The 138820-nt window shown below is 41.0% G+C and overlaps 3 protein-coding genes across 7 annotated transcripts; 1 reads left to right on the top strand and 2 right to left on the bottom strand.

The window, feature by feature from the left end:
* Positions 1-25853: 25853 nt before the first annotated feature.
* Positions 25854-31483, bottom strand: TSPAN6 (tetraspanin 6). 3 transcript variants are annotated; one of them, XM_060086767.1, is made up of 8 exons: positions 30933-31483; positions 29998-30039; positions 29522-29596; positions 28578-28676; positions 27927-28061; positions 27528-27611; positions 26716-26821; positions 25854-26078 (listed from the first exon to the last, which is right to left on the bottom strand). In XM_060086767.1, exons 1-7 carry the CDS (start codon positions 31017-31019, stop codon positions 26753-26755), a joined length of 591 nt encoding a protein of 196 aa, XP_059942750.1. In that variant the 5' UTR covers positions 31020-31483; the 3' UTR covers positions 25854-26078; positions 26716-26752. The 3 variants fall into 3 exon arrangements, with proteins under 3 accessions (XP_059942750.1, XP_059942749.1, XP_059942751.1); XM_060086766.1 differs by having other exon boundaries at positions 29851-30039; positions 30933-31338; XM_060086768.1 differs by lacking the exon at positions 29998-30039 and having other exon boundaries at positions 30933-31335.
* A 7900-nt stretch (positions 31484-39383) lies between these two features.
* SRPX2 (sushi repeat containing protein X-linked 2) lies at positions 39384-62046 on the top strand. 3 transcript variants are annotated; one of them, XM_060087523.1, is made up of 11 exons: positions 39384-39744; positions 41579-41661; positions 46014-46094; positions 52359-52550; positions 54671-54847; positions 55125-55251; positions 55411-55532; positions 56621-56800; positions 57684-57817; positions 60284-60405; positions 61516-62046. In XM_060087523.1, exons 2-11 carry the CDS (start codon positions 41580-41582, stop codon positions 61694-61696), a joined length of 1398 nt encoding a protein of 465 aa, XP_059943506.1. In that variant the 5' UTR covers positions 39384-39744; position 41579; the 3' UTR covers positions 61697-62046. The 3 variants fall into 3 exon arrangements, with proteins under 3 accessions (XP_059943506.1, XP_059943505.1, XP_059943507.1); XM_060087522.1 differs by having other exon boundaries at positions 41429-41661; XM_060087524.1 differs by lacking the exon at positions 56621-56800 and having other exon boundaries at positions 41429-41661.
* A 2835-nt stretch (positions 62047-64881) lies between these two features.
* Positions 64882-136041, bottom strand: SYTL4 (synaptotagmin like 4). Its single transcript, XM_060087169.1, has 17 exons — positions 135895-136041; positions 106907-107089; positions 106440-106655; positions 106190-106299; positions 105855-105957; positions 80681-80782; positions 80124-80199; positions 79693-79783; positions 79477-79580; positions 78869-78964; positions 76895-77073; positions 76499-76601; positions 75826-75987; positions 71793-71901; positions 69829-69928; positions 68862-69070; positions 64882-66923 (listed from the first exon to the last, which is right to left on the bottom strand). The coding sequence occupies exons 2-17, from the start codon at positions 107014-107016 to the stop codon at positions 66775-66777; spliced, it is 2019 nt and encodes a 672-aa protein (XP_059943152.1). The 5' UTR covers positions 107017-107089; positions 135895-136041; the 3' UTR covers positions 64882-66774.
* Positions 136042-138820: the final 2779 nt, after the last annotated feature.

Below are 138820 nucleotides of genomic sequence, written 5' to 3'. Positions count from 1 at the left end.
TGCTCAGACTCAGCAAAGGAGAAAGCTAACCTAGCAAAAAGGTCCCAGGCTCTCCTCCTGTGAACAAGAACTCAACTTTGGACAAATTCAATACTTCATAAACTTCAGGTGTGACTTCTCTTTTAGATCAGTGTCTGGTTACATAACTTTCCAAGGCAATAACCTGGAAAATGGGGACTCGTAAATATCATTCACAGAAACGGGCATTATAGGACATTACTGAAGTGAGGAGTCAAACGGGATTTTTTTTTCCTCCAAAACCACAAAAACTAGCAGTATGGCACTTTCTTAAAAGAAGGGTAAGGCCTAGTTTTTGATCACCTGATACTTTGCTTGGGAATAGGAAAAGGGGCAAAGCAGAGAGGAGAAGAAGTGGTTAGAGGGTAATGTTAAATTTGGAGTCCCAGCCAGTTCTAGTTTCAAAATTCTTGTTATACCCATTTGTCACCCCTTCTAGTTTCATTGGAAGGTAGCCCCTTCATTGCTCAACCTCAAAGTTATTGTGTCATGAAAATATCTGTCTGGCACTTTCCATTTTCAAAGAGTAAAATCTTCAAGATGCCTGTGGGCCAGGAGTCATTTTCCCCCACTGAACAGTTGAGGAAGCAAATAGAAGCAGATTTGCCCAAGGCTGAGTTAAGATTAGCCAGTCATTAACTCATAATTAACATACATGCCATACTTAGATTACCAATTTTCACAGGATGAGAGCACAATAAAATATATCTAACAATGCAACATCACTGAAAATATTTTCTTTCTTTATTCATGATTTAGAAAACATCTGATAATTTTGGAATACTTCATTTATCATAATGGGCATTAATTTGTAGTTGAAATAGAAAAATGTAAAAGATAAGAGATTAATTTGAGGTTGTATGACTTTATAATGTTCTCTATAATTTTTAAATAAATTTTTCATTTTTAACATTGGTTTTTAAGATTGACCAATAATTTTAAGTTCCCGTGACACTCAATTTGATGCAGTCTACATTGTACTATATATACTACGCTCTGTAGGGGATACAAATGAAGTAGAAGGCATACTCCTTATTGCCCAAGAAAAATAAGATGCCCAAGTATACAAGCCCATATACAGAAACTTATACACAACTAACTACAGTTGTATATGGCATGCTACATACATGTGTGTGTGTGCGCACACACACACACACATGCAAGAATTATAGAAGTTTTCATATCACATGTGAGGGCTAAAGGTTCCTACTCACATTAATTCAGGAAGCATTTCTTTTTCAAGTGCGATACCTTGACCTCCACATAATCTCACACTGGGAAAATGTGGATCCCCTTAATGAAGCAGACCATGAATTTCAAAAGAAAATACAAGGACATGCTAAAAAAAATTCACATCATCTCACACTTAGGGAAAAAGAAACCAAAACAGCAAACAAACAAACCCAAACACATGAGTCTGTCACTTCATATAGGCCTAGGCCAGGTTGGACAAGAAGAAAGTACGGTATTACTCTCCCATCATAGACTTTTGCCCCTTATTCAAGGCATGCGCAGATAGACTCCTTATATCATGCCTTATACTTCCCTCAGACCAACCCCACTGAAGCTAGAGTTTCCTCTGTTCCTTCCACCACCCTTCCCTAAGGCCAGCCTCTCATCACAAGGAATGATGCCAAAGGAGCTCCGACCTCCCAGGCCAGAGACCTTGCAGTAGTTTGTTTTGTTTTGTTTTGTTTTTCCTCTGATCTTTTTTTTTAACATCTTTATTGGAGTATAATTGCATTACAATGGTGTGTTAGTTTCTGCTTTACAACAAAGTGAATCCATTATACATATACATATGTTCCCATATCTCTTCCCTCTGGCGTCTCCCTCCCTCCCAGTTTTAATGTATCCCTGTGCTCCACTCCAGTCGCTCACCAAATACTTCCAGCTTGTCCTCTTAAACCACCACTCAATTTATGCTCTGGTCCAGGCCACAGGTTATTTCTTTGCACAGCTGTTACAACCTCCTCCCTGCTGAAGTTCCCAGGCTACAGACTGAAACGAGAATAAATGCTTTTACACAAAGTTGATTTTCACTTACAGATTTTATGAATGCCATTTCCTTCCCTGAAAGTCCATAATATGTACTTACTATATTAAAGGTCGGGCCTCACCTGCAATCAAATAGTCCTTCCTCAAACCACCCTTAACCACCATCCCACATCCCTTTTATCTTCCCACTACCCTACCCTCCCCCTTTGCTTATCTCAGGTACATTAGCTTCATGCTCTATTTGTGCAGTCATCCCACCTCCTTTACAGAGTTTTCTCTCACTAATTGGAAGATTAAAAATCCCATTTTTCCTTTTACCTAAACATGAAACCTCAGCCTTCTCTACTTTATTCTATGCCTGTATAAGTTAATATATCACTCAACGCACATACCATTTACATATGAGTTTAACCTGCAAGTTCTTTTCTAAAAAGGGCCCATACTCTCTCCCATTTTGCTCTGTCCAGAACCCAGCACAGTATCAAAAGCATGTAAGTGGTCTTTAATTTTTTAGTTGAAAGCAAGAAATGATAAAGAAGAGAGGGAAGAAGGTAGAAGAAAAAGAGAGCACAGCTATAAGACTCTTCAGAATGTCATTACAAAAACTTGGCCTTGAGTTCTGTTGAAATTTAGGATGAAAGTTCTTATCTTACTTAAATCCATTTTTGTACTTCTTATCTTTTGACACACTCTGTTTCTACAAGTATGAAGAATTCCTCTAATCCCAGAATGATCAGAAGCATCGATGATGGCCCACAGCTCAATTATCTATTTCCTTTATACAAATGCAGGCTTTTTGCATTTTCTTCTCAATTTTCAATGACTCCATGTATAAAAAAGAAAAAAAAGGCAAAAAACACATCTGCTGTAAAATCACAGGAACTATCACATCACCTTTTAGATTCTTTGGGAATCTAAATTCCAATCAAGATGAGTCAGGTGAGGTGAAGTTATCCATTGCTCCCACTCAGCAGAAGGGCACTATGCATTAGTGTGCTCAGTGCCTTCCTGCACACCTAAAATGGCTCTTTGGCAGGACGAGGGGCAAAGGAAATCTATTTTGAGTCTTTATATATAAGGCTCACTGTCTGGCTGAGCCCAAAACTGTCACTTTGGCTCCTAAAGTCTAACGCTGAAAGCTTACTGAGATAAATATGGACCTTCTCATTCAGGCTGTCAGGAAATGCGTGGATCTATTTTATTTATACCCTTAAAAAACGATTTCATTTTGGCTTTCCTTTTTTGAAGAAGTTTCATTCCATGGCTTAATTTTGCTGACAACATGCTGTTTCCTAACAAGAAAGAAAAGTGGTTCCATATTAAAAACCAGGTATGAATGTACACACAAAAATTATTGTCCGTGGCTCATTCAAAAATCCTGCTTCTAAGTCTCCTCTGGTATCTTTAATTAATTTGCCTGAAAGCTACTTACCCAAGTACTGCAATTCAGATCAATAATCAACTCTGGCATTTCTAGCCTAAGGAGTGAATAGTCACTTGAATACTTACTGCTTTGATATTTGGGTCCCATTTGCCTATTTTTTCTTCCATGCACTTATTTGACACTCGAACCTATTGTCCTTGCTGAAGAGGCTCAGAAAGATAGAGGCGCATTGAACCACAGGAAACCAACCAAGCCACAATAAATCCCTCAACCAAACCAAACAAATAAACACCAGTGAGTCCATAGTGCTGAGATGAACTCTAACAGTTATATGAATATATTGTTTATCTTTATCCTTCCCTGCTCGTGCTATCATTTGCCATTCTGAACTTTCCACTGACAGCAGTGTTTCTTCTGGTCTTACAGAGATGTTGGCTACTAAAACACAATTCAAGCTCATACCCATATCAATCATCAGTGAGCCAAGAACAAGACATTTGCCAAAGGTAGGGGATTTAGAGTCCAGGCCCTAGTTATGGTTGAGTTGCTGAAGCAGAGAGTAAAAAGCAGCAGTGTGACTAGCTACAAATAGAACACAGGGACTTGAGCTTGTTTATTTTGCAAAGGGGCCCAAGTGGCATGTTGACCCACAAGTTCACTGTGTCCACTGAAATCCATCCCTTGGGGTAGGGGTTGCCTCTTCACAGCAATGTTGCCCTAGCCCTGTGTATCTGTCTGGTGTACCACCGTGATGTAAATCCCCCATGTTCCCAATAATAGCTTTTGATGTTTTGGTTATACTAAATCATATCCTGTTCAAATCAGAATGGTTTGTGGTTGACCTTTTACATTTTCTGTTCCTCCAGACTACTTCTCTGTGTGAGAGCGTCTTTCTATCACAGCTATGTCAATCTAGGGTAACTGTTACACTAATATGATCAACAAGATAGGAAGAACCCAGCATTTCACTCTGCTAGATACTGTGCCATGGCAGATAGGTTATCCTCTTTCTTGTCTATTCATTCACAATATATTTGGAATGAAAAAAATCCGTGCCCTCTAAACAATTAAGAAAGTATAAGATAGATTTTTTTTTCGGAAGGATTCAGGAGAGCAAGAATTCTCCATATGCTCTCAGAGACCAAGAACTTATCTCTTTCAAAAGCCAACAGTGACGGTTTTCTCAGAATTAACCTACCAATTTTGCTAAGAGATACCACAAAGCCCTGATTTCCAAAAGATGTTTGTCCCTTAAAATCAAGTTCAGCTGCATATAACAGAAAATCTCCAAATGACATAACTGAAACAAGGTAGAAGTAGGTAGTCCTTGTACCATCCTCAGTATATGGTTTCCATCCTCAAGGACAACTCATGATTTGAGCTAACTCCAGTTCTAGTCATCATGTTTACATTCCAGATTGTCATCACAAAGAAGCTGGTCAGGACAAAAAGCCACCCTCTATCTTTTTAGGGAGATTTCAGCTTACATGTTGTCAGCCTGAACTTAGCCACATGGCCAAATGTAGCTTCAAAGGAGACTGGTAATAGTCTTTGTTCTGGGCGCATTATCACACCAAATGAAATCATGATTCTGTTACTGAGAAAGAAGTGAGAAGTCATGCTGGGGGAGGCAGTTGCCAATATTGGCCACACAAAATAATTTGTTACAGGATCTAGAATCCCTATTATTAAAGTCATCCTTTTTGCATTAAGTTGCTGTCTCTCAAAATCTCTGTTAAATGCAAATATTACTTAGAAAGTGGTAAAACATTAACAAATGAAGACCCATTACCATATGATCACAAACAAGTCTATGAGACTTGTTTCTCTGAAGAATGTGGTCATAAGTAAAGGGAACCAAAAATATTAATGGGGAAACAAAAGAACATGTTAAGAAAAAGCATCCACAGGACACTACAGGTCAAAAGGCTGAGGGTAGGGAGAGAGCCAAAACCAGTTTTGCTTACTTCACAATTTTGCTGAGGACTAACCCCACACATCTAAGTTGATACAATGGAACACACTTGCTGTAGCCTGTAGATTATAAACAAAGATAGTATGTCACAAAGCCAATAACTATATTTACCATTATCTCTTGCAAGATTTTTATTTGTTTTTCATTTTTACCAGAAAAAGGGTGGAGGAGACGTACAAGGAGATTTAGAACTGGTTGGAAAGAGGAGAGAAGAAAAATACTTTCAAACCACTATAGCTCTTATTTTGGAATCAAAATAGAGCACTGTTTTGAAGAAAAGCATGGGGATAGGTTTTTCTTTTCAAAACTCCTCATCAGTTTTTGGAGGAAGGACTTTATAAAATGAATATTTTTCATTAAAGAAGTTTTGTTTTGACAGACAAACTGACTAGAGAAAGTTCATCTTCTACATTCTGGGGAATTAAAATGTATCTAGTAGAGCAGAATAAATTTCATGCCACATCATATACAGAGCAGATGTGAGAGTCTAAAGCCAGAAGAAACAAGTTCTATTTTACTGTCACCCAGGGAAATTTCCCTTTGCTTTCAAGTAGCCGATAATCCACACTTATTTTTCTGAATCTTCATTTTTTACCCCATCAATGGATCCCATCCATCATCCCAATGAATATGGATTTGGAGATATAAAAGTCTGTAACCAATTTATAGACCAATCCCAGGAGCATAAGCCTTTATATTCAGAGAAACTACGATGACTATTTAGGCCACCAGAGAAAAAATAAAGAAAAAAATTTATTAGTTTGAAACTTATTCACAGTCTTCAGGCCAATGAACACAAACTGATTCCTTACAGCACATTCATTGTGGGCATTCAAAAAATATTAACCAACATTCCCCAGTGTTTTGACGCACTGTTATGTTTAGCCACCTCAAGAATGAAGCCCACTTCAAGTCTTGAGAGATTTTTTTCACAGAAATTCTACTTGTCTTGATTTTCAGTCCAATTTTTTTCTAAAACTTGTTTTCCTGGTGTCTACATTTTATTAATGAATAAATCCTTCCCTTTGAGTTTATGAGAAGTTGTACAGAAAACAGTGAGAAAGGTTTTCATTTGAGGGTTTTGCTATCATGGCCTCAGATATTTTGACTTTGGGGGATTGGGAGGAGGGGAGGGAAAGCTGATCTGTGTTTTAGCTTTTTCCCAAAGCCCCCAAACCCTTGTCATTACAGTTTCTTTTTAGGTGATAATTAAATGGTCTGTAGGAGCTGAGAAAAAGCACCTTGAACCACAGAAAACTGAAATTTGTCTTTCATCAAGCTTTCAAGTATTTCCCTCCAGGTGTCTAATTCTACATGCCAAAGCATGTTGTTTTCAAAAATAGAAGAATTCAACATCTCATAATTTTTATTACACATTTCTCTACATTTCACACCCTATTCCAAAGTGCTCAATTGGAAGGCATGCTTCTCATGAAAGAAGGGCTCTATTTCATTTTATAGAGTGGCATGTCTAGGAGACCACATTTTTCAGATATAAAACTTTTCATTTTAAAAGTTTCATTCTGTGTCATCTTTGAAAAATGAACAATTGCACCCAGAGGGTCACATTCCTACCCCACACAGAAATGGCCCTTTTCACTTACTATTCAACCCCCAGGAAAAGATTTCCATACTAAAATAGAGAAGAGGCCATCTCAGACTTCTTTTTTATACCAAGCCTAAGATCAATAGACTGACTGTGCTCCCTACTGGTAAAATGGAGAGCTACAGCCAACAGTCAAACTTTTATTTGACAAAAGCCTTATAGAACTAGGAATTAAAAATTTGTTTATCATGCCCAGAAACAGGATATCTTGCCACCTGAGTTCCAAAATTACATAAAAGATTAGCCTGAGAGCAGAAGCAAATGAAGTCAGAGCAGCTCCTGGGTCAAGCTCAATATGAATTCAAATATTACTACCATTTGACATTATTGTCAGTGTTACTAGCTGCTTACTGTGTTCTGACCAAACCATATCTAAATATAGCCTGATCCAGTGGTTCTCAAACTTTAGTCTGCATCAGAAGTTTCTGGGGTACCTGTTTAAAATGTATAGTCTTGGCTCCAAGGACGAGAAATTCTGATTCTGTAGGTTTGGGATGAAGCTCTGGAATCTGCATTTTATCAGTTCTTCCCTCCCTTAGTGATTCTGATGCAAGTGGTTCAAGGAACACATTTTGAATAACATTGGCATATCCCTGATAGTATGAATAATTCCTGGCTTGTATGTCAGCAACACCATCATCAGAACCATGACCTCCCTAGTGGGATTGTAGGAATGCCTCTGGTTTCGTTGCTCCCATACATACCAGCTCTCTGCCTCTACTTGCCTTCCTGGCTCTTCTTAGATGCCTGGGCAAAGGATAGAATGTTATTGTTATAATAACAATAATAGCTAATATTTACTGAGTGTTTTCTATCTGCCCAGTACTAAGTGCTTTTCTTATATTAAGTAATTTAATCCTCACATTGAGCCTGTGTATGAAGTAGGAACTATTATTATTTTTCTTTTACAAATGAAGAAACTGAGACACTGCCCAAGGTCACAGACTCTGTAAGTGACAGAGCCAGGATATGAAGGCAGGCAGTCTGGCTCCAAAGCCCATGCACCAAACCACTATGTTATATTAACTATCTACATTTAAAAGGGAAAGTACTAGCTTTTTTTTTTCTTTGTGATTATATGATTTTTATTTTACTCACTAAGGCACAAAATTACAGAATTATTGTGAGGAGAAAAAAAGATTTAAAGTATAGCCCTTTATCAGAGACTTAATTGATCAAGTCCAATTTCCCTGAAGAGTATGTGATCATAGTAAAACCCACCATAATGCTTGTATAATGCTTCCATATTCCCTGCTAATTCCTTGCCTCACTCAAGAGATTTGAAAACTGAGACATTAAGCAAATTTTCCAAGGTCACCACAGAGTTAATGGTGGTAGCATAGTGAGGGCTGCTCATCTTCCCCTCCACCCCTAATTCCTGCATGCTCCCAACTCAGTTCCTCTACGTACTGGCCTGATTTCGCAGCACAATATCCATAGTCTGGGATGGCCATATATGGAAGATGTAAAAGAATAAGCTATGTATTGACCAAACTTGGCATGGCTTTTGGAAACCATGCTAATGCCCAAAAGACAATAAATGTAATTGAAAACATCAGCCTAGACAAGGGAGATGTTTTCTTTACAGTTGTCATAATAAATCTCTCTGAACTTTACCTGGCATTTAGGTATATCAGGCCCTCCATTGTAGACCTTTGATTTTTCCCCTGTCTTTGTAACCTCACTTTAAACATCACTCTTTCCTTCTCTATACTTTTCTCATACAATACTTTTAAAGCAACCAGGACATAATACATTCTTTTCATATCCTCTACAAAACATTTGTGAGCCCAAAGCATGTGCAATTCTTTCTAGTTGCAGCTGTGGAAGAAAAAGGTCACCAGTAGCTAGCTTAAATGTACACAAGCAGCTATAAGTTCTAGTCAGAGCTTACCAGTGCCTCATAGCAATTTACAAGAGGGAGCTGCGTTTACCATCCTGAGTCATTCTGCCAAATTCCAGGGTGTAGAACTTCAGTTTTTCCAACAATCACAATGCGTTTTCATGATGTAAAGTTATCCAAATCCATGAAACAATGGCAAAAGCAGGTTTTGATTCATGGCTTTATCCCCAGACAGCTTCTGCAAACCACTGGAAACGCCACCTTGGTAATAAGGCATATTCTGTGATGCTCCCACATCTACAACATTTTTTTCCTCTCCTCTTGCTCATCATAACAAAGCTTCAATCCAAAGGACCTTTCAAACCATATGTATGAGGTAAGCAGAGAGTCGGCCTTATACTAAGCTGCTTAATCATATATATAGCATTAAAACCAATTTAAAAATAAATAAGTGAAATAATGAAATGAGGCACGATTTTCTGAACTATTGAATTAGCAAAAATTAGGAATCTCAGTGTTGGCACATATATGTGAAAAAGGCACTTTGATATAGTAGTAGAGACAGTGTAATTAGTGTAGCTATTTTGAGGGCAATTTGGCAATATCAATCAAAATTAGAACTGCACATACTCTTTGACTAGCTATTCCTCAGTTGGGAATTTAACCTAAAGACATATACTCGCAATATATATAAAAGATAATTCAAAAGAGTATTTGTGGCATTGACTGTACTGGGGGGAAAAAGTAAATGGTCCAGTGATAGGGCCTCGTTAAATAAATATGTCTCATCCCTACTCTTGAACAATACAGAAGGTCTGTATGACCTGATATAGAAAAATCAAGAGGCATCATTAAATGGGAAAAAAGTAAGCTGAGGAGAAGCTTGAATAATAAAGTAATAGCTAACCATGTGGGACTTCTAGAATGTCCGAGTGAGGACTTCTAGAATGTCCAATGAGGGTTTCTATAAATCCACTCTAGCATAAAAGCAACAAAAATACTGGCAAAATTATAAAATCAACTTTTTCAGAAATCTGGAAATTACCCAAAGGCCTGAAGCAATCTGAGGGGCATTTAATCAAGAAAAACTGTTTAACCTCTATAAGAACATTTTATGGCATTTTTAACTTGACTTACTCCCATGTCCCTCTTCCCAGTTCCACAGTAGCCTTGAAAAACAGCAAACTCACAAGCATAGTAGCTGTAAAGAAAACAACAACAGCATTACAGCCACCAGAGAGAGAAAACTGGGTTTGATGCTCTTCAGAAGTTCCCATCCCCAGAACACTGTCATTATTTAACCTGTCTCACAGCTCCCTGGAAAGTCCCATTCATAGAGTGTTTCCATTATTTGACCTGACTCAGAGCTTGCTCCACAGGACAAGCCCTATCTTCAGAGCATTTGTTGAATGCAGTCAGCAGCAATTGGTTAATCACAGCTGCCTGAGATAACTATAACAGTTTGGGCAACCAAGAGCCTAGTCAAAAACATAAAAATAAAAATGATCTAGGTAAAGGTCAGTCCTTGACACAAGGGTTTGTAAAAACAAATATTTTTTAATTAAAAAAAAGATCTAGAGAAGGATATGACCAATAGTGGCCTTTAAAGAGCTCTGACATAACCCTGGGTATCTAGAAGTCTGTGTGTATGTGCAGCACAGTGTATATGCCTAGGAAAGGCCTGAGAAGACATCAAACTCCCATCTCTGGTTGACCTTAAGGCTCTATGCAAGCCAGAAGTACAGACTAAGGCAGAGTTGTAAACTGCCTGCCTGAGTGTTGAAGGCATGCCCCTGTCAGTACAGATCCCCACCCCCAAGGAAAAGGATGGAAGAATTATTGATTCAAGACCCTTAAGGAAATATTTGATGAATCATCATGTAATCGCTAAACTGAGTAGAGAATTGCATGGCCACGCACTAGAGGCAATACAATAGAAGTAGTCCAGAAAAGTCACTTTACAAAAGAACAGCAAAAACAAACTGACTAACGAAACAGCGACAAGCAAAAAAATCCTGGGGTGGGAGAGAATGTGATCTAGAGTTGCCAAATTATATTATCTAAAATGTCCAGTTTTTAACAAAAATTATGACTCACAAAGAAACAGGAAAATATGGCCCATATACAGGGGGAAAAAAGCCGTCAATAGAAACTCTCCCTAAGGAATCTCAGACATTGGACTTACTAGACAAAGTCTTCAAATAAGCTGTTATAAATATGTTCAAAGAACTAAGGGAAACCATGTCTAAAGAATTAAAGACAAGTAAGAGAGTGATGCCTCATCAAATATAGAATATCAATGAAAAGAGAGATTTTTTTTAAACCCAAATAGAAATTCTGGAGTTGAAAAGTACAATAACTGAATGAAAAATTCACTAGAAGTGTTCATCAGCAGATTTGAGCTGACAGGAGAAAGAATCAGAGAACACAAGATAGGTCAATTAAGATTATCCAGTCTGAGTAAGAGCAAATAAAAGGAATGAAGAAAAATGAACCGAGCTTCACCGACCTATGAGACACTATCAAGCACACCAACATACACATAATGGGAGTTCCAGGAGAAGAGGGGTCAGAGAAGGAGGTAGAAAGAATATTTAAACAAATAATGGTCACAAACTCCCCAAATTTCATGAAAATCTTTAATCTACACATCCAGTAATCTCAACAAACTCTAAGTAAGATAAACCCAAGAAGATACACACCCAGACACATCATAGTCAAACTGTTGAAAGACAAAGAGAAAGATTTTTGAAAGCAGCAAGAGGGAAGTGACTCATCATGTACAAGGGATCCTCAGTAAGATTAACAATGGACTTCTTATCAGAAACTTATCAGAAGCCAGAATGCAGAGGGATGACATAGCCAAAGAACTGAAAGGAAAATACTGTCAACCATAAACTCTCTATTTGACAAAGCTATTCTTCAAAAATGAAGGAAAAATTAAGACATTTCCAGATGAACAAAAACTGAAAGAATTTTTACCAGCAGACATGACATGCAGTAAATAATAAAGGGAATCCTTCAGTCTGAAATGAAAGGACTAGGCAGTGACTCAAATCCACACAAATAAATAAAGATCACGAAAAAACGTAACTATGTAGGTAAATATAAAAGATAGTATAAATGTACTTTTTGGTAAATTTTGTCCTCTCCTACCCTATTTAAAATACAATTGCATAAAGAAGTAATTATAAAACTGTGTTGGTGGACTAAAAATGTGTAAAGAGGTAATTTCTATGACAATAATAGCTCAAAAGGAATGGAACTATATTGGACAAAGTTCCTGAATACTTTTGAAATTAGGTTAGTATTAATCTAAACTACATAGTTTTAAGATATTAATTGTAATCCTTAGAGCTACCAATAAGAAAATAACTTGAAAGATGTATAGTAAAAGAAACAACAAAGTAATTTAAATGGTACACTAGAAAATATCCTTTTATTACAAAAGAAGGAAGTAACAGAAGAGCAGAGGTACAAAAAGATATGATGTACAGAAAACAAATAGCAAAGTGGCAGAAGTTAGCCCCTCCTTATCAGCAATTAAATTCAACATAAATGAAGTAAACTTTCCAGTTAAAAGACAGAGATTGACAGGATGGATAAAAACAAACATAATTCATCTATATACTGTCTACAAGTATATTTAAAGACCCAAATAGTTTAAATGTAAAAGGATGGAAAAAATATATACAAATAGTAATGCAAAAAGATATGCAAACAGTAAATAAGACTGGAATCACTATATTAATAGCAGACAAAAGAGCTTTTAAGACAAAAATTGTAATTAGACTCAAAGAGAAACATTTTATAATGATAAAAGGGTCTATTCAGCAGGAAGAGATAACATGCACTTAACAAAAGAGCCTCAAAACACATGACACTAAAATTGATATAACTGAAGGGAGAAATAGATAATGCAACAATAATAGTTGGATACTTTAATATCCCACATTTGATAATGGGTAGAAAAACTAGTCAGAAGATAAACAAGGATATAGAAGACATTAACAACACTATCAACCAAATCAGCCTCAGAGAAATCTATAGAACACTGTACTTAACAGCAGTGGAATACATATTTTTTGAAGTGCACATGGAACATTGTTCAGGATAGACTTATGCTAGGCCACAAAACAAGTATTAACAAACTTAAAAAGAGTTAAAACATAAAAAGGCTGTTCTGTGATGAATATGGAGTTAAATTAGAAATCAACAAAAGAAGGAAATTAGGGAAATCAACACTATTTGGTAATTAAACAACACATTTCTAAAAACCTCATGGTTCAAAGAAGAAATTTCAAGGGAACTAGAAAGTACTTTGATCTAAATTAAAATAAAAACATAAGTATCAAAATTTAGGGGATGCAGCTAAAGTAGTGCTTACAGGGAAATTTACACCTTTAAATGCCCATAATTTAAAAAGAAGAAAGATCTCACATCAATAACCTAAACTTTCACCTTAACAAGCTAGAAAATGAAGAGCAAACTAAACCCAAAGCAAGCCAAAGAATGATATAACACTGCAAAGATTAAAATGACTATACTACCCAAAGCAATCTACAGATTCAATGCAATCCTTATCGAATTACCAATGACATTTTTCACAGAATTAGAACAAAAAAATTTACAATTTGTATGGAAACACAAAAGATCCCGAATAGCCAAAGCAACCTTGAGAAAGAAAAATGGAGCTGGAGGCCTCAGGTTCCCTGACTTCAGACTATACTACAAAGCTACAATCATCAAAATGGTATGGTACTGGCACAAAAAGAGACACATAGATCAATGAAACAAGATAGAAAGTCCAGAGATAAACCCATGCACCTATAGTCAACTAATCTATGATAAAGGAGGCAGGAATATACAATGGAGAAAAGACAGCCTGTTCAATAAGTGGTGCTGGGAAAACCGGACAGCTACATGTAAAAGAATGAAATTAGAACACTCCCTAGCACCATACACAAAAGTAAACTCAAAATGGATTAAAGACCTAAATGTAAGGCCAGACACCATCAAACTCTTAGAGGAAAACATAGGCAGAACACTCTCTGACATAAATCACAGCAAGATCTTTTTAGACCCACCTCCTAGAGTAATGAAAATTATAAACAAATTGGACTGAATTAAACTTAAAAGCTTTTGTGCAGCAAAGGAAACCATAAACAAAATGAAAAGACAACCCACAGAATGAGAGAAAATATTTGCCAATGAAGTGACCGACAAGGAATTAATCTCCAAAATATACAAACAACTCATGCAGCTCAATTTTTTAAAAAATCAAAAAATGGGCAGAAGGACTTCCCTGGTGGCACAGTGGTTAAGAATCCTCCTGACAATGCAGGGGACCCGGGCTCGTTTCCGGTCTAGGAAGATCCAACATGCTGCAGAGTAACTAAGCCTGTGTGCCACAACTACTGAGCCTGAGCTCTAGAGCCCACGAGCTACAACTACTGAGCCTGTGTGCCACAACTACTGAAGCCCATGTGCCTACAGCCCATGCTCTGCAAAAAGAGAAGCCACCACAATGAGAAGCCCATGTAACACAAATGAAGAGTAGCTCCTGTTCGACGCAACTAGAGAAAGCCCGCACACAGCAATGAAGACCCAACACAGCCAAAAATAAAGTTAAAATTATTTTAAAATGGGTGGAAGATTGAAATAGACATTTCTCCAAAGAAGACATACAGATAGCCAAAAAGCACATGAAAAGATGTTCAATATCACTAATTATTAGAGAAATGCAAATTGAAACTACAGTGAGTTATCACCTCACACTGGTCAGAATGGCCATCCTCAAAAAGTCTACAAATAAATGCTGGAGACAGTGTGGATCAAAGAGAACCTTCCTACACTGTTGGTGGGAATGTAAATTGGTGCAGCCACTATGCAAAACAATACGGAGGTTCCCCAGAAAATTAAAAATATAGTTACCATATGATCCAGCAATCCCGCTCCTGGGCATATATCTGGAGAAAAACATGCTCCAAAAGGATACATGCACCCCAATGTTCATTGCAGCACTACTCACAATAGCCAGGACATGGAAGCAACCTAAATGTCCATCGACAGAGGAATGGATAAAGAAGATGTGGTACATATATACAGTGAATATTATTTAGCCATAAAAAAGAATGAAATAATGCCATTTGCATCAACATGGATGGACCTAGAGATTGTCATACTGAGTGAAGTAAGTCAGAGAGAGAAAGACAAATATCATATGATATCACTTATATGTGGAATCTAAAATAATGGTACAAATGAACTTATTTACAAAACAGAAATAGAGTTACAGATGTAGAAAACAATCTTATGGTTACCGGGGGGAAAAGTGGGGAGGGATAAATTGGGAGATTGGGACTGACATATGCACGCTACTATACATAAAATAGATAACTAATAAGGACCTACTGTATAGCACAGGGAACTCTACTCATTACTCTGTAATGACCCATATGGGAAAAGAATCTAAAAAAGAGTGGATATATGTATATGTATAACTGATTCACTTTGCTGTACACCTGAAACTAACACAACATTGTAAACAATTATATGGCAATAAAAATGTTTTTTAAAGAAAAAAAGATTAGTGTGGAACTAATTGCCTTAGATAATGGAAAAGCAATAGAGAAATTTAGTAAAACCAAAGTTGGGTTTTTGGAAAGATCAACAAATTAACAAACATTTAGCTAGACTGACCAAGGAAAAAAGAGAGAAGACTCAAATGACTAAAATCAGGAATGAAAGACCACACATATTATCAACTTTAGAGGAAAAAAAGTATGATAAATAAGGGAATACCATAAGCAATTGTATGACATCAAATTAGATAACCTACATGAAATAGACAAATTCCTGGAAAGACACAAACTACCAAAACTGACTTTAAAAGAAATAGAAAATCTAAAGAGATTTATAAAAAGTAGAGTCTGAAGTAGTAATCAATCAACTTTCCACAAAGAAAAACCCAGGTTCAGATGGCTTCACTGGTTAATTCTATCAAACGTTTGAAGAAGAATTAATACCAACCTTTCACAAACTTATAGGAGAAAACACCTAAAAACTAATTCTGAGACGAGTATTACCCAAATCAGACAAAGACTTCATAAGAAAACCACAGACCAATATCCCTTATGAATATAGCACAAAAATTCTCAATGAAATACCAGCAAACTGAATCCAGCAAAATATAGAAAGGTTTATACACCGTGACTAAGTGAGATTTAACCTAGGAATGTAATGTTGGTTCAACACATGAAAATCAATCAATGTAAGATATCACCTCAGTTGAAAAAAAAGACAAAAACCACATGATCATCTGAGTAGATGCAGAAAAGGCATTTGACAGCATACAACACCCTTTCATGATAAAAACATTCAACAAACTAGGAATAGACAGGAATTTTCTTAACCTGATAAAGGGCATTGCATCCTACTTAACTGTAAAAGCCTGAAAGTTCTCCCTAAGATCAGGAAAGAGACAAGAATACCTGTTCTCGTCACTTTTGTTCAACATTGTACTGGATATTCTAGGAAATAAGGCAAGAAAGAAGTACAACTATCTCTATTTGCATATGACATAACCTTGTACATAGAATATCCTAAGGAATACACAAAACAAAGCAGAAGTACAGTAAGGCCACAGAATACAAGATCAGTAAAGAAAATTAACTGCATTTCTGTGCACAGGCAGCAAACAATCCAAAACTCAAATTAAGAATGTAATTTTATTTACAGTAGCATCAAATAAATAAAATGCTTAGAAATAACTTTACCAAACAAAGCACAAGACTTGTATACTAGTAATTACAAAACATTACTGAGGGAAGTTAAAGAAGATTTAAATAAATGAACAGGCATTCCATGTTCTTGAATTGGAAGACTCAATATTGTTAAGACAGTCATTCTCCCCAAATTGATATATATATTCAATATAGTCCCTGACAAAATTACAGCAGAATTTTGCAGAAATTGACAAGGAGAGCTCAAAGTTCATATGGAAATGTAAGGAATCCAGAATATCTAAAATAATCTTGAGAAAAAGAAAAAAGTTGGAGGACCCTCACTTTCCAATTTCAAAAGTTAACATAAAGCTATAGTTATCAAGAAAGATAGTATGGTACTGGCATAAGGATAAACATAATGATCAATGGAATATTATTAAGGGTTCAGAAACAAATCCTAATACTTAAAGTAAACTGACTTTTGACAGAGGTATCAAGGCAATTCACTGGGGGAAAGAATGTTCAACAAATGGTTCTGGGATGACTGGACATGCACATGTAAAAAGATTATCTTAGTGCCTTACCTCAGGCCATACACAAAAATTTACTCTAAACTTGTCAGACTTAAATGTAAGAGCTAAAAACATATGATGGTTTTAGAAGAAAATATAAGAGGATCTATGGGACCTCGGGTTAAGCAAAGATTTCTTAGACATGACACCAAAACTATGGTCCATAAAAGAAAAAAAATATGACAAATTGGACCTCATCAAAATTCAAATATTTTGTACTTCAAAAGACACCATTAAGAAAATGAAAAAGCAAACAAATCTAGGAGAAAGTATTTATGAAACACTTAGCTGATAAAAGACTTGTATCCAGAATACACAAAGAACTCTTACAAGTTAATAAGAAGACAACCCAGTTTTTTAAATGGACAAAAGAAATGAACAGACTTTTCACCAAAGAAGATTTATGAATGGCTAGTAAGCACATGAAAAGATACTTAACATCAACAGTCATTAGGAAAATGCAAATTAAAACCACAGTGAAATGCCATTTTGTGCTCACTAGAATGATTGTAAGACAGACGATACCAAATGTTGGCGAGAATATGAAGAAGTGGGAACCGTTCGTCACTAGATGTTGATGGGAATGTAAAATGGCACAGCCACTTCGGAAACAGTTTGGCAGTTTGTCAAATGTTAGACATAAAACCACCATACAACCCCGCAATTCCACTCCTAGGTATCTATTCAAGAGAAATGGAAACATATGTCCACACAGAGGTTTGTATGGAAATATTTCCTGTAGCATTTTTCATAATAGTCAAAAATTGGAAGCAATCTAAATGTCCACCAACTGGCAAATGGATAGACAAATATGGTATATCCATACAATGGAATACAATTCAGCCATAAAAAGGAATATACTACATCCATGTTAAATCATGGGTGAACCTCAAAAACATTTTGTGAAGTGAAAGAAGTCGGAAACAATAGACCATATATTGTATGATTCTACTTACGTGAAATGCCCAGGAAAGGCAAATCTATGGAGACAAAGTAGATTCACAGTTGCCTAGGGTTAGGGGTGGGAACAGGGATTAACTATAAATGAACATGAAGGATCTCATTGTGGGGATGAAAATGTTCTATGATTGATTAAATCACTGGACACACTTGAAATGGATGCATTTTATGATTCATAAAATATATCTCAATGAAATTTTTAAAAATTGAAACTAACATTTATATAGCGCTTACTATGTACTATACACTGTGTTAAGTGCTTAGCATCTAGCAACTCATTTAATTCTCATAACAGCCCTATGCAGTAAGTAATATTATTTATCCCTCTTTCATAAATTAGGAAACTGAGGCACGAGAGATTAGGTGACTTGCCAAAGAGCACACAGCCAGTAATTAGTAGAGCTGGGGATCCAAACTGTCAGTCTGACTCCACAGTCTGTGGTCTTAACCATGGCTTCCATTTGTGGGAGGGAAAAAAAAAAGAATATACAGATACACTTGTATACGGCAAGCAATATGTGGAAGGAATCACCAGGAAATTTCTTTTTTTTTTTTAACACCTTCATTGGGGTATACTTGCTTTACAATGGTGTGTGAGTTTCTGCTTTATAAAAAAGTGAGTCAGCTATACAAATACATATATCCCCATATCTCCTCCCTCTTGCATCTCCCTCCCAGCCTCCTTTTCCCACCCCTCTAGGTGGTCACAAAGCGTCCAGCTGATCTCCCTGTGCTATGCAGCTGCTTCCCACTACCTATCAATTTTACATTTGGTAGTGTACATAAGTCCATGCCACTCTACCACTTTGTCCCAGCTTACCCTTCCCCCTCCCTGTGTCCTGGAGTCCATTCTCTACATCTGTGTCTTTATTCCTGTCCTGCCCCTAGGTTCTTCATAACCATTTTTTTTCTTAGGTTCCATATATATGTGTTAGCATATGGTATTTGTTTTTGACTTACTTTACTCTTTCTGACTTACTTCACTCTGTATGACTGACTCTAGGTCCATCCACCTCACTACAAATAACTCAATTCTGTTTCTTTTTATGGCAGGGTAATATTCCATTGTATATATGTGCCACACCTTTATCCATTCATCTGTCGATGGACACATGGCTGCTTCCATATCCTGGCTATTGTAAATAGAGCTGCAATGAACATTGTGGTACATGACGCTGTTTGAATTATGGTTTCCTCAGGGTATATGCCCAGTAGTGGGATTGCTGGGTCGTATGGTAGTTCTATTTTTAGTTTTTTAAGGAACCTCCATACTGTTCTCCATAGTGGCTGTGTCAATATACATTCCACCAACAGTGCAAGAGGGTTCCCTTTCCTCCACACTCCAGCATTTATTGTTTGTAGATTTTTTTTTAAAGAAGATGTTTGGGGTAGGAGTTTATTAATTAATTTATTTATTTTTGCTGTGTTGGGTCTTCGTTTCTGTGCGAGGGCTTTCTCTAGCTGTGGCAAGCGGGGGCCACTCTTCATTGCGGTGCACGGGCCTCTCACTGTCACGGCCTCTCTTGTTGCAGAGCACAGGCTCCAGACGCACAGGCTCAGTAGTAGTGGCTCACGGGCCTAGCTGCTCCGTGGCATCTGGGATCCTCCCAGACCAGGGCTCGAACCCGTGTCCCCTGCATTAGCAGGCAGATTCGCAACCACTGCACCACCAGGGAAGCCCTTGTTTGTAGATTTTTGACGATGGTCATTCTGACTGGTAAGAGGTGATACCTCATTGTAGTTTTGATTTGCATTTCTCTAATGATTAGTGATGTTGAGCATTTTTTCATGTGTTTGTTGGCTATCTGTATATCTTCTTTGGAGAAATGTCTATTTAGGTGTCCTGCCCATTTCTGGATTGGGTTGTTTGATTTCTGGATATTGAGCTTCATGACCTGCTTGTGAATTTTGGAGATTAATCCTTTGTCAGTTGCTTCATTTGCAAATATTTTCTCCCATTCTGAGGGTTGTCTTTCCATCTTGTTTATGGTTTCCTTTGCTGTGCAAAAGCTTTTAAGTTTCATTAGGTCCCATTTGTTCACACAGCCAACCCCAGTCCTCTCCCTGGGGTCTGACCTCCAAAGCCCGAGCCTCAGCTCCCAGCCCCCGCCCACCCCAGCAGGTGAGCAGACAAGCCTCCCGGCTTGTGAGTGCTGGTCGGCACCGATCTTCTGTGTGGGAATCTGTCCGCTTTGCCCTCTGCACCCTTATTGCTGCGCTCTCCTCTGCTGCTCCCAAGCTGCCCCTGACCTGCGCCACCCCCATCTCCGCCAGTGAAGGTAGTGCGTGGAAACTGTTCCTCCTTCACAGCTCCCTCCCAGAGGTGCAGGTCCCGTCCCTATTCTTTTGTCTCTGTTTTTTCGTTTTTCTTTTGCCCTACCCAGGAACGTGCGGAGTTTCTTACCTTTTGGGAAGTCTGAGGTCTTCTGCCAGTGTTCAGTGGGTGTTCTGTAGGAGTTGTTCCACATGTAGATGTATTTCTGATGTATCTGTGGGGAGGAAGATGATCTCCACGTTTTACTCCTCCGCCATCTTGAAGGTCCCCTTCCCACAAGGAACTTTTATCAGTAATTCCCACTCTGGGAAGTGGCAATGAGGGTGGGCAGGAAAGGGAAACAAATTTATTACTTTATTACTTTATACCACTTGAACTCTGATTTTTTTATACATTTTATAATTCATGCATTCGTTTGGTAGATACGAAACATCTATTTTTAAATCAAAACATTGGCTATCTTTGATCTGTCAAATTTTTACATTTTTAATTTTCCCTAAACTTTTTGATATTTTCTGAATTCTTCTGGGTATGTCTTCAGGCCTTCAGGCCAAGTCCTCAAATAATTACCATGGCATGCTTTCTGTTAGGTTTCCTTCTGCCAGTGTCAGAGGCCCAGCATGGGCTCAAGGCCAAGAAGGGTCGGGGTGGGGGCTGAGGAAGATGATGAAAGAAGGGCCTGTGTTGCTTGTTCCCCTGCTTGGGTCAGACTGCGATTGGGCTGAATTCAAGGCTGCAGTGAGCTGTGGTGTGCAGCTCTGAACTCCCTAGACGCCCTGGGGTGCACCATGAGGCCTGTCGGTCTTGGAAATTGCTGCTGTCCAGGAGGGGGATAGATTTTCCGCATGCATGTGCGCATGTGCAAACAAACCTATTTGCCAAAAGCAAGGTTCAGATTTCTGCCTGCAGAGTTGAGAGTGAGTCTGCCTCCAGCATGTGTGTGTCTGTGTAGCAGAGGTTTGGGGGAGGGGTTCCATTTAATGTTTAAAGACAGTTGCAAGAGAATATGTTATGAAAGCAGCTGAGTGTTGTGGAGTATCTTTACTAAAGTGGGAAATATTACCTTATGAACTTTAGGAAGCCTCTGACAGTATGAAAAGATGCTTAAAAGGCAATGGGAGGGGTTAATGTTTAGACTGTGATTAACTCTTTGTAGTCATTTCTTTGGTTCAATAACGTTGTGGAGACAGGGAGTAACTACAGATGTATTTGTTTTCAATATGTACTTATTGTATGCTAACACCCTACAAGAGCATGTTGTGAGAAAACAGGATACTCTTTTTCATGAAGTTTTCCTTTTTAAAGATTTCATATTCAGTAAAGACTGATTAAGTGATACTTGGAGGAGAATTGCTTTTTCTTACTCCTGTTCTCTGGCCATGGACCAGCATCACATAATCCCTAGAGCCTTTTTGTTATTAAGGTGCAGCATAATTCAATGAAAGAAGCATGGGCTTCAGAGTCAGATCCTAGATCTGCCACTTACTAGCTGTGTGACCTTGGACAAGCTATTTAACCTAATCTTCAGGTTTTTGGTGGTTTTTCTGAAAAATGGGGATAGCTCTACCTCCCTGCACAGGGTAGTTTATTGAAGCACCTTACAAGGTGTTGGGCAATTAGTAAGTACTCAGTAAACATTAGTTCTCTTACCTTCTGGAGGCTGGGGATGGGGGGAGTAAGAACCTGAGTAGGAAAAATAACTCTTTGGAAAGGGTCTACCTTCTCTTAGATGCCATTTTCCTTCTAAGGAAGGTCAAGACGTGCACTTAGAGTGAAAATCTCTCAAGTCCCTCACCTCTCAAAATCTTAATCTGTACCCCAGGTGTGTTGCCCTGTGTCCATACCTTTCCAACGATGATTCTGAGTATTTGTATTACCTACTTACACAGTGTGTGCACCCATTCATGAATTGATTGTCTATATCCAGGCAAGCACCATGCCAGTTTGATTTGCTTTGAGGATGTTGCTACTGAGATTGTCTTTTCGCAGCAAAGGTGGTGAAAAACTTGTTGGAAGAGAGAAATATTTACAAGTCACTACTTCAGTTTTTTTAAATAAAAACTTTGAGGACGTGGTAATGAGAGCACCACCAGATCAAGTATAACAGTCTTACCCAAAGAACTCATGTTCATCTGATGAATGCATGTAGCAGAGCCAATGATAAACTCTCAGAGCAACTGGCCCATTTTCCTCGATTGCCATAAACTGTGTTATTCCTGGTGAAGGAACCAGTTCAGTCAACATCAAATGTGCCTACTATCCATGCACTACATGTTATAGGAGGGTTTTTTGAATTTTTAAGTGTTCAGAATGCTAAGCTTTGGGGTGTTGGAGGGAGAGGGGGATACAAGCAAGTCACAATTACCAACACACAACTGAAGTGTTATCTACATTCAGTTCCTCCAAGGTCAGCATAACCTAAGAGCAGAAAGCCAAATGCCAGACTTTGTGGGGGGGCAGCCACACTTGAAAAGTAGGAGGAAATTAAAACAGCAAAGTAAACCAGAAACAGCAGTAAAAGGGAAGAAAAGCAGGATATTACAAGGTCAAAACAAAACCCAAGAATCTGCGGTGGCCTTGCATGTAGCAAAGACTTCAAAAAAGAAAAGCATCAAAAAGTGATTTGACGGGGAGGAAGTTAGCAGTGTTTTCCGAGGTTAAGTGGTTTCTGACTGGGCAGGTGGTTTCTATTATATAAACAGTGGCTTATATAGAATGAGATATTTAGGTCAACAACTTATTTCACACAGAACATTAAGAAGCCATTGTAATTAGATTCACTCCCTCATTCATTTCATTAGCATTTGCTGTGCTCTTATAAGTGCCGAAGTCTACTAAGCTCCACAGGGTACGGGTACCTAATAGAAGAGCCATAATTAAATCATAATGGCTTTTCTCTCATGAGGAATCTGGGCAAAGCTTTAGACCCATGGCTTAAAAATGAAAGTCTCATTTCCCTGAAAGTGTTTCAGTTTATGTATTCTTTTCTGATATATTCGCCTTTTGTTTTCCTTTTTGAATTAAAAAAGATTGATTTGCCACATCACAGGCAAGGTGTCAACCTTGAAGGACAGCAAATTTTAAAAATATCAAATCTCAATGTATCTTATGTATGCGTGAGGAATGGTAGTTACAGCTTGTGTTAGATTTTTTTCCTACACATACAAACAAAAGCCATACAGAATAGTCCAAAGGAACCAAAGTTTCCTCAGTTTCACACACACAAAAGTGCATACACTCCTTTGCCTCTCATAATTTAATCAGTTTGGCTGGCTGGCATCACTGTCAAAGTACCAACTTGGATTCTGACAGGAGGTTAAAAACATCATCTCAAAGAATCCTGTGTGAACTCTGAGGAAAAACAGAAATGCCATTTATACCTTGTATTAGGGATTTATTTCCCATAAAAGTTTGATGCCTACAACGTAAATCCAACCCCTCACAGGAATAGGCCAAAGCTGCCAAGCTTTCCACATTTTCAGAAAATACACCCTGTGGAGCTCTGCTTCTCAAAGTGGAGCTCAGAGCCTCCTTGCAGTGGGCAACCTGGTGTCTGGAAGTGAGACAACCCACAGGATAGCTTTGGCACACTGCAAAGGTGGAGGCGGATTTTACAGCCCAGTGTGCACATGCACACCTTAACTAGAAGGGACTTTTGTAATTGGCCATCCAAAATAAACCCACCTTAAAAATAAATACACCAACCCACCTTAAGGGCAAGGCAGTGTGTTTTTTCTCTTCCTACTTTCCATATGTCCTGGGTTTTTTTTCATTTTAATAATGAGGAAAATATTTAACTTTTAAAAAAACTAAAGAAAACTTTAAAAGGTTCTTCTAGGCCACCCTAGTGAAAAATAGCTATTTGAAAATTGCTGATTATCCTTAAAATAAATCTGATTGTCCTTTCTTCTTTAGCTTCACTTATTTCAATAACTCTGATTCACTGCATTTGGAAAGCCACTAGTTTTCAATTGTTTTATCTCTATATCTTATGTCAAAAGTTGCCCATCAGGGTTTCTCTGGTGGCACAGTGGTTAAGAATCCACTTGCCAATGCAGGGGACACGGGTTCGAGCCCTGGTCCGGGAAGATCCCACATGCTGTGGAGCAACTAAGCCCGTGCGCTGCAACTACTGATCCCGTGTGCCTAGAGCCCGTGCTCTGCAAGAGAAGCCACCACAATGAGAAGCCCACGCACCACAATGAAGAGTAGCCCGCGCTCTCTGCAACTAGAGAAAGCCCGCGCACAGCAATGAAGACCCAATGCAGTCAAAAATAAATAAAACATAAAAAGTCACCCATCAAATATTTTAATGGAGAATATTCTTTCTCTGCAGTAATTCCAAGTACTTTAAAACATGTACCCCAAAATTCATTATTAATCTTTTTCAACTAGTAGCTTTTATCCACTTTCCTTATAACTGTGATTGATTCCCCTTTACCATCAAATTCAAGGACTGTGTGGCAATCAATGAGCTAGGTTCTACTAATGGATATATAAAGAAACTCAAAACCAAAGAAAGAATTCCCCCATTCCAACTCCAATTTTAATTATTAATTTCCTTACTAGCCTGAAGGTACAAGTTATACCTCTCCCTATCCAACTTCTTACTATAAACTATACAATAAAAAGAGTCTGATCTCTAGGAGAATGCTAAGCATATGCTATTTCATAGCAAGGAATGCAATCCTTTCACAGGGAATAGTTCATGTAAACAGGGACTTTTTAAAAATGAGAGTCAAGACCTCAGTTTTATATTTCATATCTAAAACTGTACTCCAAGTAGAAATATGGGGCTTAACTTTTTTAGTGGAAAACAACCATCCCAGATTTTCCAAAAGTTAAACACAATGATTTTAGAGGAAAACACTATTTATTGTGTAAAAGATTTATATTTATTAATCAAAGGCACAAAACAAAACTAAGACTATTAAAAGTTAACCTTAATGTTGACAATTCTTATCAACCTGGTAAGGAAATACCAGCTAAAGCTAATGAAGATGAGTTGCTTTAAATTCCTAAGGAGAATACAATAACTCTTGACACCATTAAGTAATAATTAGAACTTTTCAAACAATAGGGGAAATATAAATGTTAGTATAAATACCTAAATTTCGAGGCAAAGAAATGTAAAGTGTTAACTGTGTTGCAACCTGGTGTATCACAGAGGACTGGTAGTGCCTTTTATAGTCTTGGGTGCCTTAGAGGTCAGAGACCGTCGTTACTACCGTTTGGCAACTCTAATGATGGGTGTTATTCAACTATTGGCTGGAATTAAATTATGCAATGTGACTCTCTGCCTATCAGCAGAACAGAGACTAATGAAAATATTTTAACTTCTTGATGCAAATTATACAATCACACCAGATAACCCTGGCTGGGAAAAGGTCCAGTTTGGAGGGATCAATTTTCGATCACACTACATTGACAGCAAACTCACAGTGACTTTCAAAAGCCACACACTGAGAAAAAAAAAAGTCAAGAGGAACACAGTATTGCTTCATTTACAATTTACTAAGCTCTTCCAGTGTTTCAGAGTGACACGGGGATTTCAACTATCTAACATGAATGGGACAAAAGGTGGACTTCAAACATATCAAGCAAATGTCTTGATCGAATCAGACTACTGGTATAGTTTTTCAATCTATCTGTAAGAAATGTCAGTCTTCCATCCAGGCGATCTTGTAATTCACAGGGTTGGGGGTGGGGATGTTAAAATCCTAAAATTAAAGAAAAAAAGTTAATTTACTTATAACCCAAATTTCAATATCTGTATTCCTTTCCACACATTTTAATCCAGTCTGCTAATGAAGACCTTCATGTGTTCCCAGTCAGTGGCTCAATTCAAATGTGAAGGGTGCCCCAGGGATTAATTCAGCCAGCTACAGTTCTCACGTTTTACCATTCAAATACTGAAGTTATTGAAGCACATGTTTCTCCAGAATCTAGTTAAGCTAGATGAGTTTATGGCTCTAGTAACAGTCCACCAGAGGACTGCAATAAATGAGAATTAGGTAAAAGACCAGGGGAAAATGCCGATATTGACCAAGAGCAGAGTGTACTTGCCAGGTCACTATTGGGATTCTTCACTTCTCTACACTAGGTCCAAATCTGTTAGAAAGGGGACCACTTAGGATCTTTAGGCTGACATGTGCAGGTAAACCCAGAGAGGCCCTTCTGTCCTTTTTGGCCATGACTTGTACTGAGAGACAAGTGCCTATGCAGGGTTACACAGTAACAATAAAATTTGAATGCACTGCTGGACATGACCTTCTTGGCAAACTCAGTCCATCCATCACATGTATAGGCTGGAGTAAATACTAACACTGAGAGGACGGAGGATCAAAATGAACATACCTTAAAGTTGGAGAGGAATAGGCCCGTATTATGCTGGTTACACTATCTCATACTGGTTATTTGTTATGGCGCGAGAGAGGCAGTAGGCTAGAAAGATTCCAATCAGCTGGAAACAAAATACAAGCAAAATTAAACACACATACACACAAAGCTCAAAGACCTCAGGATACAGGTATATTCTCCTTTCACTTCTAATTCACTACCAATTTCCTTAAGTTTTTTTCTAGAATAAGCATATAAGTGAAGTCTAACTACTACTGTGATCGGAATTTCACAACCACCACTGACAAAAATCACTCAGGAAAATCTTGAAGTTTGGGGAAACTTTCCTTACTCTTCCTCTCAGTTATCAGAGCAAAAAGGATATGGCTTAGAATATGCATCTCATCAAGTAAAATCTCCATCTATCAAGGCAGAGATTCTCTTGGAGGATTCTAAAACAGTGCTGTGATGATGAAAATATTCTGTAATACCTGTTCTGTCCAACACGGTGGCCACTAGCCACGTAACTTTTGAAAGGTGGCTAGCGGCTATTAGTGCAGATTCAGACAGACTTAGCAGGGCAGGTCTTAGAGAACTCTGTAGTTGTGGGAAAACATAAGATGCAAGACAACCAAAAATTGGAATGAAAAGAGCAAAACTACTACATCTCTACTGTGATGAGCAACTGAGAGTTTTGTGAAAATATGACTTCTCTAAAAATGCCCTTGCTAACCAGCGCCCTGAAGCAAAAACTGAAGCCTTCAAAGTGGAAATCTTGTAGCTTACACTTAACAAGAGTGATGAAACATTTCCTAACTACAAGGACTTACCTGGAAGCAAGCAACTCCAAAAGAAATTCCCGCAACAACTCCCATTTCTGACTCTATAATGGTCATCACCTTTATAAAACAACCCTGATGGAAGAGAAAAAAAAAAAACATTAAGTACAGCTCAAACCATAATAAATACTTTGATCACACATCTCTGCGAAAGATGAGCTACCTTAGCCTTTGATTGTTCTTTTATTAAAATTTATTCTTTCATAACAAATCCTGTCTCCTTTGAGGAACACAGGTTCCACCTTTTGGATTATGCATAAGTGTGAAATCAAGTCACCAATTTTCTGAGCTTCAGTTTCCTCATTTATTCAATGAGAATAACACCTGCTCTGCCCTATTTCAGATTACATGTATTGTGAGTAAAAATTAAATTCTTTTTTTACTCCTTACTTCATTGTTTACTTTATCTGCATCTCTCTGAGGAGAACAACCTTCAAGTTTACAGCAGCTCTTGGGAAATCCTTTTTCTGAGTAATAATTAGCATCCTTCCAATCTCTATAGTCGGTGACACCACAACAACGCAACTGAAAAAAAATCCAACGGAAGCATTTATAGTTCATATTACCACTTTGTAGTCAAACAATTAAACCATCATCTTAGATTATACTTGGTGATCTCTAGCTTAAGACATATTTTAGGGCCTCCCTGGTGGCGCAAGTGGTTAAGAGTCCGCCTGCCGATGCAGGGGATACGGGTTCGTGCCCCGGTCTGGGAGGATCCCATATGCCGCGGAGCGGCTGGGCCCGTGAGCCATGGCCGCTGGGCCTGCGCATCCGGAGCCTGTGCTCCGCAACGGGAGAGGCCACAACAGTGAGAGGCCCACATACCGCAAAAAAAAGAAAAAAAAAAAAAAAGACATATTTTAAAGCAGCTGTTCTCTATTGGCATTATAATTCATGAGATTAGCACTTTGGGACTGGCCTTACTTTCACTGCTACAGTACAAATGGACAACGTCTGGTAGGCAGGGCCCTATCCTCTTCTCTGAGGGAATAAGGAATGTGTTCCCCTCTTGAGAAGCCACCACCTATGACCACTTACCGTATTTTGGATCTTGTCTACTGCATCGCTTCTATAATCTCCCGTAGCGTTATATTGCTTTAAAGCTTTCTCATAATTATTCTTAAAGCTGTTCTTAATCTACAGCAAAGAAACACAAGGCCAGTAAACAAAGATTTTAGAATGTCCTTTTGGTTTCTAGGTCAAATAAGAAATTCCCACATCTGACCAATGGTCCTATCTTTGATAGCAGCAATGTGTATGGTAATTAACTTCTATGGTCCAATCCTGTCTTCTAAGCAATGTAAGTTTAGCTAAGGGGATTCCTAAGCAAAACATTCCAGTAAAAGATGATAACGACTAGACGTTCAAAGTGCTATGGGAACATATATTTATTCAAGTGGCAGCTTCCTTCTGCTGTATCTCCTCCCACCCTCAATCTTTCTTCACTTTCAACTGAGTACACATTTGATGCCTATGGGATTTTTAAGCTACACAATCTCACTCTGGGAGAATGCACTACCACTTTGCACTACCACTCTCATTGATGAGCCTTCAGTACTCATTGAATGACTTCCTAACCCCAGATTTATTAAGGTTTTGATGAGTGGAGAAGGTATCAATTTTGTGTTATCAATTTTGTGCTTTAAATATTTTCCTATCGCTAAAGTTATAAATTGTACTATGTACACTTTAATAGGTACTTATACACAGAAAAATGACTGCAAATACAAATAATTATGGGTACCTTCAATTTTCTTCTGGTGACTATCAGTCTTTACCAAAAAAGTGGGCTAGGTTTTTTTTTTTTTTACCAGAAAGTTATTACTGTCAGCTACAGGTTGAAAAAGTCAGCTTTAAACACAGCTGTAAGTGATTTTTTAAACTAGTGAAAGCTGTCGCTTAACTCTATTACTTAAATTTATCCAGCTTTATCTCTTAGAGGATAAATTTTCACATATTAAGGTTCCCAAACTCAGGCTTACCTCATGTCTGAAAACAAATCCTACGATGGCAGCGACCAGTTCAACCAAAAAAATTAGAGTCAGAAACATTGCATACTGCAGGATAAAAAGAAAGGTCCAAGTCAGTTTATACATCACAGCTGCAAAGGGAGTCAATGTTCAGCACGTTTTTATGGAAAAGGGCAGGGAAAACACAAAGGTGGGAATTGGCAGCTACACTGTTACTTGCTAAGTTTTCATAAGGAAGAGGAAAAATCAAAAAGGGCCATGCCTAGTTCCAAGAAACAAAGCCTACAACATATAAGCCTTTTCAAAAACCAACAACCAATTCTAAGAAAGCAAGGACTCACCAGTTTTAGCATCCATGCAGAAGCTCGGCAGGTAGCAAAACAGCCGAAGGTGCCCAAAAGAATAATGACAGTGCCAGTGCCAATGAGCACGAAGGGGACATTGGTGGCCTTTTCATTTAAAAGGGAAAAATAATTCTCTAGGCTCACCTTGCCCCAAATGCCAACAGCAAGAAGGATAACACCAGTGATCTATGTGGGAAATCAGAGAATTGAGAGTTACACACTGTATACAGCAACATCTTGAAACCACAAACCACTAGGTGTTTAAGAAACAATAGGTGTGAGAATTCATGTAGCAGTCTGTGGCCAAAGAGCTGTGGCTGGGATGTGGTAGACAAGGGGGTGGGGCTGTACACAAGAACAGGCCTTGATAAATCCACACGCTGGATCACTGTGGCCAGGACAAAACCAAGGGGCAGCTAGAGAAGGCACCTTGACAAAATTCTTAAACTTTACCTGTTTTTTTGCCCTAGGGATCAAAACTTAACTGTTTTACACCCGCCTTAGGAAGAAAACCTTTCCGCAGATGGGGGTGGGGGTGGGGGGAGTGTTTCTAAGAGTTCCAGAAACTTTCCCCTTCCCCCCAGTTCAGAGATGAGCACAGGGTACAAAGGGATGGTACACAAAGCAAGCCCAAGGACAGATTGGCGGGAGTGGAGCCATTACCATACTTACCTGCGAAATACTCCCCTCTTATGAAGCAGTGAAAAGAAAAAGACTATTATGCAAGCGAGCCCTCACTGGGGCCGGGAAAGCCTTGCCTCTCCAATGGTCCGGGGACACCCTCTGTTTGCTCTGGGGGGATTCACTCCCTTACTCGCCCCTCGCATCGAATTCCAACGCTAGGCACGTCTGGGTCCCGGCTCAGCCTCTCGGCTGCCGTCGCCCGACACCCCGACCCGCGCGGGCGAGATGCCCGAGCCCGAGCTCGAGCCCCAGCACGTCGTCACCAGCGCCGGGGTCCCAGCAGCGACCGCCGCCCCAGCCCCACCAGCGCCTCCCTCCCCACCTCCGATCCGAGCTCCCTCCTCACGACCCCAGCCCGGGATCCCCTCCCGTCCCCGGGTGTCTCCGTCTCTCACCCAGAAGATGAATGTGTAGATCAAGAGGACGCTCTTGAAACAAGTGATGACCGGTTTGGTCTGCAGCCTCCGAGACGGGGACGCCATGACTAGCCCGAGACCCTGCCCCGCCGCGCCAGGCGATCGGAACAGAGTGAGCGAGGCGCGGAGCCCCCGAGTCTCCCCGGAAAGTGCCGAAAAGTTACGAACGTCTGCGACTGAGAAGAGCCGGAAACACTGTACAGTTTTCTAGAGGGCAAGGTCTGGGAGGCTGTCCGGAAAGTGACGGCAATTTCCGAGCGCCCCCTGCCGAAGGTTGCCGAAAACTCTACACAAAAGGTTCTAGTGTCGGAAATTTCTTAGATCTTCAAAGGGGAGCTTGTTTCATTTTTTCGCTCAAGGAATCTTTCCCGCCCGCCACCCTTCCCCCTGACCTTATAACTCTATCATATTGTTTCTATCACCAGCAGCACCAGCAGCACCAGCAGCGCTTTGAGATTCGGCCTCGCCAGCCCCTGGAGCCCGGAAGGAAAAACAGAAATGGAAAGAGGTTAAAAGTGACCTAATGGGCTCCCCTGGGGCTCCCCTGGTGGCGCAGTGGTTGAGAGTCCGCCTGCCAATGCAGGGGACACGGGTTCGTGTCCCGGTCCAGGAAGATCCCACGTGCCGCGGAGCGGCTGCGCCCGTGAGCCATGGCTGCTGAGCTTGCGCGTCCGGAGCCTGTGCTCCGCAGCGGGAGAGGCCGCAACAGTGAGAGGCCCGCGTACTGAAAAAAAAAAAAAAGAGAAAGAAAGAAAAAAAGTGACCTAAGAATACTTTATGACATAGCAAAATACTCTCAAGATATATATTTCCAAAGAGAAACAAAAGCAGATCGCAGAGCGATACGTCCAGTCACATGTTTTTAGACAAAAACCGAAAGGAAAAGTGCAATTTACCTGAATGGTAGAATTACGCTGATTTGTTTCTCCTGTTTTGTGCCTTTCGATTTTTGAACATTGTTTTATGAGGTGGGGAGGGGGCATAAGAATAATAAGAAATAATCACTTGTACGAATTCCAAACGTAGGGATGAAAGATAATGAATTTTAGAATTTCTCTACAAGAATTTGCCAAGCTCCTTTATCCCTCTCCTCCCTTATCCTCTGAGTAACTTGGGAGTTGAGGAAAAGTGTTTTAAAGTACTTAATCCTGAAATGTAAGTTCAGCTATTAGCTACAAACTTCAAAAAGGGAAGGCACTACAGAGAATACCAGGTAAATGTGACCCCCTTTTAAATGTTAAAACTGAAAGGCACTGTATTATTCCAGCCTTCTGGTTTTTCAGATCAAGAACCAGCTGATCACAAAGAGGCTGAAATCATAGGTCATACAACTAATAGCAAAGCCAAAACTAGAGATAACTGCTTTGCATCATCTCCCCTATTATACAAGCTGTATATGGTATTTGGTGTCTGCTCATCCCCAAGAAATTCTCCCAATTGCTTAGATCTTCCTAGAACTTGAGACCATGTGTTCCTAAGGACTTAAACTGCTTACAGGATGAGAATGAATCACCAGAAAGTTTCCGGTCCCTTATGTCCACAGGCAGCCCAAAGTCAGACTTTGGGATAAAGTGGAATTAAAAAAAAAAAAAAAAGCCCTCTTCACGGTCTCCTAAATACTGGAAACCTCAGGAGAGGGATTTTTTTTTTTTAATCTATTAAGGTCTGGTTTCTCAACTAAAGTATAAGCTCTCTGAGGGAAGAAACTGTGTCGTGTGTGTGTGTGTGTGTGTGTGTGTGTGTGTGTGTGTGTGTTATTTCTAGAGGCGTGGGATTAGAAGACAGTATCAGTTTCCTAACCAACCAATTTACATCATCATTGACACAAGCTTAACATTACAAATGGGCATTTACTGTATTGCTATGACAATAAGTCCTGCATTAGTGAAGAAGAGATGGATACCTAAACTTTTTGCTCAAAACCGTGCTTTAAACATACACCACAGAACCAGAAAACAGGAAAGTTCCATTAACTTGGTCACACAGAGCTTCCCTGTGCTTCAAATATTGACCTAAGACCAGCTCCTATAGCACCATGCCAGATGTCTGAGGTCCAAGAGAGCAACTACTGGAGAATTATTGCACTGCTACACTTTATACTAAAATCTTATCCTAAAATTAGAAAAGCCTAACACATAAATACATGGAGAGAATGGGTAAATGATACATCTATACATCTTGTAAACACTAAGCCAAGGTCATCAGGCATAAGGCAGACATCAACTTTTAAAGTACCACATATGCCATAGCTACAGGAAATGAGGTTGAGGGGGGCTCTAAGTATAATTAAAGCTGTCTCCCTAAACTAGATAGCACTATCTGAGGGGTTCTCATATTAAAACAAAAAAGTATCAGGGAAGTCTTGTTAAATTCTTGTCATCTTAAATGGAAGTTTTATCTGAGGCTTAGGTTTGTACCATGTCCTGAAAGGGATTTTCATTGTGAGCCTGAGAGCAAATAAATACTTCTGTGGCTGAAGAAAAAACAAAATAGTCAAATCAAAAGCCACATCTTATTTCCAAGAATGTGTTGATTTTCCTCCTCTCCCTTCCTCTGTCACTCACAACGCTGCTTTGTTTGAATAGCAGTTGGTGCCAAATTAAACCGAAAGCTGACATGGAATTTAATATTCCTATGGCCACAACACCTTGCACCAGAGCCTCCCACCCTGCTACTCCCCCCCACCCCGCTCTGTTGCCATGCCACCAAACCCAGAAGTTCAGTTTAGTTCAAATTTAGGCCTGGGTCTGGGTCCAAACCCAGACAAAGGGGCGTCTCATCCCATCTAGGCAATTTAACAAGTAATTCTCTAGGTTATAAGATTATTCTTTAAAGTATTAATAATGACTGCAATATTGAACATTGACTATGTACCAACCACCGTTGCTAAGCAATCAACAAGCCTTGCCTCATGCTTACATTACAAAAGACCTTATTGTGAGATGAGGACTACCACTGCCCACATTTTACAGATGAGGAGACAGGTTCAAAGAGGCTAAGTAACTTACCTAGGACTAAGCCCTGGCAACTTCTGTTTCCCTCAGCAGAAATGGGGCCCACTCTGTGATGAGACATGGCTGCCATTGTACATTTAAACACAAACAAGGGCTCTTTGGAGCCCCTGAAGCACAAGAACCTCAATGGTTTCCCCAATTCTGCCTCGTACTTGGGGTTTTTTGTTGAATTTTACTTTTGCCTTCACTCAATAGCCCAATCACCTAGGAGGTAATACTGCGCATCCCAGAGTGGTAGAGAGTTCAATAGTTCTTCTGGTTCAGCCTCTTAATTTCTCCCTCTTTTCTGAGCACAAGAACATGTCTGATGCCGAAAATGTAGGAAAAAAGAAGATACCTTCCTTAAGTATTGTTGCTGCTTATTTTACATTCAATATTTAGTATAGATTTGTGTCCCTTCCCTATTAACTTCTTGTAACTTTCAAGATTAGATTTAAATGTTTCTCTTTGGCATTTAAATGATGCCTCCCCCAGCACATGTATCAACTTATTTCCTACAGCTTTTCCAAAGTGAATTTTCTGTTCCACAATAAACCAGTATGATTATCTTCCCCAATAAATAAGATCGGTTCCCTACTCACTTCCCACTCTCCAAACTCAAAATTCCTGCCCCCCCAACTTAAGGTTCAGCTCAACCCCAACTCAGTGAGAGCGTCCTCCCCGCAACCGCCCACCCCGGCCCACACACATACCTTTTTCTTTAACATCAGTGCTTATACTCTGACTACTCAGGTTAACTCATACCCTTAGTCCATTACTACAGTACCTGCTTTCAGTACCTGCTTTTTCTCTACTTACCTGTCTTACATCCTGTTGTTCAGAAACTACTACGCCCCCTTTTATACTCTCCAGAACCCTAGGACACAATGCTCAGTTGATGAGCTCCTTTGGTGCTCAGCCAACCCTTGTTCAGCTCATTGGTCATAGCTGGTCTCTGAGGCTAACCACTTAGTAGTCACTCACGGTATGATTAAGTTAAATGAAATTAAAAACTAAATGTCTAAGCCATCCCAGTGTCACACTGACATAATCCAGAAAAATTAAGTTGATAATGTCTTGGGACATTACTACTGCTTGTCTTAGGCACCAGTAAAAAGACATTAGGCATTTTGCACAGAATGCATCTTATCTTTTATTCACATAATGATCTTACCATTTTCATTTTCTAATACCTTTTCTAGAATCCCTCCAATTACCTTTGGCTAAGTGCCTATCGTAAAATCTAAAAGCACCTTCTAGGGCTTCCCTGGTGGCGCAGTGGTTGAGAGTCTGCCTGCCGATGCAGGGGACATGGGTTCATGCCCCGGTCCGGGAAGATCCCACATGCCGCGGAGCAGCTGGGCCCATGAGCCATGGTCGCTGAGCCTGCACGTCCGAAGCCTGTGCTCCACCACGGGAGAGGCCACAACAGTGAGAGGCCCGCGTAATGCAAAAAAAAATAATAAATAAAATATAAAATAAATAAAAGCACCCTCTACTTATTTTCTTAAAGTGTCATATTTTATATTACAGCCATCAGATAAACATCATTTAAACACATAATTTAAATATCATCATTTAAACAGATAATTCATAGGTATAGTTTTAAAAATTAGTTTCCTGAATAGAAATATCTTTTTATTCCTCTTGTCTTTTCGGGTTCTCTATGAATCCTTTCTTCCCTTTCCATCCTTGATCTTGCCTCTTTCAAGAAGGCTCATAATATACAGTTTGAGACACAGAGAAATGAGAAATACTCCTAAATGGTATTAAAATTTTCATTTCCATGTCAATTTGTCTTAGTCCACTTTCTAAGAAAATTGTTTCAAGTCTAGGCTTGTTGAGCTTTGCTGAGATCTCAACTAGGCAAGTCGGTTTCCATATCTAATATTTCTTAAAACAATATCTTATTGACTGCTGAGAGGCTTCATATTAAAAGTCTTGAAGTTGAAAATGATACTGAACTTTAAGAACCTTAAAACTTTGTATTTGTATGCATGAATGTTGCCAGTCTTTGTCTTATCTTCCCAACCAAATCATAGGGAAAGGTGTTTTGTTTAACTTTATATCCCCACAGTGTCTAACATAGTGTTACCCACACATAGTAGGTGCTGAAGAAATGTTGGTTTTTTTAAATTGACCCCCCCTGTTTTGAGCAAGGTCTTCATATTACCCATCCCAGTGCTTCATACAAATGCTGCCCCTCTTGTCTCATTTATCCCCTTACTTTGATCTCCCTATGAGTTCCATAATCTCTCCTTCATTTTTTTCTTTAATCTCTCTCTACCACCCCCTCTGCCCTGCTCCTTCCAGCCCTAAGTGGTACATGAGGCTTTATGCAGCATCCTCATCTTAGCACGTGCTGGCCTCTGTGTTTGGTGCTGGGGGAATGAAGAAGACTAAGCCGTGGTCCCACTCACAGGCTAGTAGGGGACAGAGATGAGTCTGAGATGAACAGACTAGGAGAATAGGGGACAGAGATTGTCATATATCAGCAGTGACAATAAGTATGATAAATTCTGTAATTGAGACATGTACAAAGTGATATGATACAAAGGAAGGTGAAGTAAACCAGTTCTGGCTGGGGTGGGCTGAGGGAAGCTTCTCAGCAGCAATGATGGATACGGTCTCAACAGCCCAGGAAAGAAGGGAAAGGGTTACAGGGTAGAGTAAATATATCTGCTCCAAGCTACCACAGTGTGAAAGGAAGAGCAAGAAGTTCAATGTGTCCAGAATGGGGAGTCATGAGGTGAATGTTTAAAACTAGGCTGAGGACATAAGTGAGGTTTGCTTGTGCGGGGTACGGTGTGCCCTGCTAAGAGCTGGGACTATACTCTTTGCCAAGAGGGAGTCCGTGAATGGATTTTTTAGAAAGAAAACAACCCTGGTAGAATTTATTCCTCTGCTCATTCACTAGCTCTCCCTCCTCTCTCTCCATCTCTCTGTCTCTCTTTCTCTCTCTCTCTCTGTGTCACACACACACACACACACACACACACTCATTTAATAGATTCACTACTTCCTAACACATAAGTTTAATGTAAACTCCTATATCTGATTTCAAGGTCCTCACAATCTGGCCCTACTGTATTTATTCAACTTTGTTTCCTACTGCTCCCCTGAACCCATCTCCCCTCTGAGCTAACAATGAGCCCTTGTACATGTCATTTTCCTTGCCTGAGAGCAGACCACAGCCCATGTCTTCCCACAGAGACCTCACAGTGTATTCAATAGCTTTTGGAAATTTATATGGCCTTGTACAATTTTCTAATTGTTTGTGTCCCCCTTCTCTCCCGTAGTAAACATAAACCCTCTGGGAGCTGGAGAGTAAGCTCCGTAAGATCAAGAATCACACAGTTTTTACTCATCACTGTCCTCCAGTTCTTAGCTTATAGTAGATGTCCAATGAAGGTTGGTCCACTAAACACACACAATTGTAGTTAAGAACATTTTTGTTACAGCCACTATAGAGAGCAGTATGGAGGTTCCTTTAAAAACTAAATATAGAACTACCATACGACCCAGCAATCCCACTACTGGGCATATACCCTGAGAAAACCATAATTCAAAAAGAGTCATGAACCAAAATGTGCATTGCAGCTCCATTTACAATAGCCAGGATGTGGAAGCAACCTAAGTATCCATCAACAGATGAATGGATAAAGAAGATGTGGCACATATATACAATGGAGTATTACTCATCCATAAAAAGAAATTAAATTGAGTTATTTGTACTGAGGTGGATGGATCTAGAATCTGTCATACACAGTGAAGTAAGTCAGAAAGAGAAAAATACTATATGCTAACACATATATATGAAATCTAAAAAAAAAATGGCTCTGAAGAACCTAGGGGCAGGACAGGAATAAAGACACAGATGTAGAGAATGGACTTGAGGACACGGGGAAGGGGAAGGGCAAGCTGAGACAAAGTGAGAGTGTGGCATTGACTCTCTATTTTTACATTTGGTATTTTACACTACCAAATGTAAAATAGATAGCTAGTGGGAAGCAGCCACATAGCACAGGGAGGGCAGCTCGGTGATTTGTGACCACCTAGAGGGGTGGGATAGGGAGGGTGGGAGGGAGGGAGATGCAAGGGGGAAGAGATATGGGGACATATGTATATGTATAACTGATTCACTTTGTTGTAAAGCAGAAATTAACACAACAATGTAAAGCAACTATACTCCAATAAAGTTGTTAAAAATAAAAAAGAACATTTTTGTTGAATGTGTGTCTCCTCCAATACATGAGGGCAAGGATTATCTCCATTTTACACACTGATGTCTATCAAGTATTGATACCTCTAATGGTGTGTGGCACATAATAGATGCTCAACAAATATTTGTTTAATTAATTATGGATTAGTATGTCAAGGATTTTGTCCACCATCCTTAACACAGTAGATGTTTGATAAACTTATTAAATGAATGAGGCCAAGACCATGTCTTTGCCTTCTTTATACAATGATCACACTGTTGAACACATGGTAAACACTCATTACTTCATGACTGAGAAGGGGTTACCAGCTTGCTTACACACACAAGGAAGAAATCATTTCTACAGCAGCCAAAAAAATTTCTTCCAGGACAATGCATTTAAAAGGATGGAGGGGCCTCCCTGGTGGCGCAGTGGTTAAGAGTCCGCCTGCCGATGCAGGGGATACGGGTTCGTGCCCCGGTCTGGGAGGATCCCATATGCCGCGGAGTGGCTGGGCCCGTGAGCCATGGCCGCTGGGCCTGCGCATCCGGAGCCTGTGCTCCGCAACGGGAGAGGCCACAACAGTGAGAGGCCCGCATACCACAAAAAGAAAAAAAAAAAAAAAAAAAAAGGATGGAAATTAAACTCTAAGTGGAGGGAAAGTATCAGGAGCTGTTCTGCACTGTGGTAGAACAGTCTCATTATCAGATACTAAAATGAACAAAGCTTGCTTAGTGAAGAGAAACACAGCCCTCCATAAAAGATCACCAGGAAACAGCTTAGCAATAGCTATAACCTTGCCCATGCACAGATAGATCATCTCAATTGGCTTAAACAACCTCCCCCTAAAGCTTCTCTAAGCATCCTTTGTCTCCACTCTTATTACAGGAAATCAGTTTTGATTCTGCAGGCTAGAAGTGCATGGTATTTTTTGTCAGCAACATAATCTTATCAGAAACTGAAGTCCATAGGAGTTAGGTCATCAGAGAGGGTTTCAAAGTGGATCTGACCCTGTACATAGGGATGGCAGGGCAACTTGGGGATGAAGAGTACTAAGGAATTACAGGGGAAATCTGCAGGGAATGTCAAAATCAGCTCCACTCTTCCCCTCTCCTAGGAGTTTGTGGAATTCCTTTTCATTCAATCCTGAGGTCATGCTGAGTCATTTAAAAAAAAAAAAAAAACAGTGTTCTTCAGTGCACCACATCTCTGGAAGCCCTTTAGCCAGCTTGTTAGTCATTACTATACTCACAGGCTTGGGGCCAGCGCCATTCACACTTTCCTCTGCTCTGCAGCAGACGGATTGAGCTCCTCTCATCCTTGAGTTCCTTCTCCCCCACCTCTCTAAAACTCTTTTCTGAGGGAGGAGCAGCTATAGCTTTGGGGATAATATAGCTTTAAGGAAACTTTTGGCAGATGCTGATATCCTAACATCTGGGCAGTGTTAACAGAATCCCGGAGGCCCCGACAGACCAGGAGCCACTCGTTCTAGGAATGTAAAAAAGTCGAAGTTTTTCCGACTGATGAGAGGAGCAGAGAGGAAGGAGAAAGAGAAAGAGAAGGAGAGAGGGAGAACACAAAAAAACCGTACAACAGGTAAGATCTGCTGCTTCATCCGTCCACACCACACTACCCCATTTCACAACCCGGGAGGATAACGAGACCCAGGACTTGGGCAACATGGCTTGGAGGTGGGGTGGGGGGAGGAAGAAGTTCTTTTATGAAACTGGACCACATGCTGCTTTCCATTTGAGCCGTGACCTGGCTGCAGACATATGTTCCCACTACCTTCCCGGCCCACAGCAGAGGGATGGCTGACCCCTGTGATGAGTCAAGTTTTCAGTCTGAGATTGGGGAGAAGGTGGGCAGGGAAGGGGTCACAGATTCAGAGCACTGGGTCTGCAAAGGAAAGCCCCTGCTCCCAAACCAAGGAACTGGATGGAAGCTGCATGTGGGAGAGGGGTCAATGATTAGGGCATCTAGCTGTTCATTTTCCTGAATCTCTCTTTAATCTCCTCTCTCTCAACCTTTCACTCCCTCTTTCTGCTTTTATCTCTTGCCTTCAGCTCTGGCAGATTGTCTTTTCTTGCTAAGCTTCCTTTCCACATCTTTCCACTCTCCTTGCCTCCCCCGCTTGCTCTTACTTCTTCCCATCCTGCTTCCTTGAAACTCTCTAGACAAAATCTGAAGCCAGGGAGTAATGAACTGGAAAGTGGATTTTTGCCATTCTTGGACTTCTCACGCCCCTTAGGGAGGCTGGCCAGAATCTGCCATCTTTTTGTTCCTCCATTTCTGGGGCTGACACCTCCCCCGAGCATGGCATTTCATTGAAAGCCTGTGGGTGCTTGCTGAGAAGTCCAGTGGCCAGTTTATACCAATGGGCAGCAAGTTTTAATACTGTCATTTATGAAGTATTTGCCTACTGGGAACCACACAACTCTCATCCCATTAGAGTGAGGACAGGACGGGTAGTAAGAGGGCAGTGGGAGCTTGCTTACCCTCTCCTCACGTACCTCAGTAGGTTCTTTCCAACCCCACTGACTTCCTGCTGGCTCAGCAGGGTAAAACTAGAAGGTTAGGCTGGACTTGAAAGCTAGAAGCCACTACTAAACCACTAAGCCTCAAAGCCCAAAGCTAAGAACAGAGCCAGGGTATACTCACCACCTGAGAGACTGCAGAAAGGAGACATCCAGTCCTGTTCAAGATGGAGTTGGTAATAATAATATCTAATGTACATGGATTGCTTCCCTATGTGCCAGGCAATAGTCTATTCTATAAAGTAGATAATATTATTATTCCCATTTTATAGATGAGGAAACTGAGGCTCAGAGAAGGTAAGGAATTTGTCCAAAGCCCCATAGCTAATAGGGACAGAATTGGATACACATGCAGATCTGTGTAACTCTAGAGTTCAAGTTCTTAGTCCATATATGCTAACACTTTCCCAGATTTGTGGTTAGGAAGTACTAGTTAAGTGGATGAAACCATCAACTGGTGCCTTTAGATTGCAGGACTCCCTCTTGGTTCTATATGACTTAATGTTGGCCCTTTCCTCGTCTTGGTACCTCACTGTCCCTCTCTGTAACTTGGACCATGGAACATTGGCATCAGATATCACCAGGGTCAAGTGAGAACTGGTTGTTTTATGTCCTCTTCCTCCTGGGAGGAAAGACCAAAATTAACAAACAGAGTGTTGTTATTCTACAGAGTGGAAGATCCTTACAAGGGGGACCATATAACAGGCATTCATTAATTTAAAAATCTCTCTTCTTCCTTGCAGATACTGCATTTCTGCTTTCTCTCACTTTTGGAAGTTCATTGATGGCTGATTTCTGAAAGTCATCCTCCTTTGCCCTGGTGCTTCTGGCCACATACCCCTATTCTTGTCTCCCTAAACGACCCTCCCACTCCCCCTTCTCCCCCTTTCAAGGATGGCCGTTCAACTAACTCGAAGAGGAGCGCTCTCCCTGCTGCTCTTCCTCACTCCAGCAGTGACGCCAACATGGTATGCAGGTAAGCTCTAGGAGCTGTTGCCCATTATTTCCAGGAAGGGCAGAGCTTAGAGCAAGTGTTAGAGAAGGGAAGGGTTAGACCGCAATAGGAGACACTTAAATTAGATACAGAGAAGAACTATCCTCAACAACAAAGATGGTTCAACATTGCAAAAGGCTACCGAGGGAGGTTTTTGAGGCAAACTGATAAGAGATTTTTGAAAACAGGCTGCACCAGCATAAAAATGACGTTGGTCAATATATCCTCGTAGCTTATTTGTACTACACAGGGAATATGGCAAATATTTTATCATAACTATAAATGGAGTATAATCTTTAAAAATTGTGAATCCTATATTGTACACCTGTAATTTATATGATATTATACATCAACTATACTTCATAAATATAATAAATATAAATAAATATTAAAAAATAAGGTTGGTCAACATGGCTTTTGAGGCCACTATCTTACGTGCTTCTCCACTTACTTTCTCTCTCTTTCTCTCCCTCCTCCCAGACCTTGTTTATAGGATGAGATTTTTATAGCCCTTTTCTGCTGAAGATTGTTAGTGACAATTCAGACCACATTCTCTTAAACAGGAATCCCTCAGTTTCTTCTGGCTTGTTTCTTATTTTGGAAGGGATGGGCATTTCTAGATCCCTGAATGTTTCATCCTTTGCCCCTGGGGAGACATAGGGAGCTCAAGAGAACAGACCCAGCAAGGACATGGGAGAGGGGAAGGGGAGGAATGAAGGAAGGATAATGAGGTGCCAGACAGGGGTTTTTGATGGGGCCCAGCTGGCATTCCAAGTGCTAAGAATATTCTGTGGCCTGCAGCGTCTGCCTTCACGGGGGCTGGGGGGAGTAGGGGCAGGAGACAGGCCCAACTAATGGAGTTAGAAAAACATCCAGAGATGAGTAAATAAGAAACTGCTTCCATCACAGCTGCAGTCATTGTAGCTAAAATTTTCCACATGCCCTTAGCTCCTGGTGGAGGCTTCTGGCAGTAGCTCTGTTTGGAACAGCTGCATCAAGCTTTCAACAAATATGCACACTTCTTCCCCTCCTTGGCTTAACCTGGCTCTGTAGGGGGTGAAGCATAAGGGCTGACACTGAGATGAAGAAATTCAAGTCAAGCCCTTGGAAGAGTGCACACTGCTTGGGGTTATAGGAGCCCCAAGTCCCCAGGAGATACCATGTGCAGCCGTCCTCCCCAACCTCCCCCCAGCTTCAGTTCAAGTACATGACACCAAAATCCGGCCAAAGACCATGAGACTATGGAGTGGAGGTTAAATGGCTCAAGCCCCATTTTGAATAACTATAAGAAACCTCATGGCACACAAAGGTCTTGAGTTTTCCCAGGGTGGAAGCCTGAACTGTTGGAGTCTTAAGGACAGTGCAGTTTTTTTAAAGACTTGGATTCATTTGAAACTCTCAAAGGGCTGTTTGCAAAGGTGGCTACTCCCCACTTTTCACAAGAATCACTATGGTCATCACTCCTTCTCAGGACCCCAGGCTGGTGAGGTCTCTGACAGCCCTGCAAACCCACTCATTCTACCTTTCTCTTTTCTTAGGAGGCTACGTGATGAGAGAAATTTGGAAATTTCCCAATAATCCTCCCCTACATCACTAGCTCAGTTGTCGGAGCTTGCTCCATCCCACCTGTTCATCTCTCCATTCAATAGATATTTAATGACCACTCTCTAAGCATTCAGCACTGTTTTGTTCATGACTATAGCTTTGTCCTCCAATGGGAATAGTACAAGGAAAGCAGCCAAGTGTGGATTCCTGGCTAATCAGAAAAAGGATCCAAGAATAATCAGCAGGGGGTGGGAAGCGTTAAGAATATAAATCAAGCCAACAGTGGGTTAAAAGTGCATGTTGGCATATCTGTGCAGTTCAGGAAGTCAGACAGTATTTCTTATCATAATCAAAGCATTAGGGGGGATCTTAAAATTGTCATCAACTATCAGTTACATTTCCAACCACACCTTTGTGAAGGGTAGTGCTTAGAGGGTCTGACTATACTGTGGAAGTTGGAGGAACCCAGTAACAGACCACAGAGTAACCACTGATCAGCATAAAGGAACCAAGGAATGCTGCCCAAATCTCTCCCAACCAGGACTGAAGAGGGACAAGCAGATAGAACAAGGTGGGAAGGGGGGACCCTCTGGTTTCCCATATCTCATCTCAGTATCTTAATATTTGCCAAAAAATACACAAAGACAGGCAAAGAGGGGAAATGGAAAAGCTTAAAGTGGTAAGGTGGCCCCAACTTATTCCTGTCACAAAGCAGACTTGGCACTGGGCCAGCCACCTCTGTACCCTGGTGAAGACTGTAATTATCTGACTGAGTCTTCCCCTCAGCTTTCCCACATCCCCTGAAATTCTGGAATGATGTGAAATGCTTGGTGGCCTTCGATCCCACACACATAGAGTGAAAAAAGGCTGAATTGCGAGAATGATTTTGGATTTTTCTTCCTGTTGGGCGTTGTCCAAAGCTCTCCCCTACCGCCATCTTTAGTGGAGTGTCTGAGTTTGGTCTCGAGGGGATCAAACCACCCTGGGCTGGAATGCCCATTCTGCTCCTTACTAGTTGGGATACCTTGGGCTACTCCCTGAATTCCTCTGAGCCTGTTACCTCAAGTGTATATGAAAGCAATATGGGTGTCTACCTCACTGAGATGTCAGGGTGATCTAATGAGATGACGTATGTAACGCACTGAACCCAGAGTAGGTGTTGAGTGATGTTAGCAGCCGTTGTTATTGTGGTTGTTGTTATCTAGCCACAGGCCTTGGACATCCTTGTCTGCTCTTCTGGTAAACAGAGGCTTGCTCCCTGCTGGGCATTTCTTCACAAGCAAGCTCTGGAACAAGGGTAGGGGGACCAAAGCGTTTAGAGAATCGTGCACATCTGTCCTCCTGTTTACAGGCGCTGTAAGGCTTTGATACTAAACTGAAACAGCTGACAAGAATTCTGTTTCCCACCTCCCTACAAAGAAACTTCCCAGGTGAGGAAAGAGGGAGCAAGGGAGAGGAGGCCTAAGAAGAAATAAAGGAAATCCAGGAGAAGAAGCGAAATGGGAAACCAGGAAAAAATAAAGGGAAGGAGAAAAAATGAACTCTTTCCTCTGGAATGAGGGCAAACCAACAAGGACATGATTTCATAAGGCAAACTTTCAGTTTGATTCATTCCCTTGTTCATCAAGCTGGACTGGTTTCCCAACAAGCCCCCACCCGCAGCCTATGCCTGTGGGGACTGGAAGAGCCTCATCATCTGCGCTCTGCTCCACCCTTTAGTGCAGGGGGCCTTGTGCCTCTGCGCAGAGAGGAGGCAGGCGAGCTTGTGGTCGGAGTGTTGACACAGGCCAAAGGGCTTCAGCACTAAAACCCAGCCCTGTCCTGGAAGCACACCCTCTCCTGGGAATGCAGAATTGTCTTCTGACTCCAGCACGGCTGGCTGCTCTATTTCTGTGTGTGCTTTAGGGCTCTGGAAGGCTAGAAAGAGGGCTTCCGGCAACTTCCCTCCGGAAAGGACTAAGTTGTATTCCAATTAGTTCGTATTCATGACCCATTTCCTGCCGTCTGGTGGAACGCACTGTTTAGTCTCCCGGACAGCCATAGACTGGCCTCCACCAGGGAGTGGCCCACTTAACGGGATGAGGGTGGTTGTGGAATGTTCTCTAGCTCAGCAGCCCCCTACTAAGGCTCCTGATGATTAGAAGAACTAGATATCTCTCCAAAGCAGGACAAACTGCTCAGGAAGTGAAACTCTTCTCATGCCCCCTCACCTTTTGAGCCCTCCCTCTTTGCCTTCGCATGCCAACCCTAGCCCTGGCAACCAGGTGGCAAAAGGCTGGTGCCCTGTGGGCTGGTGGGAGCTTGAGGAATTATTTCCCTCTGAGGATTGTGAGAAGGCCCATCACTAGTGGAAAGACCCTTGCTCAGGCTCTATGTTTTCCTCCTACCTGGGACAACAACTGTCCATCCTCAGAGCTTGGTCATCAGTGTCTCACCAAAACTCATGTGTTACATCAAGGAAATGGGTCATTTCTAGTCCAGATGGGCAGGATTCATGGCTGGTCAAGAATTTTGATTTTTTTCTTTTGAATGGAGGTTTCTAGTGCTACCAGTAAGCCACCCACCTCTCCCCCAACATGAGTTCACCCTCTGTGCACCTGAGGTGTGGACGTTTGCCCACAATAGTTCTGCTGCTTCACAAGGCAGGATTTTCCCCACTAAATAGCCACCTAGCTCCCCACCCATGGAGTGTCATGTCCTCAGAAAGGGACCAAGTTGGAAAGGGGAAAAGGTTGGGAAGGACTTGTGTAAGAAACCAATATGTCATCTTGATATATTCTTCATTCTAGGTTCAGGCTACTACCCAGATGAAAGCTACAATGAAGTATATGCTGAAGAGGTCCCACAGGCCCCTGCCCTAGACTACCGAGGTAATCCTCACTGCTTCTCAGGCTCAGGAAGGGCCTTATCTGGCCTAAGGCCTAGGCCCTGCCTGAAGCATCCTCACCCAGCTTGGCTCATTTGTGCCAAAGCTGCAGCTCAGGGAAGCAGGGGCTGTGGTTTCCAGTCATGAATTTGGTTACTGACTTGCTGTGTGATCTCACCTGTCTAGAATTAAGGTTGCCCATCTATAATTAAGTATTGACTGAGTACCTACTGTATACCTAATCCTATGTAATGAAAGCCTTGGGTGATATAAAATCTAAGGTAGGGTTTTGTCCCCCTCAAGAAGCTTACATTCTGCTCGGAGATATGGGTGAGGGTGCAATAAAATTAGCAGGCAGAGGGCAAGTAAGCGTGAAACTCTGTGCTAGCAGTAAATGCGATAGGAGTTAAGAAAAAGAAGTCAGGGGAGGGGTCATGAAAGATGACATTGAGACTAGGCCTTGAATGATGTGTGGATCTGAGAACTGGAAAGGGGATGGGAAGGCCTTCAGCAAAGCAGATGGCCACAGATATAGAGGTAAGAACTAACGTGTAAGAGGAAGGAGCTAGGAAGAATCCAGCCTGACTAGAGGAGATGGGATGTGGAGGGAGTAGTAGGAGATAAATATGAAGAGTGAGACCAAATTTGGAAAGGCTCCATGATCTAGGGACCCTTCTAAGGAGAGGCAGGAGGACTATCTGTGAAAAATGCTGAATAGCGATTCCTGCATTAGAAAGAAATTTAGACCACGCAATGTCTGATATCCCTTCCACCTCTAAGATTCTTTGTTTCTGTGCTTTGCAAGCCATGCTATTCCCTAACTGTTTGCAAGCCATGCTTTGCAAGCCATGCTGTTTCTGTGCTTTGCAAGCCATGCTGTTCCCTAACTGTTCCCTAACTGCTTTGGCCCATGCTGAACTCTCCATCATCCATTCATCCTTTCATTCATTTATTCAATGACTATTTGTTGAGTACCTACTGTATACCTCTTCTGAATTAAATGTTTATTGTCTGGACCGCTCGTTCAGCATTCATTATATACTGCCTCTTTGGTTTACTTTTTATCACTCTCAACAAAATAGTTACCTATTTAACAGAAGGAGCCACGTATGACACCCCATAGAGCTATGTCAAAAGTAGATGCTCAAGAAATGTTTACTGGCTGGTTGGCATTCTGGGAGCAGAAGCCAGATTGTAGGAGACTGTAAATGGGAGAAGTAGATAGGGAAAAGCAACAGGTGCAGAAGGTACTTTCGGGAGGGAGGGTCCAACAGCCCTATGATTAATATTAATCTGCCTCATTGGTTATTTTTAAATGTGTATAAAGCCATTAAAAAATAAGCCACATGGTGGCCTTTGGCCTTGGGGTCAAGTGTCTCATGGCTATCTCTTGGACTTAGTCTCAGGGCATAAAACTAACTCAGTACGGTTATCTATGTTGAGAGGGGAGGGGTGGCCAGGAAAGTACAATCTGAGGTTCCAGCATTCCTTGTAAAGTCTTGTGACCTCATAATCCACAGCTCTACAACTGTAGTGTTTAAGAGACTTTCTGTAATTTGGGGATGGCATCTCCAGATGGCAGGAGCGTTTTGTTGCTTGAGACGGGATGAGCCGGTGGCTCAAACCCAGACAGTGATTCAGGGAATATCATTCCCATTCCCAGGACTAGATATATTTCACACACACATTTTCATTTGATTCTCAAAACAGTCCTATGAAACTGGTTTATTACCCCCACTTTACAGATCAGGAAACTAAGCTCAGGGAAGTTCAGTTTAGAGAATCATAGAGCTCAGGGGTGGCAGAGCAGGAATTTAAGCCCAGGTCTGTCTGACTTCAAAGCCATGCTTATTCTATCTCTTTCATAAAAAAGGTAACCCATTTTTTTTTTTTGCAAAGAAGGTTTAAAAAAAAAACAAAAACAAGAGTTAACCAGTAAAAAGCAGATCAATATTTTAGAGCAAAGTGTGCATGTACTTTGGTACCATTTTCACTAATCTTGAACTTTCTTTCATTCTCTTAAACTGACTCCTAGCTTGGAGTCAGAAACCGTTCTCTGAGGTACATCCCAATCCTCTGGGCCACCACTTGCTCCCAGATTTCTACAGCTCTGGGCAAGCTGATAACTCTGCCTGAGTTATCTGAAGGTAATCACGAAGAAGGCACTTTCAATCCTGTTGTCAGCACATTGTTTTCTTTATAATCTCTAGAAAGAGATAATGTGGATCGCAGAGGCCACAGGCCTGAATTCAAATCCCAGCTCCTCCACCTTCCAGCAGTTTTGACCCTGGACAAACACGTATTATGTGCCAGTCACTGTGCTATGTATTTTATAAATGTTATTTCGTTTACATTTCATGCTTGCTCTGGAGTGATAGGGGAAGACCTCTAAAACACATTGTTAAGTTTATTTTAAAAAGCATTGGTGGGAACAGTAGACATAATATGCTACTCTATGTGACAAAGTGGAGGGGAAAATAAGATTCGCTGTATATGTGTAAAGAAACTATTAACAGTGTTTCCTGATGGGGGGACTTAGTGGGGGTAAGTGTGGGAGCAGGGGTGGGAGGGAGAATTTTACTGCATAACTTTTTATACTTTTGGGGTTTTGAAACATATGGCTATAGTACCTAATCAAATATGTAAATGTATACTTCAAAACAGCAGCCTAACATGCTGCAATGACAGATATTATAGTTAGAAAAACAATGGCTTTTAGAGCCAGACAAACCTGGGGTTCAAATTCCAGCTCTGTCCGTTACTTGCTGAGGGATCCTGGGCAAGTTACTTCCTCATCTGCAAAATAAGGATAAATACCTACATATTGTACCTTACAGAGCTATTGGGAGAACTATATGAGATGATGGGAAAATGAAAATATAAAGCATGGTGACTAGCACACCGTAGCTACTCCATAGTGACTAACAATTTTCCTACCATGTTCTTAGTTTCAATTTCCCATCAGTACTCTTTTGTTCAGCCAGTTATGAATCTCCATAACTGTACTGTCACCTGTCCCATGTGGATGTATTTCTTCATCTCATCCACATCAATGGCATGAAAGGCATTGTCACATGCCTCACTGACTTCCACATAATGCACCTACCATTTCCCCTGCTCTACTAGACTGGTGACCATACCCAAAAAGGAAACAAGGTCAGTCTTCAATTACTTGTTTTTGGGGTCACTTGGAGATCCCCACTTCTTCTCCTAACTGCTCATAAGCCTATGTTTAAATATTCTAGAACACTTTGCTATCAGTGCTGTCAGTCTCACCAGACTATAGTTCCCAGAGGCTGCCTTCTTCTTCCTTCTGGGGCTCTAATGTACAGCATGGGACTATAGTTAATAATTCTATGTTTCATAGTTGAAATTCACTGAGAGTACATCTTAAGTGTTCTCACTACAAAAAAAATGGTAACTGTGTGAGGTGATAGATGTGTTAATGCACTTGATTGCAGTAATCATTTCACAATGTATACATATATTAAAACATCACATTGCTCACCTTCAATATATACGATTTTATGTGTTGATTATACCTCAACAAATCTGGAAAAAAAGAAAATTGGGATAGTGTTTTTGCTCTTTCCAGCCTTCCAACATGTTCTTTTTTTTTTCTTTTGGTAAACTGCTGTGCCTCATGGTTCAAATCTTTATTTTCTTTTCTTCCAGTTTTATTGAGATATAACTGACATACAGCACTGTGTAAGTTTAAGGTGTACAGCATAATGATTTGACTTATATACATCATGAAATGATTATCACAATAAGTTTAGTGAACATCCATCATCTCATATAGATACAGCATTAAGGAAATAGAAAAAAATATTTTTCCTTGTGATGAGAACTCAGGATTTACTCTCTTAACAACTTTCACATAGAACACACGGCACTGTTCATTGTATTTATCATGTTGTACATTACATCCTTAGCACTTCTTTATCTAACAACCGGAAGTTTGTACCTTTTGACCACCTTCATCCAATTCCCCCTCCCCCAACCCCCTGCCTCTGCTAATCACAAATCTGACATGTTCTCTTTATGCCAGTATTCCTCGAGGCCAGCAAATCTGGACTTACTTACAATAGCTAGACCCTCTATTACTGTCTCAGCATTTATCCTGAGGTATATATTTCCCTTTATTATTGCTTGCTTGTTCTATCCATTCCAATTTTATGTGTATTTTCCTTGACAGAATATGGGTGAAAAATAGGATGAGAGTAATTGTTGAGGTCCCGGCCTCGAATGTAAAGTCTTGATGATGTGTGTTGTGACCATATAATCAACAGCTCTGCAACTGTAGTGCTTAAGAGACTTTCTGTCATTTGGAGATGGTGTCTCCAGATGGCAGCTGTGTGTCACAGCCACAGGCTCAAAGCTAACGCTAGAAGCCACAAGGCTGTTGTGGCTTAAAGGCTACTTTTCTTACTGTCATCTGTCTTCATTCTCCAGCTGCCCTCAAACAGAGGCTCTAGCCTTTCTTTGTTCCTTTAGCTCCTGTTGAGCTTTTTATCAAAGCCCCCCTTTATTTGTCTCTTAGGATTTGGGAACCAAATTAGCTCATATTGGGCTTTAGCCTTCCCAGCCCCAGGCTAAGAAACTTGTGTCAGCCTATGTATGCATCCTTGGGCAGGTGGCCCTCTGCTTGTTTATATGTTCCCCTTTAAAATCTGAACCCAATGAAGAGTCATTTATTTTGTGTAGCAGATGAGGCATCTTTATGATAGCTTTATGATTTAACAGCCCTGTTACCTTTTGTGCTCGGTATTGAACTGGGATTGGACTTTCATTCCTAAGCAGCCTACTTTGACATGGCATTCCCTTCCTCTCTCTAGCTTACATCTTTGTGTTATTTTTAACAGTTATTGTAAATGTACACACTGTAAAAATTCACTCTTTTTGGTGTTTTGACAGTGCAAAGAGTCAGGTCACCAGTACCACAGTACCAAAAATTTGCCCAGGACTGTCCCTTTGAGGTTATCCACCCCTCTACCCTTGATCTCTGGCAATCACTGATCTATCCCAATATTTCTGCCTTATCCAGAATGTCACATACCTGGAATCCTACAGCCTTCAGCCTTTTGCTTCTGGCTTCTTTCATTTCACAAACTGTATTAGAGATTCCTCCAAGTTGTTGCATGTATCAGCACTGCCTTCTTTTGTATGGATAAACCACAGTTAGTTTAAACATTCACCCTCAGAAGGACATTTGAGCTGTTTCCAGTGCTTGACAATTATGAATAGAATACTTTAAACATTTGTGTACAGTATTTTGTATGAACATGGGTTTTTATTTCACTTGGGTAAATACCTAAAGTGGGACTGTGGAGTCACCTGGCAAGTGTACATTTACCTTTCTAAGAAACTACCAAATAATTTCCCAAAGTAGCTGCATCATTTTGTATTTCCCCCAGTGATGTATGAGAGTTCTAGTTTCTCTCCATCTTCACCAACACTTAGAATTGCCTTTTTTTAAAGTTTAGTCATCCCAATGGGTGTACAAGGGTATCTTTTTGTGGTTTTGATTTAGCATTTCTCTAATGACTAATGATGCTGAATATCTTTTCATGTGCTTATTTGCCATCACTATATCCTCTTCAGTGGCATATCTGTTCATATCTAAAGCTCATATTCTAACTGGATTGTTTGCTTTTTTTACTGTTGAGTTTTCCAAGTCCTTTATATAGTCTAGATACTAGTCATTTGTCCAATATATGGTTTGCAAATATTTTCCCCCAGTTTGTGGTTTGTCTTTCATCTATCAACAGTGCTTTCCACAGAACAAAAGTTTTTAACTTTGACAAGGTTCAGTTTCTTGATTTTTTTTCTTCTATGAATTGTGCTTTTGGCATCATGTCTAAGATCTCTTTGCCTAGCCCTAAATCCTAAAGATTTTTCTCCTATTTTTTTTCTAAAAGTTCTATAATTTTACTTTTTTCTCTGAAGTCCATGAGCCATTTTGAGTTAATTTTTGTTTAAAGTATGAGACACTTAGGTCGAGGTTCTTTGCTTTGCTTTTCCTTTTTTTTTTTTTTTTTTTTTTGGCCTATGGAAGTTCAATTGCTCCAGCATCATTTGTTCAAAAGGTTATATTTCCTCTATTAAATTGCTTTTGTACCTTTGTCAAAAATCATTTCAGTATATTTGTGTGAGTCTGTTTCTGGGCTCTCTGTTCTGTTCCATTGATCTATGTGTCTGTCCTTTCACCAATACCACGCTGTCTTGATTACTGTACTTCTAGCTTACTTTTCTTCTATTGCTACAGTCCCCCGATGGTGTTATACATTAAATATCCAGGATGGAGAAGCCACATGCTACTCACCGAGAGGAGGAAATTATCACAGCAGCCTGGGCACTCGCTGTGAGCTCTCCTGTGACCGGGGCTTTCGACTGATTGGAAGGAGGTCGGTGCAATGCCTGCCAAACCGCCGTTGGTCTGGAACTGCCTACTGCAGGCGTAAGTGGTGTCCGTGCATGCATATGTTGACATGAGTGTGTGAGAGAGGCTGGCTGACCAGCCACCCAGGATATATGCCTGGAGGTGTTACTCTGACCTCTGTCAAGTGCAAATTGAGAATCTTCCACAGGCTCCCAACAGGGTCTTTCCCCATCCTAACATTCTAGCTCATTTTCTCTCCCTGTGGTTATTGGTCAAGCAATAGGGGCATTAAGTAGCAACCAGCCCTTCTGGCTCAGGAGGTTGAGGAGTGCATGGAAGGCTTACGCCTGGGGCCTGATGTAGACTTGGGCCTTCCTCTGGAGCTCTGAGCATATGTGGTCTCAGACTCATTCCCACTTGTGGCAAACTGCTGTACTTCCTGACCTAAGGCCTTAGAAGGTCTTGGCAGTGAAACTATAAGACATCCACTAGTCTTCATTTTCTTCTGAAAGTCAAGAAGAATCCCTAAGGCTGGAATGTGGGCATGCTAATACGCACGTTTCACATCATGTCCCCCTTAGCTCCCAAATCCCTACCTCTTATTCAAGCCCTACAGCCTACCTCATTTTGGCAGCTGAGCTTTGTCTGTCCCTATGTCTATCACTGAATGCCATTTGTAGAACACCCATGTGTGCAGGGCCCTGTATTGGTCACTTCAGGAGCCAGTTCCGCAGTTACCAGGCTGCTTATAGACTAGTGGGATGGAAACACAAATGTGTGCACGTGAATGGAGTGTAAGGGGATGCAGAATGCTGAGCATTCAGAGAGAAATGGGGTTGGTCAGAGAAGATGCTGTGGAGGACAGGAGAAGCTTGATAGCCAGAAAGAGGGAAGCTACCACGCCCCTCTAGGTGACCATAATGCATTTGTTTTAGGACTTAGACACCATCATTTCCAAAATGAATTTGAATTGGCCTTACAAATGTCTACAATGAACATAAAACTTAAAATAAGTCTACAAATGAACATAAAACCAGTTTAAAAATGGAGATGTACAGATTTCCAGGTGCCTAGAATGAGTTAATTACTATATTTAAACACTGAATCTGGCTGTGTCCTTCCTCATAAGAGACACAAGGGCAAACACTTTGGATCTATCATTTTCACTGTCATATAATACTAAGAAAACAAATTCAGCTGAAAAGACAAACGTTTTTTTTTGGACCCGATTTCAAGGAGGTCATTTTTGCCTAGGTCTTTATATAAAGGAGACTGGAAAAAATAAAAGGCAATCATCCTCAAGTCTGGTTTGACCAAGAAGCAAAACAAACATAGCGCATAGAATCTTTATTCAAAGCTCCAATAATTGAAGTTAAGGAAGGTTAGAACTTAGACAACCTAAAGGAAGATATGGCTGGCCCACTTCTTTCAGGTATCAGGTATTTCAAACTAGACTTTGGCAAGCACAGGCTCACAATCAATTCATGGAAGCTGTCTCTGCTTCTGGCACACGTGATGTCTAAAGCACATGGACTCATCTTTAAGCAAATGCCACCAAAGCTGGCCCTCCAGGCACTGGCCTGACTTGTATTCTCACTGGCACAGAGGACTAGCCTGCCTGTAAGTGAGCCTCAGCTGAGGAGTGCTTGTGGTAGTACCAACATTATACTCAAAAAAGGAGCCTTAAATTTGTTCAAGGGCGTCTAGCATTTGAGGAACAAGAAAGGAAAACTATCAGCTGCTGAGGCTCTGAATAAGCCCAGAGGTTAATATGCATTTTCTCTTTAGTCAGCACAACAATCCTACTTCATGGTATACACATTTTAGTGACGAAAACACTGAGGCTTGGAGAGATGAGGTAACTTGCTCAGGTCACAGAGCTAGTAAGTGGTGGAGCTGGGATCCAAACTCAGGTGTGTTTCTCAAATCCATGCACTTTGATGAGTAATTTACTTCTTTGAGACCACCACCCCAGCCCCAGCCCCAGCCACCAAGAGCAGTACCATACTTCATAATATCAAAATAAGAAGGCAATTAGGAAAAAGAGGCAATCAGGCACAAAAATGTCAGGGCAGTTTGGTGTAGGGTTTTCTGTATTTTCTGCTGTTTCCAATACGGTTCTCCCTGTGCTAGATGCCCAGGCATCACCTCCACATAACCCCACAGGCCACTGAACTTGCCACTTCATTCTCTCTTAGAGATGAGATGCCACGCATTGCCACTCATCATGAGTGGCACCTACACATGCACAAATGGGGTGCTTCTTGACTCTCGCTGTGACTACAGCTGTTCCAGTGGCTACCACCTAGAAGGTGACCGCAGCCGAATCTGCATGGAAGATGGGCGATGGAGTGGAGGCGAGCCTGTATGTGTAGGTAAATGCTGGTTGCTCCCAGCTGTCCTGCTGCAAAGAGCCAGCCTGGCATTATGTCCACCACAGAAGGCATTCCTGCTCGCTTCAAGGGTGGTACCCTGGGCATGGGCTTAACAAAGTGATCACTTCCCGTGGAGCTGGGCCTCCCCAGTTTTGTTGAGCATCTTGAACTGAGAGTGCATCTTTTACCTACCCAGTGGTGTGGCATTGTTTCTATGGGTTCCCTCCAAGGAAGGCAGGGGACCCACGAGTCAACACTTGATTTCTGACCTTGGCAGACATAGATCCCCCCAAGATCCGTTGTCCCCACTCCCGTGAGAAGATGGCAGAGCCAGAGAAACTGACTGCTCGAGTATACTGGGACCCACCCCTGGTGAAAGATTCGGCTGATGGCACCATCACCAGGTGAGTAATGGATGCCTCCTATGCTTCCCACCAGCTTCTCCCAGGCACTCAGGCTGCCCACACTGAACCGCACAGACTGAGGGTACAGTGATAATATGCCCCAGACCCCAGTTCTAAGAGTCACTTTCCTCAGTGGCTCTCTCACTCTGTCCCATGCAGGGTGACACTTCGGGGCCCTGAGCCTGGCTCTCACTTTCCCGAAGGAGAGCACGTGATTCGTTATACTGCCTATGACCAAGCCTACAACCGGGCCAGCTGCAAGTTCATTGTAAAAGTACAAGGTTAGAAAGAAGTCTTCCATTTCTGCATTGCTTATTATTCCTGCTCTTCCCTTACCCTCCAGATGCCCATCACAACCCTCTCCTCTCTATGCCTGAAACAGACAATGCATATATATTGGGAGATGGGAAAAATAAGTTCACTAAACAGGTCATTCAGGAAACCTGCATGACATGTGCATACACATGTTTCAGAAACTCTGTTTCCCAACAAGACTTTCTCACTCTCCTAAATCTACATAAAATCCACAAAGGTACTCTTATCCATTTCTTTTCTTGGCCTTCAAATTAATGATTAAAGCTAATCAGCCTTCATTCTCCATCTTCCTCCTCTGCTGAAATTGGTGGTGTTGGCTGCCCGATTCTTGCTTTTTGTTTTGTTTTGTTTTCATCATAAAATTAATTCATGCTCACTGTTGAACATATGGGAAATAAAGACATATATAAAGGGAAAAAAACTATTACTCTATCATCCAGAGGCAATTGTTGTTAATCTTTTGGTATTTTCCTTCCAGTCTTTTATTCACACATACTTTAAAAAATATATAATTGAGATCATATTGCATATCCAATCTTATGTCACCCTTTTTTACTTTTCATTATAACACAAGTAATTTTCTCATATTCTTTAAAGTTTCTTCAGAAGTGTTTTAATGACAGTACAGTAATCTGCTTCTAAGAATATATCATACTTTGCTTAACACTTCTCCCACTGATGGATATTTAAGTCTCCTCCAATTTCTTTTTGATATTAAAAGTAATTTGTAAGGTAGTCATCTTTATGTGGGGTGTCCCCAAAGTCTGAAAACAAAAATGGCAATTTCTTCTTACAGATTGATAGTCTTTTGATGACAATATGTATACTCACCTGTGCTTCCACATTTTATGAACACCTTTGTCTACATTTCAGATTTAATTCCGTAAGGAAGGAAAATTCTGGCTGTAGCTCTGGCCATTGGAAACACAGACAAGTCATTCATTCGGATCATTCTGGGTCTGCTGATCTAGGCAACCCAGGATAGGCATCCTCTTAGCCTTTTTTTTTTCTAAAAGAGATAACATAGCCCCTAACTTGAACTCCTCCCTGATAGTGAGACGCTGCCCAACTCTGAAACCACCACAGCATGGCTACCTCACCTGCACCTCAGCAGGGGACAACTATGGTGCCACCTGTGAATACCACTGTGATGGAGGGTATGAGCGCCAAGGGACCCCCTCCCGGGTGTGCCAGTCCAGCCGCCAGTGGTCAGGATCACCACCTATCTGTGCTCGTGAGTGAAACTAGGAAATGGGGAGAGTGGACATATTGATCAGGGCTACTTTGGGGGATCTCCCAATGTCTATCACTCAGGGGCCAAGAGCAATGTGTCTGATGTGGGAATGAGGGATTCTGAGATGTTTCAGGGCCAGTGTTCGCCCTTAGCATACTCCACCTCCAAGAAAAAGGGTTTAAAATCTCCAAGTGTTCTTTCGGGATTTCCCCCAAGGAAAGTAGAGAATGGACTTGAGGACACAGGGAGGGGGAAGGGTAAGCTGGGATGAAGTGAGAGAGTGGCATGGACATATATACACTACCAAACATAAAATAGATAGCTAGTGGGAAGCAGCCCCATAGCACAGGGAGGACAGCTCGGTGCTTTGTGACCACCTAGAGGGGTGGGATAGGGAAGGTGGGAGGGAGGAGATATGGGAACATATGTATATGTATAACTGACTCACTTTGTTATAAAGCAGAAACTAACACACCACTGTAAAGCAATTACACTCCAATAAAGATGTTAAAAAAAAAAAAGAAAGGGAGAAACAACCAAAAAAGGTTAACCCGAGGGCCTCCCTGGTGGTGCAGTGGTTGGGAGTCCGCCTGCCGATGCAGGGGACACGGGTTCGTACCCTGGTCCGGGAAGATCCCACATGCTGCGGAGCGGCTGGGCCCGTGAGCCATGGCCGCTGAGCCTGCGCGTCCGGAGCCTGTGCTCCGCAACGGGAGAGGCCACAACAGTGAGAGGCCCGCGTAACGCAAAAAAAAAAAAAAAAAAAAAAAAAAAAAAAAAAAAAAAGGTTAACCCGAAAGGGTGGAACACCCCAGGATGTTGTTATCCATGCTGGGATGAAGGGGCAGTCCATACTCTGACTGGCCATGTGCTTCTGCCCTAGCTATGAAGATTAATGTCAATGTCAACTCAGCTGCTGGCCTTCTGGATCAGTTCTATGAGAAACGGCGACTCCTCATCATCTCGGCTCCTGATCCCTCCAACCGATATTATAAAATGCAGATCTCTATGCTACAGGTGAGAGCCACTCCTCTAATCAGGGCTTAGCTTCTTTGCATTCCCCCTACCCCACTCCGTTACTCTCCTACCTCTTCTCAAAGACTTGCTCTTTCTGCAGCACAAATGCTACTTCCTCAGACTCTGTGGACCACATTTGGTCAGTTTTACTGTAGAAAAATTTAGCACATTTTAAAAACTGCTGCTTTTACTGAAAAGACAGTGAGGTCACTGCAATGGTGGGTTACAGGAGGCTTGGTGAAGCATGAGAAGGCTGTGTGGCAAAACACTCTGGAGAGACTTGTAAGATGGATGATCAAATGTAAATGTGGGGAATTAATTATGTTTATGTTTTCAAGGAATAATAGCACTAACAGACAGACAGTAAGTGCTATATAAGGACCAGGTATACAAGTATGTGCTTTACACATAGTCACTTAATTCTCACAGCAACCCTTATGAAATAGGTACCATTACTATCCCCATTTTTTAGGTAAGGAAACTGAGGCATAGAGTGGTTAACGATTTGCCCAAAATCACTAGCTAGTAAGTGGCCGAGCCGGGACCGAACCCTGGCAGTCTGATTCCAGGATCTGTGCTCTTAACCATGACTAATAGCAGACGAGAAGGAAGAGTGTTGTGATTTTGCAAAGTAATATGAGGGAATTGCGTGAGGATTTTTAACATTCTACCAGATATCTAGTTAAAGCCACTTGTGGGGGAAGGAGAAGTGGAAAGGACAGAATAGATCTGACCATTGGGACTTGTGAAAGGAATAGACCAAATTCTATCACTATGTTGTACACCTGAAACTTATATACTATTGTAAATCAACTATACCTCAGTAAAAAGGAGAAAAATAATATAATGATAAAAATGAAGAAGAGACTAGGCTCTTGAAGAGAATTCAAGTTATGCTGACAAGGCTTGGAGAACCAGCTCTGATAAGCTGAAAGGGGCTGGATACCCAGGTAAAAGAAGAAGTTATTTAGGGAGTTTCTAAAATTGAATCTCACAAGTTGCCAAGTCAGTATTCAGAGGCCCAGGATGAAAGCAGCTGTATCAAGAGAATGACCCGGGGTATCTAGACCAAAAAGGACCTAGTTCCTCCAGGGATCCCAAAAAGGCAGACAAAGGCAATACCTCAGCTTGAGCAGAAAGCAAGAAGAACAGAAACCAGCCAGGGAGGACTGTGACTTTGAGGGCCAGGTCTAGAGGAGTAGCCCAAAGATTAAACAAGGGGTGGGCACCAGGCAGTGCTCACTGCTGCTTTAAACCTCCCCCCAGGTAACTGGCTAAGAGGCGCCCCTGCTGGATGAGGCAGGACAAAGAGCCGGGGTAGGGTTACAGGGTGTCCTGCCCAGTGCAGAGGAACGCAAGAAAGGGTAATGGAAAGGGCACTGGTGCCATTTTGGAGAAATTCTGGAGACTGAGAGAAGGCCATGGCCATGTAGCTTAGTGGTAAGGAGCACACACTTGGGGAAGGCAGCCTTGGCCCTCATTTTGAATTTTGGCTCAGCATCTTATTGTCATGCAAATGTGGGCAAGTTACTTTCTCCTCTATAGAATAAGAATGATACCACCTACCCTGTTAGGGGTGTTGTGAGGATTAAATTCAATTATTCCCGCGAAGCATTAGGTATGTGTGTTTGATGAACAATAGTCATTGTTATCCTATCACAATAGCTATCCATTAAGAACCTATGTAGCTTCCAGTTATAAAATAAATAAGTCCTGGTGATGTGATGTACAGCACGGTGACTATAGTTATATCGTATGTTTGAAACTTGCTAAGAAAGTAGATCTTAACAGTTCTCATTGCAAGAAAAAAGAACTGGGACTATGTGTGGTGATGAATGTTAGCTGGACTTATTGTGGTGATCATTTTGCAATATAGACAAATATCAAATCATTATGTTGTACACTTGAAACTAATATAATGTTATATGTCAAATAATATCTCGGGCTTCCCTGGTGGCACAGTGGTTGAGAGTCCGCCTGCCGATGCAGGGGACACGGGTTCATGCCCCGGAGCGGCTGGGCCCGTGAGCCATGGCTGCTGAGCCTGAGCGTCCAGAGCCTGTGCTCTGCAACGGGAGAGGCCACAGCAGTGAGAGGCCCGCGTACTGCAAAAAAAAATAATAATAATAATAATAATATCTCAATTTAAAAAAGAACCTATGTATTTAAAAACCTATGCAAAACTAAGCAAGGAGAGATGATGTTCCTGCAATTTATCAATTACATTTCTACCCCACATGGTGTAACCAGTGTCCCACGCTTCATTAGAATAAAGGAAACACTGTTAGGGCAAGTGCTTCAGGAATGACAGAGGGAAGAGGTCGTAGACCCCCTGGTGTGATGGTTGGGGAAGAAGCCCCTCCTTTCCCACACTGCCTCCACGTGGTCCCAGGAGGAATCAGCTAAGTAGCCTTAGGTTTGAGTCTGACAGCCTATTCCAGAAAACCTTCTTCTCTCCCCTCCCAGCAATCCATCTGCGGACTGGACCTGCGGCACGTGACCATCATTGAGCTGGTGGGGCAGCCACCTCAGGAAGTGGGGCGCATCCGGGAGCAACAGCTGTCAGCCAGCATCATCGAGGAGCTCAGGTCCAGGCTGGGAGGCCACAGGGAAGGGCAGGGCAGAAACTCTAGGCAGGACATTGGTCACAGGAGGGTTGTGGGACAATCAGCAGACACTACTCTCTTGGGGAATTCCTTGTGTTTGAGCTCTTTGGATGTATTAGGTAAGGTCAGAGAGTGGCAGGGTGTCAGAATTAAATTGGGGGTTGGGCGGTGCTTAAAATACAGATGACCACCCCAAACCACCTCAGGACTGTGCTTTTAGGAGGCACCTCAGGTGACTCTGAAGCACAGCCAGGGCTGAGACCCAGACCCAGACATGACTCAGATAAGCCTCTGATCCTGTTGCCTTATGGCCTTATCCCTTTGCCCTCAGTCTCCAAAGGAGCAAAACACATTTTAGGCACTGAAATCTGAATCATACCCATCTGCCCCTGGGGGGAGAGAAGACCATAGGCAACAGGTGGTAGAAGTTGACTTTTCTCATTATCTATCTATTATCACCCTTCCAGTGCCTCCACATATACTCAGAGCCAATAAAGCCATCACTGATCTCTGTTCTATAAACAATACCTGCCCCTAGGGCTCAGTCTCAGTAGGGACAGAAAGATTCAGTCCCAGATAGAAGAGAGACTGGGAAACACTCAGAGGAAGCAGACTGCAGACTTGGTGATGTTGCTCAACTTCAAGGTTGACCAGGTGACATTCATCAACCTCAGGGCTGCCATGTTTTGTTGTGCAGGCTGTGCCCAGCCCAACTCTAGGAAACACTAGTTGAAGCATAGTGCATGTGACTGGTGCTCCCTGGAGTTATTCCATGGAGCCCGCATTGCTGTATGTGATAGCCCTGCTTAAGGGGGCCTGTGAGGCAAACACAGCTTAGTAATAACAAAGCTGTTCCATCTGGGGTGAGGAAGGGACAGCCTAAGAGAGCTAGACACGTAGGGGCAGCAAGACTCGGGTCTGGGCAGAGAGAAACAAAGAGACTTGAGACAGGTAGTGGAGGGGATGGGGCGAAGGGATTGGGTGGGGAAAAAATTAGTCCATCAGTGGAACTGTGAAAGGTCAGAGGGTAGTAGAGCCTGGTGGGATGACGTCAAGACAAGGTCTCAGACCTCCCTGGGCTCTTCTCTCTAGGCAATTTCAGCACCTCACTCGCTCCTACTTCAACATGGTGTTGATTGACAAGCAGGGAATTGACCGGGAACGCTACATGGAACCTGTCACTCCCGAGGAAATCTTCACTTTCATTGATGACTATCTACTGAGCAACCAGGAGCTGACCCAGCGCAGGATGCAAAGGGACATATGCGAGTGAACTTGAGCCAGGGTATGGTTGAGGTCAAGGGGAAAGGTCCCGTAGTCAGCTGAAACTGGGGCCTAATAAAAGGAGAAAATGCTTTTCCACAGCTCTAGGGAAAGGACTCTGAGGTGGGCGAGGTTCCCTGATCCTGGGACATTTCCAGGCACCTTTTTAGGGCTGTGGAATAGTTTCCTTAAGCAAGTCTCTGCTTTAGGTAGCACTGGAGGAGCATAAGAAGCTAGGGAGGGACTGAGGACAGGCCGTGGGCAGCAGGTTGTGGACAGAAGGTCTTGCTTTCCTAACCTGGGCTTCTGCCCAGCTCTCCAAAGTCTTCAAGATAAGTAAATTCTAAATTCATTCACTAACCGTCTGTGTTTTAAATGGTTTCTCTACCCTGAAGTGACAGCAGAGGGCAGCACCATCACAACAGACAACCAGGACACGAGCAAGTGTGGCTGATCTTCCTTACAGGTTACCTGTGTGATTGGAGGTGGGGGGAGCACCAAAACGTTCTTGAACTTGTTTGTCCTTTCCCTTTTTAGGGTATTGGGCCACAAATGTTCTGTTAGCCATCGCTTCACCTAAGGGTTAGCAAACTGCTGCAGGGGGAGGGAGCTTGGGAAGAAAACTCAGGCCAGAGCAGAAGGCTTTCTCCTGCCCCTCCAACCAGCTCATGGGCAACAGCCTCTCTCCTTACTGAGCCTCCAGTTCTCACAGCAAAAAGGGAGCCAATGCTGCCCCTTCCTCAGAGAAGCTCCCAGTTCGTGACCTAGGAAACCTCAGAACCACCAACTATAAACTAAATCAGGGAGAAGGAAAAAAGACAGCCTCAGCCTCATGTATTAACTTACTCAGACACCCACTTTGAAGACATGGGCACAGAGCGGGTGAGAGCTACAGCAGCACAAAGGCTAGCCTTAAGGGTCAGGCCTGCAAGGAAATGTGGGCTATTTGAGCTCTTGGGAAGCAGAGCCACACTCAGACACCCTGCTCTGGCTTTGGCCGCACTCAAGCGTGCATCAGTGTGTGAAAGAAAAGCGCTCTTCCCCAGGCTGCTGGGAACCTTCTTTTCTACTCTCTTGGAACCCAGTGTCATGGCTAAGACTCAGCAGCCATTCACCTTCCACTTTCCCCAGGGGTTCACTGGTGGGAAATTAGAGGGGAGGAGGAAGCAGGCTAGGCGGAGAGGCGGTGCTGAAATGCTCGAGCACTCACTATGTGCCAGGTGTCGTTCTAAACACTCTGGATTGACTGAAATCTTCACAAGAACCCGCTAAGGTAGGTCCTGTTATGAGTCCCATTTCACAGACGCAGGGATGGAAGCACAGGGAGGTTAGGCAACTTGCCTAAGATCACACAGCTCAGAAGTGGCAGAGTCGGGATTCAAACCCCAGCAGCCTGGCTCCAGAGTCAGTGTTCCTAAACACGATGTTATACTGCCTCTACTTCCTTTTCTACTTTTCATTTAAAGACAGCTGACAGCTCTAAGTCAGGAGAAAGGTTTTATCTTCTGTAATCCCACTCAGACAGAACACTCAGAGTGTGCCCAGGAGGAAAGAGGGAAAAGAAAAGCTCTCAACCCAAGAAAACACTCTCCCAAGCAGAGTGATGGGACGGAAATCGAGAGCCCAGGACCTATGGGGTAGTAGGGAGTCACAGAGAAGCTGTTATACTGGGTGGTTAGTGGAAATCTCATTTGTAAAATGCAAAATTAAAAGGCAGTTTCTGGGTGGAGTGGGACATGGAGGAAATGATCAAACTTGGAGCACAAAGGTCCCTTCTCCCCCTTCCCTCCAGAGAAAGACAGGAGCTCTGAAAGGCAGGAAGCAAGTTATGGGCAGAAGGCAAAACACAATGAGTTAAAGTGGGAAATCTCCCATCAGACAGGGTCTGTGGTTCCAGAGGCAAAGACTGCACATCAGGCAAAACGAATGCCCTTCCTCGTCTTTATCACTAACACTTTATGTGGCAAGCCAGGGCACGCCAGAGGGTCAAAGGCCCAAGTGATAACACGAGGAGGCCCAGTGCCTCTCAAGCAGAGTTCCCACCTGGGCCTGACTCTTGCATATAAATGCTCCTCTAGCTTAAAAACATTGAGAAGCTTTTGTTTTGTTTCATTTGATTGAGTAGTCAAGACAAATCAATCTTGCTTTCTTTCGGTCAAGTTTTACGGCTATGAGTAAAGTCAGGATTATGAGTCAGGAAATCCCAACTCCTAAAATAGGGGAAGGAGACAGCAATGGGGTCAGTCTGACAGCCAGACCCAAAGGGGCTAGCCCGACCCGACCCTGTTCTACCTGTTTCTGTGTTTCTCTCTCTGCCTCTGCCTGCCCCGAACGCTCCTCCTTTCCCCGCTCCTTCCCTTCCCCCGCCCCCTCCCCCCCATACAAGCTATTCCGTCAGTCAGCTGACTAGGTAACATCCAAAGCATTCTGATTGTCCTACCCCGTAAACGAAACTTATTTCTTTGAGATATTTTAGAAGAGAGGAGTCACCCCTTTCTTTGAATCTTGGCCCATGCCTCACAGGAGGCAGCATGGTCCTGTAGAGTTAGACCTTGATTCACTTCCCAACTTTATGCATGACAGTGGGCTTGACTTTCCTCACCTGTAAAAAGGGAAGGTTTCCTACTTCATAAGGTGCTTGGAGAAATGAAGGAAATAATATATGCCTAGCAGAAAGCTTTCTACACAAAAGGCATTCAATATATTTTAATACCCTTTTATACAAGAGGTCAAAAATCACTTGGGCTCTACCTAGAAACCCAGAGTCTTATTTCTGAGATGGGTTACTTGGTATCTGGGTTACTTATCTCTCAAAACTAAATAGTGGTAGTAGAAGTGAAGGAAAAGGCCCTACCTCCTAGAGAAGGTGAAGGATCCAGAAAGAAACAGCAGGGGATGTCTTCCCTTCCCTGTGCACTTTTCTCTCCTTCCTGCAGCTGCAGACGTGGGATGGGGGTGGCTACAAAGGTAAAGAAGGAGTTTCCCTTGGTACTTTAGAGGGAGAAAGAAAAGTGTTAGCACTTTTAAGATGGGTTCTCATTCTCTCCCTCAATACCAAACACAGAGGTCAATGGATCAGAGCTCGGCAGAAGTATCAGGCACCAATGTGGGGACAGGGAAATTTTCTTCAAGTGAGCACAGTATGGTTAGGGAAGGGCATTTGTCACTTTGGTTCTTATCCTTCAAGCCACATGAAAAGCAACAACAGTAAGTCAGGACATCAGAGACGAAAGCATCTATAAGACTAACAAATGCAAACGCTTGACAAGGAAGAAAGCTTTATTGAAGCACACACACATTTCAGGGGGTGGAGAACAAAGGAGCAAGTGACAGTCCAGGATCCCAAGTTATGCCTTCCATTAAAATATCAATCCACACCGAATAAACCTTTTTTTTTTTTTTTTTGCGGTATGCGGGCCTCTCACTGTTGTGGCCTCCCCCGTTGCGGAGCACAGGCTCCGGACGCGCAGGCTCCGGACGCGCAGGCTCCGGACGCGCAGGCTCCGGACGCGCAGGCTCCGGACGCGCAGGCTCAGCGGCCATGGCTCACGGGCCCAGCCGCTCCGCGGCATATGGGATCCTCCCAGACCGGGGCACGAACCCGCATCCCCTGCATCGGCAGGCGGACTCTCAACCACTTGCGCCACCAGGGAGGCCCCCGAATAAACCTTTTTAAAACACTCTTCCGTTCACTTCACACATACAACAGAAACTGCAGTGGCCACCTTCAATCCAGTAGCCTTATAGGACAGTCTGCTAGCAGCCAACTCTACTGAAAGGGATTTCTTCTCCGGTACAGACTCCTTTTACAAATGACTTTGTGAAGATAAAACTGTGAGAATAAGAAGGTCAGTTTGGGAGAGTGAGTTTCAGAAAATGAACCTTAGATCACTAGACCCTTCTTAGAAAGGTCTCAACCCACCATACCCAGGTTACATCTAGGTCAACTTTAGGAAACAAGAGAAAAAATAGGAACTGAAACCACTTCAAGAAGGAAGTCAGAAAAGGAGATTCTCTGAACACACTCTCTTGGACACTAACAGTGCCCAGCCTGGAGAAACACTGGACTGGTTTAGACCATACGTCGCCATTCTGGCTGACTTAACAGTAAGTAGAAACTATTCTGGGTGGTAACATATGGTGAACACAAATGCTAAGAAAAGTGTGGTACTTGAGAGTGAAGATGTCTTGTCTTTCATTAGAGAAATTAGGAGCTCTTTAAGAACCGCTGTATCAGTTTAAAATGCAAAGAATTCAGCATGGGCTGGGAGACACTCAGTCACTGGTCCTCAGGAACCACTGAGAAGCCCTTACTGGGCATGCCCATGACCCAGTCCAAAGGCCATTATCTAATTAAAGTGCTCTTCTAAAGCAGCTCTGTTATAAGGGCTCCCCAAAGGTCTAGGGAAGGTGTTCAGAACTGGAAGCAACTTAGACATTTTCTTAGCATTTCCAAGAAAACCACTCGACCCAAGCAAGGTGGAAACTGCTACAAACAAGAAGAGTTAAAAGCCAAGTTCCAGAAATGTGTCAAGGTAGAAATGGAGTTAAAAGCATAAATTGGAGAAGAAAGGATGGACCTACTCACCTCTCTCCCATTTTCTGTCTTCCACCCCATCTTCTGTAACCCACCCCTGCTTCCCGGAGCCTTGGCCTCAGACCAGGCACACCTTGAAACACAGACCAGTATGAGTGCCAAAGGCAGCCGGGGCTTCCTGGGGAAGGAGGGACCAGGATAGCAAGACAGGTGATAGAAAATTGTTTTAAAAGATAAGTTAATTAAATCTCATAAAGATATAAGAAACATGGACTCTGAAAATATATAGCAGTTTATGCACAAATAAAAACATTTTGAAGACACGCTTATTTTCGAGCCTGCTTTAAAAAGGGATAGAAGTCTATATCACTCTAGCATAATGAGATTTGTAGAAATACATTTACACACACACATATATCACTCACACACACACACACATACACACACACACACACATACACACACACTAAATTATAAATCTTCACCCTTGGTTTCTTCGCTTCCTCTGACTTGCCCTAGACAGGGTTGGACCTGAAGAGAAGGATAGGGGCTCACAAGCCCAGCTTCTGCTTGGCCATCGAGGAACGGAGATGCAGAGTCCCTTCTGCCCAAGACCCTGGGTACTGTCGCATCTTCTGCCATAGGCTTACTTCTTCCCCAGTCGAGTCCATCCAGTCCACCACTTCCCCATTACTGATCCCTAAGGAGAAACACCAGAGGAGGCTGAACAGGGACCCCATTCCTCAGCCTACTGAGAAATATGGGTTATGCATTAAGGATAGCACCCCATAAAAGACAGTGCACTATGAAGATGGGCTGATGGGGACAGCGGTCTGAGAATGGCTCCCTGTTGATTTTGCACAGCTATCTCTGTGCTCTTGAGACTCCGTCAAGAGACTTAAAGTTGATGAAATGAGACTCTAAACAGCACACACGGTAGCTCGAGACTTCTTATTCTAAGGCTGTTACAGCTATAGCCCTTCTGTTATTGCCAACTTGACAAGGGAAGGGAGGGGAGGGGAAGGGAGGGGAGGGGACGGAGGGAGGAAGGAAGGAAAGAAGGAAGGAAGGAAGGAAGGAAGGAAGGAAGCTGAACACCTTTATTTTCTGGCTGTAGACTCCAGGCTTGAAGTTCAGATCATATGGGGCCTCATTTCTATTCTCTTGTATACTCATTCATTCGACAAACATTTATCAAGTGCCTACTGTGTACCAAGTACTCTTTCAGGTTCTGGAGATACAGTAGTGAACAAAGCAGAACAAGTCCTGCCTGCAGGCAGCTTACAGTTGAATAGAGAAGACAGAAAACACACAAGTAAATCAACAAGAGTATTCCAGATAGTGAGGTAAGTGTCATGAAGCAAACAAACAGGGTGATTTGTAGTGCCTAGATCAAGGCCTCACTTAGATTAAGTGATCTGAGGGCCACTCTGAGAAGGAGACATATAGTCAGGAGCTGAAGGACTGGAAGGAACCAGCCTTCTCAGACAGAGGGAGCATGAATTGCAGAGGTTATGAAGTGGGGAGAAGCTTGGTATACTTGGAGAACAGAAAGCAAGTCACTGTGTTTGGAGCATAGTGAGCAAGTAGTACTATATGATGGACCATAAAGGAACAGAGGGTCTAGATACAGGGGCCTATTGGCATGGTGAGAACTGTGGATTGCTTTCTAAGTGCAGTAGGAGCCCCTGAAGTGTTTTAAGTAGGGGACTGACATGAACTGGCTTACATGTGTAAGAACATCATTCTAGATGCTTTGCGCTAAACGCTTTGTATGAATTATTAATATACAAGTAATATTTGCAGCCACAGGAATGCAGAGACTGTAGAAAAAGAAAGGAGAATTCAAGACTAAGCCTTGAGAGCACCAATATTTAGAGTTTGGGTAGAGAATGAGGATGTCCCAAAGAAAAGTGTGGTGTCAAGAGAAGCAAAGTATTTCAAAAAAAAAGGGAGTGATCAGCTATGCTAAATAGCATGAAAATTCTAGGATGATGAAATCAAAATTTTGGCATAAGCAGTTACCCAGTGGAGTGGTGGGACAGAAGTCAGATCACAGTGGATTGAAGACTAAAGGAGAGCTGAGGCCATGGAAACCACTCTCTTTAAGAAATCAGAGGGGAGACATGGGGTCAAGGGAAGGTTTGTTTCTGTTTATTAAGACTGGAAATACCAGAGTATATGTACTTTCTCCTCCAATAGGGAGGTAGAGAGAATAAAACTGATCAGATAGGAGAGATAGGAGATTCCAGAAGTAAGGTCACTGAGAAGGAGAGGGTGTGAGCTAGAACACTTGGAAAGAGCTTGGCCCTTGCTAGGAAGGACCCTTCTTTCACTTAACAGGATGGAAGGTGGAAATCAGAGGTATAGATATATGTAGGTTTTTATATGTTTTTGGTGGGAAGATGATGGCATTCCTGGCAATCAGGGTCCCATTTACCTGTACACATGAAAGTGCAGGAGCTCAGCCTCCCCCCAGTCCTGCACATAATAGGCCCTCAGTAAACACTGGCTGAATGTTAACTGAAAGAAGACAACTCCTGACATAGTGGAGCTGTGTAGGGAGGGGGATGGGTCTATTCAGAGTGAAATATCTAAGAGGCCTTGAAGACAGTGAGGGTTGGGGAGAGGCTCTCACCAGTGCCAACACCCAGCCTGACCCCACCCAGGAAGTCATTGCTGGCCAGGGGCTCCCGGTCCCACACAGTCAGTTCCAGGCACATGTGTTGGAGATCTTCCAGCCTCACACCATTGTAGACAAATGTATAGTTGTAGTGGGGATTCAAGGTCTTCTTCATCACAGGAGTTTTACGCTTACTGGCCTTGTTCCTCATGGGAAGGAGGTATCTGGCAGAGGGTGCAGAGGAATCAACAACCTACTCAAAGCTGGCAATATCTATCTAAATTCCCCTTTCCCCTCCCACAGGCCTAGCCCACGAAGGTGAGTCAACACTCAGATCTGAGGACACACTCTCCCTCCTTTGAATCTGTTGAAGCATAGTTCCTACCACCTCCACTAGATCATTCACCCGATTCAATTCCTTTTACCTGGAGAGAAAATTAATACAATATTATTAGGGAGCTATTGTTTATACACCATGAAAAATGGGTTTTGAATATTTGGTTCCACTTCTATTGGGCAAAGTCCTGTTTAATAAAAACAACAGTAATAAGCATAGGCATAGCCAGACATGATTTGCTAGAGAACTTAAGTCAGTAGGTTGAGCTGTAACTTGGGGAAAGCTGCCATTGCTTAAATATTGTGGGGAACAAAGTCCTGAGTCCCCAGGTCTTGACAGTCAGGGAACACAGATTTTTATTCAGGATTAATTAAGAGCATAAATCTATAACAAAGGAAAAGTCAGACCTAACTGTCTACCACCCTCCTTTTTGGAAATCAACACTACAGCCCAGCCCAAACTGAGCTCAGACCAATGCCAACGTGGTAGTGGAGGATGTGCCATAACCTAATTTCAGGAGCAAGTTGGTTGCTGGAGGTGGCAGGACAAACAGGGATAATATCTACAGAGAAAGGTTAAATTGGGTTCCTCTCTTAATTCTCATGTCCTGAAACTGGTTAGTTTGGTGCTGGTCCAGGGACTCACCCCTTCACAAAGCTGTCTGAAGTCCCTCCTGATTTGGCAGCTGTCAGATTCTTGGCTTCTTTGATCCACACCTGGAGCTCTCCCCCTTCCCCACCTGTACCTGGAAGGGATGTCAGACATAGCAAATGAGTTCCGACACCTCCACATTTCTCTCAAGCTTTATCTACATAGCACTTCCTCTCCTTGATCCTGAAGACAGCAACTTCCATGATAAGTGGACCACACCTGCCTTGTACTCTCAGTACCTAGCACAGTGCCTAACAGCAAGAAATAGGCACTCAAGTCATAACAATAGCGACAAAGGCTTATTGAAAACTGGCTATGTGCCTGATTCAACATTAAGCATTTATTCCTCAAAACAACCATATGAGATATATACTATCATTCTCCTCATTTTACAGATGAGAAAATTGAGGCATAGAGAAATAAAGTTGCCTGATGTTTGCTGAATGATTGAAAAAAGGGAACTCCACCACTTGTGTTCTGGATCCCATCCCCACGTCAACAAGACTCATCAGGCATCATCAATTTCAACCCCCACCTCCCATTTTTAATATCTCATTCTCTACTGGTCCCATCCTCTCAGTCTAAATATATGCTAATCTCACCTCTGATTTTAAAAAATTCTTTTAAAAGTAAATTTCCCTTCAACCTTATCTCCTTTCAAGCTGTCCTCCCTGGCTCTCCTTTCTTTCACCATCAATTATCCTGGAAAAAAAGAGTCCACACTCACTGCCTCTACTTCTTTGCCTCATTCACTCAACTTAGTTTCTAGTGAAATCTGGCTTCTGCTTCCACTGATCCACTGAAAATGTAATCTAATGCTGATGAGCTGTATCTTCTCATTGGGCCCGACATGCCAGTGGTATTTCAATACTGTTGACAACACCCGCTCCCTTCTTCAAGCTCTCTCCTGGCATTGCTCTCCCCTGATAAGCCTCTACCTCACTGGCTTCTCTTCCCATCTTCATTCTTTAAAGTGTTCCCTCTGGTTCTATCCTTGTCTCTCTTCTCTAGTTATCCTGCACACCCTCCTTGGGGATCTCACTGACTTCCCTAAATCCTATAGATTAGACTTTGTTGCAGGTAACTTTTTAAGAACTTGGCTTCCCGTTGCCAAAGTGTCAAGTTCAACTTCTTACCATTACATTCATGGCCTTTTTCAGCTAGGCTGCAGCCTCATCAACAATTCCAGCCCCACTTCCACATCTATATACCATAACTCCAGCCCCACTCAACTAAGAAGTTCACTGCCTCACACTCACATACAACCCCCCATTTACCATGCCTTTTTCAAACCTTTGCTCATGCTATCTCCTCTTCTGGAAATGCTCTGCTCACCCCATCCTCTTCCTTTTCTGCCTGGTAAAGTCTTAAGTCCAGTATCATCATTACTTCCTCTTTAAATCTCTCCCAAATATAACCAGACAGAATTCATCACTCCCTTATCTGTGTTCTTTTAGCAGATGACTGTCTTTCTTTCTAAAATAAAACTGTGCAAGGGAGGGCAAATAGCATGTCTTATTCACCTACATATCCACAGTCACTAGCACAATGCCTGGTGTGTTGATTTACTCTTCCTCAGCCTTCAACTTCCTGTCCCTTATACTTATACACCACCCTTTCCAACCACCCTCTCTCAGTCCTGAAGTTTCTGTTCTGTTCTGACCTCTTAGTAGCCTGTCAGAGCTGGACCAAGACCAAGTTAGTTTAATGGCATCAAAAACAAAACAAAACAACAACATAAAAACAAAAACAAAAAAAGGGAATCCAACTCTTAAGGCATTCCCTTCTGGTTGAAAAACAGAAATGGCTTACTTAGTAAAGGAATATTCCCTAGAAAATGATCCAGTGTGCATCGTAATCTGGTCTCTCCAATAGTGCTAGCCACTAGCCAGCACCACCTCGCACAGATCTTGTGCAGAAAACTAAGAGCTAAATCCAGGGCCCCAAAGAAAACTCACTCTTCTTCCGGTCACCTCCAGCAGGGAGTTTGGAGGCTGGGATGTATTTCAATGAAACCACCAACTCTCCTTTGTGTGATGGCAAGCCAGTCGAGGACTCAGCACTGATCTGAAACACAGGGAAACCCAACAGGTCAAGCTGGGCTGTTCACGAGTTGTTGAGACCTCTCGCTGAGGAGATTCTAAAATTACCCCCAAGAACAGTTTCACAGCATAAAAGGATCCTTCTCCTTATGAATACCATCCACGATCCCTAGGCCATGGCAGCCACAGGATTCTAAGGCAGTTTCTTCCAAAGGAGCTGCAGAAGAACTAACAAGGAGTCTTCTGCAATGCCTACTGTTTTGCTACTTTGGGGATACCATTACTAGATTCCAAATACCCTCAAAGGTCTGCCAGCAAGGTTGCCATACAAACTGACAGGGGACTGACACCATGACGAAGAATCTTGCTAACAACATTGTTAGTGATAGCCCCAAAGTGGAAACAACCTAAATATCAATCAATACAGGAAAGGTTAAATGAGTGATTTTAATGCCATCGTATGGCATATGGTGTGCAATCATCAAAAAGGATGCAGTGAATCTCTACACACTGACATAGAAAGATATCCAAGATGTACTGTTAAGTCAACAAGATGCAGAAAAAGCATCCCACTTATATTAAAATATATTCATATTTGTATATGTAAATATATATGTATGTAAATAATGATTATTATCATTATCACTCATATAGTACTTACTATGTGCCAGGTACTGTTATAGTATTTTAATTATATCATTTTGTTTAATCCTCAAGATAGTCCCTATGACATGAGTACAATTATCCCCATTTTACAGATTATGAAACAGAGGAACAGAGAAGTTAAGTAACTTGCCCAAGGTCACCCAGTAATTGGCAGAGCCAGGAATCAAATTCAGACAGACTGTTTCCAGAATCCATGGTTTTAAGCACTATACTACACTGCATAGAAAAACCCAGAAGCATACAGACATAATTAACACCTGTATCTTCTAAGGAGGGGATTAGAATGGGGAAAGGAAAGAGGGCTTTCACTTTTTACTCTGTCTATATCTATAGTGTCTTTTTAATGAGAATGGCATGTATCACTTGTATGATTTTCAAAGATAAAAAGTCTTTTTTAAAAGAGAGTTTGCAAAGATTTGAGGTCTAGGTGAAATTCTGTTACAAGGATTTGAATATGCCACAAGTTTTAATTTTACATTTGTTTAGGTTACTTTTGATTAATGACTGCCTTTGCCACTAGAATCTAAATGCCAGGAGGACAGGAATCAAGCCTTTTTGTTGTTCATTCAAGTATGCCCAACACTTAGCAATGTACCTGGCACACAGTAGGTGCTCCACAAATATTTCCTGAATGAATGCAAGAGTGAATGAGTGGATATCTGGGATGAGCAGCAAGTGGCTGTGGGCAGCAGGACTGCTTCACTCTACTGGCTCTCTCAGCATGGCTCTGTCCCTTATGCCTTGGTACCCAGAGCATGAGCTGGTGCAGATCAGAGGTGCTCTTTCACTGCCCGTGTTCACTGGGGCTCCTCTAACCTAAGGCCTCATCTCTGAGCATGGCAATGCAAGGAAGGTATAATCCCCACTGGTTTGGAAAAATGTACCACATACCCAGAATGCACGGAAGTGTAGTGTATGGGAGAGACACAGAAGAATAGGGAGGTGGATGCCAGGAAGAGAAAACTGAATGGGAGCAAATGGATCACTAGGGCAAAAAAAGAAAAATCAGAGACAATAAATGTAGAATGTTTTCAGTTAAAATAGATATGTAATACTGGAGTGGTCTTTTTGTTGTTTATAAAATGTCTACACAATTTATTAGTCTCTAGATTGTGAACTTCAGTGAACTCTTAAAAATTGGAGTTTAGCCTTAGCTGGAAATTGGCATAATTGGCGTATTTGTTTCAGTAGCACATTTTCATTCTGGCTCAAAATAATTGCAAAGAGCAAACAGCTCCATTTTAGTGCAGGTTTTTCTTTTTATGTAAGACATTTTTTATTGGCAGTAGTTCATGATGGCTTACAGTGACATTTCCAATATAATTGTATCAAGTGTAGGCCCCAAAGAGAATATCTTACATGCCAAGTGCTTCAGAAATTCTAAATTTCTAATAATATGCTATAGTTTGGTGATAACTGCTTTCCTAGGGACATTTTTAATATTGTTACTATTTTTTGGAGGGCAGTAGCTATCAAAATACTGGATGTACATTTCCTTTGACTCAGCAATTTCACCACCAGAAATTTTTCCTAAAGTTACACTCACAAAAGAAGACCAAGATATATTATAGCATAGTTTTAATAGCAAAAACAGAGGCAAACAATTTAAATACCCATTGGTGGGGGGATTGTAAATAAATTATAATATAGGTACATGAAGAATACTATCCAGCAGTTAAAATGAGATAAATCTGTAAGTGATGGCATAGAAAAATGTCCATGGTAAATGACAAATTGTTAAATGAAAAATCAAGATATATATACACAATGATAAGAGTCCATTTGTGTAAAAAGGAAAAATGTAAATCCATATGTATATATATATCTGTGCTGCTTAAAACAAAATTTCTATAAAGATATCCAAGTAGTTGATAACAGTATTTCTAGGGAATGGAAATAACCTATTTTCTTTTTATACACTTCCATGTTGTTTTAATTTTGAATCATGCACATAAATCCTTTTATTCTTAATGTTCTTGATAAGCAATATATGTAGACCTGATAAAAAGTTCAAACGTTATAAAAGGGCATATAGAGAAAACTAAACCCTCCTACCTCAGTCTCTCTTCCTAGAGGCAGCCACTACTACTAGTTTCATGTCCATCTTTCCAAAGGCATTCTATGTAACATGTACTATTTTTAGCATTGAAAATGCTAGTGTAAAAAAAGTTTTACAGAAGAACCTTGCCATTGAACAGTTCTGATAATCAAGAAGTCCTAACTCTGTTTTAGCATTTCATCTTAACCAGAGTGACAGTAACCTATTGAATGTCTTTTATGTGCCAGGCACTGTTTGGTACTCTGTATATGCTCCTGCAGAAGAGGGATATTATTATCATTTCCACTTTATAGGTGAAGGAACTAAGGCCCACAGAAGTTAGGTGACTTACCTAAGTTATCTTTTTCTTTTTTTTCTTAAATACTTATTTATTTATTTAGGCTGCGCTGGGTCTTAGTTGTGGCACTCGGGATCTTCACTGAGGCATGTGGGATCTTTTAGTTGCGGCATGTGGGATCTTTTAGTTGCGGCATGTGGGATCTTTTAGTTGTGACATGCAGGCTCATAGTTGCGGCATGCGGACTCTTAGTTGCAGCAGGTAACCTCTTAGTTGCGGCATGCATGTGGGATCTAGTTCCCCGACCAGGATCAAACCCAGGCCCCATGAATTGGGAGCATGGAGTCTTACCCACTGGACCACCAGGGAAGTCCTGTAAGTTACCTTTAAGTTAGGTGATTTACCTAGCTGGTAAATCACAGGGCCTGGATTCAAATCCAGGTCTGCACTCAGATCCCAGGTACTATTATGCATACTGCCACACTCTCACCTGAGATGCCATCTCCAAAGTAAAACTGTCCCTGGCTTGTGTGACCAAGAGCACAGCAGTTGGAACTCCGTGAATTGCTTTACTTCCCACTTCTTTAGTGAAAAGGGTAGTTTGGAAAGCCAGTGCAGATTAGGATACACCCAAAAAGTTAGCTTGGAGAAGAGGCACAAGTTAGGATGTTAGGATACGCCCAGACTCTGGAAGATCAGGAGGCAAAGCTTGGCACACATATGAAAGACTTCAAAGGAAAACCGTGGCTTCATCTTCGTCTGGGCTACACAGAAGAGATTACTCACACTTGCCATCCAAGTGCATCTGAAATTACTGTTAAACTCAGTAACCCCAGCAGGGTGCACTAGAACTCCACAGACTGCATTCAAAACTGTCCCAGCAGAAGTCACTGCAGGCAATTCTACCTCAGATCCAAACTCTGTAAGGAGTTGTTAAAGCAGACTACCTTTCCATGTAAAGGGAGGCAATGATCCAGTTTTTTATCAAGCTTCCAGGAGTCCATCTGGACCTCTGCCTCTCCAAGGAAAGTGTTTCTGCCAAAACGACCATGATGCCAAACCGAGAACTGCAAAGTCCTCTGGGCCAGGAGAGATTCTAGGATCTCATACTGTGAAAGGAAAGGAGAAGCCCAAGATGATTAGTTCACGGTAATTACTCAGAAAAAGATTACTCCCAAATCTGAGCAACCATACTCAAAGTCCATAGTCCTGAATATCAAATCACTTTAGTCCCTAAGCACTTTGAGTTTCCTCCCTCAAAGCCTCCACTTACCCTATATTCCATCGGAGGACCTGGAATATGAATTTTTCCTTCAGTGGGGGAGAGAACACTGGAATATTCAAAAAGAACTGCCAGGGAGACTCCTGATCACAAATGACTCTTTAAAATGAGATTTGTGGCCACGTGGACCTCCAACTTCACAATAATCCAAGAAAGTCAGATCAGCTTTGTTCCCTTCTCTGGGAGGTCAGGATGTGAACAGATGCCCATAGTATATCCTCAAACACAGACATGGCCACTGAAAACCATGTCGACCACCCACATAGAAGAGGAATAGCTACAGCTTAGCACACAAGACAGAACAAATTCTCATACCCTTTCGGGCTCTAGATACTTACTTTGAGGATCTCATCATATAGCGGATTAATGGTGTCCCGCTTGATGCTGGTTTTTCTTTTTCCTTGGCGGGATTTGTCAGGCAGAAGATAAGTCTTCACATATCTAAAAACCAAGGAGAATACTGAGTCATTTGCTGTCTTTTTAGAAGTCCATTCCTTATTTTCTTCCTCTCCATATACATATGCCATGATGAAATGAAAATGTCACATCGAGCCCTCTTAGACCTGCCATTCTTGCATTTTCCCAATCCTGGTCCTTTTACCACATCTCCCCTAACCACTCTCAATCACACCTCCCTGTCTACCCAGGAAGTGAGAGCCTCGGTTCAAGGGTGCCCAGAGAGATGCTGGGGTCTGATCATCTCCAAGCACCGCGCAGGGTCCAGAAGCACTCACGGGTTCGAGCGCTTCTTGGCTTCGTCAGCATAGGCCAGATGGTGGCACTCCTTCACATGAATGACCAGAGCCTGTGTTTGCTGCTCATACTTCAGGGAAAAGGAAATCTTGCCAGTCACAAAGATGTTCCCGAAATCACCAGCTTCGCTATAAATGCTCATCATGCTGCCAATCGTACTCTGAAGATAAAGCATCCACATGGCAGATGGTAACTAGACTCACCATGGTGATCGTTTTGAAATTTACAGAAATATCGAATCATTATGTTGTGTAACAGGAACTAACATAGTGTTGTAGGTCTATTATACTTCAAACACAGACAAACAAAACTCAGAAAAAGAGATCAGATTTGTGGTTATAAGAGGCAAGGGGTCAGGGGAGAAGAAATTGTATGAAAGTGGTTAAAAGGTATGATTTTCCAGTTATAGGATAAATAAGTACTAGGGATATAATGTGTAACATGATAAATATAATTATCACTGCTGTGTGTTATATATGAAAGTTGTTAAGAGAGTAAATACTAAGAGTCCTCATCACAAGGAAAAATTTTTTTTCTCTTTCTTTAATTTTGTATCTATATGAGATGGTGGATGTTCACTAAACTTACTGCAGTAACCTTTTCATGATATATGTAAGTCAAATCACTATGCTGTATACCTTAAACTTATAAAGTGCTGTATGACAGTTATATCTCAATAAAACTGGAAGAAAAAAACAAACCGGGACTTCCCTGGTAGTCCAGTGGTTAAGACTCCGTGCTTTCAGTGCAGAGGGCACGGGTTCAATCCCTGGTGGGAGAACTAAGATCCTATATGCCGTGTGGTGTGGCAAAAAACAAAACAAAACAAAACAAAAAACCAACCAAACAAAAAAAGATAAAGCACCCACAAACATCTGGCGAAGGCACACTCCCCCTGCCACATTGCGAACATTTTCCCTCATGAGAAAGCCATAGTCACTGAAGAAAACAAAAGCCCCCTGCAACCAACCAGCCAGTACTGCCAGTCGTCTTGTACCCAGAGTATAAGAGACAGCTAAGAGCACACGCACAACTGCTCAGGTTCATCAATCAGCTCATGGCTCACCTAGGCTCCGAGCTGCTCTTCTCCCCTCTTTTTACACATTTTATTGTTAATTTTCAACTGCCCCAGCAGGTGGGCAAGGAGTAGAGGTAAGACGCAGCTCAGTCCGATTGTGGTGTATGTTATATATGCTACAATGCTGGCTAGAAGGGGTCAGTTACTAATTAAAACAAGGGGCCTTAATTATCTGTGCGTTTCTTTTATCCACCTTATGTCTCTCAAGACCTATAGAGAAAAGTGACTGCATCAGAATTGGGGGGAAAATCCCAACAGAGGTGAAAAGATACCTTCCTCTCAGGTAATAATTGACTCTGCAAGCCCACCGTTCTCTTCCTATGTGTGAGTGGGACCATCTAATCACCCTGCTTCCTGATTCTGTTTCCCCTAAACATCAATCTTCACACTTATGACAGAACTAGGCCCTGAATCTTAAATGTCCCTTTAACTTCATGATTCTCATTGATGCTGTTGTTCCTTAATCATATCCTGATGCCAATTAACCCTGCCAAGGCCCTTCTCATGGCACTCACTGCCCTTGAATGTGAGACTTGGTACATGCTCTGATGAAGAAACCTGATCTTGCTCACTTCATGGCCTGGGTACCTTTTTAAGGGAGAAGTTATGGGTTACTGTTCACAAGGCTATGATGAACATCTCTAGCTCTAACTACCTGATGTAAGAATCGCCAGTGCAGAGGCTGAGAAAGCCACCTAACTGTGCACTAAGCAACTATGGTCTAAACTGAGGAAAGGAACAAACAAATGCATCTCACTTACCTAGAAATAGTGACTAGGAGAATTTCCCCAGGTCCTGATCCTCCTGCTTTAGGGAGGGACTTCCATCCTTCCTGGTATCCCAACATGTCCATAGCCACAGAACTAATAGAACTTACCATGGAAGAGCCACTTCGCATGCTGCTTCTGGCTAGCTTCTGACGATGCAACTTCACCAGGTGGTCAATGTCTTCTTCTTCTTCCTCTTCCTCTTCCTTGAAAAATAAATATAGATTCAGAGTTAATAAAAATAAGAAAAAGTTCAAAGATGAATATCCTTCCTTTAATAGGGGCCATAATTGTTGATAAGCTCTGAGGTGTCATATGCACATGTACATACTTATCTTTATGTTTTCCCATTTTAGGCTTCCAAACTATATTCCAACTACCCTTCTCAAATCACAAAATAATAAAATAAGAATATCTCTTTCTCATTTGACTGCCCCAACCCAGCCATCCCTTTACATTATATTCAAGATAAGTATTTATTTGAGCCCCCAACCATATAGCAAGCAATGTTTAGAAAATAAAAGAGACAGTGAAAGATAGTCTTTTTCTTCAAGCAATTCAGCAACCAGATTTACTTTAGAAATTGAGGGGGAAATCAAGATTCATGTTACCTTTTCTTAAAGAATTAAACAGGTGAATTGAGAGTATCAGGCAGCAAAGTCAACTTTAGATATATAAAATTTCATATAGTGACCAAGTGAAATACAAGGGTACTTACCATATCCACACTGAGACCTGGGACAGATTTGCTTCTGTCTCCCAAGGAGCCACTTTCATGCCCCACATCTTCCGGGCGAAGATCAATCACAGATTTAGTGTACTCTGAGTGGAAGGCCGAAAACCAAATCAAAAGAAACCTACTCTTCTCCGTACGAATAACCCACCAAGTACTCAGAACTTCAATCTCAAAAGGCCATGAAGGGAAACCAGCTACCTGAAGGCCTGAGGATTTTTCTGGTGTTCTTCTTGAATATCATTTCACCCTCGTCCACAGATACCACATTTTGACCCTCAGGCTGAGCTTCCTAGGAAGAGATAAGGGCAAGGAAATGGAAAAAGACAGTTGAGTAGGTAGAAGAGTGGAGTAAGGAAGAAGGCCCAGATTTTCACTAAACTATGACAAACTTAAAGGAAATATTAACCTTAACTTTAACTTAATCCTAGGAAATTGTACAAAACCTATTTTCTCACGTTTCAACCAAAACCTTAGAAAATGCTCCCAAGGGAATCTGAACTAAAATTTGTTTGTTTGAACTCTTGATTTAAATTCTTCCTGAGGAAGGTAAAAGAAAGAGAGAGAGACATACAGAGACAAAGACAGACAAAAGAGAGACAGAGGTCAACCAACCAATAAATAAAGCTTACCTTTTCTACTTGAGATTTGGGGGCAGACATCTTCTTCCATTCTGGAAAGAGGCCAGATTTATCCAGAGAGTCTCTCCTGGAGGCAGATACAGAAGCTATAATACATCACCTTTTCCCCTTCCCCTTCTGTCTAGGAACCCAAGCTCTATGGAAAGAGAGCCACTGGCTTGAGGCCATTGCAGTAACCAAATCCAGAAGGTAAACTTCACACCTGATTTACTTTGAAGGAATGCAGATGATTAGATAAGCAGCTCTGTACAAACACAAACACTCAAACCCCCATGCCCAAGGGATAGCAGCATCCGTTGCTGCTGGTCCAGGAAGACTCCTCCAAGGTGCAGCGGCCTGGGAAGTTAGCATGTTCCAGAAGGGTGTGCTCAGAGCCAACAGTAGAAGTGCTACTGGAAGACTTGTGGCAACGTCAGAGAAAATACTTCATTCGCCTTGCCGAGGACAGAAGTCAGGAACACTGAAGGCAGCGGATTCCCGCATCCTGGCGCTAGACAACAAAATGGGAGCTCGGCTGAGCAGAGCAGCAGGGACTGGGGGCATCTCACCTGGACGTGCTATCCGAGTCAGCCATGTAGCTATCCAGACTCTCACTCTCAGTCTCCAGGGCACTCTTTCCACTTTTCAGCTTGGGGACTTCAAATGGCACACTAGAATAAAAACCAAGAGCCAACACATAAAGGAAGTGGGCTCTCTTGCCGGGAGGCAGGCTTCCTTCCAACCTTTCACAATGGTAGCCTAAGTGATCTTTCTAAGAGCTAAGTATGCTTTTAAAACTGCTCAGTAGGGGCTTCCCTGGTGGTGCAGTGGTTGAGAGTCCGCCTGCCGATGCAGGGGACATGGGTTCGTGCCCCAGTCCAGGAGGATCCCACATGCCACGGAGCGGCTGGGCCCGTGGGCCATGGCCGCTGGGCCTGTGCGTCCGGAGCCTGTGCTCTGCAACGGGAGAGGCCACAACAGTGAGAGGCCCACGTACCGCAAAAAAACAAAACAAAACAAAACAAAACTGCTCAGTGGTTCCCCATTCCTGTTGGGATTGAGTTCAAACTCCTTAGCATGGCAAGAAAATCCTTATGAGTTGACCCCTGCTCACGTCTGCAGACTCATCTTTCACCCTCCACCTCTCCTTATACTTTACATTCCAGAATGATGAAGCTCTTTTGGTTCCCTGAATGTGCCAAAGCTCTTCTTCTTCCCTCTTTTCTCTGCCTGGGATGGCCACAATGGCCATTTTTCTTGTTTACTTGAAACTTCTGCCTAAATCTACTGCTTCTTCTGGTCTCTCCTTTTATATCAGTTCCTGGAGATCTCTCTGACCATGCCCCCACCCCAAGTCTGGATTAGTAACCTTCCTATATGCTCCTGAAGCACCCTGATGCCTTGGTAGCAGTCATCATATGTGTAACTTTTTATGTCTTTTATATAAATTACTTAATTTGTTCAATAATTTAAACAAATGATTTGTTTAATGTCTTCCTCCTCCATTGGAGTAAGTTCCAGGAGATGAGTGACCACATATTTTGTTCACTGCTGCATTCCCAATGCCTAGAAGACTAGCATAGAGTGGGCACTCAATTATTTTTTGACTGAATTTTTGACTAAATGCCCTCAGTGGAGCATAAAGTGTATACAAAAATAAGCAGTATGCTTTGAAGATATTATTCAGAAGACCAGAATTCCTTTTCAGCTTAATGAAGGATGACCCTGGGCACTCAAAACAGCAGTCCTCATCTCTAAAGGGAAGGACACAATTCCTGGACCCCTTACCTCAAGGAATTTGTGAGAACAAGGAAAAAAAATCATTCTTCCTGAAGTGTATCAAGTAATTTCACTTGGCCTCCAGGATACCACACTCTCTTGGTCCTCTGACCTCACTGGCTGCTTCTTCTCAATCTCCTTTGCTGGTCTCTCCTCACCTCCTAGACCTCTAATCTTTGGATTGTGTCCACGTTTATTCCTTGGGCTGCTTGTCTTCACTATCTAGAATTATCCCTAAATGATCTCATATAGTCTCACGGCTTTAAATACACTCTATAAACTAACAATTCCCAAATTTCTCTCTTACTCAAATGCCAGACCTCTATTTCCAACATCCTACTTGACATCTCTGCTGGGATGTCTCAAACACAGCAAGTCCAAAACCAAAGCCCTAATCCTCCCCCAAACCTGCTCTTCCCTCAATTTCATCAAATGGCAACTCTGTCCTTTCATTTCTCAGGTCAAAAATCTTAAGAATCACCCTTGACTCTGCTTGTTCTCTCAAAATACATATCCAATGCATTAGCAACTCCTCTTGGCTCTATCTTCAAAGTATATCTAGAATATGACCAGTTCTCTCCCCCTCCACTGCCATTACTCTGGTCTAAACCACCATCACCTCCTGGATGGTTGCAGTAGCCTCTTAACTGAACTCCCGACTTCTGCCCTTGTCCTCATACAATCTATCCTCAACACAGCAGCCAAAATGAGTTTTGAAAATATAAATCCAGGGAATTCCCTGGTGGTCCAGTGGTTAGGACTCTGTGCTTCCACTGCCGGGGGCCTGGGTCCAATCCCTGGTCAGGGAACTAAGATCCTGCAAGCCTCGCAATGCAGCCAAACATCAATCAATCATATATATACATATATATATATATATATATATATATATATATATATATATATATATATATATATATCCCCAATACAGAACTGAAAACACGTGTCCACACAAAAACTTGTACACAAATGTTCATAGCAGCATTATTCACAATAGCTAACAGGTGGAAACAGTCCAAATGTCCATCAACAGATGAACAGATAAAGGAAATGTGGTACAGCCATATAATGAAATATTATTGACAAAAAAAGGAATGAAGTTCTGACACATGCTGCAACATGGATGAACCTTGAAAATATTATGCTAAGTGAAATGCCAAACACAAATGGCCACATTCTGTATGATTCCATTGACAGGAAATGTTCAGAATAGGCAAATCCATAGAGACAGAAAGCAGATTAGGGGCTGAGGGAAATGGAGAGTGACTGCTTAATGGGCACGGGGTTTCTTTTTGGAGTGATGAAAATGTTCTGAAATTAGACAGTGGTGATGGTTGCACAACATTCTGAAAGTACTAAAAGCTACTGAACTGTATACTTTAAAACTGTTAAAATGATTAATCTCATGTTATGTAAATTTTACCCCAATTTAAAAAAAGAAAAAATAATGTCCTGTCACTCAGAGCCCTCCTTCTCACTCGGGAGTAAAAGACAGAGTCCTTACAAGTGCCAACAATATCTTACATGATCTGCTTCTCACCTCACCTCTGTCTTTATCCCCTACCCTCCCCACTTGCTCACCAGTTCCAGATGGCTCACACGTGCCAAACACAAACTCACCTTAGGGTCTTTATACCTGCTGCTTTCTCTGCCTAGAAAGTATCTCTTTCCCCCAGATACTCTAAGGGTTTGTGCCTCTTTGCTTCCTATCTTCTCTCAAATGTCATCTTATTATTAAGACTTTTCCCCTGCTGGCCTAGATAAAACAGCTTATATACACATATGCTTTCCTGGCACTCCCTCCCTTTAATCTACTTCATTTTTCTCCATAGCGCTTGTCAACATCTGATATACAATATATTTACTTGATTATTCCCTTATTATCTGTGCCCCCCCACTCCCAAATCTAAGCTCCTCAAGCAAGGGACTTTGTTGTCTTCACCAGTGTATCCCACTGCCTAAAACAGTGCCTGGAAAATAGTAGGCATTCATAGACATTTATCAAACAAATGAAGGAACTAATAACAAATGAGCAAAGAATGAAGTAACCAAAATGTATAACGTCTTAGGCAGTAGAGACTAAACTTTCCAAGTTAACATAACATGATGTTTGAGATAGCTTTATGAAAACAGACAGCTGGGGTGGAAATCCTAAGGCATGCCGGAGGTGAAACAGCGGTCATTTCTTGAGAGATACATTAGCTTTATAGGTGAAGACACAGCAGGGAGTTTGATTTCATTTTTACTTTAGAACCATTCTTTTTCCCCATTTGCTGCAAAGAATAAAGAACCTAAAGCAGAACCATTCCTCTAGAGAGGTAGTTTAATAATGGCCCACGGAGAGTGTTTCTGCTTGTATGTTTTCCTAAAGATTAATACGTACTGATCCAAAGCTGATACAAACCACCGTAGGGCAAAAAAGCAATTATTTGACATCTGTGCAGTAGAAAAATAGACTAAGAGACGGGAGTCCTGGGCTCTAACTATCTGTATGATCTCAGGTAAATCACTTATCCTGCTTTCTTTTCTGTAAAAATAAGGGGGTTGAATTAGATTATCTCTGAGGCTCCATAATTTTATGGAAAAGATCACTTATGGCCACTTAATCTGTTTCCATGTTTAGGATAAATAAGAGTCTTCTGAGCCCAATGAGACAAGAGGTCATAGACAGCCAGAAGCAATGGGCTTCAGAAATTACATTCTGACCAGTGATGCCAGATGTGTTAATCAGGTTCAGGAAACAAAAGCCATCCTTATCCGCAAAGGAAAAAGGGGGGCCTCATTACCTAAAACAGATGAGTCACCCACCCAAGGCTGTGTGGATAAAATCACAGTACATACATACAATGAAACACCATACAGAGAGCAAAAAGAATGAGGCAGTCCCTTGGTGCTGACATGGAAAGATGTCAATGTTATATTTTTCTGTCATTTTTTCCCATTTGCACCTTGAGTTATAACTGACATAAATAAACTGCACATGTTTAAGTGTGCAGTTTGATGAGTTTTGACATATGTATACATTGGTGAAACCATCACCACAATTAAGCTATCGAACATGTCTATCACTCCCCAAAGTTTCCTTGTGCCCCTTCATAATCCATCTCTCCCTCCTCACCCCAACTCCAAGTAAGTGCTGATCTGCTGTCACTGAAATTTAGCTTGCTTTTTCTAGAATTTTACATAAACGGAATCATACAGTATGTCCTCTTTTTTGTTTGGCTTCTTTCACTCAGCGTGATTATTTTGAGGTTCAACCATGTTGTTGCATGTATCAGTGGTCCATTCCTTTCCACTGCTGAGTAGTATTCCACTGTATAAACAAAGCACAGTTTATCCCTTCACCTGTTGATAGACACTGGAGTTGTCTCTAGGTTTTGGTGATCACAAATAAAGCCACTATGAACATTCACGTACAAGTCCTTGTATGGACATATTCTTTTATTTTTTTCTAATACATTTTTTAACACCTTTATTGGAGTATAATTGCTTTACAATGGTGTGTGAGTTTCTGCTTTATAAAAAAGTGAATCAGCTATACATATACATATATCCCCATATACCCTCCCTCTTGTGTCTCCCTCCCACCCTCCCTATCCCACCCCTCTAGGTGGTCACAAAGCACCGAGCTGATCTCCCTGTGCTAAGTGGCTGCTTCCCACTGGTTTTACATTTGGTAGTATATATATGTCCATGCCACTCTCTCACTTTCTCACAGCTTACCCTTCCCCCTCCCCGTGTCCTCAAGTCCATTCTCTACATCTGTGTCTTTATTCCTCTCCTGCCCCTAGGTTCTTCAAAACCTTTTTTTTTAGATTCCATATATATGTGTTAGCATACGGTATTTGTTTTTCTCTTTCTGACTTACTTCACTCTGTATGACAGACTCTAGACCCATCCACCTCACTACAAATAACTCAATTTTGTTTCTTTTTATGGCTGAGTAATATTCCATTGTATATATGTGCCACATCTTCTTTATCTATTCATCTGTCGATGGACAGTTAGGTTGCTTCCATGTCCTGGCTATTGTAAATAGAGCTGCAATGAACATTGTGGTACATGACTCTTTTTGAATTATGGTTTTCTCAGGGTATATGCCCAGAAGTGGCATTACTGGGTCATATGGTAGCTCTACTTTTAGTTTTTTAAGGGACCTCCATACTGTTCTCCATAGTGGTTGTATCAATTTACATTCCCACCAACAGTGCAGGAGGGTTCCCTTTCCTCCACACCCTCTCCAGCATTTATTGTTTGTAGACTTTTTGATGATGGCCATTCTGACTGGTGTGAGGTGATATCTCGTTGTAGTTTTGATTTGCATTTCTCTAATGATTAATGATGTTGAGCATTCTTACATGTGTTTGTTGGCAATCTGTATATCTTCTAGGACATATTCTTTTGCTTCTCTTGAGTAAATACATAGAAATTTAAAGGCTGACTCACAGATAGGTGCACATTTAACTTAAGACACTACTAAACTGTTTTTCAAAGTGGCTGCACCATTGTACATTCCTACCAGCACTGTATGAGAATTCTAGTTGCTCTATATCCTCATCAAAAATTGGTATGGTCAGGGGATCAGATCAAGATGGCGGAGGAGTAGGAAGTGGAGCTCACCTCCTCCCACAAATACATCAAAAATACATCTACCTGTGGAACGATTCTCACAGAACATCTACTGAACGCTGGCAGAACACCCCAGACTTCCAAAAGGGCAAGAAAATCTCCACGTAATGGGGTAGGACAAAAGACAAAAAAGAAAGAAAGGAATAGGGGTGGGACCTGTGCCCCTGGGAAGGACCTGCAAAAGAGGAAAGGTTTCCACACACTGCTAAGTCCTCTCACTGGTGGGGAGATCAAGCCAGGACAGATGGGGAGCTTCGGAGCCTTGGAGGAGAGTGTAACAACTGGTTTATGGAGGGCAAAGTGGAGAGAGACCTGCAAAGAAGGTCAGTGCCACCATCTGGCACTCCCCAGCCTGAGACGCTCAGCCGCTGGGGAAGGTGGGGGCTGGGTGCTGAGCTTTGGGCTTCCGAGGTCATATCCAGGGAGAGGACTGGGGTTGGCTGCAAGGAGACAGCCTCAGGGGGCTAAGATGTGGTGGGCCACAATCAAGGGAATACAGGAATAAGCATGGGCCCACCGGAGAGGCAAGGTGCCATTGTTGGGGGGTGTGCTAGGAGAGGGGTGAGCTCACCATAGAAGCTTCTTTCTCTGAGCACACACTCTCAAGCAGCAAGGCACTGCCTACACAAGCTCCAGGGGTGGGCGTGAGCCACCACTGCCATCTCCAACCCCAGAGATGGGCATAGACTGCTGCCACCATCAAGGGTCCCAAGATTGAGTGCCAACCACTGGCCCTGCCTCCCCAGGAAGGTGTGCAGCCCACTGCCACCATGGGTCCCGTGACCAGGCGCCAGCCACTGCCCTCACTTCCCTGGGAGTGCGCAAGACCTGCCACTGCCAAGAGTCCTGTGACCAGTCACCAACCTCTGCCACCCCACCCCTGTCGTCTCCCCTGGAGCATGCACAGCCAACACATGCTGAGGAAAGAGATGGCAAGCAACCAAACCAAAATCAGCCCTCACGCCAAAAGAATATTAAACCCAAACGACCTACGCAGGAACACTCCTGCATATAAGTAGCCCTCCAAGACTACAGTAGGTAACCGTTTCTCCTAAACTCACAGGGTAAGAGAAATACAAGCAAAATGAAGAAGGAGAGGAAACACTCCCAGTTAAAAGACCAAGAAAATTGTCCTGAAAGAACAAACAATGAAAGAGACCACTTCAGTTTAAAAGACATGGATTTCAAATAGGAGATAATGAAAATACTAAAGGAATTAAGAAAGGCTATTGACAGAAATGCAAATTACTATAAAAAGGAATGAGAAACTATAAGAAGGAACCAAGAAAAATTAGAAAATTCATTTGCCAAGACAAAAGCTGAGCTAAAGGCAATGAACAGCAGAATGAATAATGCAGAAGGAAGAATAAGTAATCTGGAAGATAGAATAATGGAAATTACCCAATCAAAAGAGCAGGCAGAAAGCCAAATGAAAAAGAAAAAAAGTGAAAGCAATATAAGAGACCTATGGGATAATATAAAGCATGCCAATCTATGAATAATGGGGATTCCAGAAGGAGAAGGAAGAGAAAAGGGGATTGAAAATGTATTTGAAGGGGACTTCCCTGGTGGCACAGTGGTTAAGAATCCGCCTGCCAATGCAGGGGACACAGGTTCGAGCCCTGGTCTGGGAAGATCCCACATGCCGTGGAGCAACTAAGCCCATGCACCACAACTACTGAGCCTGCACGCCACAACTACTGAAGCCCACACACCTAGAGCCCATGCTCCACAAGAGAAGCCACCGCAATGAGAATCCCACGCACCGCAATGAAGAGTAGCCCCACTCGCTGCAACTAGAGAAAGCCCGTGTACAGCAACAGAGACCCAATGCAGCGAAAAATAAATAAATTTAAATGAAAAAAGAAAGGAAATGTATTTGAAGAAATTATGGCTGAAAACTTCCCAAACTGAAGAACTAAACAGATATCCAGATACAAGAAGTACAGATGGTCCCAAACAAGATGATCCCAAACAGACCTATGCTAAGACATATTATAATAAAATGGAAAAAGTTAAAGAGAGGATTCTAAAGGCAGCAGGAGAAAAATGGAGTTAATTATAAGAGAACCCCCATAAGGCTATCAGCTGATTTCTCTACAGAAATGCTGCAGGACAGGAGGGAATGGCAAAATATATTCAAAGTCTTAAAAGAGAAAAATCTGCAACCTAGAATGCTCTACCCAGCAAGATTATCATTTAGAATGGGAGAAGAAATAAAGAATTTCTCAGACAAGCAAAAACTAAAAGAATACTAAAGCTATCCTAAAAGAAATATTGAAAGGTCTTCTCTAAATTGAAAAGAAAGGAAGGGGGAAATCACAATTGGAAAGTAAATCACTTAAATTAGCTAGTATACAGATCAAAAAGAGAAAAAAAAACTATTTGTGAAAGTGATGATAAACACAAGGAACAGCAAAAGGATAAACACGAAGATGTAAAAGAGGACATCAAAATCATAAAATGTGGGGAAGGAGAGTAAGAAAATGTAGATTCTTTTTTCTTAGAATGTGTTTGAGCCTATATGTCTATCAGTCAAAAGAAAGCAGATATAGGTAGAGGTTAACATACTTGAAAAACAGGGCAACCACAAATCAAAAATATACAACAGATTCACAAAAAACAAAAAGAGAACACAAGCATAAAATAAAAGGAAATTATCAAGCCACAAAAAGAAAAACAAAGGAACAAAGAAGAAACATAGAATCAACTGGAAAACAAGGTTTAAAATGGCAATAAATACATACGTATCAGTAATTACCTAAAATGTCAATGGACTGAATGCTCCAATCAAAAGACATAGAGTGGCAGCCTGGATACCAAAAAACAAGAGCCTACAATATGCTGCCTACAAGAGACCCACCTTAGGGCAAAGGACACACACAGACTGAAAGTGAGGGGATGGAAAAACTTATTTCATGTAAATGGAAATGACAAGAAAGCAGGAGTTGCAATACTCATATCAGACAAAATAGACTTTAAAACAAAGGCCATAAAGAAAGATAAAGGACACTATATAATGGTAAAAGGATCAATACAAGAAGATAATTTTACACTTATCAACATATATGCACCTAATATAGGAGAACCGAAACACATAAAACAAACACTAACAGACATTAAGGGAGAAACTGATGGGAATATAATAATAGTAGGAAACTAACACTACACTCACATCAATGGGCAGATCTTCTAGCCAAAAAATCAGTAAGGCAAGAGAGATCCTAAATGATACAATAGAACAGTTAGACTTAATTGATATTTTCAGGATATTACATCTAAAAAAAAAAAACAGAATACACTTTCTTTTCAACTGCGCATGGAACATTGTCTAGGATTGACCACATATTAGGGCACAAAACTAACCTCAACAAATTTAAGAGTACAGAAATTATTTCAAGAATCTTCTCTGACCACAATGGCATGAAACTAGAAATAAACCACAGGAAAAGAAATGACAGAAAAATGATTGCACGCAGACTAAACAACATGCTACTAAAAAACCAATGGGTCAATGAGGAAATCAAAACGGAAATTAAAAAATACTTTGAGAAAACAACAAATGAAAACACAACCATACAAAATCTATGGGATGCATCAATAGCAGTTCTTAGAGGGAAGTTCATAGCAATACAGGTCTTCCTAAAAAATCAGGAAAAATCTCAGATAAACAACCTAACATACCACCTAAAGGAATTAGAAAAAAAGAACAAACAAAACCTGAAGTTAGCAGAAGGAAGGAAGTAATAAAGATCAGGAAGGAAATAAACAACATACGGATTTTAAAAGACAATAGAAAAAGTAAATAAAACCAAGAGCTGGTTCTTTGAAAGGGTAAACAAAATTGACAAACCTCTGGCCAGGCTCACTAAGAAGAAAAGAGAGAGAACCCAAATAAACAAAATCACAAGTGAAAAAGGAGAAATCTCAACCGATACTGCAGAACTACAAAAAAACCCATAAGAGAATAATATGAACAATTTTTTGACAACCAAGAAGAAACAGACAACCTTCTAGAAACATAAAGCCCACCAGACTGATCACTATAAGTGAAATAGAATCTGTAATTTTAAAAAACTCCCTACAGAGAACACACGGCATGCCTCAGGCTGTTGCAACCTCATGTTGGCCTCTGCTGCCGCAGGCTTGCCCCACATTCTGTACCCCTCCCTAACCGCAGCCTGAGTGAGCCAGAGCCCCCTAATCAGCTGCTCCTTTAACCCCGTCCTGTCTGAGTGAACAGCAGATGGGCTCAGGTGACCTACATGCAGAGGTGGGGCCAAATCCAAAGCTGAACCCCAGGAGCTGTGCAAACAAAGAAGAGAAAGGGAAATTTCTCCCAGCAGCCTCAGGAGCAGCAGATTAAATCTCCACAATCAACTTGATGTACCCTGCAACTCTGGAATACCTGAATAGACAATGAATCATCCCAAAATTGAGGTGGTGGACTTTGGGAGCAACTGTAGACTTGGGGTTTGCTTTCTGCATCTAACTTGTTTCTGGTTTTATGTTGATCGTAGTTTAGTATTTAGAGTTTATTATCACTGGTAGATTTGTTTATTGATTTGATTGCTCTCTTCCTCTTTTTATATATATATACATAAATACTCATTGCTCCTTTTTCTCTTTTTGTGAGTGTGCATGTGTATGCTTCCTTGTGTGATTTTGTCTGTATAGCTTTGCTTTTAACATTTGTCCCAGGGGTCTGTCCATTTCTTTTGGTTTTTTTAGTATAGTTTTTAGTGGTTCTTATCATTGGTGGATTTGTTTTTTGGTTTGGTTGCTCTCTTCTTTCTTTCTTTCTTCTTTTTTTTACTACTTTTTAGTTTTTCATAATTTTTTTATTTTAATAACTTTATTTTATCTTATTATTATTTTTTCTTTCTATCTATCTTTTTTCTCCCTTTTCTTCTGAGCTGTGTGGCTGACACGGTCTTGGTGCTCCAGCCAGGTGTCGGGCCTGTGCCTCTGAAGTGGGAGAGCCGAGTTCAGGACACTGGTCCACCAAAGACCTCCCGGCTCCATGTAATATCAAATGGCAAAAGCTCTCCCAGAGGCCTCCACCTCAATGCTAAGACACAGCTCCACTCAACGACCAGCAAGCTACAGTGCTGGACAGCCTATGCCAAACAACTAGCAAGACAGGAGCACAACCCCACACATTAGCAGAGAGGCTGCCTAAAATCATTATAAGGTCAAAGACACGCAAAAACACACAACCGGATGTGCTCCTGTGTACCAGAAAGACAAGATCCAGTCTCATCCACCAGAACACAGGCACCACTCCCCTCCACCAGGAACTCTATACACCCCACTGAACCAACCTAACTCACTGGGGGCAGACACCAAAAGCAACAGGAACTACGAACCTGCAGCCTGTGAAAAGGAGACCCCAAACACAGTAAGTTAAGCAAAATGAGAAGACAGAGAAACACACAGCAGATGAAGGAGCAAGGTAAAAACCCACCAGACCAAAGACTTACAAGAATTAAAGACCAAACAAACAATGATGAACAACACAATAAATGAAATTTAAAATTCTCCAGAAGGAATCAATAGCAGAATAACTGAGGTAGAAGAATGGATAAGTGACCTGGAAGATAAAATAGTGGAAATAACTACTGCAGAGCAGAATAAAGAAAAAAGAATGAAAAGAATTGAGGACACACTCAGAGACCTCTGGGACAACATTAAACGTACCAACATTCGAATTATAGGGGTCCCAGAAGAAGAAGAGAAAAAGAAGGGACTGGGAAAATATCTGAAGAGATTATTGTTGAAAACTTCCCTAATATGGGAAAGGAAATAGTCAATCAAGTCCAGGAAGCACAGAGAGTCCCATACAGGAAAATTCCAAGAAACACGCCAAGACACATTAATCAAACTATCAAAAATTAAATACAAAGAAAAAATATTAAAAGCAGCAAGGGAAAAAGAACAAATAACATACAAGGGAATCCCCATAAGATTAACAGCTGATCTTTCACCAGAAAATCTGCAAGCCAGAAGAGAGTGGCAGGACATATTTAAAGTGATGAAAGACAAAAACCTACAACCAACATTACTCTACCCAGCAAGGATCTCATTCAGATTCAATGGAGAAATTAAAACCTTTAGAGACAAGCAAAAGCTAAGAGAATTCAGCACCACCAAATTGGCTTACAACAAATGCTAAAGGAACTTCTTTAGGCAGGAAACACAAGAGAAGGAAAAGACCTACAATAAAAAAACCCAAAATAATTAAGAAAATGGTAATAGGAACATACATATCGATAACTACCTTAAATGTAAATGGATTAAGTGCTCCAACCAAAAGACATAAACTGGCTGAATGGATACAAAAACAAGACCCATATACATTCTGTCTACAAAAGACACACTTCAGACCTAGGGAGGCATACAGACTGAAAGTGAGGGGATGGAAAAAGATATTCCATACAAATAAAAATCAAATTAAAGCTTGGGGGCTTCCCTGGTGGTGCAGTGGTTGAGAGTCCACCTGCCGATGCAGGGGACACACGTTCGTGCCCCGGTCCGGGAAGATCCCACATGCTGCGGAGCGGCTGGGCCCGTGAGACATGGCTGCTGAGCCTGCACATCCAGAGCCTGTGCTCTGCAACAGGAGAGGCCACAACACTGAGAGGCCCACATACCGAAAAAAAAAAAAAATTTAAAGCTGGAGCAGCCATTCTCATATTAGACAAAATAGACTTTAAAATAAAGACTATTACAAGAGACAAAAAAGACACTACATAGTGATCAAGGAATCAATCCAAGAATAAGATATAAAAATTGTACATATTTATGCACCCAACATAGGATCATCTCAATACATAAAGCAAATGCTAACAGCCATAAAAGGGGAAATCGACAGTAACACAATCATAGTAGGGGACTTTAACACCCCACTTTCATCAATGGACAGATCATCCAAAATGAAAATAGATAAGGAAGTACAAGCTTTAAATGATGCACTAAACAAGATGGACTTAATTGATATTTATAGGACATTACATCCAAAAATGACAGAATACACTTCCTTCTCAGGTGCTCATGGAACATTCTCCAGGATAGATCATATCTTGGGTCACAAATCAAGCCTTGGTAAATTTAAGAAAACTGAAATCATGTCAAGTATCTTTTCTGACCACAACGCTATGAGACTAGATATCAATTTCAGGAAAAAATCGGTAAAAAATACAAACACATGGAGGCTAAACCATACACTACTAAATAACCAAGACATCACTTAAGAAATCAAAGAGGAAGTCATATAATACCTAGAAACAAATGACAATGAAAACATGACGACCCTAAACCTATGTGATGCAGCAAAAGCAGTTGTAAGAGGGAAGTTTATATCAATACAATCCTATTTCAAGAAACAAGAAACATCTCAAATAAACAACCTAACCTTACACCTAAAGCAATTAGAGAGAGAAAAACAAAAACACCCAAAGTTAGGCCATTAGCCAGACTCATCAAGAAAAAAAGGGAGAACACTCAAATCCACAGAATTAGAAACGAAAAAGGAGAAATAACAACTGACACTGCAGAAATACAAAGGATCATGAGAGATTACTACAAGCAACTATATGGCAATAAAATGGACAACCTGGAAGAAATGGACACAGTCTTAGAAAAGCACAATCTGCCGAGACTGAACCAGGAAGAAATGGAAAATATAAACAGGACAATCATAGGCACTGAAATTGAAACTGATTAAAAATCTTCCAATAAACAAAAGCCCAGGACCAGACAGCTTCACAGGCAAATTCTATCAAACGTTTAGAGAAGAGCTAAAACCTATCCTTCTCAAACTCTTCCAAAATATAGCAGACGGAGGAACACTCCCAAACTCATTCTACGAGGCCACCATCACCCTGATACCAAAACAAGACAAAGATGTCACAAAGAAAGAAAACTACAGGCCAATATCACTGAAGAACATAGAAGCAAAAATCTTGAACAAAATACTAGTCAACAGAATCCAACTGCACATTAAAAGGATCATACACCATGATCAAGTGGGGTTTATTCCAGGAATGCAAGGATTCTTCAATATATACAAATCAATCTATGTGATAAACCACATTAACAAACTGAAGGAGAAAAACCATATGATCATCTCAATAGATGCAGGAAAAGCTTTCAACAAAATTCAACACCCACTTATGACAAAAACCCTCCAGAAAGTGGCATAGAGGGAACTTACCTGAATATAATAAAGGCTACATATGACAAACCCACAGCCAACATCATTCTCAGTGGTGAAAAACTGGAACCATTTCCTCCCAGATGAGGAACAAGACAAGGTTGTCCACTCTCACCACTATTATTCAACACAGTTTTGGAAGTTTTAGCCACAGGAATCAGAGAAGAAAAAGAACAAAAAGAAATCCAAATCAGAAAAGAAGAAGAAAAGCTGTCACTGTTTGCAGATGACATGATACTATACATAGAGAATCCTAAAGATGCTACCAGAAAACTACTAGAGCTAATCAATGAATTTGGTAAAGTAGCAGGATACAAAATTAATGCACAGAAATCTCTTGCATTCCTATACACTAATGATAAATAATCTGAAAGAGAAATTAAGGAAACACTCCCATTTACCACTGCAACAAAAAGAATAAAATGCCTTGGAATAAACCTACCTAAGGAGACAAAAGATCTGTATGCAGAAAATTATTAAGACACTGATGAAAGAAATTAAAGATGACACAAACAGATGGGGTGATATACCATGTTCTTGGACTGGAAGAATCAACATTGTGAAAATGAGTATACTACCCAAACTAATCTACAGATTCAATGCAATCCCTAAAAAACTACCAATGGCATTTTTCACAGAACTAGAACAAGTGTTTTCACAATCTGTACAGGAACACAAAAGACCCCGAATAGCCAAAGCAATCTTGAGAAAGAAAAACAGAGCTGGAGGAATCAGGCTCCTTGACTTCAGACTATACTACAAAACTACAGTAATCAAGACAGTATGGTACTGGCACAAACGCCGAAATATAGATCAATGGAACAGGATAGAAAGCCCAGAGATAAACCCATGCACATATGGTCTCCTTATCTTTGATAAAGGAGGCAGGAATATACAATGGAGAAAAGACAGCCTCTTCAATAAGTGGTGCTGGGAAAACTGGACAGCTGCAAGTAAAAGAATGAAATTAGAACACTCCCTAACACCATACATAAAACTAAACTCAAAATCAATTAAAGACCGGGCTTCCCTGGTGGCACGGTGGTTGAGAGTCCACCTGCCGATGCAGGGGACACAGGTTCATGCCCTGGTCCAGGAAGATCCCACATGCCGTGGAGAAGCTGGGCCTGTGAGCCATGGCCACTGAGCCTGTGCATCTGGAGCCTGTGCTCCGCAATGGGAGAGGCCACAACAGTGAGAGGTCCACGTATCGCAAAAAAAAAAAAAAAAAAAAAAAACAATTAAAGACCTAAATGTAAGGCCAGACACTCTTAAATATCTTGGACGAAAACATAGGCAGAACACTCTATGACATAAATCGCAGTAAGATACTTTTTGATCCACCTCCTAGAGAAAAACAAAAATAAACAAATGGAACCTAATGAAACTTAAAAGCTTTTGCACCGTAAAGGAAACCATAAATAAGATGAAAAGACAACCCTCAGAATGGGAGAAAATATTAGCAAATGAACCAACTGACAAAGGATTAATCACCAAAATTTACAAGCAGCTCATGCAACTCAATATCAAAAAAACAAATAAGCCAATCCAAAAATGGGCAGAAAACCTATATAGATATTTCTCCAAAGAAGATATACAGATTGCCAACATACCACATGAAAGAATGCTCAACATCACTAATCATTAGAGAAATGCAAATCAAAACTACAATGAGATATCACCTCACACCCGTCAGAATGGCCATCATCAAACAATCTACAAACAATAAATGCTGGAGAGGGTGTGGAGAAACGGGAACTCTCTTGCACTGCTGGTAGGAATGTAAATTGATACAGCCACTATGGAGAACAGTATGGAGGTTCCTTAAAAAACTAAAAATTGGGGCTTCCCTGGTGGCACAGTAGTTGAGAGTCCGCCTGCCGATGCAGGGGGACACAGGTTCGTGGCCCAGTCCAGGAGGATCCCACATGCCGCTGAGCGGCTGGGCCTGTGAGCCATGGCCGCTGGGCCTGCGCATCCAGAGCCTGTGCTCTGCAACAGGGGAGGCCACAGCAGTGAGAGGCCCGCATACCGCAAAAAAAAAAACAACTAAAAATTGAAGTACCATATGATCCAGCAATCCCACTACTTGACATATACCTCGAGAAAACCATAATTCAAAAAGAGTCATGTATCACAATGTTCATTGCAATTCTATTTACAATAGCCAGGACATGGAAGCAACATAATTGTCCATTGACAGATGAATGGATAAAGAAAATGTGGCACATATGTACAATGGAATATTACTCAGACATAAAAAGAAACGAAGTTGAGTTATTTGTAGTGAGGTGGATGGACCTAGAGTCTGTCATACAGAGTGAAGTAAGTCAGAAAGAGAAAAACAAATACCATATGCCAACACATATATAGGGAATCTAAAAAAAAAAAATGGTTCTGAAGAACCTAGGGGCAGGACAGGAATAAAGACGCAGATGTGGAGAATGGACTTGAGGACACGGGGAGTGGGAAGGGTAAGCTGGGATGAAGTGATAGAGTGGCATGGACATATATACACTACCAAATGTAAAACCAATAACTCGTGGCAAGCAGCTGTATAGCACAGGGAGATCAGCTCCGTGCTTTGTGACCACCTAGAGCGGTGGGATAGGGAGGGTGGGAGGGAGACGCAAGAGGGAGGAGATATCGGGATATATGTATATGTATAGCTGATTCACTTTGTTATAAAGCAGAAACTAACACACCATTGTAAAGCAATTATACTCCAATAAAGATGTTAAAAAAAATCCTCCCTACAAACAAAAGTCCAGAACCATATGGCTTCACAATTGAATTCTAGCAAACACACAAAGAAGAACTTATACTGATCCTTCTCAAACTCTTCCAAAAGATTGAAGAGGAGGGATCACTCCCAAAGACATTCTGTGAAGCCACCATCACCCTGATACCAAAACCAGACAGAGATACCATGAAAAAAAGAAAATTATAGGCCAATACCTTTGATGAATATAGATGCAAAACTTCTCAACCAAATATTAGCAAACCGAATCCAACTACACATTAAAAAAGATCATATGCCATGACCAGTGAGATTCATCCCAAGTTCACAAGGATGGTTCAACATACGCAAAACAATCAATGTAATACACCACATAAACAAAAGAAAAGTCAAAAACCACATGATCCTCTCAGTAGATGCAGAAAAAGTCAAAATTCAACATCCATTGATGATAAAAACTCTTACCAAAATGGGTATAGAGGGAACATATCTTAACATAATAAAAGCCATTTATGACAAGCCCACAGGCATTGTAATACTCAATGGTGAAAAGCTGAAAGCCTTCATGCTCAACTCTGGAACAAGACAAGTATGCCCACTCTCACCTCCTCTATTCAACATAGTATTGGAAGTCCTAGCCACAGACAAGGAAAAGAAATAAAAGGTATCCATATTGGAAAGGAAGAGGAAAAATTGTCACTATATGCAGATGACATGATACTATACATAGAAAACCCTAAGGACTCCACACAAAAACTATTAGATCTAATAAATGAGTTCAGCAAAGTAGCAGAATACAAGATTGACACCCAGAATCGATTGCATCTTTACACTGACAATGAAATATCAGAAAGAGAATGTAAAAAAATATATATACCTTCTAGAATTGCACCAAAAAAATACCTACGAATAAACCTGACCAAGGAGATGAAAGACTTATATGCTGAGAACTATAAAACATTAATAAAGGAAATTAAAGAAGATTCAAAAAAACAGAAAGACACCCCATGCTCTTGGATTGGAAGATTTAATATTCTTGAAGTGGCAATACTACGCAAAGCAATCTACAGATTTAATGCGATTCCTATCAAATTACCCATGACATTTTTCACAGAACTAGAACAAATAATCCAAAAATTTACATGGAACCATAAAAGACCCAGAACTGCCAAAGTAATTCTGAGGGAAAAAAAAACACCTGTCTGCAGGTGGCATAACTCTTGCAGACTTCAGAAAATACTACAAAGCTACAGTAATCAAAACAGTGTGGTATTGGTACAAAAAGAGACATATGGATCAATGGAACAGAATAGACAGCCAAGAAATAAACCTACACACCTACAGTCAATCTCTGACAAAGGAGGCAAGAATCTAAAATAGTAAAAAGACAGTCTCTTTAGCAAGTAGTGCTGGGAAAGTTGGACAGCTGCATAGAAATCAATGAAGTTAGAACACATCTTCACACCATGCACAAAAATAAACTCAAAATGGCTTAAAGACTTAAATATAAGACATGACACCATAAAACTAGAAGAGAACCTAAGCAAAACATTCTCAGAAATAAACTGTAGTAATATTTTCTTAGGGCAGTCTCCCAAGCCAATAGACATAAAAACAAAAATAAACAAATGGGACCTAATCAAACTTACAAGCTTTTGCACAGCAAATGAAACCATAAACAAAACAAAAAGACAACCTACAGAATGGGAGAAAATATTTGCAAATGATGCAACCAGCAAGGGCTTAATCTCCAAAATATACAAACAGCTCATACAAGTCAACAACAAAAAAACAAACCACCCAATTGAAAAATGGGCAGAGGACTTTAAGAGACATTTCTCCAAAGAAGACATGCAGATGGCCAACAGGCACATGAAAAGGTGCTCAACATCACTAATTAGAGAAATGCAAATCAAAACTATAATGAGGTACCACCTCACACTGGCCATCATCAAAGTCTACAAGTAACAAATGCTGGAGAGGGTGTGGAGAAAAGGGAATCCTCCTACACTGTTGGTGGGAATGTAAATTGGTGCAGCCACTATGCAAAACAGTATGGAGGTTCCTCAGAAAACTACAAGTGGAGTTACCATATGATCTAGCAATCCCACTCCTGGGCATATACCCGGACAAAACTATAATTCAAAATGATACACGCAACCCTGTGTTCAAAGCAGCACTATTCACAGTAACCAAGACATAGAAACAACCTAAATGTCCATCGACAGATGAATGGATAAAGAAGATATGGTACACACATACAATGGAATACTACTCAGCCATAAAAAAGAATGAAATAATGCCATTTGCAGCAACATAGATGCAACTAGAGATTATCTTACTAAGTGAAGTCGGAAAGAGAAAGACAAATACCATATGATATCACTTATATGTGGAATCTAAACTATGGTACAAATGAACCTAGCTACAAAACAGAAATAGACTCACAGACATAGAGAAGACTTGTGGTTGCCAAGGGGGATAGGAGGAGGAAGAGTGATGGACAGGGAGTTTGGGGTTAATAGATGCAAACTATTACTTTTAGAATGGATAACAACAAGGTCCTACTGTATAGCACAGCGAACTATATCCAATCTCCTGGGATAATTCATAATGGAAAAAATATTTGAAAAGAATGTATATATGTGCATAACTGAGTCACTTTGCTGTACAGCAGAAATTAGCACAAGATTGTAAATTGACTATACTTCAATAAAAAATTTAAATTAAAAAAACTGGTATAGTCAGTCTTTGTAATTTGAGCCATTCTAGTGGGTACACAGTAGCATCGTATAATGATTTTAATTTGCATTTCCCTAATGACTAATGATGTTGAGCATCTTTTCATGTGTTTATTTGACATCTGTGTATTGTCTTTGGTAAAATGTTCAAATCTTTTGCCCATTTTCCATATTATCTGTATTCTTGAGTTTTTTAAATTCTGTCTCATTTTTTTCACTTAACATGTATACAGTACGATCCTTTTGTAAAAAGAAATGAAAATTTGAAATATCCAAGCCATATTTGTACATTTAGACAGTCTGGTAGTCCATATATCAAAATTATTAATGACTGGTAACAAGAACTGTCTGGGGCAGAGGAAGTGAGGTTACTGGGGACTCATTTGATATATTTCTATACTGCTTTTCATCAATCATATAAAACATGATAAAATCATTTCTCTTTGGCCAAGAGAAAGTTAGGGGAAAAAACACAAATAAAAAGTCAAAAATTCACCAGCAGCAGCCAAATGAGGAAAGGAATAAAGCCTCAAGTCATAAAGTTGAAAAAGTCATGGCTAAGAAAACGAAGAAAGATCTAGCTCAGCAAAACTTCCAATGCGGAGATATACAGATTAAGTGAGCAGGCAGTCCTGGGGTAAGACAAGGAAAACAAAAATCCTCAAGATTTGCAGCCCCAGGTATCACTGGGAGACCCCAACCGAGGCAGACAAGCCTGCTGGGGGATGTCATCTCTCAGGGTCACTGGTATGAACTAGAGGATGCATCCAGAGCTGGACTGAGTGAGCCCAGATATTTAAGAGAATTTCAGGAAACTGAAACCCAGGATCCCCAAGTTGTCTTTTGCCCCTCCCCTCGGGTTACAGAAAAGAAGTATATAGAAAGCAATTTCTTTTTTCCCAAGTATTGTATTTTATTTTATTTTTTATTGAAGTATAGTTGATTTACAATGTTTCAGGTGTACAGCAAAGTGATTCAGTTATATGTATATATATATATATATATGTATATATATATATATATATATATATATATATATATATATCTTTTTCAGATTTTTTTCCATTATGGGTTATTACAAGATATTGAATATAGTTCCCTGTGCTATACAGTAGATCCTTGTTGTTTATCTGTTTTATATATAGTAGTGTATATCTGCTAATCCCAAATTCCCAGTTTATCCCTCCCTACCCCTTTCCCCTTTGGTAACCATAAATTTGTTTTCTATGTCTGTGAGTCGATTTCTGTTTTGTAAATAAGTTTATTTGTATCATATTCTAGATTCCACATATATGTGATATTATATGGTATTTGTCTTTGTCTGACTTACTTCACTTAGTATGATAATCTCTAAGTCCATCCATGTTGCTCCAAATGGCATTCTTTCTTTCTTTTTATGGCTGAGTAGTATTCCATTGTATATATGTACCACATCTTCTTTGTCCATTCATCTGTTGATGGACACTTAAATTGTTTCCATGTCTTGGCTATTGTGAATAGTGCTGTTATGAACCTTGGGGTGCATGTATCTTTTCGAATTAGAGTTTTTGTCTTTTCCATATATATGCCCAGGAGTGGGATTGTTGGATCATATGGCAACTCCAGCTTTAGTTTCTTAAGGAACCTCCATACTATTTTGCATAGTGGCTGCACCAATTTACATTCCCACCAACAGTGTAGGAGGGTTCTCTTTGATCCACACCCTCTCCAGCATTTATCATTTAGAGACTTTTTGATGATGGCCATTCTGACCAGTGTGAGGTGGTACTGTATTATCATTTTGATTTGTTTTTTTCTAGTAATTAGCAATGTTGAGCATTTTTTCATGTGCCTGTTGGCCATCTGTATGTCTTCTTTGGAGAAATGTCTATTAAAAGTCTTCTGCCCATTTTTTGTTTGGGTTGTTTGGTTTTTTGATATTGAGCTGTATGAGCTGTTTGTTTAGTTTGGAAATTAATCCCTTGTCAGTCACATCATTTGCAAATTTTTTCTCCCATTTCGTAGGTTGTCTTTTCATTTTGTTTATGATTTCCTTTGCTGTGCAAAAGCTTGCAAGTTTAAGTAGGTCCCATCTGTTTATTTTTGCTTTTGTTTCCATTACTCTAGGACACAGGTCCAAAAAAAATATTGCTGTGATTTATATCACAGAGTGTCCTGCCTACGTTTTCCTCTAGGAGTTTTATAGTATCTTGTCTTATAGTTAGGTCTTTAATCCACTTTGAGTTTATTTTTGTATATGGTGATAGAGAATGTTCTAATTTCACTCTTTTACATGTAACTGTCCAGTTTTCCCCACACCACTGACTGAAGAGACTGTCTTTTCTCCGTTGTATATTCTTGCCTCTTTTGTCATAGATTAATTGATCATAAGTGTGTGGGTTTGTTTCTGGGCTTTCTATCCTGTTCCATTGATCTATGTGTCTGTTTTTGTGCTGGTACCATACTATTTTGATTACTGTAGCTGTGTAGTATAGTCTGAAGTCAGGGCACTTGATTCCTCCAGTTCCATTCTTCTTTCTCAAGATTGTTTTGGCTACTCAGGGTCTTTTGTGTTTCCATACACATTTTAAAATTTCTTGTTCCAGTTCTATGAAAAATACCATTGGTAATTTGATAGGGACTGCATTGAATCTGTAGATTGCCTTGGGTAGTATGGTCATTTTAATAATATTGATTCTTCCAATTGAAGAACAGAGTACGTTTGTGTTGTCTTTAATTTCTTTCATCAGCGTCTTATAGTTTTTGGAGTACAGGTCTTTTGTAGAAAGTAACTTCTATCCTTAAACTAAAGTATAATTGAGTGTGGAGAAGAGATAAATTGTGTCAAGTTGAGATGAAAAGCCTGTCAAGAAGAATTCACACACTATATCAGAGCAAACAAAAATTACAGAGAGAACCTCCCATGTTAAACATGAGTAGAATGAAAAGAAGTGGTCCAGAAGATACATAAATATGACATGGGATGGGGAGAAATAGAAAGAACTTGCATGATGAACAAAGAACTCATTGTGAAGAAGAATATAACCATAGGAAAATAAGTAGCTTTTTTGTGAGTGCTTTAGACTTACACAGGAACTTAATAAGAATATAGATTTGATAAGGCACAAGAGCTCAATACAAGATGATGAAACAACAAAATTAGAGAAAAAGGAAAACTGAGAGCAAAGAATAAATTAAAACCTAAACAAGATCATTCATTCAAATCAGTAAATTAGATACAGCAAAAAGGAAGGGGGGAGGGAAGAAGGGAGGAAATGGAAAAAAGAAAATGGGTGAAAATCAAAGTAATAGCACAGAAGAAAGGGTTGGGTTATTATGATTAATTGCTTTCACCTTTCTCTTTTTCTTTTGCATTTGACAGTAAAAGGACAGAAATGGAAGATGAAGAAATCCAATGTCCCTGAAGTGGAGAACTTAACTAGTGAAATAGAAAGAGTTCACAGGATACAATGCAGAAAAAATTTTCCATCAATGAAGAAAGAATTCATCAAGGGTACACTGTGTATTAGGGAAAAATGAAACAGGATGATCACCAGTGAGATCTATCCTTGTTAAGTTACTAAACTTCAAGAAAAATAAAAGGAAATTTTCAGGCATATTCAGACACACACACGCACACACACACCACACACACACACACACACACAGTGTGTGTTACCTACAAGGGAGAAAAACGAAAGGCTAGCTGGCCTAAGACTTCTTCAGTTACATTCAGTGGCAGAAGACAATGGAGTAATGTCTACAATATTCTAAGGGAAAGAAAGTGTAACCCAAGAATATAATATCCAGCCAAGACATCATTCAAATTCATAAAGGGACTAGGCAGACATTCTTAACATGAAAGAGTGAAATGAATATAGCACCCACAACCTCTTCTTGAAGGAACTTCTCAATGATAAAATCCTGACAATCAAGAAATAAGTCAAAGTAAAGGATTCAGAAATATAGATGAACCATGGGCCAAAGCCTGGTTGTAAGCATAAGATCCTTTTAAATATGAACTAAAACTAAACAAACAGATAAAACAAGCAGATGGTTTATGACTGCATAACAGAATGTAAATACTGTAAGCCCTGACAAAGTAAAAATAACTTGATTAATAAAAAGTGGGAGTAGGGGAGGGGCTTCCCTGGTGGCGCAGTGGTTGGGAGTCCGCCTGCCAATGCAGGGGACACGGGTTCGTGCCCCGGTCTGGGAGGATCCCGCGTGCCGCGGAGCGGCTGGGCCCGTGAGCCATGGCTTCTGGGCCTGCGCGTCCGGAGCCTGTGCTCCGCAACGGGAGAGGCCACGACAGTGAGAAGCCCGCGTACCGCAAAATTAAAAAAAAAAAAAAAAAAAGTGGGAGTAGGGGAAAGTGTTAGGAGGAAGTGTAAGGAAGCTAATCTCCTCCTCCTTCTTCATAGTAGAGTCCACTGGTAATGTTTAATACTGAAAAAGGTAGATTTACAAAATGACTAAATGATCATTTGACCCAGAAACTCCACTCCTAGGTATCTTTCTAAGAGAAATGAAAACATATGTCCACACAAAAACTCAATACAAATGTTCATAATAGCATTAGTCCAAAAAGTGGAAACAATCCAAATGTCCATCAACAGATGAATGGATAAACAAATGGGGGTATATACATATAATGGAATATTATTTGGCAATAAAAAGAAATGAAGTACTGATACATGCTTCAACATGGATGAACCCTGAAAACATTATGTTAAGTGAGACAATACAGTCACGAAGGACCACATATTGTATGATTCTATTTAAATAAAATGTCCAAAATAGGCAAATACATAGAAATTAAAAGTAGATCAGTGACTGTTTAGGGATGGGAAAGATATGGCGGTTGGGGAGTCACTGATAGCTAAAGGGTACAGGGTTTCTTTTTAAGGTGACAAAAAGTTCTAAAATCAATTGAGGTGATGGTTGCACCATTCTGTGTATATACTAAAAACCATTGCATTGTACACTATTAATAGGTGAATTATATGGTGTATGAATTATAGCTTGATAAGGCTGTTACCAAAAAGACTACCAAAAAATGACTAACTGCTCCATGGTTTTCATATTTTTTCTTAAGCTTAAATGGATATTAATGACTAATATCTTTTATGGTAAAGAAACATTCTTCTGAAGATTAGCAATTTCTGTATTTTATTTCAGTGTTTTATTCTGTCAAATTCAAGTAAAATTAAACAAAGCTTTTAATTTAATATATTATGACCCAATATTATAAAGGTTTTTCAGTCTATCCATTCACCCATCCCTCTATCTACATATATGCACAAAAGTTATCTGAAATAATTTTCACATAACATGAATACTGGGGTAGTAAGAATTTGGGTGATTTGTTGATTTCTTTATTGTTTCCTATACTGGTTAAATGTTTAATAATGAGTATGTGTTATCTGTATTTGTCTTCAAATTGTTCTTATAAAGCACAAAGTAAATATACCAAAATGTTAATGTTTATATGTGGGTTGCAGGATTAGGAAGTCTTTTTTTTCTTCCTTCTTTATTCTTTTCTGTACTTTCCAAATTTGCCTACAATGAGAATCTATTATTTTACAAATAGAAGTAAAAAAAAAATAAAGAATTAAAGGAATGTGTGGCAGTTCTTTAAATGATTGCTTGGCTCTTACCTGGGTTCCTTCTGTTGCTCCTGAATTATCTTTCTTCCTGGCCAGATATTGCCCATCTGTGACTGATGAAGGAGGGACTGTCCCACTGTCTCTCTTTTATTCACTTCAAGACAAACAAAAGCATGGCAGAGGGGTGGTGATGAGGGGGGGAAAGGAAACACAGCACGCTTGCAGAAAGGATGGCAACACAATCTTCATGTTCCCTACAAACAGGCTGAGCTCATGGAGTGAAGACACCACCAATAAGAATACACTAAGATTCCACAGCAGAGTGTCTATCACCCACAGCAGAGGGTCAAGCACCTCAAGGAACCATTTCCCGACAGGTCCGGTACCTGCAGGTTTGTGGCGCAGGGACATCCTGATTATCTCACTGCCAGTGCGGTAAGCAAAGCGATTCACTTTCTGGTCATAAAACCAGTCTCCAGTTGCCTTCTTCAGCTCTCTGCAAAGGAATAAAAGAAAATGACATATGGATTAAAAAAATGGCCCTTGACATTCAACCAACAAAGGATGAGGGGAGAAATTCTAACCACAACTGGGGCCCCATTTCTTCTCTCTACTCAGCCATAAGTTAACACTCACATTTCCTTGGCGCACACCTTGCATCTCCAAGTACCACTGCTTTCCTGGATACGGCAGTCCCGACACACCAGGTGATTACAACCCCGACAAGTGTTGGTCTTGGGAGTCAAACGGCCCAAGCTCTCCTGGCACCGGGCACAGGTCCGATCACTGTAGTGTTGGCTGCCCCTTTTGGCCCCTTTCCTTTTTATCTCCAGTAACTCATTCTTCAATCGCCTGCCAAGACCCAAAAGAGAAACACAAGTGATTTGAAATCTGCATAGGCTGGATGGAGAGGGGTTGAGGGGTAGAGACAGTAAGACTATTTGGTTCTGTGGAAGCAACAACCTCAGAACCCAACCTGACCCACTGAGGAGTTGTAAACCTCATACACAAGTTCCTCCGAAAGTCAGATGAGAAGTATAAGGAAAAGTCCAGGTATCATTGGTTAAAGGCCTGGGAGCCCATGATTTTTCTGGGACTCTTACCTAATCCTTTTCTCGTCTGCTTTTCGGAGCTCCTCATCTCGTTGAAGAACACTGAGGATCAAATCCCTTTCCACCTCAGACAGAAAAGAGAGGTCAAGTATCTCCGACATGACTTATTCTAGTTTTTCCTTCTACTCTTCTTTCTTCAAAGCTACCAGTCCAGGAGAGCTACCCCAGAGTTGCCTGAAATAAGATAAGAACTAATTTCACACAGGTAATTTACTCCAGAAGAGGCCCACAGCCCTAGAGCCTTTCGGTGGGCTACCTCCTCCTTGAGCCAGGCTAGAGATAACATAGAATTATGTGACCAATTTACCATTCCTACTCCCATGTGAATCCTACCCTGAAAATGAAGAGGCTTTGATTTTTCAAGAAGAAATACTTATTCATGACTCTGCCAAAGGGTTGGGTCTTTCAACATAAGTCTGGAAAGAGCACAGAACAGCTGAGTCAAATTCCCCCTCCACCAAAGTGTATCCTCAATCATCCAATTTTCAATTTTTTTAATGTTCTCAAGTAACAAGTCTATTAAGCCAAATAATCAGACAGCTGGTCTCTGTAGTGGAGAAAACCACACAGGGACCTCTGCCAGTTGAAACCCATTCCCCCTTTCCTGACCAGCATCCATGTTCCCAGGATGCAGTCAGCTTTCTGCTACACTTCAGAACTGCTGTCACCTATTCTATCTCCCAAAGTCCTTATTGCTAACACTACCTCAAGAATATCTTCACCTATTTCATGCACATTTGTTGAGAACCCAATCACAGGTATTGGGCAAAGTGCTGGGGATACAGAGATGAGTAAGGCACAGTTCTTGTCTTTATGAAGGTCACAGAGTAGTAGGGGGAGACAGATACACACACAGTACAGTGTACTAAGTGCTATTAAAGGGATAATAAATTGTTATGGGAACTTACAGAAGCGAGTAACTAGTTCTGTCTTGCCTAGAGAGGGAAGAGAGAGAACTATACATGTGGAAGGTTTTACAGAGCAGGTGGATTTTACCTTATAGAACAGAGTATATTATATGTTTGTTGGTTGGGGAGAACGGTAGGAAATACAGGTTGGAACCAGATTATGTAGCTCTTGAATACTCTTAAAAATTAAGAAATTTAAAACTGATGACATAGACAACAGAAATCCATCGAGCATCTTTGTTGTTGCTTTGTTTTTGATATTGGGAAATGACATACTCAAATTTGTTTTACAAAGATTGCTCCAGCTATAGTATGGAAGACTGATTCAAAAGACAAATTGAAGTACAGTTTGTAACACATTGTAAAATATGCATACTCGTTAGGCAAGCAATACCACATCTAAGAACCTACCTAATAGAAATATTCACATAAATGTGTATGCAAGGTATACGTACAAGAAAGTTACTGCAATATTATTTGTAAGAGCAAAAACAAGTTCTTTAACAGAGAAATCATTAAACAAAACAATACTTCCAAATGATGGCATACTATGTATCCATTTTAAAAATGTGGCAGATCTGTATGAAAATATGTTCCTGAGTGGGAAAAAAAGTAATTTCAGGACTGCACTTGAATGATCCCTTTGGTAAAGTATTTATCTATACATTTGTATATGCAAAGAAAAAGGTCTAGAACAAAACCCATTATTATTGGTTTCTCTTGGGAAGCAGAACTGCAAGGGGGCAACTTTTACTTTTTACTTTACACAGTTCTGATTTTTTTTTACAAACATGTCTTACTTTTAAATTTCAAAAAAGAAAACAATTGAAAGGAGACAGGGGGATTATTATAATAATCCAGACAAAAAGACAACCTAGGTTTACTTAACTATGCTTCTAACCAATTATGCAAAGTCACTGTATTTCTGTCATCCTCTGGTTTCTCATCTACGAAATGACCTACCTCTCAAACTTGTCAAGAAAATTAAATAATGTGTGTTAAAGGTCCCATCACAATGTTTGGAACACACGTTTGGAGTACACGTACTCGCTGAATCTGCTGCAGGGCAGGCCTAAACCAGAACACGAAGACAAAAGAACACAGAATAGGTTTGAGAAGTAGAACTGACAGAATGGAGTGACTGATTGAGTGGAGAGGACGAAGAAGGTGAAGGCAAAGATGCCTACTGTGGGGCTTCCCTGGTGGTACAGTGGTTGGGAGTCCGCCTGACGATGCGGGGGGCGCGGGTTCGTGCCCCGGTCCAGGGGGATCCCCTGTGCCGTGGAGCGGCTGGGCCCGTGAGCCGTGGCCACTGGGCCTGCGCGTCCGGAGCCTGTGCTCCGCGGCGGGAGAGGCCGCGGTGGTGAGAGGCCCGCGTACCACAAAAAAAAAAAAAGAAAAAGATGCCTACTGTGTATGTCAAGGTTAAACAACTGACTAGTAACAGTCCTGACAGTGATAAGGGCTGTAAGAGAAGAAACAGGTGTGGAAATAAGGCAAGAAGTTTCATTTCAGTCATATTGAGTTTGTGCTGCATACTGGATATCCAGCTAATTAGGTTCTGGAAGTAATTGGAAGCATAAAACTATACCTCAGGAAGAGAGACTGCATCTGAAAATACAGATTTAGTTGTCATGAGAGTCAAATAGCCCAGGATGGACAGAGCATGAGAAAGGAAATGAGGATCATACTTACCTTCTCTGCTCTCCCTTGAAACTACACAAGCACTTTCACTTTTTTAAACTAATTACCGACAACACAATAGAGAGTATAAACAACACAGCAAAGCGACACAGGTTCCAGAAATCTCAATATTTTCTTGACTTCACTATTTCTTGGTCTTTATTGAACTATGAGATGCTAAGCCTCTTTCATAGGCCCTTTCTTAGGTAGTCTTGAGGAAATATTCTTAATTCTTATCCCCGAGGAGAATATATACTCTCCATGAGAACAAGGACTTTTTCAATATTCTTCTATGCATCTGGCCCAGCACCTAACACTGTATTTGGCACACTGTGTTGCATATGCCACCACTACTGTTGATCATCGTCACTGTCATCATCACCCCAACAGTTCCCTTTATTGAGAATTTATTACATGCCAGGCAACAAGTACTTTACATATATTAACTAATTTAATCCTCATAACAACCCCAAGAATGAGTACTATTATTATCCACATTTTATAGATGAAGACTCAGGAGAGGTTAGGTTAACTTGCCCAAGAATAAACAGAAAGTAATTGCAGTTGCTGGGATTCAAGCCCAAGCAATCAGATTCTAGAGTTAATGCTCTACTGGCTCTGTCCAGGCAGGATCACGGCCAAAGCAATTATAAAATATTGAACAGAGCAATCAAAAGCATTGTGGAAATGAATTCCCATATGTGTGATTATGGCTGAAGAACTGGCAAAAAAACAGCGGCTCCTAGATAAAATAGGTATCACCAATTGCCTGTCAGTTAAAGACCAAGAATGGCACAGGCATACTGGAAATAAGAGCAAAACCAGATTTATTAGAAAATTGATGTTTGTGGAGAGGCAGCAGAGTTCTGTGATGAGACAAGCACATTGGCACAACAATGAGACCAAGTAATAGTAAAAGCCAAGGAAGTAACAGCGTCATTGAGGAAACAAAGACAGCACCATAACAAAATGGAACTGCTAATACTGTACATATTCTCTTTATTTTTCACTCATGGACTTGACCAACCAGAATTGCCCCCCTCTGAAATCTTAAATTCAAGAATCCCTACTTTTCAATTACAGCTTACTCCCACTACACCTGTTCTTCAACCTCATCAAGACTACAGTCTCTTAAGCCCACCCTCCATTTTCTCTTGGTCTACTTGCCTCCTGTTGATCTATCTTCCTTCCCTACCCATCCTGGACTCCAGATGGCTCAACATTTGAACCACTCTCACCAATATCTTCCATATTCATGCACCTTCATCTCTCTGCAGCAACTGTCCATCAAAATTCCAAACCTGGACCAATGCTATAGTAGTCTGCCTTGTCTGCTCCTACACCCAGGTCCTACATAATTCCTGGTCTACAATCTCAGCTGGACCCTCACTGTCACCCATAAGTCTTTTTACATGCCTTTAGTTCAGTTCCCTTACCTAGTCCTTTCAGGTTCTATTTTAAGCCTTCATTCATCTCACACCCCCACTTCCCTTTCCCCTAGTTCCCATCAGACATCCTTGTTTCACTCTTGTAAAAAAAAAAAAACGTTTTTAGAATCCATCAGCCATGACCTCCATCAGCTCCCTGCCTCCCCTCCCCTATCACTTGCCAATGTGACTCCTTTTAGAAAAGCCACATCCCACCCCCAACCCCACTTTAGACCATAGGTTGCTATTTCCAATGTTAACCCTGTTACTAGCCAGCTCACTTGAGATGCGAACTTGCAGAGTCAGTAGTGGGGAAAATAAAACAGAATAAGAAAAAAAATTTAAAGGCAAGGAGAAAAAGCATAGAAAAACTGAAACAAATAGAAAGCAAAACATAAGATGGTAAAAACAAGCTCCAATATATAAACAAACAAAAAAATATAGGAGTAAAACTCATCCTTTAAAATACAGAGGTTTGGGGCTTCCCTGGTGGCGCAGTGGTTGAGAGTCCGCCTGCCCATGCAGGGGACACGGGTTCGTGCCCTGGTCTGGGAAGATCCCACATGCCGCGGAGTGGCTGGGCCCGTGAGCCATGGCCACTGGGCCTGCGCGTCCAGAGCCTGTGCTCCGCAACGGGAGAGGCCACAACAGTGAGAAGCCCGCATACCACAAAAAATAAAAATAAAAAATAAAAAATAAAAATAAAATAAAATACAGAGGTTAACAGACTATACAAAATTTAAAAATCCAGGTATGTGCCATTTCACGAGGGACACATCTAAAACATAAAGATCAGGAAGGACTGAAAGTAAAAAAGATGGAAAAAATATACCAGATAAATGTAAACCTAAATAAAGTTGAGGTAATTATATTAATAGCTAAAATATAAAACTTCAAAATAATAAAAGCATTATAAAAGATAAGACCACTACATAGAGTAAAAATACCTAGTATGTTTTATTAATAGGCACTAATAAAACACCTGCAAATATATAAAAGAAGATTATGTACAACTAGAGAGAGAAATTGAAAAATGGACCATCAAAATGGGAGATTATATAAAATAAGCTACAAGGATACAACACAGGGAATATAGCTAATATTTTACAATAACTATAAACGTAACCTTTAATAATTGTGAATCATTATAGTGTATACCTGTAACTTACATAATATTGTACATTAACTATACTTCAATTAAAAAAGGAAAAAAATGATGTAATCTATGTAAATTATCTAGCACTATACCGATAATTGTAGTCAACAAATAAAATAGTCTAGAATTTGTTAAAAGAAAAGGTGGGGAGATTAACATACTTCTTTCAATTATTAATAGTACAAGCAGATAAAATATTACTAAATATATAGACAAGTTGAACAAAATAAGCTTGATTTAATGGCCATATGTAGAATTCTATATCCCATTGGAAATCATATTCTTTTCAAGCACATATGGAACATTTACCAACCCCCCACCACCAAATGACCATGTACTAGGTTATAGTGCAAGTCTCAGTAAATTTCAAAGAAACCATTCTCATACAGACCATGGTCTCTGACCTCAAGGAAATTAAATATGAGATCAATAACAAAAGATAATTTTTAATCCTGATACTTTGGGAAATTTAAAGATACTTCTTAATAACTCATATGCCAAAGAAGAAATCATAACTTCATAATTGTAATACATCTATCATTAACATCTTAAAGAAGAAACCTGCTGCCTGCCTCACCACCACCACCACCATGCCCATACCATACGGTAGAATGTTTTCTAGAAATTCAGAAAGGAAAACATGCGATAGAAACACTGGTTTTATATGCAATGAGTTAAGTGATATATTTTTATGGTAAATGGCACATCACGTTTTGAAAAATGTAGCTCAGAAAAATAATAGGGGCACAAATAAGAAAACCAGACAGATTTGTGGTTAGAAAACCTGTCACTTTTCATATTCTCCCAATTGACGGATACAGCACTAGGATTTAATGGCAAAACCAAAGCCCAAGAAAACTTGTTAAGGTCCTTCACTGAAATTCAGTCAGAGGTATATAGTCAAAAGGGTAAGGATTATCTACTGAGAAGACCACAGCTCAGATAACATGAATGTCCGAACCCAAGCTCTGATGGACAAGTTGTTCCATGTTAGTCGTGGGGAGTCAAGACTCAAATGAAATGTCTTAATATAGCATCCTTGTGGGGCCTCATGCCCACAAGAAGATATTTTAGAAAAGATGGTTTGTTGAGTTAGAAAATTACATATATTTATTGCTCAGGATAATATTTTATTTTATTTTATTTTATTTTTATTTATTTTTTTTTTTTGCGGTATGCGGGCCTCTCACTGTTGTGGCCTCCCCCGTTGCGGAGCACAGGCTCCGGACGCGCAGGCTCCGGACGCGCAGGCTCAGCGGCCATGGCTCACGGGCCCAGCCGCTCCGCGGCACATGGGATCCTCCCAGACCGGGGCACGAACCCGTATCCCCTGCATCGGCAGGCGGACTCTCAACCACTTGCGCCACCAGGGAGGCCCAGGATAATATTTTAATGCAAATACTTACAAAGGCAAAAGGGAACTGAAAAATCTACCATCAGAATGGGAGGTTAATATACCTCTGTCTACTGATAGCACAAGCAGATAAACACTTAGTATATATACAGACAACTTGAACAACACAATAATCTTGATATAATTGTAGAACATATGAACATATGTAGAATTATTTATCCAAATGGATATATCCATTTTATACCCTAATCTTGTAGATTAAGAGATAATAATAATTAATAAATGAACATTAACACCAACACTAACACAGCTAGTTTTCAAGAAGGGGTGAGGGGAGCTCTCTCAAATTATCTTAAATTCTGAAGACCAGTTCAACAGAGCAGCAATATTTATTAGTTATATGACCTTGGGCAAGGGCCTAAAATATAAAAAAGATTATAAAAAGATATAGAAGTCCTTGTAAGAACAGTACTTGACTTTAAAATCATTGTGGTGTCCCCAAAATGGAAACTGGTGTGAATTAGAAAAACATCAAATAATGTCCCTGCACTGGGCAGCAAATAAAACATATTTTTCCATGTTTAATTTGCTGGGCACACTGGTATCCTTCCCTCTCCCAAACATGCAATGCGCATATAAATGTGAAGATGGTAATACTTAGGCTCAAACTAGAAACTTCCACCAGATGTGGCCTTCTTGAAGGGAGGCACTGTATCTGGACTTCATACCCCCAAGAGCTTACTTGGCATAGTGTCTGATACACAATATGAGTTCAATAAACGCTTACTGAATGTCTTCACCCAGAAATCTATTTGTATTTATATGTTTAAACTTAAACTCGCAGAAACTGAAGAGTGGTACTAGAGCTGAGAGCAAAGTGTTTTTATTTTCCTGAGGCAGACTGGTGTCATGGTTAAAAGCATGGCCTCTGGACTCAGACTGCCTGAAGTTGAATCCCAGCTTCATCAATTACTAGCTGAGTGACCTTGGGCAAGTGACTAAACCTCTCAGTGCTTCAATTTCCTCATTTGTAAAAGGAAGATAATAACTATACTTACCATCTTGGGCTTGTTATAAAGATTCAATGAGTTTTTAAAATATGTAGTGTTTAAAGTAATGTAAACACAGAGAGTGAACTCCAAATTTTAGCTATTTTTATTTTTGTCAGTTTTTATATGTGCATTTGTGTTTTAAGATGTGACTGGGTCTTACAAAGTGACGTTTATTTTCTATTAAAGAATACAGATGAAGTGTGAAGTAAACTGCATCTAGACACCATTTAAAGTTTCAGGCTTTTTTTTTTTTTTTTTTTTTTTTTGCGGTATGCGGGCCTCTCACTGCTGTGGCCTCCCCCGTTGCGGAGCACAGGCTCTGGACGCGCAGGCTCAGCGGCCATGGCTCACGGGCCCAGCCGCTCCACGGCACATGGGATCCTCCCAGACCGGGGCACGAACCCGTATCCCCTGCATCGGCAGGCGGACTCTAACTTGCGCCACCAGGGAGGCCCTGGGCTTTTTTTTTTTTTTTTTTTTTTTGTGGTACGCGGGCCTCTCACTGTTGCGGCCTCTCCCGTTGCGGAGCACAGGCTCCGGACGCGCAGGCCCAGCGGCCATGGCTCACGGGCCCAGCCGCTCCGTGGCATGTGGGATCTTCCCGGACCGGGGCACGAACCCGTGTCCCCTGCATCGGCAGGCGGACTCCCAACCACTGCGCCACCAGGGAAGCCCCCAGGCATTTTTTTTAAGTGAGAAACTATGCTGACAACTTTAGAGGTGACAGTGAATTCCAGAAAAATTGACCCATGCTCAAGGGCAAAAAGGCTGTATTGGTATTAAGTTATTCCTCTAAACCCACAAGTAATAATTATGTGCTGGTTTTGTACGTAAATTCTATTCCATTATCGGTCATGTCCCACTTAAGTGATATGACAAAAGCATTTTGCTGTTTGGACCAAGGGCAATGGACAATTTTGGTAAAATTTATACCTCACTGAAAATGAAAAAGTAAACCAGTGTCTTTCAAAGGATATTAGTTAAACCAAGAAACCCTGAATCAAACTGCTATTATTAAGCAAATGATAGTATGTTTTACACAGAAACTGATGAGTGATATGAAAAGATCTGCATCACTGCATGTCAGATTCTGTATACTTTTGAACAGATATTTAGAACTGATCTACCTATATCAAGAAACATGATGGTATGTACATTTTTGAAAAATCAGAATTGAAATTGGGCTACAAATTATAATTGGTCATGAAAATTTGGGATTATAAAATGTCAGTGGCCTTCTATTTCTGGCCAGGAATGGATTTTTACCCTGCCTGGACCCCCACCCCCACCCCCCAAAATGGATAAAATACATAAAACAATGGTGATTTTCAAGACACTGAATATCAGGCAATGGAGGACTGTGATCCTTGGGAAATAGGAAACAAATAGGGTGAGCCCTCTGATTTTCCAGGCTCACTGTCTTGAGAGAGTTTCCAGGCCATAGTGCAGGGAGGACAAATACAGGCAGAGCCTGGTGAACTCCCCGAGTGGAGGTGACAGAGCTAAGAGTCTGGCTAGGGTTCGTAGGACAGAGTACCTGAGAGAGCCACACAGAGTGAGGTCTTCAGAGACCTGCAAAGGGTCTCCCTCAAGTATTCAGCAAAGGACTGATCAGCACATGGCATGCCTGTGAGGAAATTACCCTAGGCCAGAGAAAGAACTCCAGCTGAAAGGATTCAAAAGAACAGTGCCTGTCAGTCACACACGACCAGGAGTAGTGCCTGTTCCACCAGTCAAACTGGAAAACCTCATGATTCACAGGGCACTGGGCAGAGTACTCAGAAGGGTCTTGCCTACATAATGAGAAATAATGAGCCCTAGACTGTGCACTGCTTTGGTCCTGCCTAACAAACCTAAACAGAAGAACCTGAAGGGATCAATCTGTTTCAAGTAATTCAAGTGCATCCCAGAACAGAGCTTGAGCATATTTCTAACAATATAAAATATGCAGCACCCAACAAGGTAAAATTTACAATATCTAGTACCCAATAAAAAATAGTCATGCAAAAAGTAAGAAAATACATGCACGATGAGAAGAAAAATTAATCAAAAACTGACTAAGAACTAACACAAATGTTAGAATTAGCAAAGTCATTAAAAGTTATTTTAACTGTATTCCATATTTCAAAAAGTTCAATAAAGACATGAAAGGTGTTAAAAAGACCCAAATCAAACCTAGAGATTAAAAAAACAATGTCTGAGATGAAAAATACACAGAACTGGATTAACAGCAGATTACACATTGCAGTAGAAAACATTATTGAACTTGAAGACAGCAATAGAAGCTATCCAAATGAAACAGAAAGAAAAATTACTGAAGAAAAAGAACAGAGCATTAATGAGCTATGGTACAACTTTAAGCTGCCTAATATGCATGTCATTGGAGTCACCAAAGGAAATGGGGGCACTGAAAAAATATTTGAGAAAATACTGGCCCAAATTTTTTTTCTAAATTTGATGAACACTATGAATTCACAGATCCAAGAAGCTCAATGAACTTCATGCACAAGAAATAGAAGGAAAACTGCAGCACATGGCACAGCATAGTCAAATTTTTTAAAACCAGAGATAATGAGAAAGTCTTAAAAGCAGCCAGCAGGTGGGGGGTGGGAGGGAAACAACACATTAGATACAGAAGAACAAAGATAATGATGAAAGCAAATTTACCATTGGAAACAGTGCAAATGAGAAGACAGTGGAACATCTCTAAAATACTGAAAGAAAAATACCTGTCAACCTAGAATTCTAAACCCAGTGTCTTTCAAAAACAGAGGTGAAATAAACACTTTTTCAAACATGCAAAAATTGAAAGAATTAATCACGAGCAGACCTGCAACTATAAAAAATGTTAAAGGAAGTCCTTCAGGCAGAAGAAAAATAATACCAGATAGAAATAATAGAAATATGGGTCTATAAAAAGTAATGAAGAACACATGCTATAGTAAATATGGGGGTAAAAATATTATTTTCTTATTTAAATTTCCTTTAAAAATATAATTGACTCCTTAAAGCAAAAAATTAGAAAACAATATATTGTGAGGTTCAAAACATATGCAGAACCAAGTTAGAAGACTTACACAATCTGTTTTCAAGACATTATAAATCTACAGTAATCAAGGGAGTGTGGTAGTGGCATACAGATAGACACTAGAAGAGAACAGAGTCCAGAAATAAATCCTTATGCTTATAGTCATCTGATTTTTGATAAAGATGCAAGGGAATTCAGTGGAGAAATGATAGTCTTTTCAACAAGTGGTGTTGGGAAAACTGGATATCCATATGCAAAAAAAGTAAAGATTTCTTAGATATGACACCTAAAACATGATCCAGAACTTGCTAAAATAGACTTTATTAAAGTCTGTGCTTTATTAAACTCTGTGCTTTGAAAGATGTTAATAAGAAAATAAAAGGACAAACTATACAGACTGGAAGAAAATATTTGCAAATAGTACATCTGACAAAGACTTGTATCCAGAACATATAAAGGACTCTCAAAACTCTATAATTTAAAAAAAAAAAAACTAAAATTTTTAAATGAACCAAAAATTTAAGCAAATGCATCACCAAAGAAGATATATAAATAGCAAATAAGCACCTGAAAAAATGTTCAGCATCATTCATCATTAGGGAGATGCAAACTAAACTCACAATGAAATACCACTATGCACTTACCAGAACAGCTAAAATTAAAAGTGTAACAAATGTTGGCCAAGATTTGAAGCAACTGGAACTCTCACACACTGCAGTGGGAATGTAAAATGATACAACCACACTGGAAAACATTTTAGTAGTTTCTCAAAAAGTTAAACATATATCTTCCGTATGACCTAGACTTTCCATTTCTAGGTATTAACCCAAGAAAAGCAAGAGCATATGTCCATGCAAAGACTTGCATGTGAATGACAGTAATAGCATTATTTATAATAGCCAAAAACTGGAAACAACCCAAATGCCCATTAAGAGGTGAATGGATTTTTTTTAATTGTGGTATATCCATATAATGGAATACTGCTCAGCAACAGAAAGGAATGAACTTACTGACACACACAGCAATATGGATGAATCTCAAAATAATTACGCTGACTGAAAAAAATCAGACAAAAAAGAACACACAGTAGTACATGATTTCATTTATATAAAACTCTAGAAAATGCAAATTAATCTACAGTGACAGAAAACAGATGAGTGGTTGTGGGAAAAGAGGGATATAATACAAACAGGAAGGAAGGATTACAAAATGGCATAAGGAAACTTTTGCAGGTAATAGATATGTTTACTTTCTTGATTTTGGTAATGGTTTCATGGGTATACAGAGATGTCAAAATTTATCAACTTGTATACTTTAAATATGCACAGTTTATTGTATGCAAATTATAACTCAGTAAAGTTGCTTTTTAAAGTTTTAAGATTAAATGTGACTAAACCTTGCAATCATCAGTTTTATACTCCTAGAATACCTCTAAGGCAGTAGCAGACTTTAAATGCATTCAAACAGTAAAATATTTTACATCAAAGGGGCTTTTTATAAAGAATAAATAATACAGAGTAGATATGAAAATGTTTCTATTACTATTTAATTTTGTTTCTTAAAAGATGTATTTCATCGTCTAACTCTTCCAAATGAAGACGTTCCATGAGTTTTGAACCATTTGCTAAAAATGAGAAAAGACAGCATGCTGAGAGCTGAGAAGATGGAACAGCAACAAAACGTTAGTATAATTGTTACCTGAAACTACAATATGTGTATTGTTATTTAGTAAGTGCATCCAACAATGCACTTTTTTATTTTTAGATTTATATGTTTTGTGAGGTATCCTTTACTCAGCTACAACAGTCATTAAAATCAAGTATAAAAATAAACAACTTAGAATCAGACCTTCAGGTAGTTGTATCATAAACCAAGATTTTGTTTAAATGAAGCGCACAATGTCACTGCTCTCATTGAAATGAGAGCAAAGGTTGTCACACTATTAATAAATATTAAAATTAATCTAAAAAGCATTCGTTTCATCTCATATCCTTCTTTATTTCTATTTTTGTAAATGCTTTATAATATATAATATTAGGACAGTGGTAAATATATAGTTTGTAAATAAATATATGTATATTAGGGGTGACTGAAATTTTTGGTAGTAAGGGAGAGTGATCAAAAAAGTTGGGAAATGGGGCTTCCCTGGTGGCGCAGTGGTTGAGAGTCTGCCTGCCGATGCAGGGGAGACAGGTTCGTGCCCCGATCCGGGAAGATCCCACATGCCGCAGAGCGGCTGGGCCCGTGAGCCATGGCCGCTGAGCCTGCACGTCCGGAGCCTGTGCTCCACAACGGGAGAGGCCGCAACAGTGAGAGGCCCACGTACTGCAAAAAAAAAAAAAAAAAAAAAAAAAGTTGGGAAATGCTTTGCTTAAAGAAGGGTGAAGGGAAATCATTCTTATGAACTGACATGTATTATTGTGATTCTGCTTGCATACAGTTATGATATATGTTAATTAGGAAAGAATAAATCATTCTGATGACTGTAATATAGTTGCCCTGATGCAGGTAGGGCAGCTTAATGAATAAGGATTTGTGCTGCCATAAGGTACATCCCAAAGTGGACTCTATTAACTAACTGTGACCAAGGCAATTATAGTGTCTGAAGCAGACCAATCTAGCACTGTCAGAATTAATACCTATTACGTGTGTGGGTTTCTAAAACATGAGTGAAGCATAGCTAGCAAAATCCAGCCCACTTTGGGGAAAAAAAACTAATTATTTGAAAATCTAAAGGTAAAAGAGAGTGGATCTTAGAGCATAGAAAAATGAAACCAAAACAGGTTATGTGGTGAGTCTGAAGAACTCAAAAAAACAAACAAACAAACAAAAGAACTCCGTGTAGTAAAGAAAGCTTCCAGGGATGCAGGGCTTCCCTAAATCCCCTTGTTTGGATCCAGACACCTATGCACAAAGGCACCAACTGAGAACATCGTTTTGGTTGGTAACAGCTGAGTGAGCATGCAACATTGCTTATAGTCAACAAAATGTTTACATTGAGATATTGTGTTGGTTATTTTATCAATTGTCCCTTTCAACTCCCATCCCCTCAAGTCCCTTCGGGATCCTAGATTAAATAATGTAAATGTATCTGGTCCCAAAGATTCTTCTGTGAGACCTCCCTCTCCTGTGCTGGTAGGTCTCTCTGAATGTCTGTGTGATTTCAGGCCTTCAAAATTCTACTTCTTTCCCTGACCTGGAGCTCTGCATTCTGCACTGTTTACAAAATGCTCACTAGTTAGGAGGGCCAACTGTGTGCTAAGTGCTGTGCTAGCTGGCTAAGGACAAAACAATGCAGAGTACCTGCCCACAAAGAACACACAGTCTATCGAAGGAGATACTTAAATATATAATCATAAAAGAACACGGTAATCAAAGAAATATACACACAGGGTATTATGGGAATGCTAAGGTGGGGCACCTATTCCAGCTTGGGGAAAGGGGACTAGAAAGAAACACCAACAGTGGCACATGAACTAGCTGTAAATAATGTCTACCAGTTAGTTAATCAGGTAGAGGGCACAGCATTTACAAAAGCAAAAGTAAAAGCATGGAGGCACAAAGCAATGTGGTATAGCCAAGGAGTGCACTGATACTGTATATCAAATTGTAAGGAAGGATGTGGAAGAGGTGGGGGGGGGATCAAAGGAGGAGCTTGATATGCTATGCTCAGAAACATGGATAATTAGCCTTTGACAATGGGAACGACTGAAGACTTTTAGGGAAGGCAAGGACTCATTAGATCACTCTAATAATTTTTCAGAATATCGATTTGAGGAGGCTCTGGTATAAATCCAGGGGGAAGATAATGAGAGCCCTAAGTAGAGGGCAATGGTAGTAGAGATGAAAAGGGGCATACTGAAGAATTAACACTGGTGTAAAATCTGCAGGACCTGTGAATGTTTTGTAACACAGAACAGTCTCTTCTACTAGGACTTGGAGTTCTGATGTGCTAGATTTCTTTTTTTTTAATTTTTTTAATTTTTGGCTGCATTGGGTCTTCGTTGCTGTGCACGGGCTTTCTCTAGTTGTGACAAGTGGGGGCTACTCTTCGTTGCAGTGCGCAGGCTTCTCATTGAGGTGACATCTCTTGTTGTGGAGCACAGGCTCTCGGCACACGGGCTTCAGTAGTTGCGGCATGCGGGCTCAGCAGTTGTGGCTTGCAAGCTCTAGAGCTCAGGCTCAGTAGTTGTGGCACACGGGCTCAGTTGCTCCGTGGCAAGTGGGATCTTCCCAGACCGGGGCTCGCACCCATGTTCCCTGCATTGGCAGGCGGATTCTTAACCACTGCACCACCAGGGAAGTTCCAATGATGTCCTACAGTTCTAATGAAGAGCAGTATGGCATAGAAAAGTGCCTACAAGCACTGGGTCTGGAGCCAGGTTCAAAGCATAGCTTCACTACTTTTTAGCTGTGCGACCTTGGGCCAGTTACTCAACCTCCCTGAGTCTCAGTTTCCCAATCTTTAAAAACGGTGATTAATAATAACAGCTCTTGCTTAAGGCTGTGAGGATTCAAATATACATCATGATTAAAGGGCATAGCATAGTGTCTGGTCTAGAATAAGCAATCAATTTTTTGGTAGCTGTTTAATTTTATTATTATTAACCATATGCTTTAGAAAATATATGAGCAAATTGCAGTTTTGACATCTTACTATGAAATTTGAGAAATTGAATCAGTATTCTTGCCCAGATGGAAAGTCACCATACCTCTCTGCAGGGAGGTAGCTGACAAGCATAAATATTAAGCAAATGTTAGTAATTAGATATGATCAGTGTAAAAGATATTTATTTATACACTGTTCCAGACAGAGTTTAAAGTGACTCACAAAGATGCATAAAACATAACAAAATAGCAGAAATTTAAAAAATAGGATCAAAAAGAAGAAAAGCAAGAGTGGAGACAAAATAGAGGAGTGAGAATCAAGGTTCCAAAACAAAAGGGCAACTGAGGTTTCCCAGTGGTCAGCTGGGGTCCAGGCTCCCGCAAGCCCACCCATGGAGCAAATCTACAACTCAGACAACATACCCACGTCTGCCCACACTGGGGTCCATTCTCAAAAGCGTTATGGTAGCCAAGGTGTTTTTCATTTTCCCCTAACAATGAGAAATGTATAATAGCTCTCAATTTTACAAGATTCTGATTTTGGGTTTGCAGTAAGGTTCTCTTGGCCCCCACAATCCTTTCCAAAACAGGTTCTGCAAATGTGGCGTTTGCATGTACTGAGGCATTTTGCAGTTTTACCTCCTTTTAATATATCTACCAACTCCAGGACACCCCTTCTAAATGATGGTAGGAGTATATACGGGGGGAGTAACTAAAATATAATCTCTTTTGTTAGCGCTTAGAAACACAGGTGGGGACAATTTCCTCCAGATCGAATCCACATGGTTACCTTTCAATACCACCAAATTCTGTTCATAAACAGTTTGAAGAAATTCCCACTTAAAATAATATATATTAATACTTCTCTAAAGTAAGTGCCAGAGGGAAGTGGGATATCTTAAAATATATATATTTCTCCTGCAGAGTGGTTATTTCAATACATGGAAATGTGGTCTTATTTTCATGATTTCACACTTTTCCTGCTCCTCAGCATTTCCAGGCATCTTAAACCTACCACCAATCCTAGAAGGCAGATCTCCATAAACATGGTACATAGAAGTAAGTAGAAAACAAGACCATGTGTCTAAACACTCCCCTCAGCAACAGAAGAAATGCATTTATTAAGACAAATCCCATTTGGCTTTCCAGCTTGCAAGATGTACACTAGAAGCTTCCTCTCACAGGAGCCACACAGGCTCACTAGAACCCCATGAGGCTAATGGGGTGAAGGATGGCCAGTTCATCCCCTCCTCTGCCAAAGTCACTTTCCTTAACAGCCCAAAAGCTTTTTTTAAAAAGATAAAAAATCCACAACTAAAAGAACAGAATACTTTAAAATCCAGGTTTATATGCATAAAGCACTTTATTTTTAAGTCTGGTGAGAGCCGACACATTGTCATTTTTCAATAAGCCTCATCACCGTGTGAAACTCCATTATCTTTCCTTAGTCAACAAGCTTTGATAAACCAGCACCCCCCCCAGGGAAGACCCTCTTCTCCTGCCTGGGTCACAGATGGTGGGGATTTCTAAACTGAACTCTAGCTAGCATCTAATTCTTTCTTGTAGGCCACATCACCTAAAAATCACTCACGCAGTCGCCTTAAATGAGAAATCACGATGGTTCATGACTAATCCAGCCCATGTTCACACATAACTGTGATTTCATGCATTTGGTTTCTTTTTTAATTTTAGGGATGCTGTGATCTAGCTATGGCCACAGAAACCTTAAACACAGTGAAATAACCTGTAGTTGAACTTAAATTGAACTATATATGTGGCAGATAATTTTAAGGTGTTATTTAAGGTCTGTAAGACATAAAATAAATGCTAATTTCTTTCAAATAAAACATTAATAAATGTATACATGAGTATATGTACACAAAAGAGTAGGTAAAAATTGGAGAATATAAAATAAAGATAAAATGTTAACATACAAGCTCTCTTTCCCTCCTAAGCTGCTTAACCATAATTACTTTACACATTACATCAAATCCCTAGAACAAGGTTAGTCCATGTATTATCAACATCTGGTCTACAGCTAGAAGCAATGTCCTAATATTAAAAAAAAATACTGAAGTATAAAAAATTTTAAACTGCCAAAATGTTCAAATTGCATGTATTATATATTTGTTTTGTCTTCAATTCTGACATAGCATATAAAAGTACCTTTAAAAGTTCTAAGCGGGGAGGATATATGAATTTTTGTAATTCCGTTAATATAACTTACAATAAATCAAGGCACTCAAAATGTCTAGGTGGACTTTCCTAGCCCCTCATGCATAACCATGTGACCTTAGTATTACACATTCAGTAATCAGCATATCAATAAGGATGCCCTTTTATTTTATAAAAATTAATAATCTCTCCCACTAGATAATAAATTGTATGAGAGAAGGGACTTTGTTTTGTTCACTTCGGTCCCCTTCAGTGCCAAGAGTGCTGTCTTGCACATAATATGCACACAATAAATATTTGTTGAATGAATGAGCTGGCGTCAAAAATACTATATATCGGGCTTCCCTGGTGGCGCAGTGGTTGAGAGTCTGCCTGCCGATGCAGGGGACACGGGTTCGTGCCCCGGTCCGGGAAGATCCAACATGCCACAGAGTGGCTGGGCCCGTGAGCTGTGGCCTCTGAGCCTGTGCTCCTCAACGGGAGAGGCCAAAACAGTGAAAGGCCCATGTACCGCAAAAAAAAACCCAAAAAACTATATAGCATATTCAGCCACACCCAAAAACTTACCACCCAGGACTTCTCCACATTTGATATCATTAATTCAAATACCCCACTCTTAACTACAATCCCCTGTCCTTCTGGCCTGTTCACTCAATGACCTCCCCCAGCTGTACACCAGTTCTCAGACCTCATGGCCGGGAGGTAGTCCTCCATAGACCTTTCACTCCCGCCCTGTCAGCTCCTTCCTGTCTTCACTTCCTTTCCTAGACAGTATGGATACTATTGTTTCAACTGCACTCTTGTCAATATCCTCAATAACCCATTTGCATCGCAAATATCTAATAAAAACGTAACCCTAGAAGAGCCCAACTGTTGTGCGTTATGCCTGCACTGGGACTACTGATATCTACTGGAGAAAACAATCACAATCTCGTAGATTATGATCAGTATGAATTCTTGGTCACCAAGCTCACTTCAACACTGCCTGACACTCCAGCTATGCTTCCCTAGTCCTAGCTTGCTCTCCTGCTTACCACAATATTTCAAACCTTCCTCAAGCACCTCAAAACTCCAACCCAAACCCTGCTCCACTTCAACCCCTGCTCTAAGAGGATGACCTTTCCTCTTCTATCATAGGGAAATATAAACGCTCTCAGACAAGTTCCTGCAACCAAATCTATAAACCTATTTTCATCTATATCTGTTCACTTTTTGTTCTTCCCAACTGTAATGTCCTTCCTCTTGTTAAAGGGTAATCTCTCCATTTCATTCTGGATCCTCTCGCATCTGGCATGAGGACTTTACTCGGTAAGGACTTTGCTCTATCAATTACCTCTTCCTTCCCATCAGCCTTTAAAGACATCTAAGTCCTCCTAAATTTAAAAAAAAAAAGAAGAAAAGAAAAAATTTCTCTGGATCTCAACCCTTCCCCTACTACCACCCTTTCTTTGCTCTTCAGAGCCAAATTTCTCTAAGGAATTGTCCATATCCACTGCCTCCACTTCCCCATATCCCCAAACATTTCTCAGCCCACCAAAGTCTAGCATTCCTCCCCCCACTCCCCTGAAATTGCTCTAAGGTCAACAAGAACCTCCTAAATCCAATGGACAGTAGTCAGTTTTTATTGTCGTAGACCTCTCTGAATCTTTAGCAACACTGACCATTTTTCAATGGAGCCATTCCATTTTGAAAAACTTCTCCTATTGATATTCAAGTAGATGCACAAACATATATCATAAGGATGCTCAATGTTTAAACCAGCAAAAAAATTATACAATTTAAGCATCAATAAGAAACTGATTAAATAAACTATGGTACATACATATAATGGAATACTATGTCACTGTTAAAAAGAAAGAGGTAGGGGCTTCCCTGGTGGTGCAGCGGTTGAGAGTCTGCCTGCCGATGCAGGGGATGAGGGTTCGTGCCCCGGTCCAGGAAGATCCCACATGCCGCGGAGTGGCTGGGCCCGTGAGTCATGGCCACTGAGCCTGCACGTCCGGAGCCTGTGCTCTGACACGGGAGAGGCCACAACAGTGAGAGGCCCACGTACCGCAAAAAAAAAAAAAAAGAGGTAGAAGACTTCCCTGGCAGTCCAGTGGTTAAGACCCCAAGCTTACACTGCAGCACTGCAGCAGGCATGGGTTTGATCCCTGGTTGGGGAACTAAGATCCTGCATGCTGGAGGTAGTTATAAATATATTGACATTGAAAGCATGTCACAAATATTAAATAAAAAAATACACTGCAAAACATATATAACTATAATTCCATTTGTATTTTGTAACATAATTGCAGACAGGATGGATGGATGGATGAATAGATGAATGGAAAGAAGAAAAGAAATATTTCATATGGGCATGGAAAATGTCTGAAAGGGGATACAAATTTAATATTGTTACCCCTGGTGAATGGGATGCAGAGAAGAGAATGGAAGACTTATATGTTATCTTTTATTGGGTCAAGAAATAAAAATGTAGTCAGATCCCTAAGCACACCAACATTTCCAAAGTAGGTAAGAAAGAAGTTCAAAGGAGATCAAAAGGGAATGGCCAGAGAGACTGGGTAAGATATGTTTTAGTGTTCCAGAGATAAGGGAGGAGAGAGCGAAAGGTGGTTAATGGTTTCAAACATGGAAAAATAAAAAGAAGAGGTAAAAAATAAGAAGAGGTAAGTGTCCAATAAACAAAGAGCATGAACAGATAATTCTTGAAGGAGGAAGATCAAATGGCCACTAGATGTAAAAAAGAAACAGTTTCACTCTTACTGGTAATAAAGATTTTTTTTTATCCTTGCCTATCAATTAAGCAAAATTTTAAAGACAATATTTAATTTTAAAAGGGAAGATGTAAGAAGTACTCACATACTTTGTTGGCAAATGCAAATCAGTTTTGAACTAATAAGAACCTACTGTATAGCACAGGGAACTCTACTCAATATTCTGTAATAACCTATATGGGAAACTAACCTTAAAAAGAGTGGATATTTGTAAATGTATAACTGATTAACTTTGCTGTACAGTAGAAACACAACATTTCAAATCAACTATATGCCAATAAAAATTAAAATAAATAAATAAATTTAAATTTGATTTCTAAAAAGCCGAACTTCAACTTCTCAAAATTGCGATTAAATCACTGATTATATATTATGTTTTTTTTTAACACATACCTCCCCTGCTGAAATAAGTTCTACCAAAAAAAAAGGCCATCGTCTACCTTCTTCTCCACTATATCTCAAGCACCTACCCTAAAAACTGGCACATTGTTGGCTCTCAGTAAATCAACCCATACTTTCTGAGAAATTACAAACAATAGTTTAAAGACACTGATACTAAAGCTATTCTGATGCCTGAGTTGACAGAAATACAAACAAGAAACAGTGTAGAAGTCATGGAAATTTTCCATCTCTTACGAATTACTCAAGTTCAAGGTAGGTTTAGATAGACACAGATATAAAAGCCACAGTAGTCCGTCATTTCAACTATTCTGGCAGCACTGTCCAGTCTCCTACCCTCTTATATCTCTGTCACAGCACCCAGAAAAATCCCCCAAACTAGATTGACTCCACTCTGTTTCTACACCTGGGCTGATGAGTGCTGTTGGAGAGAATGGATACAGGGTTCTGTGACTTGGGGAGAGACAAACTCAAGTTATCCAAGCCTTTCTAGGCTCACTATGATGTGGCAATCTGGATGGTTTGCCTCTAAAGAGCTCCTCTATTCATCCCTCTCAAATGCTGTTCCAACCCCTCACTGCTCTCATCAGTTGGGACCTCCCACAAAATCCTGTCCTTCCATAGCTCCTTCCTCCTCCACAGCTTCACCAATCCTGCCCTCTTTCCCTCCTGTCTCGATGGAAGAGCTACCTCCCTTTCTCTAAACCCGTCTTTTCACCTCTTTCACTCTGAAGTCCCCACCCTCCTGCTTCCTCAGCGACCTTGCATGGATCAGGCTCTGTGCCATCTACACATAAATAGGCTCATCCCTCTCCTATATTTAAAAGGAACGAAATTAACATTTTCTTCTCCCCTGTGCCCCACTGTCTATAGGAAACACTGTCCTTCCTATCATAGCCAAGCCTCTTCCAAATGTATATTGTATTCCTTATCAGTCCCTTTAAGTGCTCTCTCCCCAACCCTCTACAATCTGCCTCTCTCCTCCTACTGCACTGATGTCATCACTGAGATCCTAATTGCCAAATCTAATGAGCATGTTTTTTAAATGTTTTATAGTATGTTTTATCTGATTACGAGAGGGGTACACATCATGAACAAAGTTACGACATACGGCAGACTAAAGAGAAAAAAAAATTGCATTGTATAGTAGGCAATGGTTAAATATCCCTAATAAATATAGTGTTCTTATAAACAAATGAAATATATAACCCAAGAGAAAAATGTGCAAAGGATATTAAGGAGCAAGTCTCAGGAAAAATACAAATAGCTAACACACATGAAGATACTCAGCCTTACTAGTGACCAGATAAATAAAAGTTAAATCAGTTAGATACTATTTTTCACCTATCAGATTGGCAAAAATTAAAGACTGTCCATTCAAGGGCATGAGGAAAAGCACTCTCAATGGTGAGACTGTAAATCCTCTTGGATGACACTTTTGTGATGCCTATTCACATTTTTTGAATGTGCATATCCTTTGACCCAACAATTTTTCTACTAGAAAGCTATCCCACAGAAATATTTCTGTGTGTCTATCTAGATCTACATACATCATTGAGTATTGTGCAAAGATGCTTATTGCAGCATGTCGTGGCTTGGACTAGGGTGACAGAGGAAATGGAGACGTGACAGAATATAATGACATGGGGCTTCCCTTGTGGCGCAGTGGTTAAGAATCCTCCTGGCAATGCAGGGGATACGGGTTCAAGCCCGGGTCTGGGAAGATCCCACATGTTGTGGAGCAACTGAGCCCATGTGCCACAAGTACTGAGCCTGTGCTCTAGAGCCCATGAGCCACTACTGAGGCCACGTGCCACAACTATTGAAGCCCGCACGCCAAGAGCCCATGCTCCGCAAAAAGCCACCACAATGAGAAGCCCATGCACCACAGCAAAAAGTAGCCCCCTCTTGCCACAACTAGAGAAAGCCCGCACACAGCAACGAAGACCCAATGCAGCCAAAAATAAATAAAATATTTTTTAATTAAAAAAAAGAATATAGGGCCTCCCTGGTGGCGCAGTGGTTAAGAGTCCGCCTGCCGATGCAGGGGATACGGGTTCGTGCCCCGGTCTGGGAGGATCCCATATGCCGCGGAGCGGCTGGGCCCGTGAGCCATGGCCGCTGGGCCTGCGCATCTGGAGCCTGTGCTCCGCAACGGGAGAGGCCACAACAGTGAGAGGCCCGCATACCGCAAAAAGAAAAAAAAAAAAAAAAAGAATATAATGACATGGTTGGAAGTTCAGGTCAACAGGACTTACTGATGAATTGGGTGTGGGGAGGGGAGTGAAAGACAGGAATCAAGGGTGAACATAGGTTCTTGGTTTGAGCAACTGAATAGATGATGGTGCCATTTTACTGAGATTGGGAAGGCTGAGGGAAGGGGCTAGGGATTTGAGACGACTCAAGAGTCCTGTTTTGGAAACAAAATCGTGGACATAGAGAACAGACTACTGGTTGCCAAGGGGGAGGCAGTTTGGGAAGGGATGGATTAGGAGTTTGGGTTTAGCAGATGCAAAGTGGTAAATAGAGGATGGCTAAACAACAAGGTCCTACTATATAGCACAGAGAACTATATTCAATTATCCTATGATAAATCATAATGGAAAAGAATATTTAAAAAAAAAGAATGTATATGGAATTCCTTGGTGGTCCAGTGGTTTGGACTCTACACTTTCACTGCTGAGAGCGTGGGTTCAATCCCTGGTCGGGGAACTAAGATACTGCAAGCCCCATGGTGTGGCAAAAAACATGTGTGTGTGTATATATATGTGTATGTATGTGTGTAAGTACGTATATATATATATATATATACACACACACACACATACATACACATATATATATAATTGAATCACTTTGCTATACAGCAGAAATAAATACAACACTGTAAATCAACTATACTTCAATTTAAAAAAAGAAAGAAAAAAAAAAGAGTCCTGTTTTGGCCAAGTTATGTTTGAGATGTCTATGATATTCAAGTAGGAATGCTGAATAGGCCATCGGATATATGAGGCTGTAGCTTAGAAGAAAGCCTTGGGACAGAGACATAAATTTGGGAATGATGAGTGTACAGACAGATGGCATTTAAAGCCATGGGGCTAAGACACTATAAAACTCTTAAAGGAAAACATAGGCAGAACGCCCTATGACATAAATCACAGCAAGATCCTTTATGACCCACCTCCTAGAGAAATGGAAATAAAAATAAACAAATTTGGACCTAATGAAACTTAAAAGCTTTTGCACAGGAAAGGAAACCATAAACAAGATGAAAAGACAACCCTCAGAATGGGAGAAAATATTTGCAAGTGAAGCAACTGACAAAGGATTAACCTCCAAAATTTACAAGCAGCTCATGCAAGTCAATATCAGAAAAACAAATAATCCAATCCAAAAATGGGCAGAAGACCTAAATAGACATTTCTCCAAAGAAGATATACAGATTGCCAACAAACACATGAAAGAATGTTCAACATCACTAATCATTAGAGAAATGCAAATCAAAACTACAATGAGGTATCACCTCACACAGGTCAGAATGGCCATCATCAAAAAATCTACAAACAGTAAATGCTGGAGAGGGTTTGGAGTAAAGGGAACACTCTTTCACTGTTGGTGGGAATGTAAATTGATACAGCCTCTATGGAGAACAGTATGGAGGTTCCTTAAAAAACTGCAAATAGAACTACCATATGACCCAGCAATCCCACTACTGGGCATATACCCTGAGAAAACCATAATTCAAAAAGAGTCATGTACCACAATGTTCATTGCAGCTCTACTTACAATAGCCAGGACATGGAAGCAACCTAAGTGTCCATCAACAGATGAATAGATAAAGATGTGGCACATATACACAATGGAATATTACTCAGCCATAAAAAGAAACGAAATTGAGTTATTTGTAGTGAGGTGGATGGGCCTAGAGTCTGTCATACAGAGTGAAGTAAGTCAGAAAGAGAAAAACAAATACCGTATGCTAACACATATATATGGAATCTTAAAAAAAAAAAGGTTCTGAAGAACCTAGGGGCAGGACAGGAATAAAGACACAGATGTAGAGAATGGACTTGAGGACACTGGGAGGGGGAAGGGTAAGCTGGGACGAAGTGAGAGAGTGGCATGGACTTATAAATACTACCAAATGTAAAATAGCTAGTGGGAAGCAGCCACATAGCACAGGGAGATCAGCTCCTGCTTTGTGAACACCTAGAGGGGTGGGATAGGGAGGGTAGGAGGGAGATGCAAGAGGGAGGAGATATGGGGATATATGTATATGTATAGCTGATTCACTTTGCTATAAAGTGGAAACTAACACACCATTGTAAAGCAATTATACTCCAATAAAGATGTTAAAAAAATTTAAAAAGAAAATAAAGCCATGCGGCTGGATGAATGCATCTAGAAAGATTCTGGATAGAGAAAAGTCAATGGACTGAGCTCTGGGTCACTCCCCTGTCGAGAGGTTGGGGAGATAAACTGAGTAGAAGAGGAGGCTGGGTAGAAGTTTTTTGTACAAACTTCAGTTTCAGAGAAGTTACCATACATCAAATGGTGGAAAATCACATATTTACCACTGTACCACTGTCCAACTCCTTCCAAGCCTGTCTTTTAAAAGATTCTAGCCTTATTTTTCTTTCTGAATACTTCAAAGCATTTAAATAGAACAGTACTCTTTTTTTTTTCTTTTCTGTTACACAGTGGTTTCCTCACATTGTATAATTCTCCTAGGATAAAACTCGTCAAGTACTACACCAGTAGTAATCAGCAATGGCTTTTCCATAAAGTTCATAATCTCATAACTTCCTCATGCCTAAAAGGCTGAGTGACTTGAGGCCAGAAGCTTAATTTGGTTGGCATCTTTTATTCGTTTGGGCTGTTCACTTCCCTATCACACAGGAACTTTCTCCAGCTTCTTATGAGCTCACTGAACAAACGCCTCAAGACATCTGACAAGCCATACTCCCTCTTCTCAGTGCAACCCCCCTTCCCCCCCACAAGAAGTACAGCATCTTCACATTTCCACTTTAAACTTTAGAAGTTTCCATCCAGAGACTCATGCCTTGAAAAGAAAGGAAGTACTTCCAACTAGGTCAAAGTTGCCATCAGGCATGCACTCTCACAGCAAAGCTGTGTGAGAACTGGGCCTGGGGCAGACTGGGGACACTTAGTTTCATGTCCAGGAGAACACAAAAGAGTGCCAATCCCTAGCATGGTAATGTCATTCATTAATTCAATTAACAAATATTAGCTAGCACCTAGGATGTGCCAGGCTCTGTTATGGATGCTGGGGTCCACTGGTGAATAAAACAGACGGCAATCCCTGCCCACATGGAACTTCCATTATGGAGGGCAGAGAGGGACAGACAATAAGAAAGAAAAATGAATAAAATACATAATATATTACATTAGAGTAATAAGGTAGGGAAGGGGCATATAGAATGTTCAGGCATATAGAATGTTCAGGGAAGCTTAAATAGGGTGGTTAAGAATGGCCTCACTAAGGTGACATTTAAGTACAAACTCCGAGCTGTCAGATTTCAAGTGCCTCAAAAAGGTGTCTTCTGTACTTCAATCACACCATCACCTGACCTCAGGCCCTTGAAGGCATGGTATCCCCAGTTCCTAGCACAAATATTTGTTAATCTCTTGTGCTCAAGACAAAGGGAGCTCTAAGATCTAGACCTTGTACTCAGAGAGGTACCTTCCAGGTGGAAAACCAACTGAGAGAGGTGTTAAGGAATTTTCCTGAGGTGTAAACAAAGTGCTTTAGGACACAGAATAACTGGTAAGTCTGCTTAGGGGAAGGAACTGTGTGTTCAGTAAGGCTGTCCCAAAGGAGGTGACTTTAGCGCTAAATCTTGAGATGAATATGAATTAATGGCAGGAGAGTGGTCATGGGTGGGAAAGTCTCTCTTCAGGGGAAAAATAAAAGGAGTAACTTGAGCAAAGACCCAGAGATGGAATCAGAAAGGACATTTTCTTGTGGACTGTCCCTCCCTAAGGTACTCCATCCATCCCACGATAAAACAAGCACACACTCACCCTCAGGCTCTCTGGCCTGGCTGTTGGGAAATCCTTATCACTTTCCACACCCTCATTTCTCCCCTAGCCAGCAGGAAAGGAAAAAGTTGAGTCAGGCACACATCCCTAGAATCCAGGGTCACCCTCTCTAACTTCAAGACAATTCCTTCTGAGTTGAGATCCCCGAAGGTTTCATTCAATTAGGTACACCCAGGGGTGTGTACTTATAGTGGCAACGTGGCAACCAGCCTCACGTTGGAAGTGAAGTGGGTAAGACATCAGTGAGGTAAGTGGTCCAAAGTCTCTGCAGTGCCTCTGAGGTGGAGTCAAGGACCAAAACTTAGGCTTCAGCTTGGAAGGGAAATTTTTAATCACTTAGTCCTCACCTGTGAGCTATTTAGTGTTCCTAACATCCAAGACAGCAGAGGTGGTGTGATAGGGGATAAGAACACAGTTTGGCAGTCAGATGACCCAACTCTGCCTCTCATTAGTTGGGTGATTTGAGACAAAGCACTTAAACTCTCAGAGTCTCCCTTTCATCATAGCATGCTTATAATTGTAGTGCCTAGCACATACACTTATCATTAGGATTATGTGAGATAATTATGTAAAGAATTTATCACAGTCCCTGGCTCAATGAATACTAACAACCATGATTAGTAGCAGCCTTTAAGGGGAAAAGCTCAGAGAGTATCAACCAGAATGCCACAGGGAGGAATTGGGACATCGGGATTGACATATATACACTATTGATACCATGTATAAAATAGACAACTGATGGGAACCTACTGTATAGCACAGGGAACTCTATTTAATGCACTGTGGGGTCCTAAATGGGAGGGAAATCCAAAAGGGAGGGGATATATGTATATGTACGGCTGATTCATGTTGCTGTGCAGTAGAAGCTAACACAACATTGTAAAGCAACTATACTCCAATAAAAATTAATTTAAAAAAATAATAAACAATGTTTTTTTTAAAAAAATCAGAATGCCACATACACTCACAGACCAATTATCCCTGAACAGGCCTCCAAACTTCATTTCACTGCTCTAGCCTAGCGAGAGGCACCTGAAATTGTGCTACCAGAAATGTTCATCCCCTGCTAGGAAAAGTCTCACAAGCCAAGTTGGTGGTCTTTTTCTAGTAGGATTTCCAGCAGGTGCTTTAAAAAAAAAACAAAAACACCAACAGCTACAACTACAGCAGAAAACTTCACTAGGGCCTCAACTCTTTGCATTAAACATTGTTCTCTCCACAGACCAGCGGGCAAACACATAAGGTCATTAACACCTTAATATTAATGGATTTATGAGGGGTGGGGATGGGGAGCTGAAAGCAGAAAAGAAGCCAGTTAAAAATAGAAGGTACAAGATGTACTGAAGACTAATTTCTGGCACAAATGTACAAGGCCTAGGATCAACCCTGCCTAAAGCAGTATTCTGGAATGCTAGGTCCTCTGGTCCTGAAGAAGCTGGCAGGCTACTGGGGGAAGAAAACTTTGGTTGATGAGAAACATCACCTGTTCGAGTCACCAAAATTCTCACCAAATGATTTCACCACCAAAAAACCCAACCATTTTATTCAACATTAAGGGCTGGAGGGACATCTTTTCTGCCCCTTTACAAACCATCACCGAAGATGGAAGCGTTCTGTGTCGCTTCTGAGGGCTGTGGGACCCTCCTCCAGAAGGGTACCCCCGCTGCCTGCTGGAAGAAGGATGGCAAGATAAAGCGGCTCAGCTCCAGAGCACACAGCTGGGTCCCCAGCCCAAGCGCAGAGGGTGCCCACCGAGGCAGGGCTCGGGGCCAATTGGCCTCCAGCCTTTTAACCTGCGGCGGATCCAGGGAAGCGGACGCCACGAGGTCAGAGGTCCGGAAAGAGTGCGGGGCCCAGACCCCGCGCGACCGCCGGGCGCTGCTAGAGACACCCCCGAAAAGATGACTCGACGCCCCGAAGGGCGCAGTTCCCGCTAGGAGCTCGGCCCCACCCCCGCCCCCAGGGCCAGCTCCCGGGAGGGGCCCCGGGCTCCGGAGGGCGGGAAAAGTCGGCCACTCTGGAGGAAGCAGAGCCCCGAGGGGCACAGCCCGTGGCGGCGACGGATGGGCCGGGGAAATGGCCAGGGGCGGCAGGGAGAAAGAGTGGTGGGGAGGGACCGCCCCAACAGACTGGAGTCAAAGCGTGGGGGGTGCGGTCCGCACAGGCGGACGGAGAGAGGGAACAGGGGGTCAGCTAGGGACAAGGAGAGACTGGGAGAGCGTAAGGGGGTAGGGAAGCGCGCAGGTCCCCGAGATGGGGGTGGGGGCGCTTAGGCAGCGAAAAGGTGCTGGGGGCCCAGGAGGCGTCCCGGACCGAGGGCGGAGGGGCGCTCGCGGGCCACGGACCTACCTGTCACCTGCAACAGGTGCCGCGAGAAGGCGAGACGTCCCAGTACCGGATTCAGGGGAGGGTCTCCGAGTCCGGGAAGACTGCAACCCCACTCTGGCGGCTGGCCCTTCTTACCCTCCCGGGAGGCGGAAAAAGCTGCAACTTTCCCTGGAGCGGGGGAGGAGCTGGACTCTTAAAGGGGCCGCACAGCGCTCCGGGCTCCTGGGTAGGGGGCTGCGCCTACCGAAGGGGAGCTCTGAGAGCCAAAGCCTTAAGGCACTGGAGGGATGCCGGCCCCGGTTAGCAAAGGGTGCTTGAAGACTGTCGATAGCAGTCTAAGACTAGACCTGGGTTCCATTGGTGGTCACTCTCTCAGACGATACATCATCTTTCTCTTCCGCTCAGCCTGAGCCAAAAGTTGTCAAATTGTTGTGTACTTCTAAGAAGGTGAAGGCTCTAGACCGTATAATTTGGGGAGATAATGATACTATTCTGATCCTTTGACTTTCAGCTTTTTATAGCAAATAAAACTGTCTGTCTAAAATAGAAACGTTTTGGGGAAAGGACATAGACTAAATTCACACATGGACACAACTGGTTAAACTCACTGGTAATCAAAGAAGAGCAAATTAGAACCATAATGCAACTCTTTGGCAAAGGTTTTGTTTGTTTGTTTTTATAACACTTAATGAAGACAAAGTGTTCAAACAAGCTCTTTCATAATTGCTAGTAGGAGTGTATGTTGGTTTAAAACCCTTTTAGAAAGCATGTGAGCAATATATATCAATAGACTTTAAAATGTTTATATTTACCCAGTAATTACAGATTCCTCTCCCCCCCTCCCTCCCTCCCTCTCTCTCTCTCTCCATTCTTCTCATCAGCCATTAACCACGCTCAAGTCCCTCTCATCTGTCATAAGCAATTAAACATGCTCAAGTCTCTGCCATCTTAAAAAAAAAATCCTACCTACGCACTAGGTACCTCTCCAGCTCCTCTTTATGGGCAATTTCTATTCCCTTACTTCTTACTCAGCGATTTGGCTTCCTTCCCCCAACACTCCACTGAAACTGTGCTCAACAATATACCCAACCAATGACCTCCGTGTCAAAAAAGCTATATTAAATAAATAAATAGGGCATTTTCCCTTTTTATCTTCCTTGACTTCTCCCCTACATTTAACGCTGTAAACCATTTCCTCCTCCTTGAAAGTCTTCCTGTGGCATCTATGATGCCATACTCTTTTGCTTTTCCTCCTATCCCTTTGCCCTCTCCTTAGTCTCCTTTGTATATTCCACTTCTGCTATCTAACCTCTGAAAGCCAGACATTCTTAGGACTATGCTACATATACTGTTTCCCTAAATGATCTTTCACTCACTTGGCATGAATTACACCATCTATATGGCCACAACTGTAATTTTATAGTTCTATCCAGACCTCTTCACTGAGCTCTGCTTTCTTGGCAACTCCACTTGGACATCTCAAACTCAACACATCCAGTCAAATATTTTCTCTTAAATTAGCTCCTCCTCCAGTATTTCTTATCTCAGTAGGTGACAACATGCCACCCAAGGCAAAAATTTTGCACCTAGCATACTGCCTGGCATATAGTAAGTCCTCACTAATATTTGTATAGTGAACGAATGAATGTTTCCTAAGGAAACAGAAATATACACAAACTTTTTGTACAATGATGTTAATCACAGTATTACTTAGAATAATAAAATACTAGGAAAAAAAACCCTAATGGTTCAATGGTTAAATAAATTATAGTACAGTCATAATATAATATTATCTAGACAATAAAATGATATTTACACATAGTTCATAATGACAGGAAAATGCTTATGCTTCAGTATTAATTGAAAGTAAGATACATTAATATAAAATATGATCACAACAATTAGTGGATATGAATAGATATGCGTGGAAAAAAGGCTAAAAAGATATATGGAAAATATTAACAGTGGCTATCTCTAGGTGGTGAAACTAAATGAAGTTTTTGTTTTCCTCCTACTTTTTTGTATTTTTCAACTTTCTTATAATAAGTAAGTATGGCTTTGATAATATAGATTTTTTAGAAAATCTTAAAGGGGAAAGAAAAAAAAATTAATTCTAACAGATAAAACAGTAAAATTCAGCCTCCCAGCTCTCCCCACAGTTTTCTTCCATACTTTAGCCCTTCAGTACCCCACCCACAGCCTGAAGTGTGAAGAAGCCACTTCAAAAAGGAAATCCTTTTGTTCTGTCTAGCTTTGCCAACTCAGCCCTCAGGGCCCCTCTGCTTAGCTCTGGGCTTTGAATGTGTTCACCTCCTTAACCAGGCCTGTGGGAACTCAGACCAAGCACTTTTCTGCTCCTTCTTTGCAGGTTGTCCTTGGTGGAGCTGGAAACACCCTCAGCCAGAAGGGACTTCAGAAAATATTTAGTCCAATCCCCTTATTCCTCAGCAAAACTTCCAGATATTATTTTATGTTTTTACTTCTTTCTACATGTGCAGTTTCTAACTCTCCAAGGTCTACCTCGTTAAGGAGAATGTGAGGATCTGACTCCTTTACTGTAAGACAGTCTCACTGAACCAGCTACAAATACAGAGACAAACATAAACGATGAACAAAAACAAAGTTAGTCAGTGGCCTGTTTATACAGATTCTGTGCTTTGCAAACTGCTGTCAATTTCTGTTTGATCCTCCTTATTTGCCACAAGGATACTGTGCTCTAATTCTTATGCCAAATATTGTGAGGGGTCCAATGCAAGCAAACTCAGACACTAACCCACTGCAACAGTGTCAACAGGAACTTATGATTATCCTGTGTAGAGTATGTAAGCTCCTGTCCCATAGTGAATGACGGATTCAATGAGTTGTTTCATTTTACCATGTTGAGGAAGTTCTGGCTGGTGCTAACTAATAAGATGGAGATTTTCCTCAGCCTTGGGTAACAGGATGC

Source organism: Mesoplodon densirostris, chromosome X, assembly GCF_025265405.1.
Source record: "Mesoplodon densirostris isolate mMesDen1 chromosome X, mMesDen1 primary haplotype, whole genome shotgun sequence".
Taxonomy (NCBI): Eukaryota; Metazoa; Chordata; class Mammalia; order Artiodactyla; family Ziphiidae; genus Mesoplodon; species Mesoplodon densirostris.
Note: the sequence above shows the minus strand (reverse complement) of the source record. Positions and strands in the feature narration are given on the sequence as shown.

Coding starts and splice junctions, on each gene's coding strand:
- TSPAN6 (XM_060086766.1), bottom strand. CDS start 31,019: ATGGCGTCCCCGTCTCGGAGGCTGCAGACCAAACCGGTCATCACTTGT. Junction 28,677..29,521: donor GATTTGTTTTCAGACATGAG/GTAAGCCTGAGT, acceptor TCTTTGCTGTAG/ATTAAGAACAGCTTTAAGAA. Junction 28,062..28,577: donor TAGACAAGATCCAAAATACG/GTAAGTGGTCAT, acceptor ATTTTTTTTCAG/TTGCGTTGTTGTGGTGTCAC.
- SRPX2 (XM_060087523.1), top strand. CDS start 41,580: ATGGCCGTTCAACTAACTCGAAGAGGAGCGCTCTCCCTGCTGCTCTTC. Junction 41,662..46,013: donor GACGCCAACATGGTATGCAG/GTAAGCTCTAGG, acceptor TCTTCATTCTAG/GTTCAGGCTACTACCCAGAT. Junction 52,551..54,670: donor TGGAACTGCCTACTGCAGGC/GTAAGTGGTGTC, acceptor ATTCTCTCTTAG/AGATGAGATGCCACGCATTG.
- SYTL4 (XM_060087169.1), bottom strand. CDS start 107,016: ATGTCGGAGATACTTGACCTCTCTTTTCTGTCTGAGGTGGAAAGGGAT. Junction 79,784..80,123: donor CCAAATCTCAAGTAGAAAAG/GTAAGCTTTATT, acceptor ATCTCTTCCTAG/GAAGCTCAGCCTGAGGGTCA. Junction 66,924..68,861: donor CAGGCTGGGTGTTGGCACTG/GTGAGAGCCTCT, acceptor GTTTCTCCTTAG/GGATCAGTAATGGGGAAGTG.